General features: G+C 37.3%; 1 protein-coding gene across 5 annotated transcripts; it reads left to right on the top strand.

The window, feature by feature from the left end:
- Positions 1 to 51,113: 51,113 nt before the first annotated feature.
- SCN9A (sodium voltage-gated channel alpha subunit 9) lies at positions 51,114 to 125,012 on the top strand (the record flags this gene model as incomplete). 5 transcript variants are annotated; one of them, XM_080927889.1, is made up of 26 exons in its annotated part: positions 51,122 to 51,379; positions 53,729 to 53,847; positions 54,145 to 54,234; positions 54,747 to 54,875; positions 56,369 to 56,460; positions 57,239 to 57,451; positions 65,983 to 66,046; positions 67,180 to 67,321; positions 69,054 to 69,260; positions 72,513 to 72,800; positions 74,808 to 75,146; positions 77,950 to 78,079; positions 78,957 to 79,195; positions 80,831 to 81,004; positions 81,704 to 82,060; positions 85,241 to 85,717; positions 95,278 to 95,395; positions 103,795 to 103,949; positions 106,876 to 107,049; positions 110,497 to 110,619; positions 114,367 to 114,648; positions 115,318 to 115,371; positions 116,160 to 116,301; positions 120,827 to 120,924; positions 121,179 to 121,449; positions 123,826 to 125,012. In XM_080927889.1, 26 exons carry the CDS (start codon positions 51,122 to 51,124, stop codon positions 125,010 to 125,012), a joined length of 5,922 nt encoding a protein of 1,973 aa, XP_080784015.1. The 5 variants fall into 5 exon arrangements, with proteins under 5 accessions (XP_080784016.1, XP_080784015.1, XP_080784014.1 ...); XM_080927888.1 differs by lacking the exon at positions 56,369 to 56,460 and adding an exon at positions 56,164 to 56,255; XM_080927887.1 differs by lacking the exon at positions 56,369 to 56,460 and adding an exon at positions 56,164 to 56,255 and having other exon boundaries at positions 74,808 to 75,179.
- Between the last annotated feature and the right edge of the window lie 19,167 nt (positions 125,013 to 144,179).

Below are 144,179 nucleotides of genomic sequence, written 5' to 3'. Positions count from 1 at the left end.
ATCACAGCAAACAGCAGAATGCCAAACACACCAGAAAAAGAAGACTCAGACCTGAAATCATACCTCAAGATGATGATAGAGATCTTTAAACAAGAATGGCAGGAAAAGCATAAAGAAATAGAAGCTTTTAAAGAGGAAACAAGAAAAACACTCATAGAAACCAAAGAACTGAAAATAGAACCAAAGTGATGAAGGAATTGAAGAAGGAATTTAAGATGGAAATGGAAACAATAAAGAAAACACTAAAAGAGACACCCTGGAGGTAGAAAACCTAAAAAAGAAATCAGAAGTCACAGATGCAAGCATCTCCAACGGACTACTAGAGATGAAAGAGAGAATCTCAGGGGCTCAAAGACAACATGGAAAACATAGACAAAACAGTCAGAGAAGATGCAAAAGCCAAAAAGCTGCTAACACAAAATATCCAGGAGATCCAGGACACAATGAGAAGACCAAACCTAAAGATAATAGGAATAGAAGAGGGAAAAGAATATCAACTAAGAGGCACAGTAAATATCTTCAACAAAATTGTAGAAGAAAACTTCGCTACCCTTAACAATGAGATGACCATGAACATAAAAGAAGCCTACAGAACTCCAAATAGAGTGGACCAGAAAGAAATTCCTCCCGACACATAAATAGTTAAAACACCAAGTGCCCAAAGCAAAGAAAGAATACTAAAAGCTGTCAGGGAAAAGGGTCATGTAACATATAAAGGCAGGCCAATCAGAATCACACACGATTTCTCAACAGAGACTATGAAAGCTAGAATATCCTGCACAGATATCATGCAGACCCTAAGAAAGCACAAGTGTGAGCCCAAGCTGCTATATCCAGCAAAACTCTCAATCACCATAGATGGAGAGACCAAGGTATTCAAGACAAAACTAAATTTACACAATATCTGGCCACAAACCCATTACTACAATGAATTATAGGTGGGAAACCTAATACAATGAGGGAAACTACATCCAATAAAAATAAGAAAATACCTAAGCAAGAAAACCAAAAGAAGACACACAGGCACAATTCTACCTCTAAAAGCTAAAATAGCAGGAAACAGCAACCACTATTCCTTAATATCTGTTAACATAAATGGACTCAATTCCCCAATAAAAAGACATAGGCTATCAGAATGGATACATAAACAGAATCCAACATTTTGCTGCATATATGAAACTCATCTCAGAGACAAAGACAGACACTATCTAGAGTAAAATGTTGGAAAAAAATGTTCCAAGGAAATGGACCCAAGAAGCAAGCTGGAGTGGCCATTCTAATATCGAATAAAGTAGATTTTCAACAAAAAGTTATCTAAAAAGATAAGGAAAGAAAATTTTTACTCATTACAGGAAAAATTTGTCAGGAGGACCACTCAATCCTTAACATATATATGCTCCAAACAAAAAAGCAACCATATTTATAAAAAAAAAACCCTACTATAGCTCAAAAGATACTTTGCATCACAAACAATAATAGTGGGAGACCTCAACACCCCACTCTCATCAATGCCAGATCATAGAAATAGGAACTGTGAACAAGGATGCAGTGAAACTAGCAGAAGTTATGAACCAATTAGAATTAATTGACATCTACAGAACATTACATCCTAAAACAAAAGAATACACCTTCTCAGCACCTCACTGAACCTTCTCCAAAATTGACAGGAATCCAAGGCCCATAATTAAACATAGTAAAAGCAATATACAGCAAACCAATAGACAACATCAAACTTAAGAGTGAGAAACTTGAAGCAATCCCACTAAAGTCAGTGACTAGACAAGGCTGCCCACTCTCCCCCTACCTATTCAACATAGTACTGGAAGTCCTGGCAGGAACAATTAGACAGCAAAAGAAAATCAAAGGGATTCAAATTGTAAAGGATGAAGTAAAAACATCACTGTTTGCAGATGAAATGATAATATATGTAAGTCACCCCCAAAATTCCACCAGAGAACTTCTACAGCTGATAAACAAGTTCAGCAAAGTGGCTAGATATAAAATTAACTCAAATAAATCAGCCTTCCTCTACTCAAAGAACAAATGTGTGGAGAAAGAAATTAGAGAAAAGATACCCTTCACAATAGTCACAAACCATATAAAACACCTTGGCATGACTCTAACTAGGCAAGTGAAGGACCTTTATGACAAAAACTTCAAACTTCTAAAGAAGGAAATCGAGGAAGATCTTAGGAAATGGAAAGCTCTTTCATGCTCATGGAATGGAAGGATCAACATTGTAAAAATGGCCATCCTACCAAAAGCAATCTACAGATTTAATGCAATCCCCATCAAAATTCCAACCCAATTCTTCATAGAGTTGGAAAGAGCAATGTACAATTTCATCTGGAATAACAAAAGATCTAAAATAGGAAAATCCATCCTCAACAAAAAGAAAACATCTGCAGAATCACCATCCCTGACCTCAAGCTATATTACAAGGCAATTGTGCTAAACACTGCATGGTACTGGTACAGAGATAGACACATGGATCAATGGAAGAGAATAGAAGATCCAGAAATTAGCCCTCACATATATGGTCACTTGATTTTTGACAAAGCATCTGAAAACACTCAATGGAAAAAGGACAGCCTCTTCAACAAATGGTGTTTGCTCACCTGGCTCTCAGCATGTAAAAGAATGAAAATAGACCCTTTCTTATCTCCTTGTACAAAGCTCAAGTGTATGTGGATCAAAGATCTCCACATTAAACCAGGCACACTGTAACTATTAAAACAGAAAGTAAGGTAAACTTTAGAAAACACATAGGCATAGGAGAAAATTTACTGAACAGATCACCAATGACTCATTCTCTAAGGTCATAGATTGACAAATGAGACTTAAAGAGATTGCAAAGTTTCTACAAGGCTAAGGACACTGTCATGAAAACAAAATGGAAGCCAACATATTGGAAAAAGATCTTTACCAACCCCACATCTGATAGAGGCCTAATATCCCAGGTATACAAAGAAATCAAGTAACTAGACACCAGAGAATCAAACAACCCTATTAAAAAATGGGGTACAGAGCTAAACAAAAAGTTCTCAATGGATGAATATCGAATGGCAGAGAAGCATCTAAGGAAGTGCTCGACATTCTTAGCCATCAGGGAAATGCAAATCAAAACAACTCTAAGATTCATCCTCACACCAGTCAGCATGGTTAAGATCAAAAATTCAGATGACAGCAGATGCTGGCAAGGATACAGTGAAAGAGGAACACTTCTCCACTGTTTGTTGGGTTGTAAACTGGTACAACTACTCTGGAAATTAGTCTGGTGGTTCCTCAGAAAATTGGGCATAATACTTCCTGAAGACCCAGTTATTCCACTTCTGGGCATAAACCGCAGAGATGCTCCAACATACAACAAAAACGCATTTACCACAATGGTCATAGCAGCTATATTTATAATAGCCAAAAGCTGGAAAGATCTCAGATGTCCTTCAGTAGATGGATGGATACAAAAATTTGGTATATTTACACAATGGAACACTACTCAGTTATCAGAAATAATGACTTTATGAAATTCTTAAGAAAATGGATGCATCTAGAGAATATCATCCTTTGTGCGGTCACCCTGTCACAAAATAACAAACATAATATGTAGTCACTGATAATTGGATACTAACCCCAGAAAAATGTGAACACACCATAAACAACTCACAGACTATATGAAGTTCAAGAAAAACAAATGCCAAAAATTAAAAATATCATTATGCTTAATCTTTACATACCAAGATAACTTTGACTATTCCCATGTTACATCTTGTTTTACATGTACTTTATGCTCATTGTAACTAGTAAGATTTTAAGGCATACTATCAAACCTTTAAAAAAATCAAGTACTGACAAAAATATGTTCATATACTTTTATGCAAAAATGCTTTTAAAATCTGTACATTTATCTTTGTTTTATAAAATAAAATTCAATTAAAAACAAATAAATAAAATAGGCAGAAAGTTTATCGTTCTAATAGCCCAAATGGTTGATATGATATGTCCAGATAGAAGAAGCATTTTCTCTGGCTTGTCTGATAACATCTCTGTTTACATTATAATCTCAAATCGTTCCCTTAAAATTTATAACTATAAAGGTGATATAACCTGTTGGATGCTTTAGCTGGGGAGACAACCTGTCAGAGGCTGTAATTGAAATTATGATTTTATAAAGGATTTTATGTTCAGGTTATGGAATAGTGGATTGTATAGAAAGTCAAGAACTGAAAACTAAAAATATGATATCTCTTGCCTGAGAACCAAAACAGACTGGTCATGCAATTTAAAAGCTTCTATTATATTTGAGTGAATATATTCTCATATATGCAACACAAGTTGACCTCAAACCTTCCTTGCTTTTCAAGAACTGGAATTATTGATATTTTCTACCACACCAGCCTGAAATATTTCTATAAACATGACTACTGTAGGCTTATACATTACCCCAGTTGTCTCCACAGTTCTTTATAAAATTGTCTTTATTTGCCATATACAGTTGGTATGCTGTGCTACTCTACAGTATTGGTAACATTTAACTTTCTCTTCAATTAGAAGTTACTTTTTAAAAATGTTGTTACAAGATGGTAGAACATTTATCAGAACACTAATAAAATATCTGATTCAATGCAGAAACTAGAGCAAATTAAAATTACATAGAAAATAACTAATATAAGAAGACAGAAAAAAATTAAAAGAAGCCAAATAAACAAATTTATAAATTGTGAGACTTTTTGTTTTTGTATCATTAGGATCATTTGTTTTGAATTATTTTTTCATTTTAGATCCAGGTTTATGTACGGCTGGGAAAGTGCCAGATGACAATGGGGCTGAGATGATTTATAGAGTAAGAGATGCAGGACTGTTTGAAATTGATAATTGAGTCCTTGAGCCTCCAAAAATGGATGGTATTTATCATTTTCATCATTGTCCACTGATAATCAGGGTGGCAAAAATAGATATAAAATTATACTTGCTGAACTTCAAGGGCACATCTAAGCTAGGAAGCAGCTGCTTTTCACATGCACATATTGAATGCCTTTTCATTCTTGGTTTGTAGGAAACAATCTATAAGATAATCAATAAACAATTACACACAGACAAAGGTGAGATGTTGCCCACTTTCATTGCCTCATGATTGATTGCTTCCTGGGTTGCTTCTTGAGAGTCCCTGACTACCAGTTAGAAGTAAATGTGTCTTTTCTATGACTTTGTGGAGTTGAGGTGTCTGTTATCTTGCTGGAGTATAAGGCTCAGTCCATACAGAATACATTTGTGAAAAATCATGGACTCACTGTGTAGATTGAATTCTGAGGTTTGTGTCAGAAGGAGGACATGGATTCTGTGTTTAAAACCTTACCTTATGTTCATAAAGTCCATTCTTTTTCACGTGTTTGGGATTCCATTCTTTTGCTCTGGATCAGTTTGCATTTGACTTTATAATTCTGGAGCTTATGAAAGGTAGGCCTAGAGAAGGACCGCCCATCAGTCATTTCGGGTACTTCAGACACCAATGACTGTAGATATTCTCAGTGCTCTTGTGATATTGATTACCACACTTAAAGCCTTAATGTTTAATAGCTCTAGAAAAAAGATGGAGTACCAGCAATAGTGCCTCAGACCTGCTGCTAGCAATGATTAGTTAATTATGGAACTGTTAAGAAGAAGATTTTAAGACACACAGAACTTAAGAATTTTTATTTCAACTGGGGGAATCCTACACATTGGTTTAGTACACGAGGATTTTTTAAAAAGCCACTGTACATGAAGTACATTTTCTACCAGGAAAACTGACTTCCTAGACTCTAGGACCTCACATGATTGCCTACATGAAAAAACATCGTCTTTGTGTATCAGAGACTTTCTGAGACAATTATTTGTGAATTTCTGAACTTAGCACAATGTATTAACACCATTCTCATCTGTGTTTTGAAGGAGTTACTTGATTTGATAATGTATTTTACTTTGAACATTGAGCTGGAAGTTTATGTAGAAACCAGAGAAAACTTAAAAAGTTCAGGATCCTGAAGAAAACTAAGAGTGGGTTCTGGGTAAAGGTCAAGAGATAGGAGCCTTGGAAAAAACACTAGCTGAATATTTAGATTAGTTTAAAGCACTAATATATATCATCTCAACTGAGCATCATTATGCAAACTTTGCAAAGTATGCCAATGCAGATAACAACACACCAACATGAGAAAAAGTGACAGATATGGATGACTTAGACCCACTTAGAATTACTTTCATTTCTCATTTAAAACAATAAGCTTTTCAGGCAGAGTTCTACCTAACATAAATGTGAACAGTTTTGTCTCCAAACTATTATACAGGACTTGTGGGTGCAGCCCAGGTATAGAACGATTTCCTGGCATAGGCAAGTCACTTGGGTTTGAGCCTTAGACTGCTAAACAATATCACAACAAACTATGAAGCAAGAATATTTTTTACTTTCTGAGTTTCTCCTCTACTGGACCTTTTAAATTAATTAATTAATTTACATTCAAAGCATTGCCCCCTCCCACTCTTCCTCCCACTCCCCCTCCCAGTGTTCTTTCCCCCATCCTAACTCCCCTTCACCTCTGAGATGGTGGTCCCCAAGGTATTTCCTCTTTATGGAGCATCAGATCTCTACAGGATTAGGTACATCCTCGCCTACTGAGGCCAGACAAGGCAGCCCTATGTTATATATGTTCCGGGGTCAGCCAACCTACCCATGTATGATCTATGGTTGGTGTCTTAGTCTCTGGGAACTCCTAGGGTTCTGAGTTATTTGAAAGCATTGGTTTTTCCATTGGGATTTCCATCCACTTCAGTTCTTTCAGTTCTTCCCCTAACTATTCCATAGGGGTCCTATCCTCAGTACAATACTTGGCTGTATTGGAAGTATCTGCATCTGACTCAGTCAGGTGCTGGTGGAGACTCTCAGACAGCCATGCCAGGTTTCTGTGTGTAAGCACAACATGGCATCAGTAATAGTGTCAAGGCTTGGTGCCTGCCCATGGGGTAGATCTCAAGTTGGACTGGTTACTGGTTCAGCCATTTGTTCAGTATCTGCTCCCTTTTAGTCCCTGCAGTTCTTTTTACAGAGGAACAAATATGAGAAACAATCTGCATTCCCATGAGGTCTTATGTGCATCCTCATGGGGTCTAGGTCTTACATATCCCATGCCTGTTTAGAGAGCTGGATTCAGAACCTAAAACCATGCTATCGAAAGAACAGTGGTAGGTCTCTTTGCAGCTGCATCATGTTTAGTAACTTTCCAGTTCCTTTAGGTGTTAAACAATAATGGATGTCTCTGCAGTCCCTTAGCTCACTAATATGCTTGTTTCTGTTGTCAGGGTAGCAGTTGAACAATATCTTTCACAAACAGGTATTCTTTTTTTTTTCCAGGCTGAGCAAGCATCCATTAGGAGAAATGTCTCCAGAGGCTATTTTTAAGACGTGGTATAGTTCAAGCAATATACATTTCATAGTGTCTAATGTAGTTTATGTTGCATGTCACTGGGTCACTTTATAGTATTAAGAACCTTAGTATACCCTAGTACGTTGCTGAAATGAATAAAGGGTGTTTAGGGTGCGAGAGACAACATTGGATGGTCTGTGAGAAATGCCAAGTCATGGCAAATGCACTGTGGTGAGGGCATGAAAATAAAACCTTTACTATTACATTTTGAAAAAAAGATTAGACCTGAGTGATGAAAAGATTCTCAAAATCAGCTATTCGGCTTTGAAATGTCCTCTGATGAAACCCGTGGACATTTTGAGATATTGATTAGCAAAGGAGAAATAATATGAGGTAGATTATCAGTAACTTCGCATTTCCTGATCATCTGTTTTTACAAAGCAGTGAGACAAACTTCCTCCAGTGAGGCACGGTTTTCTCTAAAGGCCCTGCGGTGCAGGAATATGATACACCCATTACCTCTACTGCAGAGTAGTGTTCTCCTTCCTTTGGGTATTCTCAAGGTAGATGACAAAAGCTATTCATCCTGTAAATCTCAGGAGCAAGTTTAGCAACAGAAATCTTTCTGATATTGCCTGATAGCTTCTCAGCACACACCTTAACAGGACTCCGTGGTTATGTGGGGTACTACAATTTGTTAAGTAGTGCTAGACAGTATAATATTTCATGCTTATGTTTAAACATGCTTTTTACCTAACAAGATGTCATATTTAACATTAGAAGATATTCTCATGAGATAAGAACCAAAGACACAGGATAGACATCATTGTGCTGGTGGAACATTTAGTAATCTTTGAAAATAAAACTAATGAGTCTGGTACAGCGGCTCCCACCTTCTAATACTATGTCTTAGGGCCCAAGGGTGGAAAGAGATATCACAACAAAGCAACCCTTATTTATTTAAAAATCATTTCATTAGGGTTTGCTTACAGGTTTAGAGGTCTGGTCTACTATCATCATGGTGGGGAGCATGGTGGTAGGCTGCCAGCCATGGTGCAAAAACAAAACAAAACAAACAAAAACCCAAGAAGCAGAGAGCTTTACATCTTGATCCTTAGGCAGCACCCAACAAAACCATTCCAAAAAAAAAAAGACTATACCTACTCAAACAAGACCAGACCGTTAATCTCTTCCTCCCATCTGTTTATCAACTGTGAACCAATGAATCAAGCAAGGAAATGTCTGAGCCTGTGGTACCAATATCATTCAAACAAATACACTCAGCAGAGGTCTTTACGACTTGGTGAAGGTTCATTTGTCACTGGTTAACTTTATCAGTTATACACATCACAAGACAATTGCAACAGAGTCATAAATATATTAAATATATCTTCTTTCTTTGAGATAGAGTCTCTCTGTATATCACTGGATGGTCTGGAACTCTCTATGTAGTGCAGGCTCACTGCACCTAGAGTGCTGTAACTTAAGCCACCACATCCAGACCTAGATACGTTTTTAAACTATGCAGTCTGTAGAAGAACTTGGGGATGTGCAAAATTAAGGTATTTATTCTCTGTCAATGGACTGGCTGCTGTTCTGCTATATGCATGAAAGGCTTCAGCCTTTTCCTCCAGAAACACATCTGTCTTACAAGGAAGCTATGGTAGTTTAGCTTCTGGAATAATTGGGGCACATTCACAATAAAATCATCTGAAATCTAATTTATCAATTTTGTGAGGTTTGAAATGTGGTCAAAGCTTGGTTTTGGTGCCTAGAGAAAAAGATGAAATGCTTCCCAAGGAAGCAAAAGCCATGACTCAAATGCTGTCAGAGAGGCCCTCTGTTCCACATCGGATGCAGAGAAATTGGGTTTAGTGATCTTTTCCTCCCACATAGTTTGGATTTTCTTATCACAAAGCACAGCAATGACATCAGGGATGGAAATTTCCATCTTGTACCTTGTTTGTATTTGGATGGTTACAGTAAGAATTTTATATGGATTTTCAGAAAACACATGTGAGAAATATCACTAAAAGATTTAAAATAAGTCAGGTGTTTTTGTTGGAGACAAAGATCAAAATAGCAAGAAATCCCACGTTTGCCCTACTACACAAGACCTAGTTCTTAGTGATGATTTGCTGATGTGATGACTCTGAGTAGCTTGCGATAAACCTTAAAATGCATGCTGTAATTTCTTTTGAACAAGCGCAGGACTACTATGTTCAAAGATCTTTAATGCCAAATACCTAGAAGAAGAATTTTCTAAACAATGTAGGAAACTGCAATTCCTTGTCTTTCTGAGAGACCATCTCATCACCAGGCTTTATTTAGCAGTTTCTCATATTCACAACTGTTTCCTAGATGACAGTTTATATATGCTCTTGAAAGCTTGTGTGGGGGTTCTTGCAGGGTATACAGCTACTCTTTTACCTTTAACCTAAGACCAGGCCTCATCTATTCATCTATTTTGGGAATGTCATCTTCCTTATAGCTTCATTCCAGATATGTATAGAGCACCGAGTAAGGAGGGGACACCAGCGTAGCCATCTAGATCAGCTGAAGCAACTCTGGCAATCAACTGGGTGGCAGATGTCTTAGGCAGAGCATCCTCACATCCTTATATCTTTTCTTTAGCAGTTTGTTGTAACACAGACATTTCTTGCTATATAGAATGTGGGTGGGATGGCTCAGTGGTTTAGAGTATTTTTTTCTTACAAGGTCCCTGGTGCAGGTTCCCAGCATCCACGTAGATGCTCCAAACTGTCCATTACTTCAGTTCGACCAGATCCAGTGTCTTCTGCAGACCTTAGCGGGAGCCAGACATCTCCATTACACACATCCACACAGGCAAAGACATACTTATAAAATAAAATTAAAATTTTTTTAAACATTGGTACATATCAAGTGGCTTAGGACTGTGGCACTTCTGTAGACAAGGGTTGTTTTCTTCCTGCAACAAAACGCAATTTAGAAATCTAATTGAGTTGCTGTTAACCTATAATTTTGATCTGTAAAACTAGGGAAGTATGACCAAAAAATATGTGCTAGTTTTCACTTCAACAACAACAAAAAAAAAAAAATAGTTTACAAACATTTAGCTTAAATAAAATTTTTTCACCTGCTTACAATTAGTCAACTTTATAGATTCTATAATGCTTGTCTTTTCAAGAGAATAATCAAGTTAATATTATGTTAAAAATACAAGCTCTAAAGTCTAGTGCTATTGGTTTGGTAAAACATTTTCCTTTTTTGCAGTGTAGAGATAGAGGTCATCTGGGACATTTTCCCTAGAGTTTTGTGATGGTCGCACTAGTTGAACATATTAATGTCTAATTTAAATATTTGAATGCATAATATATGATATATACAAATAAATATTCATACCTCAGAGGAGCTATAGAAGGGTTTAATTCCTATGTTCTGTCTTCAGGTTTTTCCATTTTGTACATTTGAAATAAATACTTTTATTTGTACTATTGAGTCTTCATTTTGAGAATTATGTTCATCTATTAGGACATTTTCAATTTATTTGTAGTTCTGTTGTTATTTTTGTTGCCAAGGAGTGATTAAAATTTTGAAGATTGCAAATGTTAAGCACATTAAATATACAGTCTTTCCTGACCCTAATAGGCTTTTCAATGCATGACATTAAAATTAAAGTTGTAAAGTTTGAGAGACTTAATGGCAAGAATTGAAAACAAAACCATATGATTATTATCATCTTAAGAGAGGGTAGGAAAACTAGCTGAGCTATTTGTGTGTAGCTATTAAAGAATGGCTATGCCCATGCTCGTGCATGAAGTACATGAACTAGAACCTGTCCCTATGCGTCAACTCAACAGAATACTCCTACTATTAGCTGAAACGGCTTTCATTCCATCCAACATTGTGAAATGGCAGATGATAACACTGAGTGAATGGCTTTAAAAAGCATACAATGTACTATCAATACTGAAAGGATTTAAACATGTGTGCATACCTGTACATATTTCCTTCTATAGACAAATGACATCATTGTATTCCAGTGTCGTGTACAATATTAACACAAACAACTCTGGAACAACACTGGCCAAAACCACTCTACTGTTATCTGATAAAACTTTATGGCACACATCAGAGTCCATGTCTGGAACACTTCCTGTTCTTTGGTCATATTATGCTGAAGGTATGTTTTCAGGGCAATATAATAGGCTCTGGAAGTCATAATGTTAATGCCTAGACCTTCCTCGCAGTTCCTGAGTGAAATGACAAATTAATGTTATTGATGGAATGATTATGACATGGCTTCCTTGAGACACAACTATTAGTGGAAAAGCAATGAGACAATAATGAAGGAAATAGCAATTTCTGTCTGTGGTTATCCCCTCTCCTCTTTCTCCTTGCATTTTATCATAAACAAAAGCAGTGCAGCAGACACTAATTATAGGAAACCTTCTAGACTTTTCATAATTGGATCTATCATTTCTCCCATAGCAGCTGTGAGCTAAGACTTGGTTCACAAACCAAGGGTAGTCTATTCCCTGGAGTTTTTACCTTGTTCCTTTGTGGAATCTTAAAACAAAGAAACCCAAGGAGATGAATTAAGCATACTTGTGACTTGGTGTTTGCTCCTGTCCTTTCCTTTCCTACACTTTCCTACTGCCCTCTCTCTTGACTATATGCCTGATGTTTCTAATTCTTTCATTACAAGCATTATGAAGTAATAGAGCTGAACTGCTAGAGTTCAAAGCTCTAAAGTTGACTTCAAGTCTCTGCTTCATTTTTATTAGAACAGGATTTTCTGGCCAACTCTGAACTTTATAAATCTCAATAACTGATATCAACATTTGTTTTGTAAAGTATGTGAGAACTCTATTCACTTTCTCTTTCAGAGAAATATATGAAGAAGTTATGAAAACATAGGCTAAAATAATATATTTTATATAAGTAGGAATTTTAGTTACAGTAAAATTTTTATACCATTCTATCACATGCATAAATAATAAAAAATGTCTTATTTACCATGTTAAATGATCTAGGTTTTAATTGTTCTTATAAACAGGCAAGTTAATTATGAAGTAATTCCAAAGGAAACTACTCCACAGACAATATAGTGATATAGAAATATCTGTCAAATATTACAAAGACCATTAAAAGTAAATAACAAATATACAACTTGTACATTCTTGGTAAACATGAATATATCAAGAAACTTGGTATTATTAGATAAATAATATTATTAGAAAGCCATGTGTATAAAACCACAAGTTTAGTTTTGCAGCATAGAACCAAAGAGCTAGCCATGGTTGAAAGAGAGTCCGACCCACCTTGGGATCCATTTCAACTGTAGACACCAAACACTGATACTATTACTCATGCTATGAAACAGGATCCTACTATGGGTGTCCTCTGAGAGGCTTGGCCAGCCCCTGACTAAGACAGATACAGATATATACAACCATTGGACTGAACCCAGGGACCCGAATGAAAGAGTTAGTGGAAGGAATGAAGGAACCGAAGCAGATTACAACCCCATAGGAAGAACAATATCAACTAACCACACCCCTATAGCTCTCAGAGACTAAACCATCAACCAAAGAATATACATGGAGGGACCCATGGCTCCAGCTATATATGTAGCAGAGGATTGTCTTATACGGCACCTCAGTGGGAGGTAAGGTGCTTGGTCTTATAGAGGATTGATGCCCCAGTGTAGGGAGATGCTAGAGAGGTGAGATGGAAATGGGTGGGTAGGTGGGGAAGCACCTTCTTAGAGGCAAAGGTGAGAAGGCATGGGATGAATGGTTTGTGGAGTGGATACCAGTAAGGAAATGGGGACAACATTTGAAATGTAAATAAATAGAACAAGCAATAAAAAATAAAATGATGAAATAATAATTTTAAAAAAAGACTGACCCAAAAGGTCAACTGAAAACCCTATTCAGTAAATGCACCTGCACTTGCGCTAGCAGGCCACTGTTTAAATATAAGTATCAGTGGGAAAACCTTTATACAGTCAACTATAAATTATGTTTTCTTAAAACAGATCATTTGAAGGTAAAATGTCCCACAAGTCTGTTCTGTTCCCTTCATATTATTTAGAACAGTTTGTCTTCATTTCCATTTGTTTTCCATTCTTACAGCTGTGATATGGCAGGATGAAGAAAAACATGACCTATTACTTTTTTTCTAATGTTTAGAACAATAATGCTTATTTTAATTTAAAAATACAAGGTACATGGATACTGGGGAGACGGGAAAAGGCAGTATCTTGAAGGGGCAGCTGTTATTGTCAGAAACTGTTAATTGTAGGAGAGGCTTTTGGAGAGAATGCCTGTACTGTACAGAGGCTGGACCTCAGTAGGTAAAGTGTTGGCTTTGCAAGTACAGGTACCTGAGTTAGATCCTGTAGAAGTAATTGTTGAAAGTTAGGTAAGGCAGGTTTGTGCTTCTAGTCCCAAAGCAGGAAGGCAGAAACAGGAGGATCTCGAAGACTGGGCTGTCTGTTCTTATAAACTGTCTTCTTACCAAGAAACTATCTAGCTAGCCAATCCTCATGCACAATGTCATGGGCATAGAGTTTCTTACCATCCCAAGGAACCAGTCAGTCAGCCAACCCATAGACACAGTGATGGGCTTTAGAATTCTTTAGCATCCCAAGAAATCATTCAGTCGGTAACCCACACCCCCAGTGACATGGACTATGCTTTCTGAGCATCTGAGCTTACATGGCATTGAAAGCTTACTCACCTGATGAAGAGGCAATGCTTGAACATCTGAGAGCCCAACTGTACTATACAGCCCCCATAAACAGTTGACTTTAATTTAAGAGAACACTTAGGAACACCATATAGATTTACAGGTCAGGGTTCTCGCTTGACTTCTTTTCTATCATTTTATTTCACACAGGTTAACTAACTTACATTCTAACTTATTGTGTTAAGATGCCTTGTAGTTATAGTTTGTATTTTTTTTTTTTTTTTTTTTTTTGTGGTACTCAAGATAAAACTTGTGGTTTTTCATGTGTTAGGCAAATGTTCTGCTACTGAGTTGTCTCCAGCCTATTAAAAGTGATTTTTTTCACTAATAATTAACCCTCTTCTTTGCAACGGTAAGCTTTATGATAAAGAGATTTATGCATTGGGAACTAATTTAAATAAAATAAACTCAATATTTAATTGTTATTAAACGTGTTTGCTTCAATCTAAAAGTTTTTATTTGAAAGCTAATAGATTTAAAGACTTTCTCAATAATCTTCCTCAATTGATTGCACTTAGGTTCACAGAACAATTTAAGCACATAAAGATGGATTACACTTCTAAAAAATGTGATTTTGCATAATTAAACCTTAACGTGAGGAAGTTACAAGTTAAAGATCCTGCAAAGGTTACTGGAGGGCTGTTACATAGATAATAAGTCTTTTCTGTACTACATTTGATATCTGAGGGTTTGTGATTACTGGCTTGTGCCCTTAAGGAACTTTAAAACAACTTGCCTGTCATGTTAAATTTGATTTTTAAAGACCAGTGGGCCAGAAATTTGCCTTAAACACACCGACAAAGTGTGGCTTCTAGATTCTTGATGGGCAAACATTATTCAATTAAATTTCTCAGGATTGTTTTATTTAATTACAAGAACAGCTCACCAAACAAGCTAGTCACTGATTGAATTTCTAAACTCAGGTCTTCTGAGTGAAACCAAATGACTCACCAGGAAAAATCTTCAATGATTCACATGCCAAGAGCTTCATAACAAGTAAATATTCCAAGCCATAGACTCTTGTACTGTAAGCTTTTATATACACAGAAATCCCTCTCCCAGGATTATATTTATGTATTTGGTATGTACTGGATTAGGAAACAGCAGATCACAGCTTTAGTGCTGACTTTCTTATCTGTGTCACAGTTCAGACAAGCCATCTGACCCTCTAAATGATACTTCAATATCCAGGCTGGATAGAAAGGCTTCAATTTTCTTCAAGTACTCATTAAATCAGTTGTGGTTTTGGGCAGGATTGGTGTGTTGTGCAGATTTGGTCTCACTGACACAAACCAATGTAGTAGAGGAAAATAGAATGAATATTAGCAAACCCATAAGCAGAGTTTACAGTACTTTCTTTATGACCAAGAGTGTTTGGATGAACTTTTCTAGCATGTTACCCACCTTTTCCCTTCTTTTGGTTCCCAGATGAAAACTTCATACATTGTATTTGTGTCCCATTGAAAAATTTAATTGGAACAACCTTTAAAATACGATAATACCAAATGACAAACCTTAGCATGAATATGAAGCAAGATCATTCATGCTTAAGAGAGAATTAATATGGAGATAGTTCAATTTCTAATTTATATTTGGTCATGGGGAAATCACAGAAAACTCTTAAAACAAAATGTAGTGTTTTCTTTTTAAAATGAATGATGCAGGTTAAAAGATCTCCTCATCCAAAAATGACCAATGGTTATGTTTTAATGTTGGCTTATTTGAACATGGTTCCTTTCTAAACCAGGAGTTTGGACTTGCAGGCTGAGATGTGCAAATCAAATCAAGATGGTTAATATTTACTGAGCCATGGTGGGGTGTAATGAATGTAGAGCATTTGGGTTTTCATTTCTAAGCCATAAACTAGATTTGAGTGGTGCATTATTTATTTCATTTCTGTGACAGAAAACCTGGCAAGGGTAGCTTAGTCAATTCAGTTGGTTGACAATTCCAGAGGACACACAGCCCTCATGGCAGGGAGGGGGAAGGGGTAGAAGGCGGTGGATGGTCATTTTGTGCCCTCAGACAGGAAGCAAGCAGTGATTAATGCTTGTGCTAAGCTTGCCTTCTGTTTATTTAGGCTAGAACCCAGCTTGTGAAACAGAGCCATCTGTACTAATAGGAGAGTCCACACCGAACATCTTCCAGCTCATTCCAGACAGACAGGCCCAGAAATTAGGTCCATGGGGAATCAAGCTGATGACCAAGATTAACCATCAAATGTGAGACTGATAAGAAAGTGTCAATTAGGAAAATTCATTTGTTTTAATATAGGCACTTGTATATATGAGATCTTTAAGGCCGTCTATATGTGATAGGTGAAAGTGTAATTTAGACATTATCATTGGTAGGGAGTACATACTTACAATGCATACTTATATTATGAATACTTATGGTTATGGTACTACATACATTCTTAGAACTCCAGGACTCAGTACTCCAGAGTGAAGAGGGGGTAAGCGCTAAGAAGGAGACATAAGTTCGAAGCCTGTCTCAGCTACAAAAAGATAGCAAAGAAGAGTGAGGTCTGGGAGAAGGTAGATTGTCTCTGGGTTCTTTGAAGGAATCCATAGATTCTCTTCCAAGAAAAATTGCTGTTCTCTGTGCCTCTGAAAGTCCTTTGAATAGTGCCAAAGTTATGGTCTTTTCATGACTTATGATAGTATTAAAGTTGTCTGAATATTAGATTATCTCATAGCCCTTCACTTTACAAGCTTACAATCAGCTTATTTTTATGAGATACTATACTATGACCAAGGAGCAGAGGACAGTTGAGGTGCAGTTCCTGGTCCTAAATGGAGCAGCTTTATCCATGAGAATGCTGCAGAAGTCTGGGCAGAAAGAATTCGAAAGCCAGCGGATGGGGAGAAACGGCCAAAAGCAGTCCTGTGGACACGACACAGCCATTAGCCACACAAATTCATTGGGAAGGTAGTTATCTGCACACACCCTCATGTGATTGGCCCAATCAAGATTCATCCTAGATGAGGGAGGAGCCGTGAGATGATTCTCTCCCAGAGGGACTACTGGCAGTTAATGGTCGGTGTAGCCTCTGAAAGGATCCCTTTGCTCCAGTGCACAGCCTTCCTCCCAAGATTGGGCAAATGGTGACAATGAACTCATTGGACCACACATAAATAAGCCATGAAGATGGGAGGAGTTACTGGGAAGAAGTGGTTCAGTGGGGTGATAGATGGAGAAGAAGGAGCAATGGGTTACAATGTATGAAACTGTCAGATGAGTAAAATATCAACTCAGTAACAAGGCATCAAAGTGCTTCTTGCCCAGCGTGCACATTACCCTCTGCTCTTCAGCACCCCAGACACAGAAACTAAAACCAACCATTAAATCTAATGAAATAGCATAACCTGTGTTTAGATACTATCGTTTATTTATTAACCTTTCTCCCAACTAAATGGAGAGCAATTTATGCAGGCCCTCAGCAAATGCTTCCAGTGAGCATCTACGATTGGTTGAGTAGTTTGAATGTGAGTGACTGAACAAAGTCACCGAGGACCCACATCATCTATCTGATTCAAATGTTACTTGTTCTCTACCGTAACCCCAAGGTAACTGTCACCTTGTACCCTAAAAACATTATGAAACCACTAATATTTCATTTGAAGTAGAAAAGGACGAACAGAATCTTACCTTCTTGCCCTTCGGGCATTGTATGGTTGTGCAGTAAGCATCTCACATTTTTTCTTTCATGGTATCTTTTCCACCCATGAGGAATGCTGGACAATGTAGATTCCTGATTTTATTAGTCTGCTGCCACAACAATGTACTTGAGCCTAAGAGCTTACAAGGGGAGGGCATTTTTATGCGGCTTACAGTTTAGATGCTGAAACATTAACATAAGCTAGTCCTGCTGATACAATGTCTAGTGTAGGCCTCTCATGGGCTATGACAGGATGGCCCAGAGCAGCAGGAATAGCATTGGATGCATATGAAAGAGGTGCAGCTAAGGAGAGCCAGGAATCAGGGGTCAAGTTTTCTCTTGGTATGATAACTCTAGTCCTTTTCCCTCTCTATGTTCTTCTTATGAGAACAGGACTTGCTGTGTGGTGCAGGCTAGCCTTAAAACTGTGGTCATGCTGCAGTCTCCTGAGAGCTGAGATCACAGGTATGAGCTATATAAGACTGTGCAATAGCTTACACTTAGAGAAGGAGAAAGACCCTACCAAGTACATTAATCCTTTCCAAGGACACATTTCAAATGACTTAATTACTATCTTAATTACTATCTGTATCTCTTAAAGGTTTTGCCATTTTGTATACCACCATGTTGGTGAGTGAGCTTTGGTATATAAATTATAACTCATAGGAGACTGATTATCCAGAATTCCCTTGTAAAAACAGGTTGGGGAATGAATAGCAGAATATGCATTCCATGTTTCAAATAATGTACCAAATTTATAGATGCTTAATTTTCTATTTTTTAAAAAGCAGTCTTATTATGAAATAACTATCTATTAAATAATTTTTATAGGTACTACTACTTTTGGTGACAATAAATTCTGATATATTAAAAACATCAGAAAAATCATAATGATTTAAGTGGACACTTTAGACAGGAAAATAATGTTAGAGCTTATCATCAAAATTTTATATTTTCTAAATAAGGTTTTCTTTATGAGGTCACTTGCACTAGGGCGAACTGGGGGGCTTGCTCAGAGTCTCAGAGGTAATAAAAGTGTGAGGCAGACTATGAATATAAATGACAGAGGCTCACACCACAATTTCTCTACTGCATTAAGATGGGCATTATTGACTAAAAGATCCTGTGTTCTGCACTTTGCCTCTATGAAATGAACATTAGAGTATAAATATTTTAACATTAATACTAATTTGATGCCTCTCTGTTTTTAAGCTGTTTATGTGGAATGGAAAAGTCTTGCAAGGTTGCTGGTGGTTTGTGCTGCAGACGTATGTTTATAAGCCATTGTTCGGTTGCTGGTGGCTTGTACATTAGACATGTGTTTATACAGTGCTGTTAGGTTCCTCTTGGGTTACACCGTAGAAGCATATTTGTAAGTCATTAGTAGGTTGCTAGTGGTTTGCACTATAGAGTGTGTTTATACACCATTGTTAGGTTGCTGGTGGGTTACACTATAGAAGTGTGTTTTGACACCATTGTTAGGTTGCTGGTTGGTCAAACAGTAGAAGTGTGTTGAGAAGTCATTTGCTAGAAATTCAGAGGATGCTTCTCCCTGGGAGGATTTTAGTGCTTCCACATTTGATCCAGATGCCTATTTTACTCTTGATGAACATGATACAGCATGAAATTAATGCTGTCAGAAAATGATTTCTTTGTTATTTGATACGGTTTAAATGGCACTAACAGTCTGTGTAGACATTGTGCTGCATATACAATACAGTGTAGACTTGTCTACTTTGCAACCTTGTCTGGAAAGTGACAGATTTATAAAATATTTCCATAGAATATATTAAAGTTGGAACTGGAGAGACAGCTCATTGGGTTAAAAGTCACTCAATGCTCTTGTAGAGGACACGGGTTAAATTCCCAGCACCCACATGACAGCTCAAAATCATCTGTAACAGACATATATGCTGGCAAAACAACAATGCACAAAAAATATAATGAATTAAGTTTCTTTTTAAAGAAGACATCAAAGTCTAAAGAACACATAGGAAACAAAGAGGTGTGAGTGAGCAGTGTCCTGAGGATGGGGAGAAGGAAGAAGGTAAGATGTGAAGGTTCCCTTTTCTACAAACCTAGTTGATTCCAAACACTGGTGCTGATGCCAATAAAAACAGGAAGTATTGACATAAAAGGGCTACTTTTCCCAGAAAATAAGGACAACTGTGTCCCTTGGCATTCAGTGTAGACCTGGCACTTGTCATCATAGGTCTGTTTGTCCCACGTATGAATTTATGTGTCTCCAACCCACTTGGCACATCAAGGAGCTTCAAGTCTCTTGGAGAAAAAGATTTACTATACCTTCTCCCTTCTCCCTGGCAACTGAGTCTTCAGTTAGTTTTTCAGTTCTGCTTCCTTGGAAGAGGGTGATAATCCCATGTGCCGATGTATTATGTCACCCTGCTTACGTCCACGATGGCGTCTGACATGTGGAAGATTGCCAAGAAGCTCATTGCCTATCAAATCGTACTGTTCCTGAAATTCTAAATAAAAGTCTATTGAGAAACTCCATTTGCACAATCCCAGAGTATCTTCTCAAAGGGACTTTATAAAAAAGACAGTGAAGGAAGCCAGGAAGTTCCTAGTTAACCAAAATTACTAACGTAGACAACTTCTGTAACCAAGCTGACAGAACTCACGAGATACTTTACCTAGTGCATAAGAAAGTATGGATTATTACTATACTCCTGCAGAAAATTTCAAAACCTGATTCCTAAGATGAAATGTAACTGGACAAATCTAGACTGGGGAATAAAAACAAAGACTTGGTAAAGACAAAAAAAGCTATCAAGGTAAAATAATTTAATATAAAAAAATCTGGTGATCAAAATATTTTATCATATATTTGATAGTTTGTCATATATATTGTATTTGATCGTGTATGATAACAATAAAACATGTAATGAAATCAAAGCTTGTAGAGAAGAATGAAGAGATACTGAAAGTAGAGGAGAAGGAACACGTATGAAGCAGGCGGTGTGTAACGGTGAGACCTGACGTCTGCGTGTAAGGAATGTTGGAAGGTAAAATCAGCTGAGATGTATAACTCCATGTCCTGGAGAGGTATGAATGCCCAACCGGGTCGTCTCACTCCAGCTTCCTTGATGAAGTGACTCCTCCATGGCATGTTCTTCTCACAAAGAGTTGTCGTAACTGCTAGTGGCTCTCGTAAGATTTATGTAGCTTCCCAGTGGGACAAGTGCGGTGCTTGCTCTGTGAGGGGTGCATCTCATCACATTGACATGGATGCCCTCTGCTTCCTGCATCCCTGCACAATTGCTGGGACTTATTTGGTGCAGGAGAACTTCTGTAACACTCGACCAACAAGCTATGATGGCTGCTGGGCAGAAGACTTCTCAGTAATCCACAGAAGTTCTCATCCCTTGGTCTTGCTTTATAGGCTGTGATTCATTGATGCCTGTAGAAGCAATAGTTAAAATGATAGTAATAATATGTACTTTTTGAGGACTCCTTGGTCCAAGTAGAGTTTTCAGTGATTTGTGTACATAACATTTAACTCTCAGACTTATTTATATACCCATTTTGCTGATAAGTAAACAGAGGTATGTATACATTTAGTTAACTTTGTAGAGCAGCAACTTTTATTAAAAAGTAGATAAACCAGCTTGTGCTTTCCAGACATAAGATATATTAGCTTCCCATATTCTGTTGGAATCTGACTTTCTTTGCTATAGACCAGGAAGCTAAACCAAGCAAGCAACAAGAACTGGATATGAGATTTCCATTATGGTGGTATCAAGTGTAAACAACCCTAAGATGTAATCAGGATCTAAGCCTACCTATTCTACCTGTAGGATTGGAGCCTTCTAAATCTTTGCCAGGATGTAGACAGGATATTTATAGGATATTTAGAAGCTTTTCATGGCTGCTATCCAATCAGCATCTGTAGCAAGCACTTTATCCCTTCTCGATATTCTCATGCAAGTCCATCAAATGTCTCATTTTTATGAGACAAGGCAGATGAAGTCTGATTTATCCAGTGATTTTGTACTGCACCCTGCATTTTCAATGTACCCTAAATTTCTGGTAGTCACATATTAGTTCAATGAATTACCATAGCATAGCAGTTCAAGCTCCTTTTCTGCCACCATAATGTTGACTTAAGTGACATCATTAGTATGAACTTCCACACACTTCCACATATTTGCTGTCTCCTGCAGATTGATTTTGGGTATCATTGAAAGCATGTGCTAAGAGTCAAGGGGCCTAAGGCTGGCCAGACGGCCCAGCCTCCAAGCTGAAAGACTGAGTTTGATCGCCAGAGCCCCCAGGGTGGGAAAATAGAACTGACCACTGTAAGTCAGCCTTCAGTTGGAATTGTCTGCAAGTCAGTTAAGCTATCTCATCTTTACAAATGAAACAAGCTTTGAGCAAAGTTTTCTTTCCTATGTACTTAGAAAGTCTGAATTTGCAGAAGCCTAGGGAAAGACACTGTAGACACTCCGAGGCTTTACATTTCCTATCTTGTGATCAACAAATCTGAGATGACTTCCTTATGGTCTGGAAAATTGAGGTCACTGACGATAATTAAGGAGAAGCAAGCCTAGAAATGAGAAAACAGCTTGAGGCCCACACCTGGGGTGGAATATTATGAAGAAATTGAATCATCACAGAAGGAGTTAGGAGGCTGCAAGGGACAGGCCAACTGATGTCTCATCTCCCTGTGACTGAGTCCTTCCTGAGTCCAGGTCAGGTGTCCTTCCTGGGTGCTCTGACTGCTCCCAGCTGGCAGGCTCTGTGATTGTTTACCTCCCTGCATTCCCCAGTAGACTGTGAGCCCCAAGAGATGAGGACTAAAAAAAGTCTCCTTTGTATTTGTGTCTCCAGCATTTGGCTTGAGGTTTGGTACTTGGCAGACTTAAAAAAAAAAAAAAAAAAAAAGCCGCCACACAAAATTTCACAAGAAAAAAATAAAAGAACAACAAAAAATTATACATGGTAAACTAGATGTGAAACTAAACTTTATGGAAATGTATCTTTGCACTCTAAACCTCTATGTATTATACACAGCAAAATACATCTTTTAAATGTTCTTGGTGAGGCTTGAGGACACCTGACCTCACTGCAGGCAATTTGGAGACAGGGTCAGGAGGACGACAATTCAATAGCATTTTATTCCCAAGATGAATTTAAAAAATAAGAAATAAATGTTTGCTGAAATAAAATAAAACGGAACCAACTTTTAAAAAAGATCTCAGTGTTACACGGATTCAAACATTTTGCCATTTATTGTATGAATGGGGGGACTACAATCAGTTTCCAGCTCTGTCTTAGCAGCCTATGTGATAATGGGCAGGCAATCTATAGAATTTGTTCTTTACTTTCGCTTTAGGATTTGGCCTTAATTTTCAAAAGCCTTCAAGGTGAATTCCATTAATTTAACTATTCAGCTATAATGATGGAACTTTAAAATAAATTTTAATGTCAGTAATAACCCTGTACAATTTAACTGATAATCACTTAATGTCTATTTAATTTTCAGTTACTAAAACCCTTTTAAAAACATTAATTTTTAAAATTAGCATTTATATTTTAATTACATAAAAAGGTAATTTATGGACACAGAAAAATAATTTTTTTAGTTTTTTTTAACCTGACAGAAATTACATCAGCAATAAAACCATGTAGATGTAAAAGAAATAGAAGATAAAATGAAGAGGTGTATACTTTGTGTATGTAAGGAAATAAATTAACTCATTCATATATTTTACACAGTTTTCTAGTCCATGAAATAATCATTACTGCACAGTTCTACAGTTTTTCTTTTATAACATCAGTTTATCTTTGCACAAATATAGAGAAGTGAGTGTGTGCACCAATGAGTGTGTGCACCAATAAGTGTGTGCACCAATAAGTGTGTGCACCAGTGCCTCCATTTCTGACTGTAGTAACATTCTTCCTTCTGTAAGCAGAACTACTTTTAGTAATACAAAAGATTAACTGATGAAGGCAGTTCAGGAATCAGTGTGTGTGGTAGAGCATGTGTGGGGAGTTCCTCAAAACAGAGAGAGAGAGAGAAAGAGAGGGGGGGGGAGGTTTGATGGGTAGGAAGTAGGGAGGATCTTGGAAAAGCTGGAGGAGAAGAAAAACACGGTCAATATATATTATACTTTTAAAAATTGTACAAACAAACCAAAGAACAGATCTAAGTCTACCATCCTGAATATACACCCAAGGGAGGTCTCTTGAGGGAAAAGGGGAGACAACTTTAGATTATTGTATTAGGCAAAATAAACACCTCCCCCAAAACAAATCAGTTGCTTTCTCTCATGTGTGGAATTCAGTTTATGTATATTACATATTTAATCTCATATACACAGTATCATATAAAAGAGGACAGGAATATTCGGGAAGAGGAAGGAAATTGTCAGGCTTGGGAGGAAGCATGTGTGGCAGTAGTGGGGTGAGATTCATATGCGCAAATGTTAATGTTGAATTGAAAATCTATCACTTTTAGGGTGAATAAACTAATAAAAAGAGCATATTTTTATAAACACAATGCAAAAAAAAATGTGTATTATAAAAAATTTAGTACCATGAAATCGTTACAAATAAAACAAACCATGATTTCAGGTGTTCAGATCACAAAAGGAAGATATATTTTCTACTTACAACTCCTAAAACAGATAGAACCATCCTTAAGCCTGGCTTTGGTTTTACCCCCTGTAGTGGTTTGAATATACTGTGCCCAGGGGTTAGCACTTTTAGGTGGTGTGGCCTTGTTGGAGGAAGTGTATCACTGTAGAGTGTTTTGACACCCTCCTCCTAACTGCCTGAAATTAGTCTGCTCTTGGCTTCCTTTCAATGAAGATGTAGAATTCTCAATTTCTCCAGCACCATACTTGCCTGGACACAGTAATTTTTCCACCTTGATGATAATGGACTGAACATCTGAACCTCTGTAAGTCAGTCCCAATTAAATATTGTGCTTTATAAGAGTTGCCTTGGTCATGGTGCCTCTTCACAGCAATGGAGACCTAACTAAGATATTCCCCTACCCTGCACTCTCCAGACTTGAATGGACAGCATGTTTGAGTTTCTTATCTAAATCATACAGTTATTTAATGGCTAAACTGCACTTAGATATTTCTTTTAATACATTGATGTGATGACTATCAAAATGAAAGATTATTTATACTCCCACTTGAACATCTGTGCTTATAGTTGCGCTACTCAAAATATGCAAGAAATGAATCCAGGCTAGAATGTGGCCACACAGTAACAAATAAGAAAAATATCATACAGGTGCACAGTGGAATTTTAATAGAACCATTTAAAAAGATAAAGTAATGACATTTGCAGAAGAAAAAGGATGCAACTGGAAGTTCATTGTTAAGCAAAATACAAAAGACTCAGAAACAGAAATAGAGTATTTTTTTTACATTTGAAGAATATTTATTTATTTATATGTTGGTTTATTAAATGACTCCAAGGGGAAATGCTTTTATTTCTTTCCTTTCTGTGACACCAATATATTATCTGTAACATAATTAATCTAGTATAGATAAAGCAAACTCATATCTCAGAAGTTGCCATGAGTTTTCCTCTTTCTTCTCATCTGCTCAACACCTGTGTTTGTCACCAAGAAAGTTCAATTATCAGGTCAGTCTCAAAGGGGGGCTATTCAGTTCTTCATTTCAGCCTTCTCTATAAATTTGCAACAAAAGTGCCTGACAAGCCACATTTCCTTTTGCTCTTCAATAAGGCATACATTTAATCAATATGTGTATGTACGTGTGTGCACACGCACACATGCATGTATATGTGTGTGTATGTATGTCCGTGTGTATGGTTTGTGTTTACATATATATGCATTTTCAAACACTTATGAAAGAGGATAATGAAAATGAAGATATGATGGGGGAGATGGGAAACAGGGGCTACTGAAATATATGTAATAAGAAAACAGAACTTGGGACTAATTGGGAGAAGAAAGTAATCATCTGGGGTGTGGAGGGGTATGGGGGGGAGAAGGATGGGAGAATGATTAGGATCAAAATATAATGACATACAGAATATGTAAATATGTCAGAATGAAACACATCATTTGTATACTATCCTAACATTTTATTAAGAAAAAAAAAAAAAAAACAGAAAAGAGAAAGGAGGAAGAAAGGCTGAGACTCCCAGAAACTGACTTTCTGGGCTCACACAGGACAATGTCATCAGTGATCTGATTTAGCCATACTGTGCCTCTGCATCTTCCTGCTGGTTACACAATATTGCAAACTCTTTGGCATGAATGGATTTTCCATTGTTTGTATAGCTACTGCCTTCCTTTTCAGTAGGTAAAGGAGGAAACCAGACTAGATAAAGAGACAAAAGAATTTTATATTTTTATTACCTGCATGTGTGTGTGCGTGTGTAGGCTTGCTGAAGAAAGAAGCCAAGGATACCGTTTCCTTTGGTACCGTATGCACAAGAATGTCAAGCTCCACGGTTTTTGTTCTCATTTCCCAGTGTGATAAAAATGAAGCAGTGAGTGTCCACACTTCCACAATGATGCCTTTCTGGATTTTAGATACCACAAACAGAAAGAAGTAAAGGACTGGAGAAGTATTTTAAATGCAATGCTGTCCAAAGAGGCTTTTGTGTTTATGACCCATCTGTAAGTGTCTCCTTGACAGTCACATGGGAGCTGCCATTTTGCTTCAATGATGACATCAGACACTTGCATTTCTGTGAAATCTTTTCTGAGTTAAATAGGTCTCTTTCAACTACGTTACTCCAGCTCCCAAAACAACAAAAAACCCAAAAAATGACATTTGTACCTTGAGAGTATCATTAATATGGCTATGGAATGAGGATCTATTTTGGCAACATGAAATTGTTTGGTAATTTACCACAAATGAGTTAAGCTGTTCGTATTCTAAAAGAAACAAAACAAAAAGAGAATCCCTTACTATGCACTCTTTAGCCCACTGAGCCAGACAACTCTCAAGTGTAATTAGACTCAGACATAGTGACTCCAGTCAAGTTCTGTTTATAAGATGAAAGCTCATTCCTGACCCAGGAGGGTGCATTTATAGGAAAATTATCTTACCAAGTCTAAAGACTTAAAAAATTGATCAGCATTTCTAATGGATCTCTTATTGATCAAAGCAATGCAATTTGTATGACACAAAATGTATTTTATGTATTAATTGTAACTCTTCCTAACACTAGCAAAATATGGGATCCTATATTAATTGTCCCTTGCCTTAAGGTCTCACAGGTATACTTAAATAAGGGTAATGTGAACACAGAGAAATCCAATTGTATGATCATGGTGCAGTAAATGCCAATTTTTGTGTGTTTTGTTTGTTTGGTTGATTTGATTTGTTTGTTTGTTTTTAGACTGGGTCTTCTGTAGATCAGGCTAACCTCAAACTTGCTATTTATTACTTGCTGATCTTGAACTCATGAGGAACCTCAGAGGCATTTACCACCATGGGACATTTACATTTTTATATAAGTTCTATTCTGCAATTTATTTTTACACAAAGTTTTTTCTTTTAAAATCCGATCCTGGGAAACATTTTGTTTGTTGGTTGTTTCCTTAGATCTTTGGGTGTTTTGTACAGCATATATGAACATATTCACTGCTTTCTCCTCACAGATACCCTTTGAGTATCTTCTCAACCCTGTGTCATCTTTGGTTTTTATAACCTGCCAAGGACAGTAGCATCTCCCAGCATTATGAAATCTAGCCAGCAGCCACAAAAGTTCCCAGTTCAATACTAGTTTGATTTCTCCATGGTCTATTGCTTATGTTTGAATTGCTCAACACAGAGTCTTAATGTCAAGTTCTAGCAGGGAACCATTGGCAATTGCCTATAATGTCTGAGGATCTATAACCAACAACCCCACAAGTACTTAGCCCATTTCAAGCACTGAGTTTTTTTTTTCTTACAACTTTATTTTAAAAAGAGAGAGAGATACATGTACAGATTTTTAAAAGCATTTTGGCATAAAACTATATGAACATATTTTTGTCAGTACTTGATTTTTTAAAGGCTTGATAGTATGCATTGAAATATTACTTGTTACCATAAGCAGAAAGTATATGTAAAACAAAACATAACATGGAAGTAGTCAAAGTTTTCTTGGTGTGTATAGATTAGACATAATGATTTTTAAATATCAAAAATTACCAAAAGGCTATCTTCTTAGCTCTTGAGTTATTAATGGCTTAAGGTCTAGGTGTACCCCACTCTGAGTGGGTGCTATACACTTGTTGTTGTTGGTGTGAGTTTTTTATTTGTTCTACTGTGGTACCTAGTAGAGGCATTTTCTGCCCATTATAGGTATAAGTGTAACTATTTTTATACATTGTATAGAGCTTATAGAGTGTAGGCATGCATGTTTCTTTTTTCTAAAGATCTTTAGTGTTGGTTATTCCCTCTCCCCTCCTATGCTCACTTCTCTGCCTTGACCTCCTGTCTCACAGCCAATTTCACCCTCTCTGAGCTTGCTATAAGTCCACTATTTTTGTTTGCCTAGTACAGAATGCCAGGTTTCAAACTTGCTCATACAATCTCATCTCTCCTCTCCCTCCTCTCTCTCTCTCTCTCTCTCTCTCTCTCTCTCTCTCTCTCTCTCTCTCTCTCTCTCTCTCCCTTCCTTCCTTCTTTCCTTTCTCCCTGTCTTTCTCTGTTTCTCTCTGACTCCCCTCTTTACAATCTTTCTAGACATGAATTAAGAGAAATGAGAAGTAACCATGCCACAGCCTGAATGTTTCTGTCTTGAACTCCCGTCTGCCAAACAAACTTGTCATTTCCTTTAAATTCAGCCCCCTTTTATTTCTCAGAACAGGAGCAGAATAAAGCCAGATCATTAGCCAGAATTAATCACATAAATGCCTCTGAGCCTAACTCAAGGTAGAGCCATTTCTCTATCTGGAAACCTCAGGATCTAACCCTTCACTGCCTGTGTCTTTCTGTCTCCCAAGCCTTGTTCAGAATGGCCAATTTCTCTCTGCTGTATTCCATATTCTCCTTATGAACCACTTCCAAAAGTCTAAATAATGTGAACAATGAACTATCTTACATCTCAGGACCAGTTTTCTACACTAGTTGTGATCAAATGCAGGATGAAGGGAAATTTGGGAAAAATAACCTGAGCTTGTAATGAAGTTGTAAAGTGGTAACTCTTTTGTACCTCCCTGAAATATAAAGAATTTACCATGTCTTTGCCCTAAACTACAGAGGCAAGGAATAATAGAAAAATTATCTAACAAAATTTGCTATTTAAGTTTATGAGAAAGTTTTAAAAGAATACCTCCATCTTAAAACAGAAGATAGTATATGTAAGACATGTGCTGGTAATATTCATTACTAAACAAGTTGAAGTTACCAATTATGTGCACATAATATGAATCTAGCCTACCATAGCCACAAAAGAGTTGTCAAAAATCATTTGGTACCTACAATGTAAATTTTCACATTCAGGCACCTTGTGTGTTGTCAAAAGAATTCAGGGATCCAGAGAACTTTGCTAGTGAAGATAATGGACAAGCACAGCTCACACTTTCCCATTCAATCAGTATGGTAAGAATTAATATGGGAATTCACTTTCCCAATTTCTGGAAGCATCACAGTTTGGACTGTCAGTGTCTAGTGGAGTTTTTCCATGAGTGTTCTCTATACAAAAGAACTTTACAAAAGTCTGCTAAACAAATCCCTTAAAAAGTGGAATTTTTGCACTGATAGTTGCTGCTGGTGCTTAACTCGTGATAGTTTTTTGAAACAGTATCCATTCTACGCTGATGTGTATATAAAAAAGAAAAGATGATGTCCTGGGTTTCAGCACCAATCTAGGTAATACAGAATAGAGTTTATTCAGGGCATGGGGAGGGGAGTTAAGAGGGTAGTATAGGCAGAGAGAGAGGAGAATAGAGAAGTAGAGGCCAGCCATGAGCAAGTGGAGAGAGAGGGGAGGAGGGAAGGGGAAAGAGGGACAAGGAGGGTGAGAGCAAGAGCAGGAGACAAAAGAGCAGGAACCCAAAAGAGAGAGGAGGGGGCAAGCACCCCATTTTATACTGACTGCAACTGGGGTGGAGCATACCTGGCTGTTGCCAAGTAACACTTGGATGGGGTTTACAAAGTCCCAACACAAGCACCATAGTCCCTGAAGCTCTCCAGAGATTTCAGAGACTTGAGATATAACTCTGACTGAAAGAAAAAATCATTCTTGTACTCTGTTCAGAGACTCCATTAATGATATTTAAATGCCTCTCTGAAGAGGAGCCAAGTGTTGGAATTTGCTTCCTTTTGAGTTTAGAAATATCGATTCTGATTTTTAAAAGAGCTAAAAATCATAATGGCATTTCCTGAACCATGTAATTTGTGCTAATTAATGATGCTTATGAAATCTTCAAATAAAGTTAAAACAACAATAATTTACCTGAATTATCTTACCTCTGGGCAATAAGTACTAGGCTTCATTTTACAGTGTCTATAAGGGCAGTTTATAAAGCAGCTGCTAATGTTCCAAGTTTTTCCAGGTTTATTTTTGACAAGAAGTATTTTGAATGTCATGTGCTCATAACTAGTGCTTAATCCAAAATTCAAACCTCATATTTTTCAGGTTCCAAAGTTCTCCTAAAGTTATTTATTCACACTGGCTACTTTACAGAGACATGAACTATTTTCTGTTTAAAAGACTAAGAAACTACTGTACATTTAAGTTTCTTCAAATTAACATGATGAATAGATTTTATTAATAGAGCTGTAATTGACTCAGGTGATAAAAGATGTGTGGGATGATGTCACAGCACTAAAAGCTTCTTACACATGTGCCTGCGTGAGACTGCTGCTACTCTGCATAGATTTCTATCCTATAGAAAAAATTTGCTTGACATGTGATTATTCATCCTAATATTCTCATTAGGAAAGTAGAGTTTAAAGTGATGATGTACTCTGCAGAGAGCCACAGCTCTGAACTGCAAGGCTAGGACTGTGATCGTTCAGGTTGTGATTCTTTACCTATGAGCCCTGACACAGCACTGACTTTTCTTCATCCAATGTGTGTGCACTGCAGGGTAAACACAGATTATTGTGAATATTTTTTTACCAATTTTATATTGGACAAACAATAAACTAGGCCATATTTTATTTTTGGAAAACTCAGAATTTAGAAAAAACACTGAAACCAACATACATTTCTAAAGCTATGGGAAATTCATGACTACTGAACATTTCTGTTCTACAGATGCTTCTCCTGATAGATGATCCAAGTCTAAACAATCACATATATACATATGAGAAGCAATTAATGAACTTAGCAGGATGTGTTCACAAACATGTGTGTGTGTGTGTGTGTGTGTGTGTGTAGCAGTGGTAATTTAAGAATAGTAAAGAATAAAAGACTGTAAATTTGAGTTGTCAAAGAACATAAGAGTAGTTGAAAGAAGAAAAGATGGTGGAGGAAATGGGGCAAATACAATACTTAAATATGGATTCTCTAAAATTAAATGAAATATAGATTAAAATAAATAAATGAAGCACATAAAATAATCTACATTTTTACTTGTGAGTCTGATAAAAAAAGTTATTGTTTTTAATGTTATTGCTTTGGTAAGAAATTTTGTCATCTAGTGCTGAATGCTAGCAATTCGGCTTTCTAAAATAAATGCTTGAAAGGCTAAATGTACCTCCTGGTTAGTTTACCACAGCAGTGGTTCTCCCTTGTCCTTGCCTGTTGCTTAGCAACAGATTATCTGAGGTTCTATTAGAGCTGACAGGTCTGAGGGATGATTGACTAAGTGGGATAGTCTGGGTAGAGGCATTGCCTACCTCAAATGCAGCCGGAGAGAGTAAAGGACTCAAAGGTGGGCTTGCTGATAGTGATGGGATCATGTCAGTGCCATGAGTGTGTCCTAAAACAAAAAGAATTAAAAATAAAAATTCATATGCTGAAAAGCTTGCTTTGATTTTTGTTCTTACAGCTGGAGGTAGGCTAGGACACTTTGGATATATTGTTACACATTTGCTATTTTCCTTTATTATTTATTCTTTCATTTTGGTCATCTGTAGTCTTTCTTCTCTAATCATTATCTATCTACCTACCTATCTACCTACCTACACTCACACACACACACACACACACACACACACACACAGGCACACACATTATAATTATCATTTATCTATCTATTATTTCTCCCTTCTTTTTCCCTTCCCTCCTTCTTCAAGTCACCTTTCCTCATTCCAACTCTTCTTTGCCCAAGGAAAAGGCAGAATTCTAAACATTTGATTTGTGATAACTATTATTACCATTCATCTATATTTAATAACTTATGTTTACCCTGTCTCACTTTAAATTTAAGCTTCTATTTTTTTGTTTTTTAAATAAAACATAATTCAAACTTATCTTTAAGGTGAAATTTTTCTATTTTTGACTGACAAAACATCTCTGCTACTTCATACACGCTTACATAAATTAATATATATAGTATTTTAAATGTGCATCTTGGCCCAGCAAGAAGGCTTAATGGTCAAGTGTTAAATTCCCAGAACCACGTAGCAAAGGAAGGGAACAACTGATCTCCAAGCTCTCCCTCAACACACTATTTTAAATAGTTCTTTTTTATTTTTATTTTTGTATTGTATTTACTTACATTTCACATGCTGTTCCCTTCCCAATCTCCCCTCCACAAACCCTACATCTTATCCCCATGCCCTTTGCCTCTAAGATGGTGCTCCCCACACACTCACTCCTGTCTCACCCCTCTAGCATTCCCCTACACTGGGGCATTGATCCTCCACAGGACCAAGGCCCTCCCCTCCTATCAATTCTAGATAAGGCAATCCTCAGCTATACATGTGGATGGAGCCATGGACCCATTTATATGCCCTCTTAGGTTGATGGCTTACTCCCTGGGCACTCAGGGGGTTGTGGGTGGGATACATTAGTTGATATTATTTTTCCTATGGAGTTGCAAATTTCTTCAGTAGTTCTTAAAGGAAAGCTCCTATCACTAAATTAGAGTCCTTGAAAAAAGACAATTAGGCGCATCCCTGAGAATTTTACTTCGGAATTACTGTTCTATCATCTGCCAGAATTTAATTTGCAGAGGTAATTCTAGTATTTACTGTGCTAAAGAACCAAAAGTAAGAGCCAGGGGGCAGAGAGATCTCTGCTGAGTGTGGACGGAAAGTGCGCCCCTGCCCTGCCTTATCCAGGGACCAGGAACCCAACATTGGGACATCTGTTCCCACCCTGCAGCTTTGGGGTGCAGAACAGGGTTCGGCCCATCTGCCACCTGGACCAGAAGTTCCCAGAGATAAAGGCCTGTTGAGAAGGGGATCCTAGTAGCCAGGGGGCAGAGAGATTGCTGCCAAGTACAAAAGGAAACCACGCCCCTGCCCTGCCTAATCCAGGGACCAGGAATCCAGCATTGGGAACTCTGTTCCCACCAGGTGGCTTTGGGGGGCAGAACAGGGATCGGACCATCCGCCACCTGGACCAGTGGAGATCCAGGGATGCAGACCAGGTACAAGGGAAAGGCAAGAACATATCACTGACAACAAGATGGCAAGAGGAAAGCAAAAGAGCAAATCCCAGGGAAACCAAAACAACCTGGCAACACCAGTGCCCAGCTCTCCCATCACAGCAAACATTGGAATGCCAAACACGCCAGAAAAAAAAGACACAAACCTAAAATCACACCTCAAGATGATGATAGGGATCCTTAAACAAGAACGGACAGAAAAGCAAAAAGAATCAGAAGCTTTTAAAGAGGAAACAAAAACAAAAACAAAAACAAAAAACAAAACAAAAACAAAAAAAAAACACTCAAAGAACTAGAGGAAAACAGAACAAAAGAGATGAAGGAATGGAAGAAGAAATTTAAAATGGAAATTGACACAATAAAGAAAACACTAAAAGAGATAACCTTAGAGGTAGAACACCTAAAATAAAAATCAGAAGTCACAGATGCAAGCATTTCCAATAGACTACAAGAGATGGAAGAGAGAATATCGGGGGCAGAAGACAAAATTGTAAACATAGACAAAACAGTCAGAGAAGATGCAAAATCCAAAAAGCTCCTAACCCAAAATGTCCAGGAGATCCAGGATACAATGAGAAGACCAAACCTAAGGATAATAGGAGTAGAAGAGGGAGAAGAATATCAACTAAAAGGCACAGTAAATATCTTCAACAAAATTGTAGAAGAAAAATTCCCCACCCTTAAGAATGAGATGACCACAAGCAAAAAAGAAGCCTTCAGAACTTCAAATAAATGGGACGAGAAAAGAAATACCTCCCGACACATAATAGTCAAAACACCAAGTGCCCAAAGCAAAGAAAGAATACTAAAAGCAGTAAGGGAAAAAGGTCAGATAACATAGAAAGGCAGACCAATCAGAATTGCACCCGATTTCTCAACAGAGACTATGAAATCTAGAAGAGCCTGGACAGACATCATGCAGACCCTAAGAGAGCAAAAGTACCAGCCCAAGCTGCTATACCCAGCAAAACTATCAATCACCATAGATGGAGAGATGAAGATATTTCAAGACAAATCTAAATTTACACAATATCTGACCACAAACCCAGCACTACAACAAATTATAGGTGGAAAACCCAATATAATGAGGGGAATTACATCCTAGTAAAAACAAGAAAACTCCTAAGCAAGAAAAACAAAAGAAGATAGAGACACAGACACAACTCAACCTACAAACGCAATAATAGCAGGAAAGAGCAACCACTATTCCTTGAAATTTATTAACATAAATGGACTCAACTCTCCAATAAAAAGACATAAAATATCAGACAATACATTAAAAAATCCAGCATTTTGCTGCATACAGGAAACAACTCTCAGAGACAAAAACAAACACTATCTCAGAGTAAAAGGGTGGGAAAAAACCTTCCAAGCACACAGCCCCAAGAAACATGCTAGAGTGGCTATTCTGATTTTGAATAGAGTAAATTTCTAACCAAAAGTTATCAAAAAAGATAAGGAAGGACACTTTTTACTCATTACAGGCGAAATCTGTCAGGAGGAACTCTCAATCCTTAACATATACGCTCCAAATACAAAAGCACCCACATTCATAAAAGAAACCCTACTAAAGCTCAAAAAATACATTTCACCCCACACAATAATAGTGGGAGACTTTAATACCCCACTGTCAAAAATGGAGAGATCATGGAAAAAGAAACTGAAAAAAGACACTGTAAAACTAGCAGAAATTATGAACCAACTGGAATTAAGAGATATCGACAGAACATATCATCCTAAAGTAAAAGAATACACCTTCTTCTCAGCACATCATGGCACCTTTTCGAAAATTGACCACATAATTGGACACAGAACAAGCCTTAATCGATATAAGAAGATTGAAATACTCCCATGCATCCTCTCAGATCACCATGGTCTAAGGCTGGTCTTTAACAACAACAAAGACAACAAAAAGCCCACATACACATGGAAACTAAACAATGCTCTGTTAAATGATAGCAGGGTCAAAGAAGAAATAAAGAAACAAATTAAGGATTTTCTAGAATTCAATGAAAACTAAAACACAGCAAACCCAAACCTATGGGATGCAATGAAAGCAGTACTGAGAGGAAAACTCATAGCCCTAAGTGCTTCCAAAAAGAAACTGGAAAGAGCTTGCATCAGCAACGTGACAGCACAGCTAAAAGCCCTAGAACAAAAAAAAAGCAGATATACCCAAGAAGAGTAGATGGCAAGAAATAATCAAAATTAGAGCAGAAATAGACCAAATAGAAACAAAAAGAGCCATCTAAAGAATCAACAAAACCAAGAGCTGGTTCTTTGAGAAAATCAACAAGATTGATGAACCGTTAGCCAGACTAACTAGAGGGCAAAGAGAGAGTATACAAATTAACAAAATCAGAAAGGAAAGTGGAGACATAACAACTGAAAATGAGGAAATTCAAAAAATCATCAGATCCTACTACAAAAGCCTATACTCCACAAAGTTGGAAAATCTGGAGGAAATAGATGAATTCCTAGACAGATACAAGAATCTAAAGTTAAACCAGGACCAGGTAAACCACGTAAATAATCCCATAACACCTAAAGAACTAAAAGAAGTCATTAAAAGCCTCCCAACCAAAATAGCCCAGGTCCAGACAGATTCAGTGCAGAATTTTATCAGACATTTATTTCGGACATAACACCAATACTCTCCAAACTATTCCACAATATAGAATCAGATGGAATACTACCTAAATCATTTTTTGAGGCTACAATAACCCTGGATCCTAAACCACACAAAGACCCTACAAGGAAAGAGAACTTAAGACCAATCTCACCTATGAACATTTATGCAAAACTACTCAACAAAATCCTTGCAAACCGAATCCAAGAACACATGAAAAGGATTATTCATGATGACCAAGTAGGCTTCATCCCTGGGGTGCAGAGATGGTTTAATATAAGGAAATCCATCAATGTAATCCACCATATAAACAAACTCAAAGAACAAAATCACATGGTAATCTCACTAGATGCTGAGAAAGCATTTGACAAAATTTAAAACCCCTTCATGTTAAAAGTTTTGGAAAGAACAGGAATCCAAGGTCCATACAAAAACATAATAAAAGCAATATACAGCAAACCAACAGCCAACATCAAACTTAACAGTGGGAAACTTGAAGCAATCCCACTAAAATGAGAGAGGCAACAAGGCTGCCCACTCTCCCCCTACCTATTCAACATAGTACTGGAAGTCTTGGCTGGAGCAATTAGACATCAAAAGGAAATCAAAGAGATATAAATTGGAAAGGAAGAAGTAAAAACATCACTCTTTGCAGATGACATGATAGTGTATATAAGTGACATCACAAATTCCACCAGAGAACTCCTACAGCTGATAAACATATTCAGCAAAGTGGATGGATATAAAATTAACTCAAACAAATCAGTAGCCTTACTATATTCAAAGGACAAACATGTGGAGAAAGAAATCAGTGAAAAGATACCCTTCACAATAGTCACAAAAACTATGAAATACCTTGGTGTGACTCTAACTAAGCAAGTGAAGGACCTGTATGACAAGAACTTCAAATCTCTAAAGAAGGAAATAAAGGAAGATCTCAGAAAATGGAAAGGTCTCCCATGCTCATGGATTGGAATGATCAACATTTTAAAAATGGCCATCCTACCAAAAGCAATCTACAGATTCAATGCAATCCCCATCAAAATTCTAACCCATTTCTTCATTGCGTTGGAAAGATCAATGTGCACTTTCATCTGGAATAACAAAAGACCTAGAATAGCGAAATCCATCCTCAACAACAAGAAAACATCTGCAGGAATCATTTTCCCTGACCTCAAGCTATATTACAAGGCAATTGTGCTGAAAACTGCATGGTACTGGTACAGAAATAGGCATGTGGATCACTGGAATAAAATAGAAGATCCAGAAATGAGCCATCACGTATATGGTCACCTGATTTTTGACAAAGGAACTGTAAACATTCAATGGAAAAAGGACAGCCTATTCAACAAATGGTGTTGGTCCAACTGGCACTCAGCATGCAGAAGAATGAAAATAGACCCTTTCTTATCTCCTTGTACAAAGCTCAAGTGTAAGTGGATCAACGGTCTCTACATTAAACCAGATACACTGAAACTATTAGATGAGAAAGTAGGGAAAACCTTAGAACACATAGGCACAGGAGAAAATTTTCTGAACAAAACACCAATGGCTCAAGCTCTAAGGTCAAAGATTAACAAATGGGACTTAATGAAATTGCAAAGTTTCTGTAAGGCTAAGGACATTGTAAAGAAAAGAAAATGGCAGCCAACCGAATGGGAAAAGATCTTTACCAACTCCACATCAGATAGAGGCCTAATATCCAAGGTATACAAAGAACTCTAAAAGCTAGACACCAGAGATTCAAACAACCCTATTAAGAAATGGGGTACAGAGCTAATCAAAACGTTCTCAATTGAAGAATATGGCATGGCTGAGAAACATCTAAGGAAGTGCTCAACATCCTTAGCCATCAGGGAAATGCAAATCAAAACAACCCTGAGATTCCACCTCACACCAGTCAGATTGGCCAAGATCCAAAACTCAGATGCCAGCAGATGCTGGCAAGGTTGTGGAGAAAGAGAAACACTTCTCCACTGTTGGTGGGGTTGTAAACTGATACAACCACTCTGGAAATCTGTCTGGAGATTCCTCAGAAAATTGGACATAGTACTACCTGAAGACCTAGCTATTCCACTTCTGGGCATATACCCCAGAGACTCTCCAATATACAACAAAGATACATGCACCACAATGTTCATAGCAGCTCTATTTATAATAGCCAAAAGCTGGGAAGAACCCAGATGTCCTTCAGTAGATGAATGGATACAAAAATTGTGGTACATTTACACAATGGAGTACTACTCAGCTATTAGAAACAATGACTTGACCAAATTCTTAAGAAAATGGCTGCATCTAGAGAATATCATCCTGAGTGAGATAACCCAATCACAAAAGAACAGACATAATATACAGTCACTGATAGGAGGATGCTAACCCCAGAGACTCGGACTGCCCCAAAAACAACTTACAGACTGTGTGAAGTTCAAGAAAAAAAACAAAACAAAACAAAACAAAAAATACCCAAAAAACATTATGCTCAATCCTTACACACCAAGAAATCGTTGACTAAATCTGGGTTACATCCTGTTTTACATGTACTTTTTGCTCATTGTAACTAGTAAGTCCTTAATGCAGAGTATCAAACCTTAAAAAAAAAAAAAAACAAAAACAAAAACAAAAAAAAGTCAAGCACTGACAAAAATGTATTTGTATACATTTATGCAAAAATGTTTAAAAGTTTATTTCTTTTGTCTTTGTTTTTTAATAAAAGTTAAGAAAAAAAAGAATATAAAAACAACAAAAGAACCAAAAGTAAATTAGGTTACCTGTGACCTAAGCATATTGGGTAAGCTACTACAGCAAGAGGTCCTTGATAAGTTTCTTACTTGAATGAAAATTTAAAATAATATTACTTAACCGAATATTAAGAGTTAGAACTCATAAATTCATAAATTCCAGACTAAAGCTTCTTGTTTTTATATAATGCAGAATGCCTGTGCACAGGGGACAGTCATGGGAGAATTCATGACAGATATTAAGACATGATTTTCTAGAAAGACCTATATCCCATTTCCCAGTCACAGCTTACTCCTGGGAAAGTGCTCAGTGCTCCCTTAAGCTGTGACAGAAGACAGAGTCTTCCCATGTGTCCTGTTGTTTCCTTTGGACATATTAATAAAATAAGTTGCAAAGTCTTGACAGTTTATCCCCAAGTAGATTTAGTTAATCTGAATATTTGAAAGATTGAATCGACCAGTACTTTAAATGCCCAGTGCAGAAGACGGGTATTTTCTTTACCTGAAATTGCACATCGACTTCTTCGGCTCAAGATAGAGGTTTTTTGTCTTCCTTCAACTTACAGCCTATTTGGTTGCCTCTAATTAGCATTGTAATATTAAGAAATATGCTTGAAAAGGACCACAAGGTTTTGTCTCATACCTCTCTCTACTTGGTATGTTTTTAGTGTCTTGATATCTCTAAGAACTGTGTTGGTCTCACAGTTATAATATATGTAAGCATTACTTCTAATTTTCTGACTTGAGCAATAGACATATTGTTATCGCTTCCTCTTTTGCCCCATTTTGAAAATTGCAGCCATTTGAACTATAGTGAGCCCAGTTCCAAGTGTTTGGTTCATATTTTCAGTAGAACATCCCTGAACCTCTCTCTATTTCAACTATCACCTTGAACGTGTCTGTTACTGCTGTGTATTACTTATTTGTATATTGCTGTAATAAAATATGATAACCAAAGAAATTTAGAGATTAAAAGTTTCCTTGGATTTACATTTCCAGAGAACAGCAGTGGGTGTGTGAGGAAGAACTCTCATAGAGGCAAGGGGAGGGAAAGGCCATAGGTGGATTCCAGAAAGGTCGCTAGGGAAGAGAGTAACATTTAAAATTTAAGTAAAGAAAACACCATACATATATATATATATATATATATATATATATATATATATATATATATATATATAAGAGGATGTTAAAGCTCACATCTTGAACTGAAAGAAGAAAGGAGAACATGAACCAAGAAATTAGTCTTTAAACTCACTATGTCCATTCATATAGATAAGTGTGTGTCTATATCTGTTTGTTCTTATCTGTTTCTGCCTTTACATTTTTCATTATAATGAGAGATTAGCATAATGGTAATTAGCAAAAAGACAAAATGTATTCTAGATAAATGATAAAAATGCATTCCTTTGACATATTTAACAAGGTAGTTTGACAAAGAGAAAGAAATACAACACTCATTTAAACTGTGTAACTCTACGACCACATCAAGCTTAATTTGAGCTTCTCTTCTTTCATTCCATTGGTGGATCAATCTTCATGCCATATTTTCATTTGCTGTCTCTTTGGAAAACTATCTTCGTATGCAGTTGTTGGGGCTTTTTGAAGAAACATCTTCCCTTCCCTTTTATTCAGACTGTTTGCTAACCAGTCTAATATGAGGTGTTCCTAGTATTTTAGCTGCATCTTGAAATGCTATTCAAATCCAAATAACTCTTCACAGGAAATAAGAAAGGGAACTATTTTGAGTTGCATTATACTTCAAAATCTGGTATATTTGCTCTCAGACTTTATGTGAGGTGGTGTTGTTGGGGATTTTTTTATGGCAATCTGATGACCTATGTACAGTGATGCTCTGATTTCTGGAAACTTTTAAATGTTTTATAATATGTACTTTAGTTTAATTTTTTAACATTCACTTAATTTCTGACTTCTCTTATTAGAGTTCATTAGAATTTCATCTTGATCACCATTTGTCTATAAATATTAAGAACTATGTCCTTATTTTAGTTGATGCCCATTGTATTATGAAGTAGATTTTCTATTCCCTCAGACTTCTCATGGAGCACTAGCTTTATTCTTTTTCAAATATGTATAATATTTGTAAGTTTTTCTGGGTTTAAGCATTTGTTCCTTTCACTTGAGCCCGCAGTTTTCTGTTTGGTCGTGCTGGTGTATAAATGTATAATTTGTTGTTTAAACCATATTGGGGAAAGTGTAGAGTACTTTTGGAAAATATTGTTTCTAGCTACCTATGTATTAATGTAGGTTTTTACCAAATAAATAAGTCATTCTTCAAGAGGGAAGGATAGCTTCAAGCTCTCTTTACATGCCTGGCATCCTGATACCCAGACTACACTTTAGTATATATGTCCAAGGAGAAGCAAACAAGAATTTCCCTTTTTCTGGATTCCACCCTGTTTCTAGCTGCAATGGATATCAACACCCTAGTAACCCAGCATAGCTGATTCTAAAGTTGACTTTTCAGTTGGGTTTAGGGGTATTTCACATGGTTTATTAGCTAGATAAAGTGGGGGGTGATATTTGATAGTATGTCCTGAAACATTGTTGAATAAACAATCCTTGTATAATCTACTTTGTATAATCCAAATATAATCAACTTTTTTCTTTTGTTCTCACCACATATGCCAACTCCAATATATTAGATAACTGCTGTTTATAATATAATAGATTAGATAAACTGTGCCTCCTGTTTCCATCTCCTTATCTCCTCTGCAGCACTTTCTCCAGCTTTATGAACTCTGGGGATTTTCCTTCTGGCTTCCAGCGATTTCATAAAATTACCTGCATGAGATCATTCTGTGACTACACTCGAAAATACAGACATTAAGGGATGATATTCACTTTTAAAAGGCCATTGGTATTAATTAGAGCCAACATTGTATAACTAAAAGTACAAATGAAGAAAAAATTAGTAGATGGATGGTTAGAAATACATAGATGACACATAAACAGACATATAAGCATCTTCAATAAATGGTGCTGGCCTAACTGGTGGCCTGTATGTAGAAAAATGCAAATAGACCTGCATTTGTCACCTTGCACAAAGCTCAAGTCCAAGTGGAAATGGATCAAGGATGTCAACATTAAACCAGATACACTGAATCTAAGAGAAGAGAAAGTGAGGAAGAGCCTTGAACTCATTGACACATAGGAAAATTTCCTAAAGAGAACACCAATAGATCACACTCTAATGTCAAGAATTGATAAATGAGACCTCATGAAATTGGAAAGATTCAGTAAGTCAAAGGACATAGTCAATAGGACACATCAGCAACCGACAGATTTGGAAAAAGTCTTCACTAACCCCATATCCAACATAGGGCTAATATCCAAAATATATAAAGAACTCGAGAAGCCAACCATCAAAAAACCAAACAACCCAATTTTTTTAAAAAGTATAGGACTAAACAGAGAATTCACAACAGAGGTATCTAAAATGGCTAAAAAGCACATAAAAAATGTTCCAAGTCCTTAGTGATCAGAGAAATGCAAATCAAAACAACCCTGAAATTCCACCTTATACCAATCAGAATGTCTAAGATCAAAGCCTGAGATGACCAGCAATATCAATTTCCCTGGACCCTATAGATGATTCAGTCACTTCACCACCAACCACGCAGCATACACCAGATGATCTGAGGCCCCAAACACATATACAGCAGAGGATTGCTGGGTCAGGGTTCAGTCAGAGAAGATTTGCATAACTTTCTAGAGACTGTAGGCCCCAGGGAGTGGGGAGGTCTGGTAGGGTGGAGGATGGGGAGTGGGAAGATCCTCATGGAGTCTATAGTGTGTGGAATAGTCAGAGGGTGGACTGGAAACAGATAAAATCTGGAGTGTAAAAAAACATCAGATTAAATAAAGTTCAAAAAAAGATTAACAGTGAATAAATACCATAAAAAAGTAAGAAAGAAATCAGTATTCGGAATGCCTTCATATTTATTTCAACTTTTGATAGTCTCGTGTACCAGCATAACATAATTAGGTTTTCTTTTTGGCAATTGTCTAAACAACCCTTTACTGTAAGATTAATAATAACTGTGCAAAATATTAATGAAATAAAAAAGTGTTTGTGGGAAAGATTGCAATTTCACTCTAAAAAATATTTATTAATAGTAATGGTAGACAGTATGGTGGCCTCTTGGTTCACGATAGCAGTTAAACTTGGCAGTAACAAATACTAGTTTATTTGCTAAATAAAAACAAGATCAGAAAAATTTGATATAAAGCATAAATTATTATCATTTTTGATGTAAGTATGGCATTTTAGAGTAGAAAATATTTAAAGCATAAGTATGATTAAATTAATGGGAATAGTGTGTTAGTAAGGGGGCTCAGATGGTAAAGTTGCTCAACATCAAACCTGACAGCCTGAGTTTGACCCTCAGAACCTACACCAGTGAAGGTGAAAACTAACTAGCTGAAGGTTGACACTCACTCTAAAACATGTTAGGTACAACAGGATTTTAACATTTTTTGCATTTTTATGGATATCTTACATACTTACATTTCAAATATTCCTGTGCCCTCTTCTCCCACTCTCAGCCTCCCTTCTCCTCCTTCTATGAAAATGTCTCTTGTCCCATCCACCCACACCCAGCTCAACACCCTAGCATTCCCCTACACCAGGGAAACAAGCCTTCACAGGACCAAGGGCATCTCATCCTATTGATGCCAGACAATGCCATCCTCTGCTACAGATAAGGCTAGAACCATGGTTTAGTCCCTGGGAGATCTGGGGGTCTGGCTGGTTATATTTTTGTTCTTCCTATGAGGCTGCAAATCCCTTCAACTCCTCATCCCTTTCTTTAATTCCTTCACTGGAGTTCCCATGCTCAGTCTGATGGCTAGCTGCTAGGATCCTCAACTGTATCAGTAATGCTCTGGCAGAGCACGAGACAGGCTATATGAGTATCCTGTCAGCAAGACCTTCTTGGCCTCAACAATAGTGACTGGGTTTAGTGGCTGATTATGGGATGAATCCTCAGGTGAGGCAGTCTCTGGATAGCTTTTCCTTCAGTCTCTGTTCTACACATTTTCTCCATATTTCTGCCTGTGAATATTTTGTTACCCCTTCTAAGACAGACTGAAACACCCACATTTTGGTCTTCCTTCTTCTTGAGCTTCATATGGTGTATGAATTGCTTCTGAGTATTCTGAGCTTTTGGACTAATATCACTAATCAATGAGTGCATACCATGTATGTTCTTTGTGACTGGGTTACCTCACTCGGGATGATATTTTCCAGTTCCATCCATTTCTAAGAATTTCCTGAAGTCATTATTTTTAATAGCTGAGTAGTACTCCATTGTATAAATGTGCCAGATTTTCTGCATTCATTCCTCTGATGTGGACATCTGGGTTTTTCCAGTTTCTAGCTATTATAAATAAGGCTGATATGAGCATAGTGGAACATGTGTCCATGATATATGTTGGAGTCTCTTTTGGGTATATGACCAGGAGTGGTATAGCTGGTTCCTCAGGTTGCACTAAATTGAATTGTCTGAGGAACCTCCAGACTAATTTCCAGAGTGGTTGTACTAGCTTGTAATCCCACAAAGTGGGATATAAAATTAACTCAAACAAATCAGTAGCTTTCCTCTACTCAAAGGATAAATAGGCTGACAAAGAAATTAGGGAAAGGACAGCCTTCACAATAGTACCAAAAATATAGATAATGTCTTGGTGTGACTCTAACTAAGCAAGTAAAAGATCTGCATGACAAGAACTTCAAGTTTCCAAAGAAAGAAACTGATGATCTCAGAAGATGGAAAGATCTCCTATAATCAAGGATTGTCACGATTAATATAGTAAAAATGTACATCTTGCCGAAAGCAATCTATAGTTTCAATGCAATCCCCATCAAAATTCCAACTCAAATTTTCATAGAGTTAGAAAGAGCAATTTGTAAATTCATTTGGAATAACAAAAAAACCCAGGATAGCAAAAACTATTTTCAAAAATAAACGAACTTCTGGGGTAATCTCCATAACTTAGCTCAAGCTGTATCACACAGCAATAGTGATAAAAGCTGCATGATATTAGTACAGAAACAGGCATATAGATCAATGGAATAGAATGAAGATCCAAAAATGAACCCACACACCTATGGTCACTTGATCTTTGACAAAGGAACTAAACACATTCAATGGAAAAGGACAGCATCTTCAGCAAATGTTGCTGGTTCAACTGGTGGTCAGCATGTAGAAGAATGCAAATTGACACATTAATATCACCCTGTACAAAGCTCAAGTCCAAGTGGATCAAAGACCTCTACATAAAACCAGGAACACTGATACTAATAGAAAAGAAAGTGGGAAAGAGCCTTGAACACATAGGCACAAGGAAAATTTTCCTGAACAGAACACAAATAACATATGCTTTATGATCCAGAATTGATTAATGGGACCTCATAAAATTAAAAAGCTCTCAAAGGTCACCGCCAATAGTACAAAATGGTAACCAACAGATTGGGAAAAGATCTTTACAATCCTACATCAGATAGAGGACTAATATTCAATATATACACAGAATTCAAAAAGTTAGACTTCAGAGAACCAAATAACCTTATTAAAAATGGAGTACAGAGCTAAACAAAGAATTCTCAACTGAGGAATACTAAAGAACTGAGTAGCACCTAAAGAAATGTTCAACATCCTTAGTCATCAGGGAAATGCAAATCAATACAACCCTGAGATTCCACCTCACACCAGTCAGAATGTCTAAGATCCAAAACTCAGGTGACAGCAGATGCTGGCAAGGATGTGGAAAAGAACACTTCTCCACTGCTGGTGGGATTTTAACATTTTACCAAGGAAACACATACACGTATAAATAATTACAATCAATTTTGTTAAAGAATAAATTACTAACTGTAGATCAGAGATTACTTATATTAAATGCATTACATGCTGTGTGTTTTTCTACATGCTTACATTTTTAACTTAATTCATATGTGAATGAAATTTGCATTCCATGAAGCTTTGTTATGTGTTTATAATACATTAGTCTATCAACCATTCTTGAAATGCTGCTTAGGCTTATTTGTGTATGTTTATTTTGCTCCTTAATAAATTTTGACTTTTGTATTGATTATAATTTCATATAATGCAAAAACATTTCAATAAACATCTTCATAGTTGTTAGAAGACATTTGACATTATTGGCTTTGGATAAATTCCTAGAAGAGAAAGCATTTGGCAGTAAACCTCAGCCATCGTATTTAAGACTTTTGCTAGGTTTGCAAAGTATCTTTGCAGTTGTGTACCTTGTTTATGTTATTAGACATTTCATCTCAAACCTCCCTATCAAAAAATTATATTGTTGATAATTTCTTATCTTAACAAACTATATATGAATTCCTATACTTTATTTTGTATTTCTTTGCAATTTTTGACCTTGAAAACTTGAAGTGTTTATTGAATATTTGTATATTTATAGAAATTTTGTTCTTTCTTGAATATTTCATTGTGATATATGATTATGTTAATATTTTACTAAGGAAACATTTTCATCTGTTCTTTTTATTATATTTTCTTTGATTTTTCCAGATGTCTTCCATTCTTAAATATTATGTGGCTCTTACATTCTTTTTTTCTGCCTGGGATGTTTCTTATTTAATATTTTAAAGAGTTCCTGGGGGCTGGAGAGATGGCTCAGTAGCTTGAGCACTGGTTGCTCTTGCAGAGGACAAAGTTCCATTTCCAGAACCTACATGGTGACTTACAACCATCTGAAACTTTAGCTCTAGGATATCTGAGAATATGGTGTGCACAGGGTGCACATCATGCCTTCAAGCAAAATGCCCACACACATAAAGTGAAATAAACTTCAAAACAGAGATTCTGTACATTTAGATTTTTGTGTTCATTAGACATTTTTAGATTTGCTTATTTTTTTAATTCTTTAATCCTTTTGTAAAGGCCATTCATTATCCTCCTCCATGTCCATCCTCTGACTGTTTCTCACCCTGTACCTCTTCCTCTGTCTCCAAGAGAATGTCCCCACCTCATTCCACCCCACCAGATTTCCCCACGCCCTGGAAACTGGGAGAGACCTAAGTCTCTTCAGGGTTAGGTGCATCTTCTCTCACTGGGACCAGACTAGGCAGTCCTCTACTGTATATGTACTGGGGGTCTCATATCATCTGTTGTATGCTGTCTGGTTGGTGGCTCAGTGTCTGGGATCTCTCAGGGTCTAGGTTAGTTGAGATTGCTGATCTTCCTATGAGGTCACTCTCTTTCTCAGCTACTTCCATCTTTTCCCTAATTCACCACAGGGGTCCACAGCTTCTGTTCATTAGTTGGGTGTATCTGCAAATGAATCAGCTGCTTGTTGGGCCTCTCAGAGGCTTCTGTCTGAAAGTACATCAGTAGCAGTGTCAGGCCTTAGAACCTCCCCTTGAGCTGGATCCCGATAACTGTCACTTTCCTTTTCCTTGGTCTCTTTTCCATTTTTGTCTCTGCAGTTCTTTTAGACAGGAACAATATTGGGTTAGAGTTTTTGCCACCCCATTCCTCCACATAAATCTTAGCTCAGAAATATCATTTTTTAAAATGGATGCTTTAGTGATAAAAATGCACGTGGTTTAACTACTCATCTAACAGGCAAGAAATTTGGAAGCAGCCATGGAAACAGAAATGTGGTATCCCATCACTGACATTTTTGTGTTGTTAGTTACATTGTCCATTAGAATCCTGCCATTTAAAAGCCTATTCTATTATAGTTTCCAATGACACTCAAATGCCAACTAGGCTTGCTCTTCTTGAAAGGCGTCTTATTACTAAAGCAAAATGAAGTTTCATATCCCTAGTCTACGTGAAGATGGAACTATCTAATCACTATTTCCATAATGTCATTTCCCAGAAATGATACTTAATATCTCTATTGGTTTGTCACTCATCAGGAAAATATAGTATATATTCTTGCAAATGTTAATTCACCATACATATACATATCTCCTCTGTTTGTGTGACATTTGGTTATCCAGGAGCTTGTGTGTTGAGGATATGTATAGATAGTAAAATTGATTATAGATAAAAAGATAGTTGATAGATAGAAAGATAGATAGATAGATAGATGATTCATACATTAGAGAGATAAATAATAGATACATTGATATAGATTTGATTGATAAATAGGTGATACATTAGATAAAATAGATGATAGATAGATAGATAGATAGATACATGATAGATAGATAGATGTATAGATAGATAGACAGACAGATAGATGGACAGATAGATGATTCATACATTAGATGGATAGAGGATGGATAAATTAATAGATGATAGATTAGTTAGATTATAGATAGATGATAGATAGATATTCAGAATAAATGATAGATAAATAGATAGATGATATATATATACACATTAGTTAGATGATATATAAATTGGTAGATGATAGATTAAACAGATGATAGATAAAAGATATGTAGCTTATGTATTGCAGAAGAGATAAATAATATATAGCTAAATAGATAGTTGATAGATGATATATACATACATACATGAGTTTAATAGATATAGTTAGATAGATAGATAGATGATAGATAGACAGACAGACAGACAGACAGACAGACAGACAGACAGATAGATAGATAGATAGATAGATAGATAGATAGATAGATAGATAGATAGAAACAGGGAGATTATAAGAAGAGGGAAGTAAGATGAAGGGAAGGGAAAACTAAGAATGAACTTATGAGAACCATGGAACTGAGTGTAGACATCACAGGTCATGACATGTATCTATTTACATGGATTTTTATCAATTCTTAAGAGGGAAACAACAGACCTTACCATCTACTTCAGAATGTACATAATCATTAGTCCTTCAGTCATGTTCACCAAGAGCCCAGAGGAACTCAGTGAAAGCTGGGGACCTCTGCCTATATGAGTTCCACAAATGCTGTGGAATGTCTCACATGTTAGCGGCCATTATACTTAGGGAGTTACTTCTCAAATTAAATGAATATACATTCAATAAAGCTATCAACATCTGGATTCTGGTCATCAGGTTAGTGATGACAGTTCTAGTGCAATTAATTAATTATTGAGATTTTCTTCACAAATTAATAATATTAACCCCCCATGAACAAAGACTAGTCTTTTTTATTCATGATTATGAAGATTCATAATTCTGAGCATATAAGTACAGATGTGTTATTTCAAAATATAACACTCCATGGCATTCAGTGTTTGCCATCTCTGCCTCAGCCTATCTCTGCCTTTCTGTTCTCCACTGTAGTAATTAAGTAGAGAAAAGGAAAAGATTGCAAACATTTATGTCAGAAATGTCTATCTTTATCCCACAAACAGAACACACTGGCACCTTCTATTAACTTGTGATTATTTCGTCATATGTGCCTAATCTTCCATCTGTTTCTACATGATATTAGAAAATTATGTGAAGTGCTAATTCTAATCATATTTGCCTTTGCTAGAGTGACGCTAAGTCTACCTTTGGGTTGGATAGTGTGCCTTTTTCACACATGAGTGTGTTGAAGACAAAGCTACTTTCCTCCTAATTGTGACAACTACCAATATCGGTATAAAAAATGTGCAGATTTAGTTTTTGGTGAGACACTTTCTATAATTAAGGATGAGTTAGCAGTTTAGAGGGATATGTAAATACATGTTCCATGACATGTCGACTACCTTAGAAACCATAAAAAGCATTCCTCATAGAAATTGGATTTGTTCTACAAATTCTAAAACAAAGGACATGTAAAAATTCTGTATTGTCTTTAAACTTTTCTGATGAAACCTACAATTTCTACATGGACTTAATTACTCATCCAACTCAATAAGGCACACTGGAAGCAGCTCTAGTGACAGATGAGCCATGACCCATCTCTGAACTCTCTGTGCATGCTGAAGATTCCATTTTAGTTATGACACCTTAAGACCGTGCTTCTCAGCCAGCTCCCCTGCAATGTCTGGCTGCCTGAGGAGGAAAGTAATCTAGGTTGTCCTAATTGAAGCTTTTTGGGTTTGCCACAGGAAGGGTAGAGATCCTGGTAAAAAACGGTTTCAACAATTTCTTTATGCATGTGTATTTCTGCTTTCGGCACTACTACAATTCGCCTGCCTTTTACATCATGCTTTATGGTGTCAGGGGAGGGGGAAGAGCAGAATAAGGCAACTCTTCTTAATTTACCTTCTTCTTCATGTGAAGAAGTCCCTTAATATACAGTTGGCCAAGTTTGCCATTTGTAATATAGACCAGGCTCATCTTGAACTCAAGATTTTTGCCGTACACCCTGGAAGTCTGACATCAGTGGTGATGGGCCACCATGCTGAGCACATTGAAAAGTCTTCTGACTCCTAGCATGGATGACAAAATTCAATGTTTACATTGTCATGAATGTCTTGAGGAAAACATGACTCACCCAAACATTTCCAAACAGTTCCTGTGCATTTCACTCTTCACCTTAAAATACAGGTTATGTCATCTGGGAACAGTCACAAACATCAATAATAGCTCCAGAGTAAAAGCTTGTTTTTAATTTTAACTATAGATAACAAGAGAAACAGTGTTAGATCATCACACGCACACACACACACACACACACACACACACACACACACACACAGACGTGGGTGGAAAAAGAAAGGTGATTTAAAAATACTTCCTCAGAAAACTCGTCTTTATTTCACTTTAGAGCTGCATTTGTGCACTAGATTCCTATATTTGAACAAAGTAATACACGTTACTTGACCAGCAGTGGTCCCAGGATGCTTTGTCAGTTTATATACACATTACCTCTAATACTCCTATCTGTTGTTTGGTTGGTTGTTTACTCGATTGTTAGATTTGCAAGTCAGAGTGAAAGCCCTTGTCTATGAAAGTGCTCTCTGATTGCATTAGAGTGGCTTTCGTTTTGCTGTAGCAAATACCCAACAAGAAGCAAGCTTAAGGAAAGGAGGGTATATTTTGGCTCACTGTTCAAGGGTACAGTTCACCATGGCAGTAAAGTCATATCAGCATGACCTTGAGGCCATTGGGCACACTGTGTCCATGTTCAGGATGCACAAGATAGTTAATGCACAAGTCCAGAGGATTTCCTTTTGTGCTTCTCTGGATCCCAGGCATGAAATGCTGCTACCTACATTCAAGGAAGACATCCCCAATTCATTTCATTTAATCTAGATTCTCCTCCTCTATCATACCATAGGCTAACCCCATGTAGATAATCCCTCACAGTTGAGTCAAGGAGGGGGTGGGTGATGTTTACATTGGTTATCAATAATAATATCAGCCACCGAGTGCTGCCTAAGACTGGATATTTTTGTCATTAGTTTTAAAATTGTCTTCTTTAGAAGTGGTGCAGTTATGCGTTCCTTTCTTTATCTTCACCCAGGCCTCTTAGGTAAGAAGCCAAGGAGGAAATAAAACATACAGGATGAAAAGATGGCGATGCTGCCCCCTCCAGGACCTCAGAGCTTCGTCCACTTCACAAAACAGTCCCTTGCCCTCATTGAACAGCGCATTTCTGAAGAAAAAGCCAAGGGTCCCAAAGATGAAAAGAAAGATGATGAGGAAGAAGGCCCCAAACCCAGCAGTGACTTGGAAGCTGGCAAGCAGCTACCCTTCATCTATGGAGACATTCCCCCTGGAATGGTGTCAGAGCCCCTGGAGGACCTGGACCCATACTATGCAGACAAAAAAGTAAGTTATTGAGTCTTCAGTGGCAAAGTTTCTTGATATCATTCCATACATGAGCATTATGTTAAATACGTATTATGATGCTGAGAATATGTACTTCTAGTATTTCATTAAAACTGCTAGTGGCAACAGTATGCTTATTTGAATTCAACATATTTAACAGAAAGTCTACTGCTTTAGGTGTGTTATAGTGAACTCTTTCCAGTAGTTTTATAGTCACAGCCATTTTTACACATATTTAGTATGTGGGGTGCATAGGTGAAGTTAGATGACACCTTGGTGAAGTCATTTCTCTGCTTCACTGTGTGAGGCCTAGAGATCAAACTCAAGCTGTCAGGCTTGGTAGAAAATGTCTCTACCTGCTCAGCACTCCTGGTAGCTATTCATGGTAATACCTAATTCCTGTGAGCATGGATTTTAAATTGCCTTTAAAGTTTTAATGCAAATGAATAGGGCTGACCTAAATTAGTATCTTTTGGTAGCCTGTTTGTTTGCTAATGAGAGACAGAAAGGGAGGTGGGAAGGAATTGGAAGGTATCTAAAGCATGGCAACTGTAGCCATGATATAATATGTAAGAGGAAAAAATCTATTTTCAATAAAAGAAAAAATATTTTAGAATACAAAAGCCATCATTCTTATTTTTTTATTTCAAATGTAATGCAACTTGATCTTGCTAAGACTACGTAATAATGCAGTAGGTTTCATGTTACTTTTTACCCCTTTTCTTTGCCTTTCATGACACAATTCCTCACTATTTGTTTGTGGAAAGTCCATTTTGTTGTAGATAACGTGTACCTGAAAAAAATAGATTTTCCTTATAAGTAAAAACACAGACTCATGTACTTATTCCCCACTTCCAACTTGGTGATAAAGTTTATTGTAGTAAGCTTGTTTATACTTACACAAACTGTAAATAAGACAATAAGAGAAAAAAGGTCTCATAGAAGATAAAAGAAGCATCCTGCCATCTGTGTGAAGAAGACACTGATGTGATTAAGACTTAGTGTATGAGTTCCGAGACTTGGATTGTTTTAATATTTTATTCATTTAATTGTTCAACTAATCTGGGGGAATGACATTCACCTCGTACTGGCTGGAAAAAGTCACTTTAAAGACCTTTTAAACTTATTTTTAATTAAATTTTAAAAATGTATTTTTCCAATGAACTCTTAAGGGTTTTTATTTGTCAATAAATGAAGCACTGAGCTGTGTTTTTTTTTAATTTTCAATGATTGTTGGCAAATACTATTTTTTTTTTTAATTTTTAACCATTAAAGTTATACAACTGAAAATCGAGAATTGATGTGAGTAATTGGAAGGAGGCTCTCAGACTAGGGAGGCAGCCGTCATCAAAGTGTCTGCACTGCAGAGAGGGGACATGAGCCTCAACCCAGAGCCCACAGTAGAGAGAGAAATGTACATGATGACATTTGCTTATAATTGTAGCCGCGGGAAGTCAGAGGTAGATGGGTTTCTTGACGCCTACTGGCCAGCCTAGCAGAACCTGAGAGTTTCTGTCTCATAAAAACTAGGTCAGTTCCACCTGAGAGATGACAGTTAAAGTTCTCCTTTGGCTGTCAATGTGCACATGCACTCCCTTGCATGCACATCAAAACCCATTAGGCAACTGCATACAAGCACATGTGCACATGAGCACACACACACACACACACACACACACACACACACACACACACACACACACTAAGGAAAGAAAAGATACTTTGACATGACTTAAATTTATGGGCAAAAATTTTAATAACAGTTCCCAGTATGTTTTAAAACTCTTAAAATTTTGTAATAAAAATGAGAGATAGATTGTTTTACTCATTGTAAAAATCTATACCATAAAAGAAAGAAAAGTTATATTTAGATACTACATGGCAAGTGACTATAATCATTGAAGAAAACCCATCATGCTTTGGAAGCTCCCTTGACCTGTCTATCTCATTCTTTCTGGCTGAATGTGGCTGAGGAGAGTGAACAGTCTTGTCCAACACATCATTACAAACCTGTTTACGTCGTGAAACTTTTGGGGGGGTGACTTTATTTTGAGGTTGTTCAGCATGAACTTGGTACATCACAATGTGCTGTCTCAGTGTTTAAAGAGTGGACATGTCTACAAATTGTATTTACTTGTATGCAGGTCAGTTCTTCACTTATTGAAAATAAACAGTCTCAGAGTTCATTGAACCAGACAGCCGCTTCCACACATGGGAAGTTCTTGTAAAGCCCAGGGTAGCATTTCTTCAGCCCTGTGCTACCACATGGAGGTATAAAGTGCTCATAGCGCAGGGCCAGATTAAAGTGTTGGGAGCTCAGCTTCATCCTGTCTCTTTTTCCTCCTGCAGACTTTTATAGTATTGAACAAAGGGAAAGCAATCTTCCGTTTCAACGCCACCCCTGCTCTGTATATGCTGTCTCCCTTCAGTCCTCTAAGAAGAATATCTATTAAGATCTTAGTGCACTCATATCCTTTCCAAAGCTTACCTTACGAAGTACATCAAAATGTTGGGTTTGCTCCTATACACAGACCTAGATATGGGCTTTTCTGCACCTTGAAAGATCTTTATATATGCCTATATAAGTTTGTCTCATAAGAGAATGAGAGGCTGGTCTTACTAGAATTGTAAAGTATGACAATTTTATTTAGCAGTAACTACTCATCCATTTTGATTATTCTCTAAAGAAAAGTTGTTAGCATTTCAACCAATGTCATCATCAGCTCTTCTTTTCTGATGTCCCATATTCCTTGACTGGAAGCCACCTTATTCAGCATGCTAATCATGTGCACAATTCTGACGAACTGCATATTCATGACCATGAGCAGCCCTCCAGAATGGACCAAAAATGTAGAGTAAGTGCTCGTTAGTATACATGAAACTGGGTTTAAATGATAACTTTCAAGCATTCTTGTTCCTTCCAGAAGTTTAGAAGATGAGTCTATAAAACAATGTATTTTACCCTCTCCTGTGTACAATTCTCTTTTCAGTTCTCTCTCTCCTTCCTGTTAACTCGTGGAAAATAGGTTTGACTCACAGTGTGCTACAGTGTCTCTGAAAGAGTGAGCTTCTCATAGCCCTTTCCTGTTCATAAATATGATGTGCATCTCATATTAGTGGTTATATTAAAAAAATCTCTATTAGGATTCTCTAGATGGATCTAATACCTATGTGTAGCTGATAAGGACATTTCAAGGAAGTCCCTTGCACAATGAACTTTATGAGGTGGAATGATACATACAGTAAAAGCAGCCTCCAAAAGATGCCTTCCTGTGATCATAAATAAATCAGTGATAATAAACTACAGAGATTTTACTGAGACATTGCTCATTTCACAAGTAGTATCTCAATGGATTCTTTCCTTTAGGTACACTTTTACTGGGATATATACTTTTGAATCACTCATAAAAATCCTAGCAAGAGGCTTTTGCGTGGGAGAGTTCACCTTCCTCCGGGACCCGTGGAACTGGTTGGACTTTGTTGTCATTGTTTTTGCGTAAGTATTTTCAGTTTCTTTTCTACCTGAAATTTTTTGTGTGTCTCAGCATAATATTCAGGTGAAATCAGCTTTAGGAGGTTGACCTTTCTTACATCCAGTGGCTATAGGTCAATAAATAGAGTTATAAAAAGATTACCTAATCACAGTCCTATGTCTTCATAACGTGTTTTCCACTCAAAGCAAGTTTAGCATATGGATTCTTGCTTCTTGATTAGCCCATGTATGGACATGTGCTATACATGTATATATGCAGTGTTAATTGGATACACATTTTTCTTAATAATTTATTTTAAAACTAAAAGTATGTCAGAAGCTCTCCCGATGTTCCTTAAAGACTAATGGCTCAAGTTCTAAACACACTATCTGTGTTTATAGCCTAGTAAGCACATTAAAATGAAAAGTTAAATATTCCTAACTGAGCTGTCACCACACATTGAACACCACAGCTGGCTTTCTGTATAATTTAAGTTCTTCCTATCTTTTGCAAATGTACTAGTCATAGACTTTTTAAGTCTCAACCCTAAATAATTTTCTCTATTATCTTGAATTATAAGAGTATGCATGACATTCAGATAATTCAGAAAGGTCTGAGGTTTCTAGTCTCATTTCCCCTCATTCCTCTCCAATTCCATACTCATTGGATTCCCTCCAGTAGAGATACCTTAGTTCCATTTTATCGTGTGGATAAGAAAATGGCACTATGGATACCTTTCTCATGGCTCACGTATCATGAAACTCATCTATCTGAAGTATGCAACTCAGTGTTTTCTAGGATAGTCACAAATTTAAAGGGCATTAATAAGAAACTTCCACTTATTAGCTACCTCCAGTTCCCCCATGCACTTTAAGGGCATCAATCTAGATGGAGAATATTTCACTTACTCCAAGAAGAAACCCTCCACTGATTAGTAGCTACCTTATGTACAGACTCTTAAAACACAATATCGCTTTTGCTCTACGGAAACCTACTATGCTAGACATTTTATCTGAGTGGAATTTGCTTTGTTTGGCTTCATTTCCTTAGTGTACTGCTCTCAATATTTTATAAAGGATTAAAACTCTATATTATTATACCAATCATTTAACTAGTTGATTACTGAAGTTAGTGAATCACATTAAAATACAATATCTGTCTTTTTATCAAATGATTCAAATCATATGCATTAGGTTAAATTAGGAAACAAAAAGAATTGACAAACTACATATAGAAAATACTTTGACTAGCAGCACGGTGAGTATTATACACTCTGCCTAGATTCTGAATAACTCTGATTTAATCCTACAGGTATTTAACAGAATTTGTAAGCCTAGGCAATGTTTCAGCTCTTCGAACTTTCAGAGTCCTGAGAGCTCTGAAAACTATTTCTGTAATCCCAGGTAAGAAGTGGTTGGTGCGAAGCTTTAGGCCTGCTCAACTCCAGCTGTTTGGGAGTTTCCTTTGTCTGTGTGTGTGTCGTCACTGTGTCTGTGTATAAACTCCCCTATTCCAGATATGTGACAGAGTTTGTGGACCTGGGCAATGTCTCAGCGTTGAGAACGTTCAGAGTTCTCCGAGCATTGAAAACAATTTCAGTCATTCCAGGTGAGAGCGGAATTAAACACAAGGGCTGCCTTTGACTTTTTGGAGAAAGGAATTTTCTTCCATAATTCAAACCAAATTGCATTCCTTCTGTTTTTTTTATTGCAATTTTTATTTGAAAAGTCAGCCATTGGGTTTAATCAGTTGCATGGGTCTTGGAGAAGGAAGATGGCCACTTGGCTCACATCTCCACTTGAAATTTTTCCTCCTGCCAAAGGGATTGGTTTTCTACTTTTTCGGGAAGAAAAATTTCAACCAATCAGAACCTCGTATAATTAATGAAATAGGAAATATCTGCATGTAGGCATTGCATGACATTGTTTCATTCCTTCCTGTTTCTTACTTGAACAGTTTTTCAAGCTGTTTCTTACTTGAAAATTGGTTCAATATATGTTGTCACTATGTGCTTCAATTAGTCTTTTACTTTTTTAGTTCCATTATGGAAAAGGTGGTTTGTTTGACTAACTGAATTAGCAGTTACAAAACCATCCTATTTGTAAGTGAGTGTGGGTACAATTTCAGCATTCACCTTAAATAACATTTGAACCTGATGGTTCCTTGTAACTATTTTACTAGTTTTAATCACTTGTTGTAGTTCACAGAAGCAAGTATTCTCTACAGATACACCTTTTGGGACCTGGAGACTTCTCTGGGTTCAGTTATTTAAGGTCGTTGACTTGACATAATGCATGCATTCCTAGTTAGGCTTGTGTTTTGACTTGTTTCCCATTAAGAGCCTTTATGTCATTACGAATGCCTCTTTTCCCCCCTACATTTTAAGGACTAAAGACCATCGTGGGGGCCCTGATCCAGTCGGTGAAGAAGCTGTCTGACGTCATGATCCTCACTGTGTTCTGTCTCAGTGTGTTTGCTCTAATTGGACTACAGCTGTTTATGGGCAATTTGAAGCATAAATGCTTCAGGAACGGACTAGAAGAGAATGAAACACTAGAAAGCATCATGAATACCGTCGAGAGTGAAGAAGAATTGAAAAGTAAGAATGTCTCTGTGTTTATTATCTGCTGGAAAGCAATAGTGGGACTCTCACCTAACAATTCACATATGATTGAATTTTAATTATTTTGAGACTATTTAAATATACAACTAAAACTTATCAGTGTGTGAGTTTTTTTGTATCATGGTACAAGTGATTTTATAAATCTCTCTTTTAACTAGCTCTCTAGTGATTCAGTGTGTATGAACGTGAGTTAGTTTTATAACAACAAATTTCTACAAGATAAAAACTCAAGTTGCTAGGGATCAAAAATGATTCACACTAATTATTGCATTTAAGTGAATGATATAAATTTTATTCTATAATTTTATTTATATAAAAACTATAATTGATTATATAATGTGATATATAATATAATTCTATTTTGTATTTGCAACTTAAAATTATAATATCTTATAGCTAAATTAATAGTAACAATTATAAAATGATCACTACTAAGATATTTGCCTATTGATAAAATTTATGTAAGTTTCTATAAGACAAAACAACTTAGTTTAACGAAAACCACACATGATGGTAAATTTGATAGGCTTCATTACTATTTCTGGCAGTATTCCCATTTCTAATTGATGGAGTCAAAAAGACTGATTCAGTGGAATATCCTCATTAGTACAAGAATATGATCTGCACATAACCTTAGAAGCCTGCTGGATTCACAAGTATTTGCTAGAAATATCACATAGCACATGTAGTGCATGCTCTCTAAATGGTTTTTCTTAGACTGTCTTTCACGACACCTATTGATAAACAAATAAAAATGAAGTGAGGGTTGTGTGTATCTTAACTCCTAAACAGTGTCTGTGTGATGTTATCTAATGAACTTAGGACAGAGGATTCCAGTCTGATCTAAGGGTGAGGTAGAAAACAAGAAACATTAACAGCTTCTAGCCTTTTACCAAAGAGCAATGGAATTTCCTTAGACAGCAGGTGATTTTTAGTTTTTTTTAATTTTTAGCTGAGATAGCAAACCATTGTAAGAAATGGAGTACCAATTGGGCTGATAAGAAGAAAATTATAGGTTTTACTGTAAAATACTTAATGTGTATTTCATTACTAATTTGGTTACAAATCAGCATGTTTTCTTCCTGTTATCATTCTGAATTTTTCCATTTTCTGGTTTTTATATTCAGAATCCTTGATTTTTAATTTGTAGACTGAAATAGTAATTGTCATCCCAAAGGCTTACTACTGAAGAGTAATCTCACAGTCTTTCTGAACTCTTGCTGGTTATTCTAACTCAGCTGGTCTGGCTTAAATTTCTCTTCAAGCTGACTGATTTAGTCTGGGTTCTCTCTGTTTCTTACTGAATTTCTTTGCTTGGCCTTGAACTAAGTGGCAATCTGTTCTAATCTTCTTGTCCCTTATTCTCTGGCTCATTCTGGCTTCACCTGCAGTGTGTCTCTGTATAACTCTCCCGATAAAACTCTCTCTCCCTATGCTATTCTCATGAGAGTTGGGCATTTCGACAGTTTGTCTATCTCTCAATTAGATGCCACTTTCAAACATGATTGATTCTTTCCATAAGTTAATTTTACTTTCATTGTTTAGGATTAAAGGGTCTATCTGTATTCCAGCAAAATCATATTTAACCCAGGCAATGTCTGCATTTAAGTTTGACTGCATAGACCTGGAAGGTCTTTGGATATGACCCCTTTCTAGAGACATCTGTAGTTTGATACAAATAAAAAATTGCCCTATAGGGACAAAAATTCCTCTACACTTAGAAAATACTATTTCTTAATTTCTGTACAATAAAAATGATAAATGCAATAAATCATTGTCTACATTTACATTAATTTTTTAAAATTCAATTTGCAATTCTTAACCTAAACTTAACTTCTTTAAAACATGTGATATTGCTATTTTTTTTGTTTTAAGTCTTATCCTATTATGAATTCATATCTTGAATGTCTTTCAGACTCTACTTAAATGAAAATCTTTAAGAAATCTTGTATTAGAATTTGGGCAAAAAAAAGTGATTCATGTATCCAGCTGACTTAGGAACAATAAGAGTCCATCAATTATGCAAGCCCTACTTACAGACAGAAAAGGGACATAGCTTAGACAAACAGTATGGGTTACATACAGGCCAGCATTTGCCTTATATGGCTGTGATCTGTTCAGTTGGCCGTGGTGATGAGCAGAAGGTCAGATGCTGTGATTGGTTAATGTGCAACTGCTTGTCCTAAGTGTGAACTTAGTGATAGCTTGTTTCTATATCACATTTGGTTTCAGTTCTTTTGTTTGTGGAGATAGCTTTTGGTCAAATTTAATTTAACGTTCCTCCTTTAGTCAACCCCTTATCTTGTCTTCTGTTTATTATTTTATGTAGTTATTTTAACCTTCTGGATTTTGAGCTCAAGCTCTCACATATGTTAGATAAAAGCCCTATAATGAGCTACATCTCTAGACCCACTGCATTCTTATCATAAAACTATCACTGAATTAAATTAAATTCAAACTATCAAAGTTCTATCATTCCAAATATATTTGTTTGAAATGCAGTAGATGTTAGTTGGTTACTTACTTACTTATTTACTTACCAACATGTGGTTCAAAGCAATCTTGTTACTCCAAGAAGTTTGCAGAACAGCTATGGCCTAGATAGTAAACTATTATAGCCAGTGTTTTAAACACATTACTACTCATTATGCTCAGATAGGGAATGAATGGGTCACTAAAATATCACCCATTTAGAGGGTTATATGCCTACTGGTAAAATTTAAATTGGTCCACTAACATTCAGTTGCCTATTGGCTATAAATTAACATCTAGATTGCTAGAATTCATTATCTATATTGAGCATTCATTGAAATAGGAAGTGTTCCTTGCATGCAATAAAATGATAATTGTATCACTAAATTTTCTACAGACACAAGATAAATAGAAAAGGTGTAACACATTGTTCCCTGGAGGATGACACTGGAAGTTACCAACAAGAAAGCAGGACATTTATCAAAGGTCTCACTACAGTCACTGCATGGTTCCATGCTACCAACAATTAAAGAATTAAGGATGTGCATTTACTTCAGACGTTTCATTGTAGTATTGAGTATTTGATTTCTGAAACAATTTATCTACAAAACCATTTACAGGTTTTGACTACTATTATATTTAAAGGAAGAATCCAAATGCATAATGCTGAAAACCTAACCCTGAAGGGAAGAAGAGATTTGCAATTTGAACAATTTTCTTCATATTTCCTGCTTTCAGAGTTTTAAAATCATTTTTCCCTAGTATAGAATACACAAGCCACATACAACAAGGTTTTTAAAAATGTAAACAGATCTTAGTATGAATTAGGAAGAAACTCAGGCTATCTACATATAACAGCACAGTTACATTATTTTAAATATTTTTGTATTTTCTCCAAGCTAAGTACATAGCAATATCTGTCTGACCAGATATGGGTCAAATGGCACATCTTAACAACTTGAGTCCTGTGCAAGTTAACATGAAAACAGGACAGGCTCTTATTGGTATTTAGTTAACTGTTTTGCTTGATTTTTTTATTTTAGTTTTGTAAAGTATATTGATTTATCATCATTGAAGGTGAATAATTTCACCTGTCTAATCAATGGAACGACAAAGGTTCTGATATATTGGAAATGTCTGTGATTTCTAAAACCCATTTTAATAATAACATTAAACCATAAAGTAATAACTAAAAGTTGACATGGAATTACCTATTATCTGAGAAGTACTTGGCTACTTTACAAATCAAACCAATTCTTTGCTTTTCTTTATATAAAGACAGACATCATTTTGAAATGACTATGAGTTCTTCTAAATGAATAGACAGACAGATAGATAAGAATACTCCACAATTTCAAGAAAAAGAATTTTTAACTTAATAAACCAGTATGGACTCTAAAAGTTGGTTAATTATAAAAACACATTATAAGTAATTATCTTCTGATCTTAACCAGCTTTGTTGTACGTAAATTTTCTCTCACAAGATCTGTTTTATATGGGATGACTATAAAATTGCTAGTCCTTTAGCTATTTGTCCTATACCATTATCATTTCTCAGTTTAAAATAACTGGCCAGGTTACTACAAGGCAAGGTTGATGTTCTTATTTCTATAACAGAATAAAACTTCCCCACAGAGCAAAGCTTTTTGAAGAGGGGGAGCAAAATCTAATGTAACCATATGGTCAAGTACTGTTTAAAAGACATTAGATAGAACGTAAAGTTTAAATTATGTAAGAAGTGCATTTTTTACAAAGCATAACCACTAATGTACTACAACCAAATTAAGAACAAAAGAAATAAAAAGAAAACCTTGGTTCATTATGAAGAAAAATGAAATCAATAGATCTGTAACATTTACAGCATTTCACTTGTTCAGTTCTGAAAGCCTTACCTAGATAGCTCTGGAAGCTCGCACACACCTCAGGAGGGTGATAAGGAAGAAGTGCTTTTCCAAGGAAGGTAAAACACAAAGCTTAAAGCAGACTACTCATCATGTAAGAGCAGAATTATGTACACATATTTTTCCAATATTATCCATTTCAAATAACTAGTTATATTAATTATTATTAATGTATATTTGTGTAAATATTTTTTAAAACAGTTAGATACCAAAATTTAGAAACATAAAATTCTAAGCAACAACCTCCTTTACTGTTCTCTTTCTCCCAAGAAACTACATAGGTGGCGCTCACAAATGGGTATCAGGAGAGCGGGGTGTCGTGCCAAGCCTATAGTCACAGATTTAGGGAACAGTAGGAGAATGATTGTCACAAGCTTAAAGCCATCCTGACCCACTCACCCCACAGACAAAAAACCCCAAACAGCCATGTGTGCTGTCACATCCATCACCCCAGCATGTGGGAGATAAAGGCATTCACAGTGGGTTTTGAGGAAAGTGCACCATAGGATCAACTTAGGGCCTGGATGACCAATTTTATTTTATAAGTTAATTTGATCAAGAAGCTTATTTATTTAAAATGTAGTCATCCACTAGCTATGAGAATTTCTCTTCCAAAAATCCAATCCTGTGGCAGCAAATTTGGAAAATGGGTGCCATGGTAAGTATAGGTTAGGAATCTGCTATGTTACATTGATAAAAAAGAAAGATGGATGGAAGTTAGACTGTGGCTAAAGGGAGACAAAAACAAGCATCCGTAGATTTAAGATGAAGTAGAAAGGAGTGAACACGAAGGTAGCTGCAGGACCCTGAGAACAGAAGCCGTAAGTGGGTTGGCACAGGGATCCTGAACAGCCTTCCAAATGTTTCCTTGATCCTGTAGCAAAGCCATATCGGGAGAATTTTCAAGATATATCAAATATGCGAACTCACCGAACAAAACTAGAATTCCTAGATCACCCTCATGTTCACTCGCTGTGAATGGTGATGTTCATCAGGCATCCTTACTACTGCGCATGAGCTGAGCACAGTTCTGCCATCTTTCAACAGTTAGTTCAATGGTCAGAACCTCATTGTCTAAGTGTTTTCAGAAACACTTTGAAACATCCAAATAAATGTACTTTAATCCTTGATCACACTGTACTGTCCTAAATCCGAAGTGTCTATGTGTACATGTGGTTTCTCTTCTTTCTTAGACAAAAATCTCATATATCCCAGACTGGCACTAAATTCACTATAAAGGTGACTTTTTTTGAACTTCTGATCTTTCGGCCTCTAGCCTCCCATATACTGATTATAGACATGTTTCATCATATCCAGGTGATACAGTGTTGTGTATCACACTACTTGCTTTATATGTGCTGGGTAAGCAATCTACATGCTGCGCTATATCCCACCATTTAGGTCCTGGATATATATTTCAAATTCTCAGTATGTAACCATGGTTACATGGTTAAAAGTGGTTAAATTAATGAGTCGTGGTTCTATAAGTTAAGGAGTCACTTTCAAAATCATTTATTTTGTGCAATGATCACTTTCTCTTTCCAGCCCATTTCTCCTTTCCTTTAGATGTTAAAATTCTATTCTCTTGGGGCCAATTAACCTACAAATTCAATGGCTATTTGTTATGGAAAGGTGGTGAGGTGCACTGCAGAGTGAGATAGCTGCTTGCTGAAACTTTCATCATACCTGCTGGATTAAATGGAAGCCTGCGACTTTGTGAGTTCAGGGAGTCCTGGAGCCCTTCCTACAGTTCGGCTCATTGCTGACTGCCAAACATTCAGGATTAGTGGCGAGTGTTCAGGTGGTGGAGGATCCTGTAGGTTTATGTGTGAAAAATGGCATTACAAGAGCTCGATGTAGCAGTCTATGTCTCCATTTTCCATGTTTAGGAAGTTAGGAAGTAGGATGAGTGTTTGAGACAAGACTGGGTTAAATAAAGGGATTTTTATAACCCTAGGATACATGCCAAAAATCTTATATCAAAACTCTAAAGTTCATAAAAAGGAAAGCAAAGTGTATGCCACCAGTATCTTAATATTGTGGGATCCATCCTTACTGAAGCATGGGTTTTTCTTAAAAACTATGTGTTAAGCTTTTAATACAAAGGTTTTTCCACTTCAAACTAAGTAAGATGTTTTCCCATTTTGCTTGCGTCCTGTGAGTGAAAGAGGAGCTGGTGTGTTAAGCCAGTTGTTTAATATCCTTTGAAATTCAACAATAACTTAATAAGAGCAGGGCTTGTCTTTGGATGACTAGTATGGGATGTGTGGAACATTGTTATTGCCCTATCTGCAAAAGCCAGACATGAATTGTTCAAGAACTCAGTGGGTGTTTCTAACCACAGTTCCTAGATGCAGCAGCTAAAGGAGTTAGATAGTTTATCTACACAGCAAGGAGTAAAGTCAGTACTCAAATTTAGGACATGCAACTTCAAAGTCTTAATTCCATTATAAACTATAAAGGTCTCGTAATAATCACATTTATGTTGAATTGGGCCAAATGTGGCCTTATTTAAAAGAATGGAATTATAATCGTAATATAAATGTTATAATAAACTCTATTATTTTATGAAATCAATGCACACTAATAAGAATGCTGGTACTTAGGAGTGATGATATAAGCTGTTTTGGGCATTTACATAATTTAGAATATTATGTCATCTTCCAATCATAGCAGATCTTAACACTGACTAATGAGTAGAACAGGAAACTCTTTATCATAGAAGGGGGTATAAAGAGAACCAGAGAAAATGTTACGTGAAAAGTACGAATTAGTGTTATTTAAAATTCTCGACATTTCAAACTTCCCAAGTTTTATAGATACTGATTGGTCCGTGAACAACAGGAGAATTTTGTAAAACTAACTTGCTTTCGTTTGTTGTGTTCCACAATTGATTTTTATTTTATTTTTCTTCAGATGTCATACTTTGGAACACAGTTTTGAGTTTCTTCTGTCTCTGTCTTCTCTTTCTTCTCTCCTCTCTCTTCCTTCTCAGCTCTATCTTCTCTTTAGCAAACTTCCTCAAATCCTGCAGCCTTGAATATAAATTTTGTATAACTATCAAAAACCGAATGTACCTCTTCATAGCCCCATCTTAGTCATCAGTACTGTCTCACCACATCCTGTCTTAACACACACTTCACATGTCCCAATCAACAATTGCTACCAACTGTATTCCACATCCTTCTTCATGTCTTAGCATTCTTAGGCCTGTTACTATAGCCGGATTCACACATTTCAGAACAGCAGTGAATAGCTTCCCTATCAACACGCATTCCCTTAGAAAACCCTTTCCACGACACAGATCTTTGTAATGTTCTAATATATTTTCCACTGGCATTTATAACCTTCTATTTCTTTCAAATAGGGATGAGGAAATCAATTTAAATGAGAAACAAATCAGTTGCACTCTAGGTGTCAGAAGTTTTGGTCCAGGGCTACCTAGCTCTGTTGTTTCTGAGTTTGTGGTAAGGCAGAGAGCATGACAGTGAGTAAAGCCAAACAATCTGCTCTTCTCATGGTGACCAAAAGGCAGAAGGAAAGGTCTGGGGAGGGCTGGGAGTGGGCTATGAATGAAGGGACAAAAGACAAAATGAGCCCTTCAAGAGAATATCACCGATGAGTTACTCCAAGCATGCCTAACCCTAATAGTTCTCTGTTATCTCTTAATATCTCATTATGATTGGCACCACAATGCATTAATCCATTCAAGAACTTACAGCAATTTTGATTCAATCAATAATATTCCCAAAGGCATTAACTAATTCTGACTCTGTGCAAAGCCTTCAACACTAGAACTCAATGAAAGACACTGAAGACTGAAACAGTCTGAAATCACTACACATAGTTATTTACTTATGAATTCTTTTCCTATATACACCAACATCCATATATACCAAGCGAAGGAAGCTCCCAAAATCTAGTGATTTTGTTTATCATTTTTATCTTCATGACTATTCACTGGCCCATAAAATCTTTTAAGTAGGTATTTTATGAGAATTCAAAAAGGAACGAAGCATTTAGGCATCAGGCCTAAATATTTGTATGTATGTCTGTATTCATTAACGCACTTGCTATAGGATTCTTACAAATTACATCTTGTAATGCTACATTGTCCAAATTCTTCCTAAACAGAATATTTTTATTACTTGGAGGGAACCAAAGATGCTCTGCTTTGCGGCTTCAGCTCAGACTCAGGGTATGTAACATTTGCTTTGCTTTCAGTCTCAGTGTTGAAAAAGAAAAATCTCTTGCTGAAGAACATATCTATATTAATTTTCACATTTTATGGCACTGACTTTGCTCATTTCCTCTAAACAACGAGGACCCAGACTTTAACATGTGTATAGTTGATGCGTACTATGGACAGCAAGACTGACCATGAACTAAGGCTTGAATCAAAACAGAATACCAGTCACCAGAATTTTGAGACACACACACATTTCTTCCTGAAAACTCATGCAGAACTAATGAGCTAGTTTAAGGGTTTTCTTCTTGGAAAGGAGAGTAACAAAAAGTCAGTCTCCTTCCATCTCCAAGCTCTCCGTTGCTTAACACAATGTGATAGCCAAGTGTACTGATCTGACCATTCTGGGCAGGATCCAGTAGACAAGGGTAATGGTATTTTTGAGACCCTTCGGTTTATGCAAATGCCGTTTTGCTATTTCTCCCAAGTGGCAACTTCAGTTTCCAGGGGAGCTTTGCTCCTACTCTCCCTGCCACCAAGACATCTCTTCATCATGCTGAGAACTCTACCAACCTCAAAAAATCAACAGCGTTGCCCCTCCCCCAAGCCCACAGTACACAATGGTTATCTAAAGAAACTAAAAACCCATCTGGCAGTTTTAAGATATAAAAAGGTTTACAGCCAAAAATCTTTATGAACCGTCACAGGTGTTCTATAATTGTTGTTTGTGGGTTTAATCCATTCCAAGCATAGCTTTCAGGGAAGCCATTTCACCATGGGCCATCGTAACAAACCCTATTGATCAGGGACGATGAATATAATGTAGCTAAGCCATCTACCATTTACTAAATGGGGCTATGGACAGAGAGAGGGTATATCAAAATCAGTCTTAATTCCCTGAGGTAAGACATTTTGTTGTTTCAACTGGAAGAAAGTGTGCCTTTTAGAATGTCAGTAATTTGGCAAAATGGCCAATTGGTAAATATTAGAACAGAATTTTAGGCTCTTTCTTTCTGATCTCAGATCACATGCTCTTAGCTCTTACACAATACTGAGTCTTGGGAAATAATACTCACAATTAAACATCCGCTCTTTAGATATACGCCCAAGATATTCTGACCTCCAAGTTTCTTGTCCATCTGTAGGCAGTGTCCAGAAGGATACAGTTGTGTGAAGGCTGGCAGAAACCCGGATTATGGCTACACGAGCTTTGACACCTTCAGCTGGGCCTTCTTGGCCTTGTTTAGGCTCATGACTCAGGACTACTGGGAGAACCTTTACCAACAGGTGAGCAGCAACAGAAATGCATATCTGAAGACCACCATGTCTGGTGTATGTTGTCTGCCTCAGGAGCTATTGTAATTGCTGCTGATTTCACTTTATTTCTGCAGACAGTCTAGGAGTCCCTGCCGTGCATTATTAAAATTACAGACAATTTACTTGGCTGATTTGAGAACAGATAGTTTGTAAGTCATCAATAATTATCTGCTGGGTTCTGGGCAGCATTAATTTTTAGGTCTTCCATCTTCTTCGGTATACCCATTGGGTCCGACATAAAGAGCAGAGAATGCTGCAGTTCTCTTAAGCTGCCTTTGCAGACTCAGCACTTTTGTCAGGAGCCCAGGCTGATGCCTGTGAGACTCTCCTGTAATGGACCCACAGCACAGCACTTTAGTGTTGAAGACGTATTTAGAATGAACTCTCAGTTCTACTCCAAACTTTCCTTTCTCTTGTCAGCTACTTCCTGCTCTGGACTTCATGGCCCTGTAAAATATTTCTTAGCTTACACTATCAGCCTACCATTTTGTAACGGTCCTTTCACATGGCCATCAGATTTAGCATGGATGTTTGTCATCATGGGCTCTGCGTATTTATTATAGAGTCTCGACACCCACTCCCCCAAGGAAAGTGGTTGAAATAGCTATTCTATTATTCCATGTAACAGTGAATATCTTTTCTCAGAATTGCCACAGGCTTATTTTATATTTACTTCTGTGACTATTATAAATGGTTATAAAATTATAGTAAAAGACCCTTTGTAGGAAAACAAAAGTAACTGAAATAGTTTGGGGTAGAAATGGAATCTTAGAATGCTGTAGTGTTTCATCTTGCTTCATCCTCTAACAGACATATCCAGCGCCACACTCATGGCCTATCATAGCAGTCCCCAGCTTGATAACATGGAAAAGAAGCTCATTTTAACTCAAAATTAAAGACGTGTAAATAAAACCACTGACATAATTTTACAAAGGGAAGTGTAAAGTTAGATGTATGTAAGTTGAGATATGGAAACTAGGCTTTATTACACATTGGTAGTTACCTTTGCAGAAAGTTAATGGGGAATCAAAGCGAATGTTTTCATTGATCTAATAATTCCACTCTTAGCAATCTATTCAAGAGAGAAAGACAATACTGATAATGGAGTGATACAACAAAGAACTGAGTAGCTAAACATTAGGTATTTCAACAGCATATAAGTTTTATTAATATCTCTGCAGCATTTTGAATTAATCTAAAAATGCATTGCATGGTAGAAAATACACTACATTTAAAAATTATTAATGGTTATGCCCGATTAAAAAATAAATATCTATGAGGTTAATAGATAAATTCTTTCCACAGGGTATCTGCCTATGTCAAAGTGTGATACTATAATTTATGCATTAAAAAGGAACGAATAGAATATAACAATAAAAGTGGCCTGTTTCAAGGCGTTAAAAGACAGTATGAGAGGTAAAGTTAGTATTAATTTCAATAATGTAGAAAAGTAAGAATTGTCATATTATTATATTTTATTTTAATGAAAAATCAAAGCTTAGTGTAGATATAACATTACTGTCTTTTCTATGAAAAAGTTTAATATTAATTTTCTTCAAATATATTATCTCAATTTATTCTTCTATAACAAAATTATACAAAAATATACATTGTATGTTCATTATATACTAGTCACAATAAAAAAAACTTAGTGAAATTTTTGTATTAATAAAATATCCATTTCTCTTTTTTGCCCCTGTAGACTCTGCGCGCTGCTGGCAAAACCTACATGATTTTCTTTGTCGTGGTGATTTTTCTGGGCTCCTTTTACCTGATAAACTTGATCCTGGCTGTAGTAGCCATGGCGTACGAGGAACAGAACCAGGCCAACATCGAAGAAGCTAAACATAAAGAGTTAGAATTTCAGCAGATGTTAGACCGACTCAAGAAAGAGCAGGAAGAAGCCGAGGTAGTATTTGTTATTACAAATATAAAGGCAAAGGGGGTGGGGCAAAGATCTTTCCCTATAGATTCTCCTTCTTCTGTGGTCTCTGAAAGCCAAGAAGCACTTCCTGTTTTCTACATAATGACATGGTTTTTCTTTCTCATATGCTTGGAGAAATGAGCTTACACAGAGCCTCACACAACAATCTCCGTTTGTTAGAGTTTTGTAACAGGTGTTCTGAGATGTCAGTTTTATGTCTGTCACCCAGAATGCTTCAGTACGACATCTGAGGAAAATATAAGAGCACTGTTCATTTTCAGCTATAGTAGCTTTCTCTGGCAAGTTCATACACAGTTCATTCTGATTGTTGCCACACTAACCCTCTCTTGCTTTCCTCCCCACTTCTATTACCTGATAATCCCTCCCCCTTCTAGTTCCTTTCCCATGGCCATCTTTTACTTTTCCTTCTGTCCTAACCCACTGTATTAAACCTGGGCCGTCTGTGTCCATGGATTAGCTATGACTCACTTTATCTTGGTGAACTCATAAGTGAGTACATGGTGGAAGAGGATGTTTGTCCCTTCCACAACCTGTCAGTAGCTCATAATTCAGCAGGGAAGATATGCCTACGTGGGCCCTCCCTAGAGAAGCACTGAAGCTGCTCAAGACTGCAATTGCAAAGGCTGGCTACACTGACCAGGTCGTCATTGGCATGGAAGTGGCTGCCTCTGAGTTCTACAGGGCTGGTAAGTATGACCTGGACTTCAGGTATCCGGATGACGCCGAATGGTATATCACACCTGACCAGCTGACTGACCTGTACAAGTCCTTCATCCAGAACTACCCAGTGGAACTTCCATGGAAGACTCCTTTGACCAGGACGACTGGAATATTTGACAGAAGTTCACAGCCAGTGCGGGCATCCAGGTGGTGGGGGATGACCTCACGGTGACCAACCCTAAGTGGGTTGCCAAAGATTGAGAAGTCCTGCAGCTGCTTCCTGCTCAAAGTGATCAAGATCAACTCTGTGACTGAGTCTCTGCAGTAGTGTGAGCTGGCCCAATCCAATGGCTGGGGTGTCATGGTGTCCCATCGATCTGGGGAGACTGAGGAGGCTTTCATTGTTGATCTGGTAGTAGCACTCAGTACTAGGCAGATCAAGACTGGTGCCCATTGCCTTTCTGAGTGCCTGGCCAAGTACAATCAGAACTGGGCAGCAAAGCCAAGTATGCTGGCAGGTCCTTCAGGAACCCACTGGCCAAGTAAAGCAAGGACTGGGGATCCCTCCAGCCACCACTGTTGTCCCTGAAGTCATCCAGGAGGCTCAAGGCCAGCCCAGTGCTTGCCCCTCCCAAGTCACTGCTCCTTTAAACATCCACACCTGACCACGTGGAGCCCTGCTGAAACCCAGTTTTGTAATCATGTGATCAGTCTGAATCATTGCTTCTGTCACCTGACCCCCCAGCTGGAAGTCCTCAGAACTCCAAGTATAATCTCAGGTGTCCACCATGGTGGTTTACATGCAAACATAAAAGCCACAGAACCCCCCACACACACCAAAAAAAAATGTATGCTGTCAGGCCCAGTCTCCATGATCCCACTGCTGGCCGCTGCTACAGTAATGTCATGATTTTATTGGTACAGTACAGAACTCCATAGCTCTCACCCCTGTCTTCTGGGCTTACACTCTTCCTGTAACCACTGCAGCTTTTTTATTTGGAGAAGGGTGTTAATGTCCTCTGAGCTGAGCATATGGCTTTTGTCCTCAAGGTCTTTAGCAGCCAAGCATTTCATTCACTACCGTTCACTGGCAAGAGCAGTTTCTCAGTGAAGACTGGGAGTATCACCTGTCGATGGGAACAAACTTAACTATTCAGAAGGCAGCTTGTCACCATGTCAGTTAAGTCACATAGCATTCGTAAGTCCCCAAGAAGGGTTTAAGACCTTCTTCATCATGGGTTTGTAAGTTAGTTCATAGTACCAGACACGGACTCTGTCTTGGAATGTGACCATCATCATCATGAGAAATTTTAAGTGCAGTGTTAAAGTTAGTCTGCAAAATAGAAAGAGTGTTCATTAGCTCCTGCTAATATTATAAAACAGCCACCTAGCAATTGAGACCACTTACTTACAAATAAGACAGGTGCCTGATAAACCTCAGCAAAGGCATTGCTCCATAGAAAAGACTGGGAAGACCAGTTCAGGCACAGATCACTCCAAACAGCAAAAGCCGTAACACTTGCCAGGACATTCGAATAGTTAATCCTCTGAATGACTCTCTTTTGAAAGTGTTTGGTTTGCTCTTCTTGCACAGGTCTTAGCCCCAGTTACCTTGAGTTCTTGAGCATGATGGCCTCATCCTTCCCAAGAGCAAACATCTAGTAGTTCTAATACCCATTCTCTGGCTCTTATGTTATTTTTACCTCCTTTTCTGTGATGTTCCCTGAGCCCGGTTGTGTGGGGAGGGATTGAGACATGTCCCATTTAGGGCTCAGTACTTATTTCTGATTCTCATTGCTGAGGCTACTTATGTATATTGCATTAACTCTTTTCCCACTGTAAAAGCCATAAGCTTCTATTAAAATAAGCCCAAGTCTGAGGGTAGACACATAAATATTTGGAAGGCAACTTAACACAATGTCATTCGGCAAAATAACCAGGAACATCACAAACCCTAGGTAAAATGCCCTGCTATCACTTTATTTTTAAAAGATCATTTTAGAGAAACGACACAGATATCTTCTATGCCTAGTATACCTCAGGTTTGTGATTTCACCAAAACCCTAAGATAACCATTGACCCTTACTATTTTTCTTGATACAGTATTTCCTTAGTAACTTACTTTTATTTTCTGATACACTAGTCTCATTATGATACTGGGTGCCTGATCCTACCTGTTGCATTGAGTTGCTTGCCTAATATGCAAACATATTATACAAGCGCTTTATATTTTGCATTATATATTTTTATTATACAAAGGTTTGTGCAAATGTATTATACAAACATATTAACGCATGATCTATGGGAATTTTATATCGAAAAGTACTGGTAAAACTTTAATACGTAATGATTCGATTTGTTAAAGTCTAAGGAACTTCATGACCGATAGACATTGAGTTGCACAGACATTGACACTCTATTGAAATGTGTGAGAGGAACACTTGGTATGCTTGTTGGTCATAGTGCAAAAAAACATGTCACTTCACGTACAAGTTTTTCGTTTGTTTTTCACAATTTGGAAATTACTTCAATGCTGGGATTGTGTTGGTCCAACAGGCGATCGCTGCGGCCGCTGCTGAATACACAAGCGTAGGACGGAGCAGAATTATGGGACTCTCTGAGAGCTCCTCAGAAACCTCCAGGCTGAGCTCAAAGAGTGCCAAGGAGAGGAGAAACCGGAGAAAGAAAAGGAACCAGAAGAAGATGTCCAGTGGTGAGGAAAAGGGTGACGATGAGAAGCTGTCCAAGTCAGGATCAGAGGAAAGCATCCGAAAGAAAAGCTTCCATCTCGGCGTGGAAGGGCACCACCGGACGCGGGAAAAGAGGCTGTCCACCCCCAACCAGGTACTGGGAGCCCACCAGGCCGGCTCCACAGCCAAAGGTAGCAGCACAAGGTTTAGCTCCCGGGTCAAGACCCAGGAGAGAAAGGCGGCTGTGCCACCAAATTTTACCAAAAGCTCTACCTTTTGCTGGGCGTTCATGGAGAAAAGAAAGAAGTATGTGTTTTTCCTTCCTTCATTCATTCCTTCCTTCATTCCTCTTTCTTTGTTTCTTTTTTCTTTTTTTCTTCCTTTCTTTCTTCCTTCCTTCCTTCCTTCCTTCCTTTCTTTCTTTTACTTAATTTGCCAATTTCATAAAAAGCTATTTATTTCGAAATTGCCATATCATCTCTTGGAAACATTTTTAATTTAAAAAAATGTTTCTGAAAACTACTGTAGAGATGAAAAGATTGTTCACAGATTATTTTTAAAAGTTGTATTTAGTCAATCATTTTAATATCTCATTCACAATAAGATCAGGATGAGGAAAGGAGAGGAGAGGAAAGGAAAGGAGAGAATGAAAGGAAAGAAGGAAGGAAGGAAAAAGAAAGGGAGAAAGGGAGGGAGTTTAATCTTAGCCTGGTGCATCTACCCTCATTTCTCTAGACCAGCATGTACCAAAGCACCAGGCAATCAATTTGGAAATTTGCCCATGGCTTTGACATCCTCCATCCCAAGCACAGAAACTTCTGATTGGCTGGTAAATGAATTTCTCCCTTCTGGAATGTCCCTCTCCTTGTCTTGTATTTCCCATTGAATCTGCATCCCAGTTCCCAGAAAACCCATGAGATGACCCTGGCTCCATAGCTTCTAAACATCCACAGGTCATACACTGAATCAACACTGAAGACCACCGGTCACAACACTGGCTGTGGCTAACTTTCTCAGCTTCCTCTACCATTGTGGATTTCGAGTCCCTAACTGGGATGCTCATTTTATCTGAAGACTTTTATTCTTTCCTTGCCTCTTTTAAACTTTTTCTCATTTCCCCCCACAAGACTGGCCGCCTCAACACCTCTATTATAGCCGAGGATGACCTTGAACGTCTGATCCTCCTTCTGCCTCTCCAGTGCGGGGTTTATAGGTTCTGGCCACCATGCCCACTTCATGAAGTTTTGGGATTTGAACTTTACAGCATATGAATACTAGGCAAGGACGCTACCAACTTAGCGATGTTCCCAAGCCAGCAATCACTTCTCACCATAATTTCCTTCATTCATTGCTCCTGCCACAGCAGAAATCCTTCCATATCTGTAAACAGGACAGTGCAGAAGGGAACAGATCTTGAATCCGTAAGATACCAGCACAAACACAGGAAGGACTTCAGGCTAGTTCCAGAGCAGAGCCCACGTCCTTTTTATTTGCTTTGGTTCTCAGTGCCTGCCACCCACCACTTGTCCCTTATGTAGAAAACACTTCCGTGTATTGCATTTAGTACTTCTAAATAACCTGCTCCGGATGTTTCCCTTATGGAAAGTTTATCCTGGATAGGCGTCCTGTGAAGGTGACAGTTTTCCCCTGTTCTCTTGGGAGCGACTTCCCACCCCGTCCCCGCATACGCACGCAGAGTTGTAATAATCCCGGTCTCTTAATTCCACCGGTGATTTGAGCCCTTAAGGCATATCCAACTGCCCACAAGTCTGTAAACCGGTGAGTTTCCCAGACCCACCATGCAAGGAAACAACTGAACTCCAGACCCATGCCCTGACACTAGGCCTTTCGCCCAACGATAAATACAAGTTTCAACTTCTAATGGCACTTAGGAACTGATGGATGAAAAAGCCAAGTGATGAGTTTTACTATTAAGGTAGTGCAGATCCGTTGCCTTGTTCTACAGATGAATTCTTCTAGTTGTTGCAGCCATCACTGGTTAGAATTGTTTTTTCTCTCACTGCTTTTCTTTTAAATGTGTTTTTTCTAAGCAAACACGGGGTCGCCGGTCTCAGGCTAAAGATTTAGTGGTAATTTCATGAAGCCTGTTCTTACGTGTAGGCGTTCCAGCAGACGCTTTCTGTCTTTTTCCCCCCTACAGTCGCCACTCAGCATTCGAGGGTCCTTGTTTTCCGCCAGGCGCAGCAGCAGAACGAGTCTCTTCAGTTTTAAGGGGCGAGGAAGAGATCTGGGATCTGAGACAGAATTCGCCGATGATGAGCATAGCATCTTTGGAGACAACGAGAGCAGACGGGGTTCGCTCTTCGTACCCCATAGACCCCGGGAGCGGCGCAGCAGTAACATTAGCCAGGCCAGTAGGTCCCCGCCCGTGCTGCCGGTGAACGGGAAGATGAACAGTGCCGTGGACTGCAATGGCGTGGTGTCGCTTGTTGATGGACCCTCGGCCCTCATGCTCCCCAATGGACAGCTTCTTCCAGAGGTGATAATAGATAAGGCAACTTCAGACGACAGCGTAAGGATGTTTTCCTTAGCTCGGGCATGGCTGAGCTCTTCCTTGTTGTGCATCAGTCAATATCTCTGCCGGGGGGCCTGCTCTCTGGCGTGTGAATGGCTCTGCATTTGGTGATGCCTTCTCAGTGGAAACACAGCTTTAATTCATAGATCAATTCTCAAATTAAGTGTTATAGTCACCTAATTTAAATTTATTTTATGCGACTAGAGAGATGGTTGAGAGAATAAGGGCCCTTTGGCACAGCGCCCAATTCAGGTAGCTCACTAAAACAGTCACTGTGCCGCGGGCTCCATGAGATCTGGCTTCCTCTTCTGGTTTCAGTGGGTACAGCATGTACATGTGCATAACAACACACACACACACACACACACAAGCACACACACACACAAGCACACACACAAAAGCACACATGCACAATGAAAAATTTGAAAATAAATCTTATATAAACAAGATATTTTCTATCTCATGCCGGGAAAATATTTACACTTCCGATTACAGGTTTTCTAAAAGCATCACTTTAGAGAACATTTGTAAAAGATGCCTATAGCTCATTGAATAGGCTGACCTTATTAAAGACAGGCTCCACTCCGTAAAGAATCCTGGATCCCTTGCCAATATACTTCTGTTTATTTCAGGTTGTTTACTTAATATATGCTTATTGCAAGGGACTTGTACTTGGGTTGTTGATAACAACAGTAAAAACAGCAAACACGTCCTAAAAGCTTTGTACCATCTGGATGAGATGATTCATTACTCTGAATGCAAATAGGAGAAAGAAGCCAGGATGCTCACAGGTCACATTGTTCACGAGCAGCTCTGACATGCCCACAAGACCTTGTTCCCTGAGCCTCCATCCCCACTGTGTCTGCAAAAGGCATTAGGCTTCTAAAGTTGTACATAATTTAGAATCTCTGTACTGATTCCTCTAAACAAATGAAATGCCGTTCATTTAAAACATATTTTGCCTGAGATCTATCTGGACAAAAGGTCCAGAATATATTCACTGAAACAAGTACATGTAAATTAAAAAAAATAACGATTCTGACATAACAAATGCCTGTGCCACTGAACCACTGAAAGCTCTGACAATGTCGCATTAGGCCTGAAGACAAGTCTGGGGTTTTCAGGACACATGTCCACTCGCTTACCTTGTTCTGCATTGCCAAATACCATCAAGCGCTGCCATGAGCCCAGCAAGTTCCCATCACACCTTATGTGTCTACATGTTTGCAGGAGCAAACTGTGTAGTGAAAGTAAAGTTCCATGGATGTCCTGACCACACACATGTTTCAGTTTGAAAAAAAAAAAGTGCATGCGCTCTGGGATGCTGTACAATCTCTCTGCTGACCACACACATGTTTCAGTTTTAAAAAGAAAAAAAAAAAAGTGCATGCGCTCTGGGATGCCGTACAATCTCTCTGCTTGCATGATACAACGTAGGCCATTCTGTCAAGCTGCTTGTCTTTGGAAGTCGCATGTTTTACCTTCCTCTGACATGGCGTACAGGCTTTGTCCTTCCTTGGTGTTTGTTATCTGTAAAATGTGATTATACAACTCATGTCGTATTTGAGTTCGCTCTTTTAAATTAGTGTTTTGTTTAAGAGTCTGCTTTCTTAACAGAGAGGGGAAAAGAACCACAAAAGTTCAAATTATAAAAGCCCAAGAACTAGAAATGTGATCGTTCTAGAGTCTAGACCCAGTGCCCAGTTTACAGGTGCAGTGTGTTCTTGCCTGACAATGCAATCTGTACCTTGTGCACATGCACATAGAAAAGGGTTTGTATAGTCAAATGCTTCTGGATGTGGGAGAGGAAAGTTAATGAGCATAAAGCAGAGAAAAAGCATCATGTGCCCATACACATATATACAAACGCAAATGTGTGTATACAGTCTATATTTTGATATGTATACAGACATGACAATATACAACTTTGCAACCTGATCATTATTTATTCATAGTAAAGTATCCATAGCACATACATGCTAGTGTATGACAGCTGTACAGTTGTATAATTGTTTATGTATATTATGTGTTGGGGGTGTGTACTTTAAAAGACCAGTATAGTCTTACTTTTTTTTAAGTTTGCTTGGAAAACAAGCATTTTCACTTAAAGATAAATGTACCCGGCACACTTCTGTTCACACTCCCGCATGTCTGATTTTTAGAGCTGCACCGTGGCCACTTCTTTGATATGGAGACATCCTCCCCATGCAAGTGTTACCATTGGTCGTAAACGCCTTTTTCAAACTGAGTCACCTACAGCTAGCTACTCATTATGGCATAAAGTATTCTTTCAGCTGTAAGAAAGAAAAATCTTAAAGTGGCTTTCATTAATGTTGCTATCACAATAAATAATCTTGGGGGTAACAATTACAAAAATCAGAGTATTAACTCTACCCTTTCTGCACAGACCTCTATAACTCTTGTCTGGGTAGACTGTGTGTGTGGCTTTTCCTTGGCAAATGTTGAATTATGCTATATATGCAGAGAGATCACAATATTGCCATAATGAGAAAAACGGCCGCTTTGTTTCTTAAGAGAAACAAGAGTATGAGGTGAGATTTTTTTCTTATATGCATTTGACTCATGGTAAACATGTGTCCCTCTTGAACATAACTAGAAATTTGCAGCATCACCATTTAAATCTAGGAACCAAATCTCTATGTTTATTTCTTTATTATAGCTAACAAGCACAACGTCATTCTTACCTAGGTTATATAAGAGTTTTGCTCTTAAGATTGGAATTAGTTGCTTTATTTTTTTCCTATAGGGCACAACTAATCAGATGCGCAAAAAAAGACTCTCCAGTTCTTACTTTTTGTCTGAGGACATGCTGAATGACCCACATCTCAGACAAAGAGCAATGAGCAGAGCCAGCATACTAACTAACACTGTAGAAGGTATGTGATAGTCATTTTAGCTTGTGTATTGTTACATCAGTACAAAATATGGTAACCTTTAAAGAGATATGTGAACTTATTAATAGTAACTCAAAGAATATTAAAGGTAAAAATTAACCACTATAAAGAAATGTTGATTTCTATGGATGAGGAGTTAAAATCTCATGAGTAAGTCAGTTTATATGCCATTGTATTCCATTAAATGCTTGAAAATCAGACGCTTGTTCAAATAAGAAAGTTATTTTAATTAATAAGCAGCATCAAAATTTACATATATGTAAGTGTAGTGTGTGTGTGTTATATAAGTAAAATTTTAATAGGTGAACATTACTTTCACAAGAAAAGTTTTATCAATGGTAATGATAACCTCATGTTGTAGGGTGTATATGCATATACATATGTGTGCATTTGTGGGTTGAAGGTTTTCTTTTATTGGTCACCATGTAACTAGGGGAATAGGATCTTTCACTGAGCCTAGAGATCACTGATTCAACCAGACTATCTGACTACCAACCCTAATGATTCTCCTGTCTCCACCTCCCATCATGAGCCATAATGCTTGGCTTTTTACCTGCATACTAGGGATCAGAAATCAGGTCTTCATAACAAGGACCATCTGAGCCTTCTCTTCAGCCTGCACATGTGTCTGCATTTAGTCATTAATGTCACTGCCTTTCTCTGCTTCCATCAACCAATAAATACATGCGTGGTACAAGAATTTTACATAATCTGCTTTCAAAGAAACACTACCTTTACATAAAACTTAAACCACGATGTTCTTTCTGAATATTAGATTTTTATTGCCGATTTGTGCTTGCTAGTAGATAAACTATAGCAGTAAATGATTCCATGTTTGCTTTTTTTTTTTTTCCTCCAGAACTTGAAGAATCTAGACAAAAATGTCCACCGTGGTGGTACAGATTTGCTCACACATTTTTGATCTGGAATTGCTCTCCGTACTGGATAAAATTCAAAGAGTTCATCTATTTTATTGTAATGGATCCTTTTGTAGACCTTGCAATTACCATCTGCATAGTTGTAAACACATTGTTCATGGCTATGGAGCATTACCCAATGACTGACGAATTCAAAAATGTCCTTGCAGTGGGGAACCTGGTGAGTTCTCTAGAGTGACCTGTGTCCTCATAACTTTGTCCCATTGGGGTGTCGCCCTGCCATCTCCTTCTGTTTTTTAAACCTGTAAGTCTACGGATAATTATGTGGGCATACCAGTTAAGTTATATACTGTTCTAAGATACTTTGTCAGTAGTGTTGATTCCCAAAAAAAAAGGCAATATTTCATGTATGTTATTATTGCAGGAATTACAGTAGCTTTTAGCTGTCAAAATGTATGTCAGTATTTTAAAGTTTTTGAATATTTTTAAAATTACGTTTTATAATTACATGGCACTTCCTGAATGAATACATTCTCTACATTATTTTAGAAATACTATAGGTGTATTGTTCTTAAATACTGGTGATGCATTATCCAGACATTTATAATTGCAAAGGTTTGGTTTGAGCCCAGATTTAGTCTCCCACAATTTATGATCTTAAAAAAAATATCCTGATATTTCTGCATTAGAATTTTCTTCTTCTTTTCTATTCCTCTTTGGCAAAATGCAGAACTATGTGCTTTCTCTATACAGACAGAAGCCTAGATCATACACATCAGTTTCTTTATTCATTGTACTAGAGCACATGAACTCAGGAGCCCCATCTTGTCTCCTATATACCACCGCAACCCCAGAGTGGAGAGCTCCCTGCTTACGTTTTGCACTCTTATTTATTTATTTATTTATTTGTTTGTTTGTTTGTTTGTTTATTTTAATACTCTCACCCCTTCTCTCTGAACCATGCTTGTTCAACTAAATTCTTTGAGGCAAAGTCTGCTACACAATGTGGCAATTTTTTTATGTTACATCTTTGAGCCCTTTGATACCTGTGTCGTGAGTTATGTTTTGCAACACACTTTAAAAGAGAATGCTTTAGATATCTAACTTCATCTGCTCCGAGACAGTTAATCTCTTTTTTTTCCTCTTCCTTTAAATCTTTAAAAGTTTAGTTGGCATGCTCTTTATTACTCTAAGTGTAGAAAGAATACAAAGGGAGACTGGGTCAAAATTTTAGTATCTGAGAATAATAGACAGACAGACAGACAGACAGATGATTGAATAAATATTAGAAAGATACATAGACAATTAGATAGATGACAGATGGATAGATTATCTATCCATAAAAGATATCTTGATATAAATGGATCAATGATATGTAGATAAATACAGAAAACTGATAAAATAGATGTGAATGATTGATAGATGATAGATACATGATACTAGATAAATGATAGGTGGATGATTAGATAGATGATCAGATAGATAGATGATGTCATATAAATAGGGAGAAAAAAAGAAGAAAGGGAGAGGGGAGGGGAGAGGAAAGGAGAAAGAGATGAATTAACAAAGGTAATTTCTCAACTGTTAAGGAGTTACATTTTTGGAATTCTAATAAGAGCCTTTTAAACATTGTTTGTGATGATGAAATCAAACATGACAGAGCTTTATGTTATTGATACTTATATGAAAACTATAAGAAATCTATGCCTCACTGATAAGAAGAAATGAGACACTGGCCATCTTTGAAGTATAGAGAGGACATTTTTGAAACAGCCACTATCAAGTTGGTGGTCATTGTCACCATCAGGTCTGCTCTCAACTTTCCATTAACAGAAAAATGTTGTGTTTGGTTTAGATCTTTACAGGAATCTTCGCAGCCGAAATGGTACTGAAGTTAATAGCCATGGATCCCTATGAATATTTCCAAGTAGGGTGGAATATTTTTGACAGCCTGATTGTGACCTTGAGTTTGGTAGAGCTTTTCCTAGCAGATGTGGAAGGATTATCAGTCCTGCGGTCATTCAGATTGGTAAATAGAAGCTAAAGGCACTGTTCTATTCTTATAATAAAGGGGTACCAGGTTTGTTTGGGGTTCCTTCTTCTTACTCTGTAGAATTACTTAAAGCATTTAGATGTTGAACAGAAGGCAATAGCAGGTCTCATAGTTAGTAAACAAAATCCTTTCATTTACAAATGCACTTAAAGTATTTAAAATCACATGTTTAATTAGGAACTTGAAATTATGTTCAATTCTATTTTAAGGTGTACCTTAAAACAATAGAAACACCTTTAATCCAGTATATAATGATGTATTTCACAGCAAGATCTAATTTTTAGAATTTTATGCATGATATGCCCATGGTTTAATGAGTTTAATAACTAAAGTTTAAATCATTATCACCCAAATAACCATGCAGTCTAAAAATATTAAATGTATTAAAAAGTAAAATTAAGGTTTCACTTATTTCAAAATTTGTTTAAGCATGCCTAACATGCAAATAAGTTGTGATCAGAATCCTCAACTTAAACTACACAGTTTATTCATAATAGGTATTGCTATGTTTTAATTTTAAAAACCACAGCAATATTGAAAAACCAACAAAACCAAGATATTGTCTTTTGCTACACAATAGTAACGGAATATGAGGTGTACCACAAACTTAAAACAAATATCAAGACTGGAAACAATGAAAATTGTTTCCCGACTAATTGTAGATTTTGGTTTTAGCTGCGAGTCTTCAAGTTGGCAAAATCCTGGCCCACACTGAACATGCTCATTAAGATCATCGGCAACTCGGTGGGCGCACTGGGCAACCTGACCCTGGTGTTGGCCATCATCGTCTTCATTTTTGCCGTGGTCGGCATGCAGCTGTTCGGAAAGAGCTACAAGGAGTGTGTCTGCAAGATCAACGATGACTGCAAGCTGCCGCGCTGGCACATGAACGACTTCTTCCACTCCTTCCTGATCGTGTTCCGTGTGCTGTGTGGGGAGTGGATAGAGACCATGTGGGACTGCATGGAGGTCGCGGGCCAGACCATGTGCCTTATTGTTTACATGATGGTCATGGTGATTGGGAACCTTGTGGTATGTAAGAGCTCTCTATATATTTAAATTTTCTATTACGATAATTTCCTTATGTTATTTTTGCAAATTTAAAATTAAACTTTATTTTAGAAACAAAATAATATTTTTAATCTCCTTGGCCAGAAAAATATGTAGTTGTATATTTTTTAATTGCCTCCTAGAGTTAGTCAGATGAATTAAATCTGTGGTTTTCAAACCTCTTAACCATAAGACCTGTCAGATGAAACTGTGGTAATGCATGCTTGAATTAATGATCAACACCAATGGAGCAAGGCATATGAGAACACTGGTTATGTGTTTAATATTCATGAAACTAGCAAGGGAGCTAAACTCGGTTTAGTTCTTGCATATTCTGTGATATATGTATATCATGTGAGGAAGTTCAAGTTTTAGATACCATACAAAATTTTATAGAAAATGAATAAATTCACTTATTTACATTTTCTCTATGGCTGCATTTGTGCCCAGCATTCAACGAGAGGAACTGCTTAAATGCTCCATGTCCTACAAAGAACCAATCATGGGCCTTCAAAGAAAGAAAGAAAGAAAGAAAGAAAGAAAGAGAGAGAGAGAGAGAGAGGGAGGGAGGGAGGGAGGGAGGGAGGGAGGGAGGGAGGGAGGAAGGAAGGAAGGAAGGAAGGAAGGAAGGAAGGAAGGAAAGAAGGAAGGAAGGAAGGAAGGAAAAAAGAAAGGAAGGAAGGAAGGCAGAAAGGAAGGAAAGAAGGAAAGAAGGAAGGAATGAAGGAAAGGAAGGAAGGAAGGAAATGAAAGAAGGAAGGAAATGAAAGAATGAAGAAAGAAAGAAAGAAAGAAAGAAGGAAGGAAGGAAGGAAGAAAGAAAGAAAGAAAGAAAGAAAGATATCCCAAGACTGACAGACACAATGAATAGATCAAAAAGAGTTAGCAGAATTGAAAAACATTTTAATACTCCCCCCCTGCGCTCTCTCTCTAAAAAAAAAAAAAAAAAAGGAAAGAAAGAAAGAAAGAAAGAAAGAAAGAAAGAAAGAAAGAAAGAAAATCCACCAATATATTGTCAGAAAGCCCCTGAACAAGGAGGGTGAGAGTCACATAACCAGATCCACCCAAGGAGTCAGGGCCTTGTTATTTCATGTGACCTGGAGCACAAGCACCAATATATTGTTCTTTGGGGAAAAATACACCAAAAAAAAAAAAAAAAAAAGGAAGAAGCTATGGACTATGCTAAACTTTTGGCCAAAATAGTAAAGGAAGCAAAAGGAAAATCACAGAAACAAATTGCCTAGAGACATAGGCTGTCCTGTCTTGTTTAAAAGCTTCTACTTCTAAGTCTGAGTCCAGTCAAAAACAAGTCTGTAAGATTGACAAATAAGTAATCAGACTTTGAATAAAACTGAAGTTTAATTCACAAAGTTGACCATCAACTTTTAAGTAGCAAAGAATACTGTCAATATAAGTTTAATGTAGGAGAAGTATAAATGTGTTTCTGACACGGACCTTCACATTAGAGGTTTATACCTAACTGATCTAATGTTTTACAATTTTCTCAAGAGACTTGACTTATGGATAAGTGGATAAGAGTGCAGTCGGTGTAAGAAAGGGACCTTATTTCAGGTCCCAGAAGCCACTTAAAAATGGGGTCATATGTGTGTAAGACTGACATTGTGGGGGTAGAATCAGAAAGATCACTTTGGCTTGCTGGCTGTCATTCTGTCGCCACACACACACACACACACACACAAACACACACAATCGAGGAAGACACAGACACAAACACACAAACACACACAAGAAAAAAGCTCATACTTATTCCTTATGTCAGTTTATTTTCAGTTATTGAAATCATTGAAAGCCACAAGCTTTAGAGGTAGATTTTAGTCCATTCTAGTCTGTGGTAGGACAATGATGGAAACTTGTCTTCAAATTGGACTTTGAAAAATTAATTGCTTTTGTAAGCACTTATTTTCCTTCTGAGTGTTAGTAGAATTTATATGAAACATAAATTGTTTGTTTTCACTTTTGATATCCATTAAACATATATATGTATATACATATATATATGTATGTACATATATATGTGTATATATATATATATATATGATCTCATCATTTTTAAAGCAAAATACATCCTCACCGTATCACAGTATCTATTCTTATAGAAGAGGCGATGTACCATAAGCATAGTACTAGAAAGAATTTTATCACTTGGATCTAATGAATAAACTATTAAGACAGACTCTTGGGGTGCTTCACCAGTATTCCTATTAAACACGAACATATATTCTTAATAAAATGTGTAAAGAAACAATTTAAAAGTTCCTAAAACTCCTTAGCAACTACCAACATTGTTCTCTGATTTCATGTTAGTCAGACTTTTCATCCGTGGAACAAATACTTGATCTAGCATTTAAAGGATGGAAGGTTTACTTGGTTTCCATCTTAGCAGGTTCAGTAGGTCATGGCAAAGAGGGCAGAATAGAGCCTAGCACCTCACAGGATTTCAGCCAGGAAGCAGAGAGCACATCTAAGCTACAACCTTCTCCTTTTCCTCCTTTAATTTCATCTAAGCCCCCAGCCTACATAAAAAATATGAACGAAGATAAGTTGGGTACTGAAAACACCTATATTTAATTGTGGTTCAGTTATATTTGTGGCCCTTATGTAAAATATTTAAATATGCATACAATTTCTGCATCTTCTGCTCTCTGTGAAAATCTTAGCACCTGAAATTAGCCTGGGTACTTAATTTACAAAGAAAATATATAATGGAGACCTTGCTTCAAGGGTACAAATTTCCCTTACCTCCTTGGCCACTTCTTCCAGGGCTTAAGTGATACACAATAAAGGCAACTGATCAGTTTCATTGTCTTGCATGTGCTTCGATCATGAAGTGGAGCGCTCAGCACAATGGGTATGCTCTCAATTTCTTGTACCCTTTGTTTTCTGCGAAAGCAGAGCAGTGGTTATAGGTGAATTCAGAGAAGCTTTAACAGTCCTTACAGGGAATTTGACTGACTCACGTTAGAGAACAAAAATAGAATGATCGATGGTATGATGACAATTGGATTCTCTACTCCTAGGGGCAACTCAGGAGTATTGCTCACCTCCGCCGCCCGCGTTCCCATGTCTATATATGGAGAGAGTATTGAACCCCTCAGATCTGTTTTTACCAGTTCTTGATAAAGTGCATTGTCTTTCTGTCAGGTCCTGAACCTGTTTCTGGCTTTGTTACTGAGCTCCTTTAGTTCTGACAATCTTACGGCAATCGAAGAAGACACGGACGCAAACAACCTCCAGATTGCGGTGGCCAGAATTAAAAGGGGCATCAATTATGTGAAGCAGACCCTCCGTGAATTCATTCTGAAATCCTTTTCCAAAAAGCCGAAAGGCTCCAAGGACACCAAACGAACAGCGGACCCCAACAACAAGAAAGAAAACTATATCTCAGACCGTACCCTTGCGGAGATGAGCAAAGACCACAACTTCCTCAAGGATAAGGATAGGATCAGTGGGTTTGGCAGCAGCCTAGACAAAAGCTTCATGGATGAAAACGATTACCAGTCCTTTATTCATAACCCCAGTCTCACGGTGACAGTGCCGATTGCACCTGGGGAGTCTGACCTGGAGAATATGAACACAGAAGAGCTTAGCAGTGATTCAGACAGTGACTACAGCCAACAGGTAAGGTCGCTTTGCGTATACTGCTCCTCCAACAGTCTGTGGGTGAACCAGAATTTGAGAGGGCAGGTATCTCTGGTCTTACATCAGACATGCTAAGGGAGAGGTGGTGAGTGTCATTTTAGAAACCTTGCTGACTGTTCGGATGAGGTTGTCCTGCTGGTCCACCATAACTGTTGTGACCCTGAGTAGTCAATGGGGTCTTCCCACCCTCCGTCCCTTGTCACCAGTGCTGCAGTTACACAGACTTCCTCTCTAGCCTGTGGACTCCACTTGTCATCTCACTCTCCTTCCCTTTGCACTCACTCCCTGCCAATTCCAAGTGGTCCCTCCGCCCCCATTTTCATCTACGCCGTGCGTTAAAGCTAATTTTGCTTCATTTCATTCCTAATCAAGTGCCTTCCTAGACAGAGACACACATGGCTCCCAGTGTCTCTGGAGATGGCACTACATGTAAAGCATCATGCTAGAGACACAAACAGCTTTGACTCCTTCCTCCTGCGTTCCTGCATATCCATCCCAAAAACCAGGAACTTTCCTTCTATGCCACAAACACTTCCTGCCTGTGTGAACGTTGCCTGAGATTTTTTTCCTGTGGACAAAATCCTGAATACATCTTTTAGAATTTGACCTTCAAACCCTTCTTTAATGTCATGAGTACCTAAATCACAGCTTACGCCATTGTATGCAAAGTTCTCCAGACACCTAACTTGTTAAGTCCCTTGCAATTTCTGCTCTAGTTGACAGAAAATCATCTAATTTTTAGGGCCAGATGATTTTATTTATTATTTAAATTTAATTTAATGAGCAACATTGGGATACATTGAATGGTACTATGAGCTCAGGATAGAAACTTTAGAAACACATTTGTGTCTTCTCTTCCCACCTCTGCCTATGTATATAGGATACAGCACCCATAGAAAAGAAAGTCCTGTGATCTCTTATAAAGTCTCAGAGGTAGATGGGAAGAAGAGGGTCAGAGTCAGAGCAGAGACAGAGGCAGAGACAGAGACAGAGAGAGGAAGAAAATGCATACACTAATCGAGCCCTGGTTTATCTGGTGCACATTCCTCTTCACCATAGATGGTAGATATGATGCCCATACATGCAGATGACTGAGACTCTAAAAGTCTAACGAAGTATGTTTGTTAGAGATGTTTCTGGACGTTTTTCAGTTTGGATGCCAAATCTGCACCACAGTTCCATATGCATAGAAAGGCAAGACAGCAAACAGAAATGAAAATGACTTCATGATCCCCCCCCTGCAACAGTGAAATTTAGGATCAATATTCAGTTCCAATGGGATTTGGCATTCAGTGATTCACTGGGAGTCTAACACTGCACTCTAGTTTCAGGTGAATCCTTAATCCTGGTTTACCAGTTTAGACCGCACCTCCATAATCATTCTTAAGCATTATATATTACAGGCTAAACTTCGTTAGCTTATAACAACCTTATTTCTGGATTTATTGAACTGATGTTTAATCCTTAAACATATTTCTCTCAAGAAAGTATAACTCTCCCTTTTCCATTCGTTTAGAATTGTCAGTGTACACTGTTAACGGCATAATGTACATTAATGATTATATATTCGTATAAAGGACTGCTTCAATTTTCATGTAAATTATTAATAAATATGACAAACTTCACTCAGCCCCAGGTCACTACCTGGTATGTGTTCTCCAGTGAGCACTGCTGGCGGAACCTTAGGCTTCTTATCCTGATATCTCAGACTTATCGATGAGATTAGCATGTGACACAGAAGCGTCCGTGAAGTCCAGAACATCAGCTCTGCAGCCTCTTCCTTGTCTTCATGAAGATGTGCATTATTACACAAAAGCATGAAACTAATTGGGCAAAGTAGTATTCTACTCTAACAGACATAGGGAATGGATACAACTGGAGAGCAAGAATTTCCTTTCTCATGCTTTATTACAAAAAAATATGAAGTTGCTAAGAAAATAGAAGTTGGAATGTCTTCTTGAATTAGAGTGGTACACAAAATAAGAGTATAGGAAGTTGAAGGATAGGGATTGCAGATATTCAACAGTTTTTCTATCACAATGTTCAAAGTTTCATCTATTCCATTTATATCTAAAGTATAACAGAAAAGAAAAAAGAAAGTGTGTTGGGGGAACCTTTATTCCACAAGGACTATATTCATCTTAATTTCCTATGCATTATGCAACTAATTATAATTATTTCATTCATTTCTTCCATTCATTCATAACAGAGGGCATGGATTCCTATTTTTATATGTACTCAGTATTAAGACAGGTATATTGTCTCTTTTCATAAATTATAGTCCTTAAATATTTGATTCTTTCCAATGCTTGATTTCCAAGTTGACTCTAAATGTTCATGTACTTTAAAGGTACGTATGAAGTAACAATTGATGAAAATAGTGAAATATTTTAACCTGACAGTTTACAAGGTGAGATACATATGCAAACCATCGCAACATGGACAGGTTAAGCACATTCTGGAACGGGACCCTAGCCCTAGTGTGTCCCACTGGGGCCATATGGCTTAAGGCTGGAAGACGTGGCCCTTGAGCCGAACTCTGACACAGAGGTAAATTTACTGGTCATCCATACCACAGAAGGAAATCACGGGCAAACTACCACCTGCCATGTCTCTTACCTAATCTCACTCATGTATCACTCCATTTGTTTCCCTACTTATTATTTAAGTCTGAAAGCCATTGTCTCTGTAGAAAGGCTGGTACGAAATGCATTCAGTTCATTGATTTGATAAAATGTTACTTAACTGTGTATGATCATCAGAGTTAAGTATTTTCTATACACTTAACTTGATTTTTTTCATTGTTATTATGTCTGTATTAAAGGCTTTGGGTTTTTTCCTCTCATCCTTTCATTATAGGGCAGTTGATATTTTCACTTAGTATTGAACTTCCTAAAGTATCATCTTTACCAGAAATGTTCTTGACTGGTCAAAGTTCATGCTTTGTTAGTTTGTATTGGGGGCAGCTGCTCTTTGATCCTGCCTGTCAGGTGTTAGTTCCCTAAAACCAATCGCTCTACTGAAGAATTCTCCTTGGATCATTTCTGTTGCTCAGATTGGATCCAAAATCTTAGAAAGCTCTATTTATTATATTGGACAATGAAGCATTGGTCTGGAATGTCTAAATAATAATTTAGTTTTCTTTATGCTTTGATAGATTTGAAAATGCTGCTTTCCTGCTGTGATGTCTAAACTCTTGAACTCAATTAAACATGACATCTAAATGCAAATGAGAAAGGTTTATTTTTAATATTTTTTCTCAAATTATATACTATTACACTCACTTGACCCACACTGCTTATATTTTCAAAATATTGATTGTATTATCGGATAAATATGAAAATTGTTTAGTATGCAGTAGTGTATATGTTTACTTGCTGAAAATGAGATTATAAAACTAGAATCTTTTTCTTAGTCTACTTGAATGACATTTTATTTTTAATGTGTTCCAAATGCATTACCTAATATTAAATACATAGCATGTATTTCAGACAGATACTTAGTACCTGCTTGCAGGTAGAAGACCTTGCAAACTTTGAGTCACAATTGACTGCTTTCTCATGCTTCCTTTCTTGGCTTCAGAACCTAACCTTCTCACCTCTGCAGGGGTAAAAACCACAGTGGAAAACGCCCCAGGATACAGCTCTGTGCTTTAACTACGCAGAGACATGTGACCACTTTCACACAGGTTACCTAAAACATCATACATATATGATTTTTCTTCAGTGTCTTGCATGCTGTTCAGCTACAAAATCTCTCTGCCTGACCCATTGCAAGAAAATAGAAAAAAAAAAAAAAAAAGACATGATTGTTCCATTGATGAATCGACTTCACAGCATGTCACTGGGGTTATTCCATTGTTTTGTGACTTTCTTATTACTCTCTTGGTACAACATTCATGTTCTGAAATGATTTCAAATGCATGACCTATAGAATGTTATTGGATGGATTATAAAACTAAGATACTGTGGTAAAACATTTTGAAATCATATTTCAAATAAAAACCGCTCTCTGCTTTAACAATTTAATCTAACCCAAATTTAGTAAGAGTAATACCTTAGATATGAACATTAAAATCATAGTAGGAGAGTATCATTTATTTCTAGCTTTTACTTCACAGAGTAAAAATTAAGATTGAGCATTGGCTGCTTTCACACATATCTAGGAAAAGTAAGAGCAGCCAATGCACCCAACTTCCTGTCTAGATTTTGATTAATTTCAAATTTAGCAACAGTAGCACTTTATTTTATAAACAATTCAAAAACTCAAACATGTTTATTCATATTAAGTATCACCAAGTAAATGTTAATAAGCTATGTCTACCAATGAGAAATGTATTTGAAATGTTTATTTACTCCCAGAAGTGGTATCTCTCATTGATGAGAGTATATTTCTGATGCTAGGCAGGATTTCCTCTCCTTCTCCTGTTTAGTGGAATTACAACTTTAAGTCACTAGGCTACAGACATTTGTGCAAAGATTATGAGCCATAATGTAGGCTGCTTTACTTAGTTCTGCTAGAACATAGGCAAAAACTCTATGAATACAAGTAATGTCTATTAGTTTTAATGAAGTCTCTGAAGCACAGAGTAAAGAAGCCACCCTAGGACTCTTGCCTTATTTTATAATCCAGCTCATAGTCTCACTTCCTCTGTCCTTGTTGAAATGTTTGTATTCTTTGTTGTCCACTGTGCAATGAGGAAAGCAAAGTGCCATGCTGAAATAGTCACAGCTCAGGGACAGAAAAACAATCAACAATAACAACAACAGAAACCCCTGATGTTTTAGTGTTCTGTGCACATGATGTTTTGTTAACAGTTTTTTTTTTAATTCCATTTTCAGTTGTTAGTGGTTTGAACTCAATGATCTAAAATAAAACCATTTCACAATGCAATAAATATTCTTCAAACAAATCATGAATAAAATAAACCCATATCAAATATCACTTACATAAATATAGTAGAGCATACAATACTATAGAAAAATTTAGATATAGACTTATGTGTGTGTGTACATAGTATCTACACATTACTGTATGTAGTATATACATATATGGTTATATTGTGAATTCATTAATTTTTTGCCAAACAAGTGTTAGAAAAGATGTATTAAATATCAAGAAATTATATTCCTAGGCCTAGAGAAGAGCTCAGTGTTTAAGAATGAGTTCTAGGCACCATGTCAGGTCTCCCACAACTGCCTGTAATTCATATTTGAATGATTCACTGCCCTCTTCTGGCTTCTGTAAGCACAGCACCAACATCTTCAAGCACATAAGATTTAGAATTCTGACAGAGTACAGGCTGAGTCTTTCAGTTGTAAAGAGTGATTTACAATGTGGTGCTTTGGTAGAAGCTGCCTGTAAAAATATTAGAAGATATTTTTCCAAGTGTGAAACCTTTGTATTGTACAGTGTGTGTTCAATATTAGATATTCACATGTTGAGAAAACTAGAAATTTTTTCAGTCTTTGGATATTTTTCCCCTCCTGATCTTGACTTAGGGGACAATGACATTACAAAATCATGCAGATTATTTTTTTCTTCCTTGTTCATTTTGAATTTATGAACAATATTAAGAAACTTGGGGCTTTGAATCCACACTTGGAAACACTTTCTTCCTGTTTGCATTCCTTAATTCCTTGTTAACTGACTTGGAATTTTTCAACAGGTGTTGGTTGTAATAATGTGTGCTAAAAGCTTTTGCAGTATTTCCTATTAATCACTATTCTGGTCATTTTATGATAGCACACAGAAACCTTGGAAGAACTTATTAGGAAATGCTTCTTTCCCTTTTAGTTAGAATAAAGCTCTCAGATTGCACTACAGGATTTAAACAAACAACAACAAAAATGCTGCCTTCACACTTCTTGTTTCCAAATGTTGCCTTTATTTGTTAGTGTTTTTAGCCAAGGTCTTAGCACATGACTACATCAGTTGTATAGAGTGTCTTTGATAGAGGATGCTTGGGAACTTAAGGATTCAGTAAAGTCATTACTGTATTTTACTCTTTCTTGTCAATGCTAAGGTTGCCCTCACTGTTTTTTAGCATCTGACACTACCTGCCATGTTGACTGTGAGTTATTGCTGCTACGCTTTAACACTCAGTACAAGGCTGTTCCAGGCAGCTAACCAGGCTTTCTATTAGCAAAAGTGAAAAAATAAAAAAAGAAAATGATAAAAGAAAAATATACCCTTACCCCATATTAGTAAAGGAGCAGTAGTTTTAGTTCTTCATAAATATAAAGCAAAGCAGCATTTTACTCTAATTTGTCAACATATTGACGATGTTCTGAGCTAGCGCAAAGAATGCAGACATCTAGACAGGAAGATGGCTCTGCTGACTTTCTACTGTTTGGGTATCTACAATATTTCAGACTTGTGGCAGCAGCTTTTGGGAAATGAATAATCTTGAGAATTTCTTTGGTGATCAGACAATTAGCAGTTATAAACTCTGAATGAGGTAGAGAAATGATTTCATTCAAGGTGAGAGCCTATCACAGCTCATCCATAGTTTCAAAGGCTACAGGAAGCTGAGGAACGACAGCTTTAAAAGCTGGAGGATAAAGTATGCTTTCCTCGCCCTTTGATCTTTCTGAATGTTACTGTTTTACTCCGCGTTACTGACACAGAAGTAAAAGGACTATTATTAAAATACACTTACAGGGAAAACTTCCCATCTTAGAGCTGTCTTAGTGACAGTGAGGAGAAACTTATTTGGTTCTCCTCATTTATCTTATTTATTAAAAAGTAACTTTGGATGCAGACAAATAAATGAATGAGAAAGTACATCATTCACATGATATTAAAATAAAATATCTTAATATTAAATTACTAACATTGTTTGATTCATTTTTCATATCTAAACTTCAAAGAAAACTTCATACGTGATAAATCACATAAAATAAAATAATTGAATGATTATGGAAAATAAAGCAAATTTGGGATGATATAAATAAAACAAATGTAAGCATTAAAGATTAGAGATGCTATTCATTAATGACTATTACTTCAAAATAAAACTTTTATCTTACCTTTTGTACCTAAAGGTATTTTACATGACTCTATGAAGTATTAAAGTTTACAAAAGCTGAACAGATTTTTAAAAAAAAACTTTGTATAGACCACATGGATTAAATATGTGTATTGTTATATAAAGTATCTAATTAGTTATGAATGAACAAATAATACATTCATTGGAAAGGTAAATAGTGACCACAATAATTCTACTGGTTACATGAATTACTTATAATTCACGTGACAGACCATGATGATTTTTACTCAGGTGGGCAATAATACTGTATAGCTATTGTTTCTGAGCCAAACTCTAAATTCACTTGATAGAAAATCAGTATCTGTGAACAGAGGTTTCAATCAAAAGAGACACTGTATAAACTCTGATTATGTTTTACTTGATGATGATATAACTTGGAATAAATCTTTATTAATACTATTTTATTGAAATTATTTTTTCATGCAGTATAGCCTGATCATGGTTTTCCCTCTGCCTGCAGCTCAGTAAGCTCAGTGCTGTGATATTTAATATGTTGACACTACTTAGCCCGTCAAAATTCTGCCAAAATCCAAATGAGAGTAGGTTTATCTAAAAGTCCCCGCCAGCTGACCACACTACGGCTAATATTTTCACTCAGCACAGAGAAGTGTTTTGTATTCTTATCGTCAGTGATTCTTTCCTCTGCGTTGTGTCCAGATGGAGGCCATGGGTTTCTATCACAGAAGTGTAAGGTTGGTACCCTCTCCGTAGAACTATGGTCTTGTCTTTGGTTCCTTAGTGAGAGTTCATTGCAGCTTTGAAGTAAAAAAACTAAGCGCATCCGATACTTGTAATATTTTACATAGTACAAAATTTTTGTAGAATTACCATAATATAAACTATTAATCAGTTTGTCTTCTAAGAAGTAATTATTTACTATATTAGTGTTTTTATTGACGCCTTAACTCCTATAGGCTGTTCAATGGAATGTCTTTATTAATGTTCCTTTTCCCTCTCCCAAAACCTAAGTAAGCCCAATATAGTAATACTAAATATGCTTCCACTAATTAATTAATATTTCTTTTTCTTTAAGGTATTTTAGATTAATTTAACCACTGTCTATAACCTACCTTAAATGTAATTGTGTACTGATGCCTTAATAACTGATATTAATCACTAAAGCTTTCACCTGGCTAGATTAACATATCTACTGAGGAATTCATTAAACAAGGTGTCTGTATGACATTCCCATATTGCCCTGACTGAAGAGCAATGATTGGTCAGTACAGCCCTGAGCACTTGAACACTCAGTCTAGTACTGGTAAAAAGAACTGCAAAATCCATCTTAAAAGTTAGTACTTTAGGTTAAACCCATGATACATTCAATGACAAATTTAATGACAAAAGAATCATTGAAAAAAAAGTGGGATTATTTTTTTTTTGTTTTAGCAACTGCCTTTGCTTAAAATATTCTCCCAAACTGAAATTATAACCTAAGCAAGGGAAGCATTGTTATGACAAGCAACATCTTTCCATATTCAGGTGTCATTGAGTAAATTAAGATGAGAAATAAACTATTCAATTGGTGTGATGCTCTACACTCTACAAACCAAAGTTATGTGTCTGGCTGAGTTTTTCTACAGTTACTGTATGTACTGTATCTGAAATCTTCTGTGTATGTGTGTACACATTCGAACATACTACCTGATCATAAAGTTTGGGAGGGGAACTCATCATCTACATTATGATCAGCAAATGATCATAATAACTAGTTCATTGCTCTCTCGTGAGAGCCTGCCATGTTTAATTCCATTGAAATTTTTTGTTTCAGCACTTGCATGCCAGACTCCTTAAGTCGTCTCCCTTTCCTTCCATGAAAAAAATAAGACTTTATGATCTTCTCTTTCGTAAAACAAAATTTGAGTTTAAAATGAATGGCGTTGGTATGGTCCTTAATGTTTGGACTACAATATAAGTTTGTGTTTAATATGTGTCTTGTTTAAATACTTTCTATCTAAAGCATCCTGCTACCTATTCTGCTGTTAAAGTAAACAGAACCTATTTGGATACTGTTGTATATATTTTTTTAAAATTCCAGCTACTTACCATCCTTTTCTGGTAACTATCAGTCCTGTACTTTTAGTCATGCACCATTGGCAACTTGAGACTTGCGTATTAATCTTCCCCAGAGGTCAGTTCTCCCCAAACAATAACTGCTCATAAGTCTGTATTAAACTTAAGTGTGGCCAATAATTTTCCAAATTATAGTTAACATAAAATGCTTCCTCTTGAAAGCTTTGTCTGAATGTTTAATTGATAGCATTGTGAAGTAAAATTATTTTTTTTTGCAGGATGTGTAGATAGAAAGATAAGTTATAGACGTGCCATAGGGGAACTTGACCTCAACATGTTTCTATGTTTTTATGGCCATCGTATTGTTAAACGTTTTTCATGGCACTTTGCATGACTGGTCTCTAAATGAAGTTTGAATGTCATACAAGCATCCAGCAAATAACCTGTATGGTGGTGGTGGTGAATTTTTTTTTAGAGACGGAACCGGTCAAGTTCTTCTGAGTGCAGCACCATTGATAACCCTCTTCCTGGAGAAGAGGAGGCAGAAGCAGAACCTGTGAATGCAGATGAGCCTGAAGCCTGTTTTACAGAGGGTAAGGAGGAAAACTGAAGCTCTCTCTTTCCCTAGGGTTTTGTTTTTTTGTTTTTTTTTTTTTTTTTTTTTTTGAGTTTTGTCTTAATACATGTTATCTGGAAACTGTTTGCCAAAAGAACATTTTCTGTTCTTCCAAACATGGCTCCCTATCTAAGAGTCCCCACGTGTGTGACATCTGTTGACAGTAATTTCCAATGCCAGCATATCTTTCTGCAGAACTCTTTACTTGTATAGGATCCTGATGGAGCCTTAATCGCTGTCACTAAGTGTGTTAGGTTTATATTGCTGTGATGAAACACAATGACCAAGCATAAAGCAAGGGAGGAAATTTTGCAGCTTAGAATTCTGTATCATACTCCATCACACAGAGATCAGTGACCGGGAGCTGAGGCAGAGACCATGGAGGAGTGCTGCTTAGTGGCTTGCTCCAGTGACTTGGTCAGCTTAATTTCTTGTAGTATCACCATCCAGGTATGGCACTGCCCATAATGGGCTGAGCCCCCTCACATCAATCACTAATTAAGAAAATGTTTCACACAAGCTTACCTATAGCTCGACCTTATAGAGGCATTTTCTCAGTTGATGTTCTCTCCTTTTAGATGAATCTACCTTCTGTCAGTTTGGCATAAAAATTAGCAAAGACCCTAAGATACAATATAATGGGACAGGTGTTGATACATATTTTTTTAAATATTAGAATGGACTTGGGAGATTATTTGATATGGTTGACTGCTGTGCCTCAAAATTTATCCCTACCCTACATTTATAGGACACATGGCGTTCCACCACTGTTTCTCTTCTATTTATCTAAGAATTATAAAATCTGTTCGTGTTTCTTTTAATGACAATTTATGTGCATCCCACAACTGATGCCATACCAAAACAACATGCTTAAAGCCAGAGATGTTTGAACCATGACTATGGCTTGAATAAGCATTTTGTATATTATCCTTGCTAATATCAGGGATATGGATACAATACCCTTTCTTTCCTTATATATCAATATATGTATCCTTGGCCTCAATTTAGAAAAATAAATCTGCTTTATTTTTCAAAAAAAGAGACTTTTGGTCATATCAAATATTGCTTGAAATATCTCAAGTGTAATACACACACACACACACACACACACACACACACACACACACACACATACACATATGAATACTACTCAACCTTAAAGAAAAAATTTCAAACAAAGTGAAGTTATCCAATTGAAGAATGAAAAAAATACAACTGCTTATTCTGTAGCATATTCAGAGTCTAAAAAGTAATATATGGGTAAATGTAAAGAAATGAGTCTGTGGAGAGAGTATAACATTCATATAGAGGACAAGAAGAGCTAAGTATAAGGTCATGAGGAATGGCCGGGTGCCGGTTATGGATACAGGAAAGAGGATACAAAACCAAAGTCTTTTAGATTGAGTTCTACCATGATTTTTGTTTTGGTTTTGGTGTGCAATAAGGCATAAATTATATTCGATATTGAAAGTATAAAATTAAATGAGAAGCTCCACAGCCTCCTCTCTGAACATCTTGCTCTACAATAGATGAGTTGCGCGGACTTTGAGTCTATTTAATTCTGATGGTTTATGCTGTTATTGGTTTGCAAGTGTTTTAGTAATAAATCTTTAAGGCTTAATACATGCATTGTGTAAGTTGATGCACTTCCTTACATAAGTGTATCTTCTTCCAGTTTTGAACTCATACTGTAACATCAGGTATCTACTAGAAAATAACTTTGAAGCCTTCATCTGGTTCCATCTCTAGTTCACAGAAACACAGAGGTAGACCCAAATCTGAGAACATTCTAAGGCATTCTAAAATTAAGGAATTTCTTTAGCAATCAAATCATAACCAGAATTTTTTTACTTCATATGGAAATCCTGCAACATTTAGGCTGTCTGTTTACTTTTCTTTCTGCTTTTCTGTTACCAAAAATAGTTTATTTTTTGTACAATAGAATTTGATGACCGTCAACCATTTACTGCTAACGAGAAATCTCCTCACATCTTCTCACTTTCTCCCATGCTAAGCTTCATAGTATTCCAGAGCATCCCTGGAATTTTCCAAGGATTTCCCTCAAATTAAAAAATTTGATAGTGTTTTAGGAAAGTATGCAATGTTATCTAAACAAGTCTTTTACCACCAAAACAAAACCACAAACTGGGGGCCAGGCAACAGTGCGTTCATATAACATAAGGCATAGACTTTGATCCTAGTAGACATGAGTTTTAATCAACTCGTCCTTAATTGCTGCCTCCGTGAGGGAGCATATTATTTTAATTTAAATGATTTTACTTATTCATATTCCAGTCATTGCCCATCCCCTTGTTTGCCCCCCCCCACATAACCTCATCTTATTTCTCCTCCCCCTTGCCTCCAAGAGGATATTCCCTTCCCCCACCAGGCCTTCTCCCTTCCTTGGGCCTCAAGTGTCTTGAGGATTTAGCATGTCATCTCCCACTGAGTCCAGACCAGGCAAACCTCTGCTATATATGTGTCAGAAGCCTCAGACCAGCCCATGTATGCTCCTAGCTTTTAATTCAGTCTCTGGGAGCTCCTTGGGGGTCTGGATTATGTGGGAATGCTGTTCTTCCTATGGGATTACCTCCCCTTCAGCTTCTTCAGTCCTTCCCCTGATTCATCCATAGAGGTCCCTGCTGCAGTCCAATGGCTGGGTATAACTCTCTGCATCTCCCTCAGTCAGCTGCTGGTAGGGCCTCTCAGAGGACAACAATGCCAGGGGACGGAGCATATGTTTAAAACCTGGATTATGTTTTTATTTGACGCAGAGTAGCATTAACATGTCTTTCATGTAAATTGTGAAGTTCTAAAATGACATCATGTTTATGAATTAGTTAGCATGATTTGTGCCTTGTTTTTTTTCACTTTTAAATGATTTTTATGCATTTTAATAATCCTACAAGGAAACTCTGCCAACACCAATGCCCCTGACTCACAGTCTACTCATTGGATTACCTACACCAATGTTCCTTTTAGAAATCACTGGCTTGCTTTTAGTCTCTACAGTTTTTTTTAAGAAGGGTCCTAAGACACTCTCACATTAGCAAAATGACTGGAAAATAAAGATATCTAAACTACAATGATATTTTGATTTTCTATTAATACATATCAAATTTATTTTATATGAGAAGCAAAAGAACATTAAAACCTATCTATATATTTTGTGTTTATAGGAATTAGTGCTGTGAACAAAGCCATGGAGTTCTCTTAAGAAAGGTCAGGTAAATAATACTTAACGACTTCATTCTATCAGACAGGTGGAAGATGCCTGCAATCCCAGTAATCGGGAGACAAACATCAGGCAGAATACTTTTGTGCTTACTCTGAAACTATTAATAATTTCCAAATTCAGACTTACTGTAGAAAAGAAATTATAAAGCCATATTTTCAAGTTAACGGGGTTTGGAGCAGCAAAAGTTGACTGAGAGAAGATTGATATCTAAGTCATGGCATGGGAGGTGTTCTGCTAGAGGCGCTACACTGCTGCCAGGACCTTTTCAGTCTGAAGCTCAATGTAACAAACAGGGAGACCAATTTGTTCAGCCTCTGAACCACTTGCTCAATCAATAAGCAATTAGTAAACGCCTGCTGCGCATCACTGCCACTTCTTGGCATTGCAGTATGATAGAGCTGGATAAATAATGCCCTAAACATCAACATGTAGATAAATCCAAAGGGAAAGGGAATGCTACGAAAGGGCTAGGAACCTGTCCTGTAAATCACATGACCTCTGAAGGCCTTTGATCAAGACTGGAATGAGATTAAGTGGGCTATGCAAATGAATGAAGAATCCATATTTTTTTGATGGATCAACAGAAGCCCTTCTCTGTGGGGAAATACATCTAACATTTCAGGAAAATCTAGGTATTGGTATATATTGAAAATATTGACAGAAAATGAATGTAAGGGCTCTCGAGGATAGCAAGAATCTAATTATAAAGTCTTGCAGCTTCTTAAGGGAGAATCTTGGTGAAATCTTGATGATTTCTTAGGGATTCTTGAGGAAATCCAGATGAAGGAGTTAATAGGTCCTTAGACTAATGTAATAGAGTTGGAGATGGTGAGACCTCAAAATTCTGATTCCTTTTATGGGAAACTGAGAGGCCTTGCTAATGACTGAAAATGAGGTGAGAAAAGAGGGGTTAAAAAATATGAAGTCAGAAACCGGAAACATACTGATTATACCTGAAAATTTGAGAAGCTTATGTTCCCAGAAAGGGAAATAGAGAACATGCCAACTTCCGCTGGAAATTAAGTCTTTACAATTCTTGACAAAATCTACAAGAGCTGAGGTAGAGCCAATGGTAGTTCAGAGTAGCATTTGATCCACAGGGAATATTCCATTGAGAAGGTCAACAGAAAAATCAAAGAAATGTAAAGCTAACCAAGAGTGGTGCTTCATATAAGTGAATTTTCTGTCCTTTGCCATAAGCTAATGATTCTTCTGTTTCTTACTGTTGCCTTGGTGACAAGTTTTATCAACTGCCATCTTTCTTCCTTTTGCTTAACTTTCTCTTCTATTAGCCACATTTATCTTTAATTCTCATGGTGGCTTTATAATTCAAGATTTTCCATTCCTTCCATAAGTCTCATGATGGTCTGCATTGTAGGCAGAGCCAGTTTATCTTCTCTTTAAAATATTCTGGTTCATCAACTCTTTGTATAAATAACTAATAGCTAATTTTTAGTTTAATAATAGAGTAAACAATTCCATTCAGTCTTTATTTTGAAAGGAAATTATGAACAAAACAGTTGTTTTAAATCGTGTAAACACTTATAGTATTAATAAGCTTATTTTCCTAATCAGTTTCCTATTGATTATATTGATTATGCTGTAGTGCTCTGGGCTGATCTGTCTTTGGATAGTTTCCTTGCTATTGGGTATCATTGCTTTAACATGATGAAACCCAACCTAGCCTTTATGTAATGCATCACAAAAGCAAACTAATGAACCCACCCAGAAGACAAAGACCTGACCCACAGGGACTCATTAGCCTGTTTAGAGATATTGTTGTGTTTACATTTAATTAATAGTCATTCTACAGAGAAGGTTTGATAACTTGCTAAGCAGGTACGTTGGGAATCCCTGAGGCTTCGCTTTTTGCATGAACAGCAGGCAGGTGACTGAGCACTCCTGCATTAAGCAAGAAAGAAATTCTCCATGGTACTATCCACCCCAGGGGCAGTGGCTAAGAGGCTTTGGCTCAGACAAAACTTTCCTTATTTCTCTAATTACAGTGTAGTTTGTTTTTCTTTACGTAGTCATAAAAAATGTTTCAATTTGAGCAAAATTACATCTCACACGGTAAAATCTGACTAGAGTTAATTTTCCTCTGAAAATTCTCTTTTAAAAAGTAACTCTGTTTATTTTATTTATCAACTTGAACATTTAAATAATTTCTTAAAATTTGCAGTGATGATCATTCTGGCCTCTCGTGTTTACATTTCTGTTGGTTTACCTATCACTCCTCCTGTCTGCAGCCTCTCAGCTTTCTATAAACACCGCTTACCACTCCCACTCAGTCTCCTTCCACTGGTCCCAGTGCTACCCACGTCAACATGAAGCAACTAGTTGTTCAAGAAAAAAAGGATGTTTGCATACAGATTTTAGTATAGTAATTTCTGATATTAATATGTATGAAATTTAAAACTACATGTAATTAATACATACATTATTATATGTAACTTCCTTGCCACAGACTCTACACATGCAACTGACTATGTCTTACAGGATGCTATTGTTGAACTCTGCTAACTGCCTGTAATTGCGGTTGTTGAGTAAATACAATTAATGAGGACCAGTCAGTGTCTTCATTTACATTAGTTTCTGGAACAAACACGATTTCACTCCTACATTAATGATTTGAGCAACTTTTAATAAACACATAATAGAGGTTGAGTAAGAAGAATGCATTTCTCAATGGCTTCTGCTGTCCATAAATACAACATAGACATACTGCTTATCTACTTCATTAACATTTCCTCCATTATTTTATCTTACACAAACACAAACACACACACACACACACACACACGCACATACACACAAAGTCCCTACAAATTACCTATAATGGTTTTCAGTGTGCAAATGTTTGTGCCAGCCATGTTTACACCACAGCTGTGACCTTGCTGAGCATACAATACACACAAGCCAAACAGCATGATATGTGCCACCATTCAAAATGTAGCCTTGAGAGTATAAGATAGAGATTGATAATTAGGAAGCAATAGATTCTTAACTCTGACTACTTAGAATTGAGTTCTACATTTAGTTACCTTAATCTCTAATAATGGTGACTTTAAGCAACACACATTTTAAATGTTTCTGACAGATTCCTAGGGAGTTTTTATGAATCAGTATGGTTCCAACACACCACTTAATCCTTTCCTCTAGGGCTATTATCACAAAAAGTTACAAAAGGGATCCATTCTTCTATAATCTGTTTGTGAGACATCACAATATGGTTCTGACCTCTGGTGTAATTATCCTAATAATTCCTGCCTCACATTTTCTATCTGGCTTTCAGATTCAGACCTCAAATGTTTACCATATATCAACAGTTAGAAGTTTTACCCTAATCTCTAACTCATCACCCCTTATATTTTCATGACTTTCATACAGTCGCTAAACTCTGATGATGATCAAATGTCTTGAATCTGCTGTTGCTGTCGTTTCTCTTTCCCCTTGCTGAGGATATTGTATTAGAACATTATAAATTCTACGGATTTGAGTTTCACTTCCATTTCCTAGCACTTCTGAGGATATCTAGTGAAATTGCCTATAAAATTCTTCCTTATAACCATTACTTACTCTTCAACCTTGATCTATGTGATCTAATTCTTCGAGGCAAAATGAAACTGCTTCCTAATCTGTCCAGGTTGCCTCAGCCTGTCTCTCTCACACACCTCTAAGAACATTGCTTCCATAATTCTGAACTGTTGTGTTTTCCACAAATGACCTTCTTTGTTGCATTTCTGCAATGGAACTCTGCAGATTGTCCTGAAGCTATTTGTATTTTAATATTAATTCCACTTTCCCAAGAAGGGCTGCCTAGTTGACTTCATCTGAACCTTCCCATTTTAATTAGTAAATTAAAGGAGAACCAGTGACTGGGAGGGGTAAGGGTGGTGGAGAGAGAAGTCAGAGGTCAGAGGAGAGGAGAGAGAAGTCCAAGATGGAGATCCAGAAGGATGAACTAGATCCAGGTGGGCCTAATTGGTGTTAAATAGCTATGAACATTTAAGGATTTTATAGGTCTAATATTTCATACAAAGGACAGTTTGTATCTTTGTCTATTTGATGTAATCTTATTACATAGAGGGTTTGTGGATTGAGAGTTTGATATATAAACTTGTATGAAAAGTTGTGATTGTGCTGGAATTTGGGGTAAAGAAACACTCCAGGATGGAGGCAGTAAACAGGTGGAAGAAAACCACCAAGGGAAGGGAGTTGTACAGACAAAGTAAGATGATGGGGTGGCTTGGACCAAGCAAAAGAGTTGCACATGGCTCCTTGCTAGAAGCGGTGCACTCGGAGAGAGACCTCGGGGTGATAAAGAGATAAGCTAATATTTTTTAAAATTTACTACAACAGAACTCCTTTCAAATCCAAGATTTTTCTGAAACCAAACATTTTCTGCTACAGATACATTGATTCATTTCATGCTGTCTCTTCCAGGAAACATCTTCCCAACTCTTTTTTAATGTACAAGTCAGGTTATGTGTATTTCTTCTATTCTTCCAAAATGACCTCTACATATCCATTATTTTAATTGTCTTATACATTTATTTCATTACTGTCTGTGCCTATTTAGCCTAAATAAAATCAACAGCTAACTCTCTGTGGAGATGAAGCAAAATACAAAAATACTTGGTGTAAAAATGAATGAATAAGCATAAACATTTTAAATAAAATTTCCCTCCGCTTTTCATAGCAAAATAGTTAAAATATAAGAGTCCAATTCAAATATTTCAAACTTAAAGAAGATTGCAATATATTTATTTGTACTTTCTAATAACACTCTCCTTTTTGTCTTAATTTTAACACTTACCATTACTTTTGCCAATATTTTTGGGAATAATATTTTTCAAAATAGTTTGTCTTGTGTTTGTGTTTCTTTCATCCAATTCCATAAACTACCAAGGGTATCATTGAAGTCTGACTTGGATATCAGATAAGCAAGTTTACCACCCCCACATGGTTGTATGCAGTTCTGGAGACGAAACATAGCTTCTTACTTGCTCTGCAAGCACTAGACAACTGAACCACACTTCCAATTCCTCAAAAAATATTTTAAATTCAGGAGTAGAATTGTGTCTATTTATGTTATCTGTCAGCAAATAAAGTCTTGAAATTAATCTTCTTGCCAGGTTGTGTGAGAAGATTTCCATGCTGCCAAGTTAATGTAGACTCCGGGAAAGGGAGAGTTTGGTGGACCATCAGGAAGACTTGCTACAGGATAGTTGAACACAACTGGTTTGAAAGCTTCATTGTTCTCATGATTCTGCTCAGCAGCGGAGCTCTGGTAAGTGAGCTGATAACAGGGCTCATAAATTAATACCTACACACACACACACACACACACACACACACACACACACACACACACACAAAGGAAGGTAAGTATGGCAAACTTTGCTGAAAATTAATCCTTAGGCTATCATAAATATGGTTTGTTCTGATTTCTTTCATAGCATCATTGTCATTGGTATATAAAAAAGCCACTGACTTAGGATTTATTTTACTTTTTAATTATTGTGTTGCATGTACATGTGCATGCATGTGATACAAAAGCCACCCACAGGTGCCAGAAAGGGGCATCTGATTCATCGGAACCGGAGTTACAGATGATTGTGAGTCACCCTGTGAGTGTACTGTGAGCCAAATTCAGGTCTTCTGCAAGAGCATCATGTTCTTAACCTCTGAGTCATCTCTCCAGCTATTGATCTTTACGTGTTAAGTTTGTATTCTGACATGTTGTTGGAACTGCTTATCAACTCTGAGCATTTTGTAGTGGAGTCTCTTCAGTTATCTGCAGAATCAAACTCATCTGTAAGTCTGGACTCTTAGACCTCTTATTTTCCTATTTTTATCTCTTTTATGTCTTTCTTTTGCTTATGGTAGTATTTTAGATTCTACATTGTACAGGAACTAAGAAGAATGGGCTTATGGTCTTCCTGATTCTAGTAGGAGAAACCTGAGTCCTCCTACCTCTAGCATGATGCAGCCAGTTTGCAAAATGCATAGGTTCTTATCATGTGGAGGGATGCTACCTCCATCTCTAGACGCTATGATTTTTACCTTGAAGGAATTTGGAACATTTTCCAAGATTTCTTTGCTTATTGATGCATTCATGTGGTTTATGTCTGAGTTGATTTATATAATGAATTACATTTATGTATTTACATACCTTGAGCTAATCTGCATCTGAGGAATTAAGCCAAGTTGGTCATGATGAATGATTTCTTGATAAAATTTTGAATGCTATTTGAAAATAATTTACTGATAAATTTTTTAATTTATATTTATCAAGGAGAATGACCTGTAATTTCCCTTTCTGTGGTGTTTTTGGGAACCCTGTATTCTTGATATGAGAACCGTCAGGGGCCAAGTGTAATAGCTTTCTTAACAAGTTCATTCTCTTAAAAAGTAAAAATGGAGCATGTCTTCAGAATGGAAATCAGAACCCTAATACTATCTGTTATAGCTCATACCCTTAATAACTAATAAATTCTCTCAAACTTATCTTATTCTAAGTCATATAAAGCCAATTATTTTTAAAAGCATATTTAAAAGGTTAAAGCTTTAAATAAAGTTTTGCTCAAAAATGCCCAAAAAGGAGACTGATATTTTAGAAGAAACCATTTCAAATGAATTAAAAGAATCCCACGGAGAAAGGAAATGGGCTTGCAATTAATTGGTGATTTTGCTCAAGGAGTTTTCCAAGTAAGATAATGAAGATTTTTGAAATTGCTGTTACTCTGTAAAACAAATACAAATAACAGCCACAATATAGAAAAACTTTATAATTTCAATACACATTTCTCTCTTAAGTTCTAAAAAAAATATGAGAAAATATATTTGTTCAACACTAAATATGGAGATTAAAATGTTTCCTTGTTGTATCAAATATAGTAAATTTTAGTGTTAGAACTTCAAAACCCCTTCTTTAACCCAGACATAGCAAAAAGCAGAAGGAAAGCAGGTAGTACCTGAAATGAGGAGTGATACGTCCCAACTCCCCCGTTGCCATTATGCCTCTATATCCACAAAGTTGACCCTGCAAACTGAGCCCCTGCATCTGCCTCTGCAGCCTGGTCCAGTCACAGTGAGGTCTGCCATGCAGAGCCTCTTGCCTTATCACCAAGACTGATACTCCTCTCTTTGAACCTGTACCCAAATTCTCAGAGCAGACTTCTTTGACACCAAACCCCTTTCTTGCCATGTTTTAGAGTTACTGATTCAGCTTGGATGGTTTTCATGAATCCTCTAGAAGTTGGATAAAGAAAGGTCTTGAGAGTCAGACTCCCCACACCCCCCGCCATTCCCATCTCAACCCTACACTTTCAGAATGTCTGCAAGTGTGCATCTTAGCAGACCTGCACATTCTTTCTAACCCAGATTCTTGTTTTGCTTCAGTATTACTGTCAACAATTGGGGGAAAATATTCCAGGACTAATTTTTAAGGTATTGACACAGATTTGGCAGTGAAGGGGAAAGGAACTGATCAGGTTCATAACCGTGCACAGGAGATATGATGTTAACCACGAAAGCTATGTAAGTTAGCTCTCATTTCTTTCACCAAGGTGATTAGTGCTTCCGAATGAGAAAAGAAAACTCTAGAAATTCAAATCTGTTTTGATTAGCGGCTATTTAAAATGCCCCCAATCTGTTTAACTCTCTAAACTTATTGTTCCTGAAGAGCTTCTGACTGTGCTGAACACCCTGACTACCAAACCCTTGTCACAGTCTTAAATGACTTTGAAGAGTGTAAATGTTACTTACCTGGAGTAAGAGGCAAAGGGGGTTTCTAACCTTGTGGGTGGGTGTGAATTAGAGTGTAGGTTTACAAGGTTCACAAGAGGGGCTGACCCAGAAATAAAGTCTGAAAAGAATCAGGACTCTTTCCATTTGAAAGTAGAGAAAAGACTAGGCAGATGATGTTTAAAAACAAACAAACAAACAAAACCCTTAGGTTTTAGAAGCCATAATTCTTTCAGAAGGTTGTATGATATTTCATTCCTTTGCATTTTCTCTGCCTCTGGTAACAATGAAAAGAATGTAAATTTTATTTAATTAGAAGTAAACTTTATGCAGGAGCTGGAATGCTAGCCAAGTTGTTTTCACACCATTATTTTATGTGATGTCTTCACCAGAATTGTAATTTCTTTTTCTCCAGTGAAATATAAATTTAACATCGTACATTAATTGAAATGTGAATGTTTCCACAGGCTTTTGAAGATATATATATTGAGAAGAAAAAGACCATTAAGATTATCCTGGAGTATGCTGACAAAATCTTCACCTACATCTTCATCCTGGAGATGCTCCTCAAATGGGTGGCCTACGGGTATAAAACATATTTCACTAATGCCTGGTGCTGGCTGGACTTCTTAATTGTGGATGTAAGTGTTTTAGAGTAAAGTTTGAAGGGTGGTTTATTCTATGAGTTCTGTTTGTGCCAGTGCTTTTCTAGATTGCCATTTTGTCATCTTCCTTTAAGGCCAGAAGTTTGTGTTTATAAAAATATTAATATAGTCATAGAAATCTGTGATGAATAGAGCAGTAATCTTTCAATTATTGTAATTTCTCTTCCATGTGACTAATACTTGCAATCTTGGCATATGTTTCTCAAAAGTCAAGCAAAAGTGTGGTTTTAAACCTATACCTGACTTGAGGCTGAAGAGACGGCTTGACAGTTACGGCACTGAATCATCTCCCATTGAACCAAGTTATAATACCCAGCACCCTCTCCGGACTCAGTACTCTATAACTCCTGACCTATGTGGGCAGCACATGCTCATGGTGAACAGATACACATGTTGGTGAAATACCCACACATAATTCAAAAATTATTTTCTTAAAATTGCACATGATTTGGTTATCATTCCAGTTAACACTGAGGAAAAGGAGGAAGAGAGAGAGAGAGAGAGAGAGAGAGAGAGAGGGAGAGAGAGAGAGAGAGAGAGAGAGAGAGAGAGGAGAAGGAGGGATGGAAGGAAGGAAGGAAGAAAGCAAGAAAGAAAGAAAGAAAGAAAGAAAGAAAGAAAGAAAGAAAGAAAGAAAGAAAGAAAGAAAGAAAGAAAGAAAGAAAGAAAGATCGAAGGGTCCTTGAGTGATAGAAACAGACAGGGCAGATGAATGTTTTTAGAAGACAGGATGCTCATTTTCACAATATTAATTTCAGAGATGGAGAGATATTCACGTTGTCTCACATAGTAGTTAAAAACTTAGGTAAAAATTCAGAGTTAAGACTGGTTCTATGCTAGAGAGAAGGAAAGCTAGAGAGTACTTATCTCAGTCATAATGATGGAGAAAAACCAAATCAGTTTCCTTTTCTCAAACAACCAACTACCGCCCGCTCCAGAAAGCCAGCAAAACACAGGAGTCACCACTAATTACTTCAGTAAATGCGGAGAACATTTTAGGACTTGGATGATGGAAAATGCATAAGAATAATTGAATTTATTTGTTATTTAACATAGAAAAAATAATTTGGGTGCTAGTGACAGAACTCAATTGCAGAGGGTCTGCTTCTATGTGTGATGCACTAGGTTCAATATTCAGCACAGAAAAGTAAGAGGAAGGAAAGGAAAATTTGTGCCATTGCTTCCTTGTCATATCAATTTGTTGACAATTTTGTATGCATTACAAATTACTTCCCAGCCTTCCTTGCACTCTTAGATGTCTATAGTTCTTTGTGTACGGTTGAGAGCCGCTGAGCTTCCAGCTCTTCTCCACCATGTCTATGTTAGAACAGGAATTGTTGCTGTTCAACTCAAAAGTTTAGCAAGTCATGTTGATAGAACTTCTTGGTATAATCTATGACATTCCTAGAAAAATATATGCATTCAGGAATACGCAAGGGTGAACATGTGCACACCGCACATGCATGTACATACGTAACAACGGTTAATGAAAAAGAGAGTGGGGGGAGGATATTGTTAATCTCAGAGATTCGAGAAAAAAAGATCACTGATCTAAGTCATCAAGAACAAAGTAACTATAGCAAGCAATTAATTAAAACAAGCTTTTAAAAAAATGTGTGCATAGCTCGTCTCTCCATAAAAGTGGGGGTTCAAGAGATCATCATTGCACATGGTGAGATAAGGACTTTTACAGACCAGGAGTGGGGGTTTCCAAATAGGGGATTTGGCAGCCAAATAGGTGGGGTTTCAGAGACATAATATAACAATTTCCTCAAACAAAGAGATGGTTATAGGTGTTCATGACAAGGTAATGGGAACAACAGATGTCATGATAACCTTTGGAAACAGAAGGCATTGTTGCCATTTCCAGGAACAGGCAGCATAGAACTATTTGTAGTTCAAGTTCCAGGTGGGGTATAGCCCAATATTGAGATAGAGTTATAATAATAAACAGGAATGAATCTACCTTTTCTTCAGTACGAAGTGACTAGTCTAAGATGGAAGCAGGGTGGTTTATCGATTTGAGAGGGTTTGGAGGAAGGAAACTGAAGGGGAAATGATTTAATTGTTACAACCTCAAAAATAAAGGAAATAGCTTTAAAAATAAAAAGAAACAATACACATGTGGAAAAGATGCATACATGTTCCCAGTTATAGACTGGAGTGAAGTGTTTCTCAAAATTGTCACATATTCATTATTAGAACATTCAGCATCAGGTTCTACTAGTTCATTAATTACATAATGCAAAATTTATGTAATGTTTTTAGAATCTAGCTTATGAAAAAGAGAGCATGCCTTTTTTCTTATGAAATGAGGAGGAATGCATGATGGAATGAGTTTAGGAATGAGAAGAAGAGTAATGAGTCCTACTAGCTATAGGTTATTAAAATGTATGCTCCATTTAGTGGGATATTCTGAAATGACTGCAGGAGGACATCTGTTCCACAGAGCAGGGTTCCTGTCTCCCCGGCAGCGGTGAACTTCTAAGGAATGAAGTTTTATTCCCTAAACCATTCCATAGAAACTGACCTACATCCACTCTTCCCTAGACATACTGAGTCTCTCTGTCATTGCATTAGCTTGTGTTGAAGATAATGTTCTTAGGCACAGTGCCCTCTGCAGTAAATAATAAACAGAAATTACTCAGAACTGGTATGCACTTAGAGATACAGATTTTTGTTCTCTGGGAACTCATTGTTCTGTTCCAAAATGGATATTGACTTCCTTTCTGCAAGTGTTCTTTCTTTTGAGATGATTCAGGAAAAGAGAACACAGCCTGTAGCATCGTCAGTATGGTTACCAGGCCCAACATGATGAAATTATTATGTCTTTAGGTTGATGGCTAAGCAGTGAGTCATCTAGTCACACTCTATTTTCAATAGAATTCAAAATTCCTTCCATAAATTATTATAGACAGATCCTTTGTGACAATCTTGACAAATCCAAGGCTGCAAACATTCTTACTTTGAAATTGTTCCAATTTCAGTCATGAATCATCAGATGGCTTCCAAATACAGGACATAATAATGTTTATATCTATTTAAGTGTTTGACATTCGTTTATTTACAGCTTTTGGAGGCACACTGAGGTGTGCCACGGTTTTCATTTTAATAAAAAATGTTTTAGTGGCTGTTATCAAGGTTCAGATTTAATAAACAATTAGATAGCCAGTAATTATGATATACAAAAATTGTAGATGTTGTTTCTATTTAAGTATGGCAATATGTAATCTTTCTTGCTTTTTTGTTTAACCTTCCAAGAAATTTATTTTTTCCAATAACTTCCTCATTACATATTATTATGGGGAGGGTTGACAAGAAGGAAATTACATTATTGTTTCTTTCTTTTAGAATTTAGAATTGAGTTTTCATTGTGTCTTATCCCTTCATTAAAATCCTTACTGAGAATGTCATCTTTTGCAGGTGTCTCTAGTTACTTTAGTAGCCAACACTCTTGGCTACTCAGACCTTGGTCCCATTAAATCTCTACGAACACTGAGAGCCCTAAGACCCCTCAGAGCCTTGTCTAGATTTGAAGGAATGAGGGTAAGAAAATACCAAACTCTCTAATGTAAAATTCTTATTTTTTATATTATAGTTTGAAATAATTCTAAAACAAGGGTACAGTTATTATAGACTATCGCTCTATATGTACATGTGCACACACATATACGATCGATACGGTTATAAAGAATAAGTACACAGAGAATTGTAGAGTATGAAGTAACAAAGTAACAAATGATCCTCCAATCCTTTCTTAATGTAATATAAATAGAAAGTCATAGGATCTTAATGGAGGGCCTTTGTTTTCAAAATGGAGCTTTCCTTATGCTAGAATTAAAGGATGAGATCACTGTTCATCCTGATACAACTTCTCACATATACATCAATAGTTTACCTGATGATCTTAATTACAGAACACACTTGGGGAGGGAACATAGAAATGATAAGAGGTAACATTAGCCATCATATCTAATTTCATGCTCAAAATAATGATTCAAAATCAGTGAAATTATACCAAAATTACACTTAAACCTTAGCCTCAGGAGTTATGTTCCTTTGCCATACGCACATAATAGCCCAAAACAGACTCATTCCACAGAAACAAAGTGAAGCAAACCGTGTGTACAGTCAGCCTGGCTTAAATCAGCATCTCCCTCCTAACACCCCAGAAGACAATGCCTATATTTCCTGCATTTAACACAAGTCATTTGTTGCTATTTATCTTGAATTTCGTCTTTCTCACATTTGTGCCTGATCCTCAGCCTGTATTGTTCTCTCTCCTTGGAGGGCTTCTATTTCCTGTTTTTATCCCCAACTCACCAATCAGTATGGCAGTCACCAATACAAATGCCTCTTACCATTAAAGTTCATTTGAATTTGCCTCGTCTGTCCCAGACAAGACACGCCCAAACATCCTTTCATCTATGGCCACATACCAAACCCTCATCGCAGTATACACAGTTGCTTCCTTTTGCCATCTCTGGGCAGTTTAAGATAGAGGCAAATTTGTCTCGTTTGTTTTAAATATACGAATACTGACAAACCATCAGCATTGCCTGGGATTTTTAGAAATGCAAACTTCTAACTCAGCCTTCCCAGGTACTTTCAAAAGCTAAAAGAAGGTCCTGATTTAGAGGCTACCCTAGTCCATGGAATGAGACTGATTCTCAGAAAAACAGAAGCCTAGGATAGCTCAGTGATAGAGTTCATACTTTGCCTTCATAAGAACCTGGATCAATGATACCCAGGGCAAGCATGTGCTTTCACATGCACAGAACAAACACACACACACACACACACACACACACACACACACACACACACAGCCCTGTAGGATCTACTCTAGATCTTTCCAAAGGATAGAATGAAGACTTAATCATCCCTTGTAATCATCAGAGAATGGTCTGATCTTTCAGCTTTTGTATTATTAATTCTCCTTAAGTATTGCTGTGTCTTTTTACCAGTTTATGCATACAGTAGATGACTGCCAAGTATCTCAGAGATCACTATTTCAAAAGAACTCCTAAGCAATACAAAACAACACAAGAATGCAAAGTTTCCACTACACTTTGTGCAGATAGATTGTACTAGAATTTTTAAGGTTAATTTTTGAGCATTAGTTGAATATTGTATTCCTACTTGATTGGCCCATAGATTTGAGCAATGTCTATTGTATTTCCATAAACAGAACATTTCTGTTCCTAGATAATTATTTTGCTGATAAAAACCAGTCTACAATTTACAAATTTTTGTTTGGTTTGGTTTTGGTTTTTGTTTTGATTTTGGTTTTATGGGGGAGCAGAGTAAGGTTTTGGTTTGATTTGTTTATTTTTGTTTGGGTGGTTTTCTTTGGGGGGGTGGTAATTTTTACTCATTTTTATGCAAGTTTGTCTGATTCAAAATATTGTAATATGTTTAAAAGATCCAAATATTTTTTCTGTTTACCCTGAAAAGTATTTCTTCAAGAGGCAGAGACAATTTGAGAGAATAAACAGTAGACGTGAGACATTTGAATGTAGTTTCCTAGGAGTCCTAAGGCTCCACTCCTTCCCCGTTATTCTACAAATACACATTTTAACATGCTGGTTGTGCTGGGAAAAAAACAAAGAGTATAACAATACATAGACAATCCCACCCAACCAGAGACTGAATCATCCAAGTCAAAGAAACAGCATTCTGTGAAACCTTCTAGAGTTGTTAGCACATAATACTACAGGAATGCCAAAGGGGCTTGTGTGCTGGTAAAAATTTAAGATCTCACAGTGTGGTAGCATTAGAGCCATGATTATAAAAGAAAGTCAAAAGCCACAGGACATTAGGCACTCCAGACATGGATGCTTTGGATATGTAAGGCTTTGGGGTTAATGACTGCAAGGTACAGTGTATGTCATTGATAAGCACAAAGAGGGGAACTGAAGACGTGAGAATGGAGATGTAAGGCTGATGAAGAGCTGATAACTCCAAGCATCATTCCATCCCTGTTCTTCCTTGCCTTTTGGGGTATCACCTCTACAGTACTAGCTGATTATATATGCCATGAAGTGTAACCATGGAACTTTTCCTTTCTTCACCTCATGAGCCTCTGAAATCTCTCTACAGTCATTCTTATTGTTCCATTGGGGGGATCAAGAACTCACCATCCTTGCACTGACTTTGCAGTGGAGGAAGCTCTATAGAAGCAGAATCAGATAGTTACAATGGCCGTAGAGACTGTGTAACCCATATTGACCAAACGTACTGAAGCCTGTCTAGGTTCCAGACCACCTCTCAGGTGGCCAGAGAGCCCACATGTATCCCAACAAGGAAGTGCCTTGAGATCCTGTTTAGTATATTTAAAATAAAAAAAAAAAATCTGAATGCTAAGCCATTATCTAACAATCTAGTTCTAGCTCATCTGTACCCAAATGTGGAGAATATCTTAAGAGTAAGAGAAAAGACAGGTTTTTAAGGAATAAGATAATTATGAAAGTCAGGGGAGGGAGACCTACTCTAGAAGGTGTGGTGCAGGGAATTTGAAGCAGTGAAATCAGTAGCACTGATATTATAGTGGGATCAATAACAATGCCAAGACTGAAGGGCAGTAAGGAAGAAGAAGAACGGAAGCTTCACCTAGGGCCTGCACTGCTGAGGCCGGCACTGCCTATGTTTGGCCAAGCACTTAAGTAAGAGCAAATTTTAGAGTTAAAAAGATAATTTCAAGGAAGTTGCCTTCACTTTGTAGAATCACCACAATCTAGAGTACAAACCACTAAGAGGCTCCCAACCGTATCTTAACCCAATACAAACTAGCAGGCTCACCATGTAGGAGGGTGCATTTCCAAAAGCTCCTGATTTCAACATCATAGGACTGAAAATATATACTTCCTTAATTTACATTTTTGTTTTATGTTTGTTTGATTTACCACTTATGTTTCTCTCTTTTTAAATGTTTGTGGATTTATAACTTTGTCTTAGCAGAATCGGGCTCTTTGGAGAGGTCTTTTTGTTTTGGTTTTGGTTTTTCGGTTTGTTTTGTTTTTGTTTTCAGTTATTTGAAGTACAATATATTCCTGACCATTTACTCCTCTGTGTATGCTAGAAGTTTTTCTGTTTTAATCAGTAAACTGGTAAATCAAAAATCACAGGGCATATGTCCCACCTTGTTTTAATAGGTGCCCTACTGACCATTTTATATCTCTTGCTTAACGTAGACTTGGTTGTTAGTTCTGCTTACACCTTTAATTGTGCACTGGTGTCTGTTTGACATTTTCCACTGCTCCTAACTAGTCTTGTCTTTCTTTTGGGTATCAGGTAGTGGTCAACGCTCTCATAGGAGCAATCCCCTCCATCATGAATGTGCTTCTTGTGTGTCTTATATTCTGGCTGATCTTTAGCATCATGGGAGTCAATCTGTTTGCTGGCAAGTTCTATGAGTGTGTCAACACCACGGATGGGTCACGATTTTCTACATCTCAAGTTGCAAACCGTTCTGAGTGTTTTGCCCTGATGAATGTTAGTGGAAATGTGCGATGGAAAAACCTGAAAGTAAACTTCGATAACGTTGGGCTCGGTTACCTGTCGCTGCTTCAAGTTGTAAGTGATTTTCGTCATGAATACTTGGTACAGAGTGTGGGGTGTGAAACATAATATAAATGTGCTACTAACTAGAAATGAAGATGCCATATGTTTTTCAAATAGATTTAATATTTTCTTAGAGCATGTTCCCTGTAAGCTTAGCTAAAGAGCACAGGATTCCCGATGTTTAGATTTATTAATCCAGAATTGACAGTTTATTTTCACTTGAATCTCTATCACTGATGACTTCCAAGTAGTCATTGTAGGACTTCTATGTTTATCTTAAAGGTAATGGAAAGACTTTCTTAAAGGCATTGGGAAGCCCTGAGAAATTGAGACAAATTACTTTCTGCTCTAATGATAAAATTTTCTTCCACTTTAAAGGAGACATTCATATATAAAAATACACTTGTATTTGTAACGATTTGAGAATTCAGTGAAAAAAGCCTAGAATATGTCCTTTTGAAAAGGTACAGCAATTTTCACATGGTTTTTACCATCTGAAATAAATGTATGTGGTGCTCTCATTTTAAAACAATCGTAGCATTTTTATGTTAACTCAATATTTTTAAATAGAACAAAAGTAATTTGATGCAGCTATCAACATTGAAAGACTGACTAGATAAACTGTTCATGATAATTTTAGAGTCTGAGCTTCACATTCAATTTCTCTAAATGTATTTATAGGCAACATTTAAGGGATGGATGGATATTATGTATGCAGCAGTTGACTCTGTTAATGTAAGTATTGATCAACCTAAGAGTAAATCTTAAATTTTATTTATTTATTTTTAGTATGGCTTTAGAATATGAAATTCTTTCTCTAGTGCCCTAAATGACACATACAAGCTTCCTCCCTACTAATTTCAATTACTTGGGAGTATAGCATTTGGAGATGAACCCAGTGTAAATTCTGAGTCTGCTACATTGTGCAAATTCTGCAACCTAGTCTGGACAGTCTACTGAAAAAAAATTAAATAACCCAGTGTCTCCTTCACAGGTTCCTTGTGAGGATCCACCATCCAGAACCTAGCATAGGCTACTAGTAACCAATAAACAGCAAATACTAGCTGATCAAAATAAAAGTAAAGCGATTTTGATTTGTAGTTTTTACTGGTTTTTGTGTCTTGGAACACTTTGCAACAAAATTTGTGCCAATAAATTTTAATGATTACTGGCTGGTTTATTATGTTCCTGTCAAATCCAGCAAAGACACATTTATAAATAATGGAAATATAATAAAATTAATATGACTCTGGAAGGATCCCTTTTACAACTTCATTTGGAAATTAAGGGAATTCCTTCCGCCATTGATCTGGTGACTTGTCCTATCAGTCAGAGATCAATCACTGCCTATGATAAGGTCTTTTTATATATTGCTTGAAGATTGTGTGAGAATACAGTGTAAGCATCTATTAAATACGTGCTTACTGCTGAATTTGTATGCTTCTGAAACACTGACTTTTTCCAGCCCACGTATGACTGGAAATTATCAATTTGACAATCAACGTACTATTGACTCCCTGCAGGTAAATGAGCAGCCGAAATATGAATACAGCCTCTACATGTACATTTACTTTGTCATCTTCATCATCTTTGGCTCATTCTTCACTTTGAACTTGTTCATTGGAGTCATCATAGACAATTTCAACCAACAGAAAAAGAAGATAAGTATTTAAGTGTTTTCTTCATTGCACTGGGAAAGGATGAACTTCTTGAAATTAAACTTATATAGTCAACCATTATAGTCCTAATAGCTGCTACAAAGTCTTAGGAAAGAGGATATGGAGTTGGGGATTTGACACATGTAAAGCATTTTCCTAGGAAGCACAAGGCCCTGTGTTTGTCCCAGCATGGAAATAAGTAAGCAAATACAAGTAGGAAAGGCGAAAAGAAGAAAGGCACACGGAGCAAGGGATTATTCCAAATCGGATATCAGACTAGGTAGAATCAGTAATATATCTCCTCTCTGTTGGATATTTCATCAAATATTTTATTCCATCTGCCACACTGCACGTGTAAAATAGTTGAAAGCACAATGAGAAAATTTTACAGCAGTGCCCACGAGTTGTCAGAAAGCTGACATAGGTGTAGGTGGTATTTGATTTGCTTTTGGAGGTAAGAAAGAGCAACTGGGAGGTCTGTGAGTAGGCTGACCTCATAAAGAAGAACAGATACGGGGGCATAACGTCTAGCCCTAATAAAGGAGGCAGCTATTCGGGATGAACAGCACCTCACTCCATTAATATGGAGTTCAGATTTGAAGACAGAAAAATTTTAAGAATACATGATGATTGTAGTTTCAGGAAAGCAGATTTGAAAATCCTTATTAAATATTCAGTAGGAGCTGATGATATGTCATTGTATATTTCAAGCAAGGAACAACATGCATCACTGACATTGTTGGAATTTCATTGTTTCTGGTGCTGCATAAGGTGCCTCACATGTGCAGTTTAGAGGAATGAGATGTAGTTAACATCTAAGGAAGATTATGTGACATTTACAATCTGACCCTAGAGAATAGCTTCATCAAAAGCCAAGCCCCAGAATTCTTTCAACCACAGATTATGAAACTGAGCTTTAATAAATGTGTATATGACTGGACAAACACAGGTTAGTCCAGATCCTGTTTAATCTGCCCCCTGAGCTGCTCTTAGAACATTTAAATTAAGGGAACATATTCAAATGAGGCATTCTCTCAAGGAGTGTCTATATGGTTGTTGTGAATGTCAAGCAGCAGAATCTATGTCTTAGGTTTCTCGATGGTTAGCTTCAGCTTGAGTACCATCAAAGAAACAGAGATGTTCACAGAACTAGGTGTGGGATTACTACAGAAGATTATTCCACATTCCAGGTTTGTGCCTATAAGTACACGTATGTATGCGTTGGCATGTATATAGTGCACAGAATTTAATGCCACGAGCACAGCAAAATGTCTATTAGTTTCAAAGTCCATATGTAATCTGGGATTCAAGGTAGACTCTTAAATATCCTAAATGTAAGTAGTTTAAAGACAGTTAATGTCTCTACCAATTGCTTTGAAAGATATACTCATATTTTACTAGTTTTCTCAGCAATACATTATTTCTGCTAATACTGTCTTCATTGTGAATGCGTTCATGTGACAGTTAAATTCCTATAATTAATCATCAGCATGCAACTGAAGATGAGTAAGTAAGTTATGACTAGGTTCAAGTTATACAATGGAAAATTAGGAAGATAACATATACTGACTATGGATGTTAGAACCTATGCATAAATTCTAAGTAACAACAACCCTCCTAATGTCTTTATAAGGATGATGGGTGCAACTACACTAAAACACCTGGCATTCAAAATTTAGGAGCCCCAAATGTTTCAGATGTCACATTTCCTTTTATTTCTAAATATTAAATATTAGCATGTGTGTGTGTGTGTGTGTGTGTGTGTGTGTGTGTGTGTGTGTGTGTGTAAATTAAGATAATAAGGTAGGAGGCCCAAACCTAAACAAAAAGACAATTGTAGACATAGGATAGAGGTAACTAGCATAAAATCTGAAGTGTACCTGCATTTTCACTAAGCCACTGGGTTAAGAATGGCATTCTCTCCTTTGGGTATCCTGCCACTTCTCAAGACATTCAGAATTTGAAACATTTCAAGTTAACATAGGGCATTTATAAAGCGTTTCTCTGCTAGGTGTTTGTCAAGTATGATTTCGGTTGATCCTCCCAGGGAGTAAATGGCATATTTTTATATAACAATATGATAACAATGCACTGAGGGAACCAGGAAGCTTACGTATGGACAAGAGAGATGAGATTTGAACAAAGATACAAACCAAGTCTTAACTGATCCGCAATACAGTTTTGACATCAGTGAGCATTCAGATAGCACAACCTGACCTGTGAAATGTCCATCTGTCTGTTCTAGAAGCCTTCTTTGCACAAGCCTATATGGTGTGTAGTAAAACAACAGTTCAAGGCTCTGGGTTGCACAGCTTCCTCTAAGGTTCACCATACCCATCATGATATTTTAGAAACAGAATATCTTCCTTGGAAAACAAAGTCTGCAAGATTGTTTTGGGCTTCAAATTTCTTTTCCATGTGTTGTTTCCAACTTTTGTTTAGTTTCTGATGTGTGAAGAGAGTCAGTCACTACTACTAACACTCAGGACCCACACTGCTCTTAACATTAGCATGAACTCTCTGTCACCAGACGAGTACCAAAATAAGTAACATAAAGATGGTGGGCCAACTAGGAAGAGTGAATACAATCTAAGAAAAAGAAAGTGTAGCTCCTGTTAGGCATATGAGAAGCAAAAAATAAACCCAAAATGGAGATGAATATAATTTAAACCAGGAAAAAAATGAAAGCCACAGCCAGGTTGTCCTCAACTTCAAGACACTATAAATTGGAGCTTCACGGTCTCAGAAATGAATCTATAACACACAAATTATTTTACATTATGCTTTGAGTTTAAAAGTGCAATAGCAAAGACCAGGGAAAACTCTATTCAAGGCTGTGAAAATTGGATATAGCCTTCAGAAGTCAGCAAAGCATCAAGAAGTAACCAAAGTTTCTAGTCTTCCTTTCTGGGATTTTATCTTTTCTACTGAAAAAAAAAAGGCTTAAAATGTGATTTTGACATCAGTTATTGCTGTTTAATCTTAGTGACTGCATTTCTTTTTTTTTAACTTTATTTTAAAAAACAAAGATAAAAGAAAAAATTTTAAACATTTTTGCATAAATGTATACAAATACATTTTTGTCAGTGCTTTGGGTTTTTTTTTTTTCTTTTTTTCTTTTTTTTTTTTTAAGGTTTGATACTCTGTATTAAGGTCTTACTAGTTACAATGAGCAAAAAGTACATGTAAACCAGTATGTAACCTGGAACTAGTCAAAGTTTTCTTGGTGTGTAAGGAATGAGCATAATGGGTTTTTTTGTTTGTTTGTTTCTTTTCTTTTCTTTTTTTCTTGAGCTTCACACAGTCTGTGAGTTGTTTCTGGGGCAGTCCGAGCCTCTGGGGTTAGCATCCCACTATCAGTGACTGCATATTATGTCTGTTCTTTTGTGACTGGGTTATCTCACTCAGGATGATATTCTCTAGATGCATCCATTTTCTTAAGAATTTCATTAAGTCATTGTTTCTGATAGCTGAGTAGTACTCCATTGTGTAAATGTACCAAAATTTTTGTATCCATTCATCTACTGAAGGACATCTGGGTTCTTTCCAGCTTCTGGCTATTATAAATAAAGCTGCTATGAACATTGTAGTGCATATATCTTTGTTGTATATTGGAGTGTCTCTGGGGTATATGCCCAGAAGTGGAATAGCTGGATCTTCGGGTAGTACTATGTCCAATTTTCTGAGGAATCGCCAGACTGATTTCCAGAGTGGTTGTATCAGTTTACAACCCCACCAACAGTGGAGAAGTGTTCCTTTTTCTCCACAACCTTGCCAGCATCTGCTGAGTGACTGCATTTCTTTCTGTTTAATTATTTGATAGTCTTTCAGATATCTCAAGGCTGATCACTAGTAGCTTTTGTTGTACCTGAACTTTACAAGTATAATGTTGATATACAATGAAATATTTATATTGAAACCAGAGGATTATTAAAAACCCAGTTTCTTTACATAAAGACAGACACAGACATAGATATTGACATAGATAAAGAACTGTATAAGCATTTCTAGAATTATCTGTATTTTTTTCTCCATTAATGAAATGGCATAATTGGGAAATGAATATAAATTAATAGAAAATTAGTGCTTAGATATTATTTTAGAACCCTACTTATGGTTAGAGTCCTATATACATATATATAGAGTCCTATATACATCATCCAATGCATGAAAGACATTTTTAAATCTTCCTAATATATCTGTTACTTAGCACAAATATTTTCTAGTAAGAGAGATAGCAGAGGAAATAAAACCTCAACAATTAGGCTTAAGAAGAACATATTAATATATCAAAAGGTAATGGAGCCGGTCATGATTATGTGCTGTGTATACTCTACATAATTGAATTAGAGTATGACCATGTTTATACATAGGTAATCCTTTTTTAGGCATCTTATGGATAGCTCCTAGGTATTAGCAAAGTGAAGATCATCATTATATTAACATATCTAACCTTTTCATGAAGTAGAAGAATAAATTACACTTTGGTTCTGGTATTAATTGTATTTCTTTTTTATTCCTTTACCTTGGAGGTCAAGACATCTTTATGACAGAAGAACAGAAGAAATACTATAATGCAATGAAGAAGCTGGGGTCCAAGAAACCACAAAAACCAATTCCGAGGCCAGGGGTAAATACACACACACACACACACACACACACACACACACACGGATCTTCAATATTCATTCTCCTAACCATGTCCGAGTCCTAAATTTGTAGCATATTTTTATTCTTTTACAAAATGTATTTATTTTTATACAATATATTTTATTATGATTGTCCCCTCTCTCAACTCCTCCCCAAACCTTTATATGTTTATAATTGTACATAATGAATTTTAATCAGCATTCTGTCTCACTTCTGTTTTTTTCTTTTTTTCAGAACAAATTCCAAGGATGCATATTTGACCTAGTAACAAACCAAGCTTTTGATATCACCATCATGGTTCTTATATGCCTCAACATGGTGACCATGATGGTAGAAAAAGAGGGGCAAACTGAGTACATGGATTTTGTTCTATATTGGATCAACATGGTCTTCATTATCCTCTTCACTGGGGAGTGTGTGCTGAAGCTTATCTCCCTCCGGCATTACTACTTCACCATCGGATGGAACATTTTCGATTTTGTGGTGGTCATCCTCTCCATTGTAGGTAAGGCCATTAACTAGTCAAATCTTAATTTTGGATATAGTCGGCATGTGTTCTAAGAAGTGCCTGAACGTATGAGGTCTGTTTTACTGTCCAGTGAACTATTAGCATGAGAGAAGGAAGGAGATTTAGAAGGAAAACAAAGTTCTGCCCCAGAACTTCCAAGTTCAAACCACAGCCCTGAAAGCCAAATGTCTGTCAGAAAGAATTCCCATTGAGATCAATTTCCAAATCTGCCCCCAAGAAACCTGATTATAGACATCTATTCATGGAGGTGTCTTGGAAACCAGTAAAGAATATGCAATTATTTTTATTTTAGCATGGTCAAGGCTAATTGATATGGATACCAGCTTATTTTTGAAATTCATCCCGGACTTAAAATGTCAAAAAAATTGACATTTCATCTCTTAAAACTAATACTAATACTAATACTAATCAGTCTATTACATTCAGTTATTTCTCATCTAGCAGCTGTGTCTGTGCAGCACAGATATGACTTGTGCGTCTTTTCTTTCACCGTCATCTCTTTCTGGGTCTCTCTATGTCCAACATGCCAGAAACACAATAAAAAGATGCCAAATGACTTAAAACCAGTTTTCAATGAAACAATATTGTTACCCGATGTGATATACCCAAGCTAATTAAAATTCAGGTAGTAACATCATCGTGACAAGATAAAGTGTAAGTATGGAAACTTTCCCGGTCAGTCAGGACAAGGAAAGAACATAGTCTTAGCGATGCTATCCAGGGGGTCAAATAAGAGAACAAGGAGCTGTGTGCATTAAAACTCAGGAGTAACTTGTCTTTATCCTCATGAAATCATGGCACTCTCTGAATGGGAGAAAGTTGCCGGTGGCCCTGCACAACTCTCTGTAATCCCAGCATGAAGGGGCTTTACCAGGAGGATATGGAGTCCCAGACCATCCTAGGCTACCTAGTGAGACAATCTCAAACTTAAGAAAATAATGATAACAATAAATCAATTGGAGTTCAGGAAAGTCAAATTATAAATTGCATATCAACATTGATAATTTTCTGAAATGTTGACCAAAGGAAAAAAGATAGAAAGCACGTTTGAATAAAAGTTTAATTCAAACTTATAATAAAAATAAGATTACAAATATAGTAATAAATTTACCATATAATTTATCAGATATCTATGAATAAAAGTAAAGGACAAAAAAAGCTGAAATAATTAAAGGCTTATCTTATACTTGCTTCCAAAGGCTTTCAGATTATTTTTTGAAATTACAACTTTCTGAATATTTGTTAACTTTTATTCATATGTGTGTGTATGTGTGTGAATGTATATGATGTGTCTGGGCTCCCACAGATGCCAAAAAGAAGATACTACACCCCTGGAGCTGAAGTTATAGACTGTTGTGAGTCACCAGATATAGGGACTGAGAACAGAACTTGGTTCCCCTGCAAAAGCAGCAAGAAACTGTAACCTCTGAGGGCCCTCTCCAGCCTTAGTGACCACCTTCTATGGAAATGAATTTATAATTTTAATAAAACTATCAGGGAAAGTTTTTATAAAGATGGAAAATACAGCGGTGAGAAAATCTGCAGCAGTGTGTGGGAATAAAGAATCCTGAGAAACTAAACACTAGACTTAATGCACAATTAGGATGTATGCAGTTTGATAGCCATAAAAATCAAAGGATGATATTTAAGACACGGGCAGCTGGAGTGACCCACTGCTCATAGGACAAAAAAAGGTAGATCTCTGTGAGTTCCAAGCCAACCCAGATTACATAGCAACTCCCATTCTCTTTCCAAGGGTAAAGGTTACATAGTTACACTCTATCTCAAAAAGAAAAAGAAAGGAAGGGAAGAAGTAAGAAAGGAAGGAAGGAAGGAAGGAAGGAAGGAAGGAAGGAAGGAAGGAAGGGGGAGGGAGGGAAAAAGAAAATACTGTTTTAAGTTAATTTTTATAAGTGATTTTATTTACACATATATAATTTCTCTCACATGCATGCACACGCACACACATACACACACACACACACACACGTGTACACACATATTCTCTTGTGTTTTATTAGTAGGATTTAGTTTACGCATAGCTCTAGCACTGAGCTCCATTCTGAGCCCTGTATATAAAATTTTTAACATGAGCATGCATAATCTTTTTTATTCACGATGCAAACTTTAGTCTCAAGAGAATGAAAAAGAAAAATCTTACCAGCCAAAATAGAAGTGTGCCCATGAATTTAGTTAAGATGAAAAACTGTCACAAGCAGTTAATAAAGTATCAAATCAAGATAGAACAGCAATTTTGAATTTATCAGATGTCGAATGAATCTATTTAGATTCATGATATTGTGATACATGAATCTTTAAACATTTCTGTTAATTTTTTCCTCTCCAATACAGGAATGTTTCTCGCTGAGATGATAGAGAAGTATTTTGTGTCCCCTACGCTGTTCCGAGTCATCCGCTTGGCCAGGATTGGACGAATCCTACGCCTGATCAAGGGCGCCAAGGGGATCCGCACACTGCTCTTTGCTCTGATGATGTCCCTTCCTGCTCTGTTCAACATCGGCCTCCTGCTTTTCCTGGTCATGTTCATCTACGCCATCTTTGGGATGTCCAACTTTGCCTACGTTAAAAAGGAAGCTGGAATTAATGACATGTTCAACTTTGAGACCTTCGGCAACAGTATGATCTGCCTGTTCCAAATCACCACGTCTGCGGGCTGGGATGGGCTGCTGGCCCCCATCCTCAACAGCGCACCTCCCGACTGTGACCCGAAAAAAGTTCACCCAGGAAGTTCAGTGGAAGGAGACTGCGGGAACCCCTCTGTGGGGATTTTCTACTTTGTCAGCTACATCATCATCTCCTTTCTGGTTGTGGTGAACATGTACATCGCTGTCATCCTGGAGAATTTCAGCGTCGCCACAGAAGAAAGTACTGAGCCCCTGAGTGAGGACGACTTTGAGATGTTCTACGAGGTCTGGGAGAAGTTCGACCCCGACGCCACTCAGTTCATAGAGTTCTGCAAACTCTCTGACTTTGCAGCTGCCCTGGACCCTCCCCTCCTCATCGCAAAGCCAAACAAAGTCCAGCTGATCGCCATGGACCTGCCCATGGTGAGTGGAGACCGCATCCACTGCCTGGACATCTTATTTGCTTTTACAAAGCGGGTCTTGGGCGAGAGTGGAGAGATGGATTCTCTTCGTTCCCAGATGGAAGAGCGGTTTATGTCAGCCAATCCTTCTAAAGTGTCCTATGAACCCATCACAACCACACTGAAGAGAAAACAAGAAGATGTGTCTGCAACCATCATTCAGCGTGCTTACAGACGGTACCGCCTGAGGCAAAACGTCAAGAATATCTCAAGTATATACATAAAAGATGGAGACAGGGATGATGATTTGCCCAACAAAGAAGATATAGTTTTTGATAATGTCAATGAGAACTCAAGTCCAGAAAAGACAGATGCAACTGCTTCTGCCATCTCTCCACCTTCCTACGACAGTGTCACCAAGCCAGATCAGGAGAAATATGAAACAGATAAGACAGAGAAAGAAGACAAAGAGAAAGACGAAAGCAGGAAATAGAGTCTGGGTTTTGATACACTGTTTACAGCCTGTGAAGGGGACTCACTCGTGTTAATAAGACTCTTTACTGAGGTCTATGCCAAACTCTTTTTATCAGAATACTCTCAAAGGCAGCACAACCAGTAGCTCTGATCCAATGAGACAGTGGGGAGCATTTACACATGGCTATTTTTTGAGATGGTAAATGATTCTTTAAGATTTGTGAGTGTAACTTTGCAGGGAATAATCATTACTGTATTCAAGGGTGATTTCATCGTTTTAAAAATCAGAAAATCAGGTAGAACATTTTAGAACATTTTCTCCTTTGCCTTCATTTCTTTTGTCTAGATTCTAAGAAAATGTGTATCCATGTGAATATAAAAATTCAGGTATATACGCATACATGCACACAGTCACAAATACAATCAGAATTAGCTATGAATTGGAATTCAATGTAAATATTTTGCCTTTTGTTTGCTATGAAATTCCTTGTAAAAGAGATGGGATTAGTGACGAAGGTTTTGTCAAAGCATCTTATTATTAAGAAGTAAGATTCTTTATCCAGAGAGAGTTCAGTTTATATATTGAGGTGCTGAAACTTAGCCTACATTGCATCAAAAGCAACTTATAGGTATCTATAAATTATCATGGGATAGAAACACATATGTGGGCTACTTATTTAAGAAATCGCTTTCGTTTGTATAGATTAGCATCATTCACATTCACACATTGACGTATGGCCATCTTTGGCATTTTGTGCTCACACGATTTTCCCCCAAAATGCAGGCACACATCACAGAGAACGGCTTCCCAGCCTTCTGCTCCACTCTGGTCAGTCCAATAACCACAGACCTTGAAACATTGTTTAAAATATAAATATTAGGTTTCTCAATATAAACATATGAATATCGTTAGCCGAAAAGTTAATTCATGGCGCTTTATTTACTAATGCAATCCAGTTTGCCCAATGGCTCATAACTCACCTCTTCAGGGTAGTTGTTACATTTGTCTTCTTGTGCAGTTTTGGTTTGTCAGACTTTATATCGAAGCACATCTCATGTTTCCTTTCTAATGAGATGTATCCTGAAATGCAATTAGCTACCTGATACTTTAGCACTTGTTTGAGCAGATGACTAGAGCACATTATGTACTGCATCTCTTACATACAATCCTTAATGAGCTTGGCAGCTTCGCACATTACACAGAACACCAGGCTTTTGATGTCTCTCTGCTCACCAGGTGTTGTTTTGTGTGAATGAATGTCATTCAAAGAGTGAGTCTCACTGGCTTTCTTTATTGCCAGTGACTTCCCTAAATGAAGAATTAATCCACTAAAGCACTACTATTTCCCCCTGTAAATAATGTAGCTGTCACTTCCTTCTTCATATTCTAATTCATGGTGTGAAATATATTTTGCATTGATCAGTAAAATAGTCCGGGCTCACCATTTTCAGAACATGAACATTTTGAGAGAGTTGCACTTACCATACCAATGATTAGAAATTGACTCCATGTTTTTAAAGTACTTGTTTTTTTTTTTATAAAAAAGAATGACCCTGACAAATTCTTTCATTATTTTTATTCCAGCAATGTAAAATCTTTCCTCCAACACTTTATCCTTGCAGAGAAAAAAAAATATGAGCCAATGGGCCATGTAAATAAAGGAGCTTTATCTAGAAGATTCTGAAGGAGACTTTGAAGTAAATATGTAAGACATACTTAATCAATTTGCCTTTGAAATTGAAAAGTAACACAAAATATTGATATAATAAGTCATTAAAACACATTCCTTATTTCTTGCCTGGTTTAAAAGGAAGGATTAAACATCCCAAGGGAAGAGAAGAGTCAGAGATAAAGAGAGGGAGAGAAGAAAAAATAAAGGACAAAGATAATTAGAGAGAACGTGCCCAAGTTCCCACATTATGGACTTTATCCTATAGCTGAGTCTCTTTCCAAATGTTCATCCTAAGTTCTCTAAGAGACTAAGTGCAAGGCTGAAGGTTGTTTACAACCATCTCTAATCATTAGCAGTTGGGGGAGCTACTTTTACATTTCTATGGAAAATGCCAAGGAGTGCTAAGCTGGACAGTATAGAGCATTATGTATCTGTCAAGCAGCTAAAATATGTTTAGGCAACTTAATTAGGGAGCCACACAAAACCTTACCGTTTTTGACAATTTTAATACATTTAATTAAGAAATCAGGATGTTTATTATTTTGCATACATAAGAATATAAAATATTGTACATTTTATGGATGCAGTCTGTGTGGATGTTTGTTATGGATTATCTGTAATTTACTATTATTGATTTTGCAGTGACTGATTTTTGTGTAAATTTAAAATATGTTGTCAGCTGGTTTCTCAACACATTTTTTTTAACATTACTAAATGTGAACAGCTATAAAGTTTCTCTTTTTCTACATCATGTTGAACATATTTCATTCAGAATTACATAATTTTAAATGTGATGTTGTTTTATATGCATATATGTTTATCTTCAAAATCACTACTTATGACATTGTATCAATTTAAAAGATGGTATTTGACACTAGGATAGCATTTAGTAAACGGTAAAAGCTTACACACCTTTTCATGTTGATTAGTGTTTGCGCTAATTATAAAATGTCACCTATGGAAGCTACCAGTAACTAAAATTATTTTACCTGTTGGCATAGAACGGTGACATTGAATAGAAAAAATATATATGTGACCACAAATCCATGCACATAGTTTGCATGAAAATGGGAGAATCTCATTTTTCTGTTATATCTCTTCTCCCTGTGTAAAAAGTACAAGAAGTCTGTGGGCTATTTCTAAATTCAAATTGTCACAATTTGCAATTATAAATGTTTAGCACGACTTTGTAGAATTTTGATAGTTTTATAAGAGTGAAAAACAAATGCATATGTAAATAAAGCAGCCCATACTAGGAGATTCATCAAATGTTAATATGTAAATAAAGCAGCCCATACTAGCAGATTCGTCACATGTTAATATGTAAATAAAGCAGCCCATACTAGCAGATTCGTCATATGATAAAGGAAGTCATGAAAAGGAGGTGACAAAGTAAGGATGGTCAGTACTTGATCTGGGTTTAGAACCTATGTTTGGAGCCACCAATTTTTAAGTATATGTTCTCACAATGTTATTAGTTTTCTAAGGAAAGCAATCAAGAATTGCTTCCAGAAAATGAGTAAGTAGCCATGAATATATGAATGCTGTTTACAAATCCCATAGACCCATGAATGCTCAAATGTTTGAGTTTGTCAAAAAAAATTACATTGTAGTTATACTTGATAATCAAAACTGTTAATAGAATCTAAAATAAAAGTCGCTAAAAATTAACTTACATTGTATTTATTGTGTGCCCCAGTGAGAATAACACTTTTAGAGGTAAATTCATTATATCTAATATCACTCTCTAATAACAGTGTTATTTTTTTTCCTCTCTCCAATCTTAGTTTTTTTTTTTTTTTTAAGTATCTTGTGTAAATGACTCCTGGATGCCGAAGTTAAGAAAGCCCAGTCTGGAGTTTCAAAGTAATCTATTCAAATCTATAACCTGGGTGTGTAGTGTGAGACGAAATTGAGACAGGCAGCCACCAAAGGCAAACATTTAGCCACACACGGATGTCTGCTTGTTCTTCCGTTTGTGCTAACGCAGAGAAGCAGCATAGCACACATAACAGGTGGTCGTGTATGTGTCCGAGTCACAGCCGAATATGGATACCAAACAAACCATAGCCTTCTGAATGAACTTCCTGGATGCATCATTTCCCTTACATGGATCTCTGTTTCTCATTGAAAACGTGAGAGTGTCCTACTTCACACACAGGAAGGTCAGAATGGCACAGTTTACATGAAGGGATTAGAGCCGTACTTGACAACACACAATCACAAATGAGCTTAGGCAGTGGTGCGAGGGTAATACTACCTGGGCTTCCAAGGTTTCTAGGAGCCCAGGCTACATGTATGTTGAGCAGAAGCACAGTGGAGCCCACATACATGGTCAATAATGAAAATATGTCCTGTTTCCCATAAGTATGTCTAAGTCTATTCCTAGAGAAGTTCCGGGTGAGGAGCTACACGGTTTGCCCATGGCGGCTGCCCGGTCTGTGGGCTTTAAGGTTTCTTCCTGTCCCCCTAAAGCACCCGAGGCTGCATCATGGACTTTCAGAACCAACCTGGAGGCAAAACCCACCCCCACCCTGACCACCCAGCCTGCATGCACTAGAGAAAGTCAAAGTGGAGGTGAAGATGGGCCTCCCTAGCTACAAAGTAACCAGCAGAGGGACACAGAGATGGGCCAGCAGAGCCTGCTGTTCCAGACTGACTACCCTGAGGTTGCAGAGGGTATCGCACCACACCACCGTTTCGTGTCTGCCGATGAGCAGAGGATCGAGCCCCGGGATCGCTGGCAGGACCTGCTCATGGTTGCTGAGCCCTGTGAGACCATTGCCTTCAAGGGGCCGAGTCCGGAGGTTGACAGGCCGAGGGCAAGTTTTGGACCCACTGGAACCGAGAGACCAAGCAGTTTTTTTCTTCAGTGCCACTTTAAGATGGAGAAGTCCCCGGCCCATCCCCAGGCGTCAAGAAGCTCCCACCGCCACTCTTGAATGAACTGCCTCCTTGCTCACCACTCTTTGATGACTTGCCTCCACATCCACCAGGTGGCCAGCATCTTCCTTCTATGCTCCAAATGGGGGCCTGCTCCTTCTGGGTCCCCTGAACCTTCCCAGTAGCCTCCACCAGCTACTGGGGTGCATCCCCTAGTCCCAATACTGCCCCCACAGACATCTGGAGTTCACTTCCCAGCTCCTGGGGTACACCCCCAGCACTTGAGAACACAAAATATTTTATCTGACTCCCATCAGAGGTTTAAGACAGTATTAACCCAGGAATTTCACCTTAAAGAAGCAAAAACAGTATCCTTACTTTGATGACCTTACCCACTGCCTTGTAACCTCCCCATTCCCTGCTGCTATTCCCGATTAATCCTTTAAATCTTAGTATTCTTCCCTCTTCTTTCTTTTCACAGGTGTTCCATTAATTCTCTCCTTTCTTTAAAAAAAAAAAATGGGTGTTTGTGAGGAAGTGGGCTTCCTTATGTCTGTTCACATTTTTTAAATTTCCCTCCATGATTACACGGGGTTGTTCCCAGAGAACAAAGGTCATTTTTTGAAAATAATGCTAAGTACACAGTATGGTATATCAACCCTATGAGTTACTAAGCAAGTAAGCCAAAATTACACAGGTTATTACCATTGCCTTTCATTACCCACTATAATTACATGATAAAACCCTACAGATGGAGATGCCAAATTGTTTGGATTCTGGATATAGAATCTAAATCGACCCAGAAACTCCCTCTGCTGGCTAGTGCTAGCTTTGCTTTCATGGTGCTGAAAAGAGCTATGAAGAATCCTGGGAGAGAAAAGATATTGATGATTTCTAACCAGTGCTGGACCATGTATGCTGTGGCACCAACTGTGTGGCTAGTTTTCTGTCAACAAGCTAGAGTCACTTGAGAGGAGAAGTTCTCAAATGAGAAAATGCTCCCATATATCCGACTTATGGGCAAGTCTGTAGAGCAGTTCCTTAATTAGTGGTTAATGTGAGAAGGCCCAGTTGTCCTTGGCAGGTGGTCCTGAATTTTATGAGAAAGCAAGCTAAGAAGCCGTGAGGATGAAGACAGTAAGGAGCAATCCTCCATACTCACTGCATCATCTCCTGTCTCTAAGTTCCTGACCTGTAAGAGTTTCTGCTTTGACATCTCTCAGTAAAGGACTATGATGAGAAACTGTAAGCTGAAAAAAAACCCTGTTTTCTGTAGCAGAGAATGGGACTGTCTGGCATCAATAGGAGGAGCAGCCCTTGCTCCTGTATAGACTGTGTTTCCCTAGTGTAGGGGAATGTCAGGACGATAAGGTGAGAGTAGGTAGGTGGAAGTGGGAGCATCTTCATGGAAGCAAGGGAGGAGGAGGAGTAATTGGAGAGGGGGAATGAGGGATAACAGTTAAAATGTAAATAATTAAAATATCCAATAAAAAGATTTAAAAAAAAAAGAAACCCTGTCTTCTCAAGCTGCATTTGGTTATAGGGTTTCATCAAAGCAATAGAAACCCCAACTAAAACACCAACCTTATAGTTAAAACGTTTCTGGTGGTCAATAGTGCCTCCACTGTTACGTTAACTATCTGTTTTCTATTGGATTTGAGCCCTGTTCCACCTGAGGTAATCAAAGTCCTGGTCAAATGCTATGGCTGAAGAGGTCATAGACCCAAGGATGTAACATACTCCTGTTGTGTTGCTAAATGACATGCTCGAAAAGTGCCTTCTAAGTAATTATGTTTATGTACATAGACCTGGGTTGCTCTCAACCTTGGTCAGAGAATCTGTCTTTTTGCAACAAACAATGGAAAGATATGTAACTGATCAAAACCCTGAGATAGAGACTCAAGTGCTCAGTCCTAAATGCAACCAACATCTCCGTCAACCACAGCACCAGCATCAAGGCTCATTACAGAAGACAAAAGAAATGCAAGGGCTGGAGGGTGAGGAAGAATGCTGAGACATGTCCTTTGGGACATGACATGTCCTTTGGGACTGCGGTCATGGTCTCACAATGTCTCATATAAAATCATTCTAGAGAAAATCTCTGCATAGATGGGGTAGATGGTGGATGACAGTGGTAAATGGTAGATACCCCATTCTGGATAAGGATAGACACGTACTGTAGAAAGTTGCTGTAGAAGGAAGAATCATTTTCTATGGAAGATATGATCAATGGTTTATTTCTCATCTCCAGTAGGTGGCCCCACACCCATGCACATATGATCATCTTGAGTTAGTTAATCTGGGGTTAGTTCATATGAGAAATTGGAAATAAGCAAGACAAGTGTTGGGGGATATGAAAGAAATTGTTGGGGGGATTGAGGTAACTATAATCATATTTCATTTTATACATGAATAAAATTCTTAGTGCATGAATCTCCATGCAGAAAAAATCTCCCTGCCTGAGAAGGATGAGCAAACAAAATAAATAAATTTTAAGCTGCCAATTTTGCAATAATCTGTTAAGAGGCATTGAAGACGGATACATTCTCTTAAATTTCAATGTGCTGGGCTAATGCACTGAGACAAGTGACCAAATAGCTACTAGGAAGTGTTTTGTTTGTTTTGATTAAGCAAAATGACCAACGTACTGTGGAAATAGAAAGAGGAGAAAGCCAAAGAAAGGGAGAGTGATACACAGATCACACACACACACACACACACACACACACACACACACACACACACACACATACACACACACACACACATACAAACAAAGCAAGCATTAGTCAGTCTTAGACATTTAAAAGGAATTTTCACCCCTGGATACCAAATGCTTTTCACATCTACCATTTAGTGCATGCTGTCTTGGCTTCAAGACATCTCATCAATTTATAATCAGATGCTAAAGAAAGTGGTTGACTTTAAGTGATATTTTTTTCTCCAGGTCAGTGAGAACACAACATAAAGCCAACAGCCCATATTTTACACTGTAAGCTAAAGAGAACTGCAGCAATGTATTTCCAAATGTCACTTGTGAGTCAAAAACATGTCAAGAGGGATGTAAAGTATATTTAAAGCGTACGTTTTGTATATTATATGCTATAAGAGGCAGCCAGGGTGTTACTGTGTTTGTGTCAGCTCCTGTTTGAGGAGTTAAGAGTGTCACATTTGAACACCAGATGCCAGGGAGCTAAAACAAAGAATTTTATTTCTAATAGCTATGGGAAAGAGAGAAGAGTCTAAGAGCAAACCTCTGACAAGGTTGGCCACAGTTAGATTTCTTCTCTGAACTGGTAAAGACCTCTATTCTCATAGAAATCCACATGGTTTTCATCTACTAAAGCTATTATTTCCCATTGTTATGATCAGAGCACTTGTGTGTGTGTGTGTGTGTGTGTGTGTGTGTGCGCGCGTGTGTGTGTGTGTATTAGTTTACGTTGTTTTCCTAGTGATTGATTGTAGATTGTCTTGAAGCTGTTTGTATTTTAATGTTAATTCCACTTCCCCAAGAAGGGCTGGCTAGTCACTAGTACCATGACTCCAACTGAACCTTCCCATTTTAACTAATAAAATAAAGGAAAGCCAGTGACTGGGTGGGGTGAGGGAAGGGGAGAGGGCTGAGAGGTAAGAAGAAATCAGAGGATGGAGGGTAGAGTTCGTGCCAACATGGAGCTTCCCAAGGACCAGCTGGACCCACATGGGATTTATTGGTGTTAAAAATCTATGAACATTAAGAATTTTACATGTCTAATATCTCATATATAAAGGCAGTTTGTATCTTTATCTATTTGATGCAATCTTGTTGGGTAGAGGATTTGTGAATTGAGAGTTGAATATATAAACCTGTATGAAAAAGCTATCAGGCTGTAGAGTTGTGTTTGTGTGGGATTTGGGGTACAGAAATACCCGGGACAGAGGCAGAGAACAGTTGGTAGAAAACTGCCCATGGAAGGGAGTTTCAGAGATGAGTTGGCCCTTGCTGGTGGCTTGGACCCAGCTCCAGGATGCATGGGCCTCCATACTAAAACCGGGCCTGAGGAATGAGACCTCAGGGCTAGTAAAGAGATAAAGCAATATTATTTTTTAATATTTTCTACAACAATTGATATCACCCCTGTATGTTTTCCTAATAACCCTCTTCCTTGCCTATCTATGATTCTTCACTAATATTTCCACTAATATTTATTGATTTTTCCTAATACTTGCAATGTAAGTCCATTGCTTGACTCATTCTCTGTGCCAATCCTTCATCCATTGCCCCCAAGGTTCACCCTTCATCACTTGTCCCTCTTTAAAACACAATACACCAGCTTCTTGGTTCCGGCTCTACAACTCAACACACCTTTAAATCTTTCCTCGGGACACATAGCCAGAATGGCTTTTGTTCAATAATGGTTTTTGTTTGCTTCAAATTTTGTATAATTACCCTCTTTGGAACTCAGTAATACTTTCATCATTATGATCATTATTACTCTTAGCAATGCTTTTATAGAGTCTGTAATAATTTGCCAATAAGCCATATTCTGACTGCTAGGCTTAAGCCTGCTTTTCTTGCCTTTGTCTATTTGACTATCATATTCCATGTGCCTCTGTCTGAGCAGCTTTCCTCTAGTTTATCTTGTCTTTAAACAGTAATGTAGTGCATGCCTCTATCAACCTGTGTAAGGGTCAGAGAGGGATCTTCCTTTTAATATTGATATTTATTTGAAAGTAGCAGAACATAAATAGTGGGCATATATAAACCACAGTGTCCTGAATATTCAAATAAACTTTGAGATCCACAAAAGCAACAGTTTTTAAAGATGAATTCGGGAAGATTAAGTAATCTATGTTAAAAGAAGAGTCCTTCCAACAAGAGATGTTACATGTGGCACCACTGTGAGAATAAACAGAAAGTTACTGAGCAAATGTGTTTGCAGAAGATGTTTTTTGTATGCGGTCATGGTACAACCTCTATAATGTTGTGGTCTGGGAGACTTTGGAGTCTGTTATCATCAAATAATGATGTAAAAAGTACTTTCCCTTCATTGCCTCCTGACTGAAATTATTTATTTTTAATTAAAACTACCACAAGTGAACCCAGTCAGGTCCTGATAACTTTCTGACATAGATTGCGCATAGAGCACATTCGTGGAGGAAGCTCCAAAATAAATCTTTATGCGGATCTAAACGGCACTACTCCTAAAATAAAGAAACATAACTGATCATTGTAAAGATTAAGTTTATGACTTTTCTCAATCGTTTTATGTATAAGTAAGAAATAAAAACAAATAATATCCAGTACAAAATAATCATTGGACATCAAAGCGCATCTTTCCCTAAGGGTTTCTCAATGATCACTGTTAATTTTTGAGTTACTTAATTCTTTGTTGTAGGAAGCCACCTAGTGGATTTCAAAGGCAAGGGAATGAAACTTGATAACATTCTGAGTGAGGTAACCCAGTCCCAAATGGACCTGCATGGCAAGTACTTGATTATAAGCGGGTATTAGCCACAAAGCACAGGACACCCACGCTGCAGTCTACAGACCCAAAGAAGCTAAGCAAGAAGGGAAGCCCAAGTGAGGATGTTTGAATCTCAGTTAGAAGGAAGAGGGAACAGGGTGGGAAAGGGGATGGGGAGGGAAAAGGGGGATGTTCAGGTTAGGGGGAGAAATGGAGAGATGGAAGAATGACCATGAGAATGAATAGAAATCTGCAGTTGGGTAGAGAGGGAGGGCATCTCCAGGGCATGTCAGAGACTTGGGATAGGGGAGGCATCCAAGAATCAATGAGGTTCACCTTAGTTGTGACACACTACATTAGGAGTATGGAACCTAAAGATGCATGTAGCCAGGCAGGAACCCCAGTAAGAGATAAAGACACCAACCTAGCCAAAATACTTTCAACCCCAAATCTAGCCTGTCTACAAGAAATCTAGAGTTGAAGAGAGAGAACAGAGGAAATAGCTAAGCCATAACTTGCCCAACTAGAGAACAATCCCCTTGAGCAAGCACCTGCCCCTTACACTATTTATAATATTCTGCTAGGCTTGGAGACAGGAGTCTAGCAAGGCTGTTCTCTTAGAGTCTCCACCCAGCAGCTGACCCAGACGGATGCAGAGACCCACCATCAAATAGTAAGTGGAGTTTGGAGACTGTTGCAGAAGAGCTGGAAAAAGGATTGAGAGCCCCAAAGAGGATAAAACTCCATAGGAAGATCAACAGAGTCAACTAACCTGGACCCTTGAAGTTCTCGGAGACTGAATCGCCAGCCAAAGGGCATACATAGAATGGGCCTAACCCCACACTAAGAGTGAAGCCAGCAAAGGGGATAACATTTGAAATGTAAGTTTAAAAATATTCAATAAAAAATATTTTTAAAAGTATGTGAATAATAAAAAAGTAGATAAATTATTTTAAAAAAACAACAAAATATCCCCCCCCCCTCTCTCTCTCTCTCTCTCTCTCTCTCTCTCTCTCTCTCTGTCACTCTCTCTCTTGCCTGCCTTAAACCTCTAAAACAGTGAGAAAGTTCCTAAGTAAATGATTCTTTTCCATGATCATGGTGTCTTTTCACAGCAATAGAATAGTGATTAAGACTTATAAATGTTTGATATATACATTTGTCATTTATAATAGTAGTGGATATTTATACCTTCATGAGATACTAATAGCAAGAGCAACAAGCACGTCTCTAGACTACTGAGAACAGCAAAATCCCCATGGGACAGCTACAAGGTCACCTTATCACTCTCTGGGTTACTTCACTTTTGCTTCTGATTCATAGAAATCTTTAAAAGCTTAAAAAATTAGCCTTGCATGCAAAAGATTATAGTTTTTAAATTCTATTTAATTATTTTTAACACTTCAGATTTTATCCCCATCCTGTTCCACCCTCTGACTATTCTACATTCCACCCCGCCTTGCCCACCCCCTGCCTCCATCTCCACAAAGATGTCCCCACCCGACCCCCAACCCCAACCCACCAGATCTTCCCGTTCCCTGGGGCTTTCAATCTCTTGAGGGTTAGGTGCATCTTCTCTGACTGAACCCAGACCCTGGCAGTCCTCTGCTGTATATGTGTTGGGGGCCTCATATCTGCTAGTGTATGCTGCCTGGTTGGTGGTCCAGTGTCTGAGAAGTCCAGGTTTATTGAGACTCCTGGTCCTCCTACAGGTTGCCCCCCCCCTTCTCAGCATATTCCAGCTTTTCTCTAATTCAACCACACTGCTCAGCAGCTTTTGTCCATTAATGGGGTGCAAATATCTGCTTCTGACTCTTTCAGCTGCTTGTTGAGTCTTTCAGAGGGTAGTCATCATAGGCCATTTTGTGAGCATTCCATAGCCTCAGTAACAGTGTCAGGCCTTGGTGCCTGGATCCCACTTTGGGCCTGTCTCTGGACCTTCTTTTCCTCAGGCTCTTCTCCATTTTTGTCTCTGAAGTTTTTTCAGGCAGGAACAATTATGGGTCATAGATTTTGACTGTTGAATGGCAACCTTCCTTCACTTGATACCCAGTCTTTCTGCTGAAGGTGAGTTCTACAAGTTCCCTCTCCCCACTGTGTCATTTCGTCTAATGTCCTTCCCTTTGAGTTTTGAGAGTCTCTCACCTCCCAGGTCTTTGGTACATTCCGGAGGGTACCCCACCTTCTACCTCCAGAGGTTGCCTGTTTCTATTCTTTCTACTGGTCCTCGGGGCTTCAGTCCTTTTCCCCCACCCAATACCTGATCATGTTCCCCTCTTCCCTTCCCTGTCCCCTTTCCCACCCAGGACCTTCCCTCCCCCATTGTGACTGCTTTCTTCTCCCTTCCAATTGGGATTGAGGCATCCTTTGGGCCCTTCAGCTTGTTACCCTTTTTTAATTCTGTGAACTGTATCCCGGGTATTTTGGTTTTATTTGTTTGTTTGGTTGGTTGTTTTTGTTTTAGCTATATCCACGTATTATTAAATACATGCCATACATGTCCTTTTGGGTTGGAGTTATCTCACTCAAAGATTATCAAAAATTTACCACACCTTTTTAGCTTTTTAACCCTACCCCAAGATATGTGAACACTAGGCAGTCACGAAATAATTTCTTGCCCAAAAATCTCCTAAAAGTCACTATACTTTAGCTACTACAGCAAAATTATTTTTTATTTTTTGAATTTTATTTCTAAGGACTCTCAAGGGACACTGAAGAATGCTAAAAATCACAAAAAAATAGGAATTTAAAGACTTGGGGAGACTTGTTAATACTGAGAATTATAGTTGTTGGTTTAAATATTATTTTAATTATTTTATATTAGGCTAATTGATGTATAATTTAATAGAATAATTATAATTCTATTGCATTTAAATTGTATGTTACTAAAGATACAGCGAAATCTAAGAGCTTGGAAATATCAGAAGTGCATTATCACTTATCCTAGTGAAAGGAGTTGAAAAGAATGAAGCAACATGAAGAATTCTTTCTCCCACTTGCAAAAGTATACACTCCTCAGCCTACACTTGACTACAAATGAAGAGATGTACATTTGTAAATCATGTTTTTACTTCTGCTAGTATTAAAGACTTCACACATTTTGAATTTCTTTCTTATGTAACATGTGAATCGGCAGCAAGGATTATCTTTGCTTCCTGCCCTTGTTGCCTATTTCCATTTATTCCTGTCAAAATGGCCCCAGTCTCAGTCTCTACAGTGTGTTATAGTCACCATTTACTTATCTTTTTGCTTCCGCTTTGATTTGCTATTATAGATTCTCTATCAAATGAAACTGATCTTTCAAAGCTCCAATTTAGATAGGGCCACTCTCCCAGTTACCGCCAGTTCTTAAGGATTTTCAGAAGTTACAAAGGCCATATTCTTTGTTCTGTAAAAGGTTTTCCTCAAGACAGGGAGCCTTCCCAGCACAAGTTCTCTCTCTTTAGAAAGACAGTTCTGGATGAGAAGTGTTGGCCATTGGGGTCAAGCTGATAGGAGACAGGAGATAGGAGACAGGGCCTGGTGACAACCACTGGTGATTTATGGAGTCAAAGTTACTGACAGAACAAAGCTAATTATCTGGGGATAACACAAATGACAAGTGAGCAGCTCTGAACTCTTCTAACTCTTAAGTGCATACATAGACAGACAGACAGACAGATATACTTTTGGTAACTAATTCCTGATGGCATATATTATCAGTCACTTGCTCCACAAGTTCATTAAAAGCTCAAAACAATAGTTCTCATGTCATAAGTTACATAGTTTTGTCAAGAGCCAAATCACTGCCTTGTGTCTCATTAGTTTTGAAATTTTGTATAGATAAATCCAATCTCCTGTTTTCGCATCTACAGTAAATTGTCAGTTCCCAGTTTATGGCCTTAGTTTGCAAATAATGGTTTCACAACTAGTCTAGCCTAGAAGGAATGATTTCCTTGGCCATAAATTTGTTCCAAGCCTGCTTTCTATCCTTAGTGCAAATAGTCTGTGACACATGAGATTTGAAGAGCCCTTATTGTAGCTTTTTCTTTAAGCAAAAAGTTAATACACAGAGAAATCTTGTTTCTGGTATGAACTGCAAGCTTCAAATGCTTTGTCCAATGTCTCCATCTACTGGCCTATGAAGTAGGTTTCAGCATCAAAAATGGAATTGCAGAGGAAAAGCACTCACTATGTGAGCTTTCTGGGATGTTTCAGACTCCACTGGTAATGTGTATTGTTCAAACGCCATTCTTTTCTGTTTAGCTTAACTTGTTTTGTTTTCTTTTCCCATTATCAGGTTAATCTTATTCCTAAGACTGTATAATAAAAGATATTTTATGCTGGGTAAATATGAAGTCAATTTTAACATTCTGTTCTAGGGGGTGGTTCTAATGCTAAGGTCCTGCCCCCCCCATTGGTTCTTGATCTGTCGGTCAAGAAAGCTGAGGGCTAATTGCTGGGCAGAAGGTACAGGCGGGATATCCAGGTCCCAGGAGGAAAAGACAGAATCAAGGAGAGGACAGATTTTTCAGCCATGCTTTGGAACCAGAAGAATGCACCAGCCATGTGAAATCTCTGGAGGATCTGGGCCCTGTGACCAGTACTATAAGCGGGTAGTCAGGGATGTTTAGCAGTGGCTACAGTAGTTTAGGAACTGAAGTTTAGGGCAGGTGGGAAAGACAGAAATAAGAAATTGATAAGGGCATGCCTTCCAGGTGGGAGATAGTAGTAACCAGCAAAAGTACCCTAAGTCAAGTTGAGAAGGAACAAATTGTGTGTATGTTTCATCCACAGATTCAAGGGAAGTTGGGAGGGGACTGGCAGTGCGGTCACTTCCCGGACCTAAAGACAGGTAGAATATAAAACTACACACTACATTCTATAAAGAAAACAGTGTAATACATCAGAAAAGGAGTGTGATTAGTTTCACATTAGTCATCTCATGCTGCTAATCCTGCTATGGGTTGTATAGCTGCTTTGTCCTTTTATTTTCTTTGTCCTCTTTCCCATTCCTACATTTTCCTAGGATGCTCAAAAATCCTGCTGTTGTTGCCCCTGAGACTTTAAGTACATTTGCTTTCTCTACATTTTATAAACTTTCTTCCAGACCTTCATGTCAACTTATGTTTTTCAAAACCTACTTTGATAAGGGTTCTTAAATCCTTTAACCTTCCTTATAACATAACAACCAAAGGCAGGAAAAAAAAAGATTAATGGGGCAAGAGGGATATGAACCTGTTTAGAAGTTCCTCGGAGGTATTCTAATCTTCACTGTCTACAGTACAGTTCACTAGCAAGACACCAAACACAAATCAGCAGCATTGGCTCAATCCAGAAGAAATTTCTAGGCTCTGCCAATCCACATAAATGTGCCAAAAATAGTCAAGAAACAGCCAGAATATCAATACAGGTTCATTGGTACCTTTCTGTCTACAAAGTTTTGACAAGCAGAGATCAAAGACAAAAGCAAGGCCAGAGTGTCATCAACAAAGACCAATGCTAGCAAAGGTCAGAAAGACTAGCAAGGTAAACCCATGCCAGAAACATCATCCACAGTCTGTTGGGTTAGACTTCTATCTTTTCCAAACACCACATGTCTTCTTAACCATTTACTCCAACAAAACATCTCATGACCTTTCAGAAAAAAACACCACAGTTCTGTTTTCAGGAAAACATCCTCTCATAAGACAGGCCCCGGGAAAAAAAAATCACATGACACAATTGAGTCCCCAATGAAACCAGAAATCCCCACTTTCATATCTTTGGAAACTCATTTTATAAAAATCTTTGCTCAAATAGAAATAAAAGATTATGGAAAGCTGCAATAGCCTGTTAATTAGCCTTACTGTCTAGAGATAATCGACAAGAAAGGAAGTTCCTCAGTAGACCTAGACCCAGTAACTACCTTAAGAGTATTTTTATACACATGTCTATGATAAACCTCAACAAATAACAGATAGGAGGTATGTTTCTCAGAAAAATACAGGCAGTGTAGAGTAAGTCCATGGCTAGCAACACCCCAACTGAGGAATCTGAGAGCTTTTTACCTAAATGTTATGAGGTAATCACATCAGTAACTAGAATTAGATAAACTCAGTATCACCATCCATTTCTCCTGAGCATGAAGCTAGTAATCCAAATCAGAGCAAGGAATCAAAAGCCACCCGCCTTAGAAAGGGCTAAAAACTGTGTTATATATATATATATATATATATATATATATATATATATATGTATATGTATATGTATATGTATATGTATATGTATATGTATATGTATATGTATATGTATATGTATATGTATATGTATATGTATATGTATATGTATATGTATATGTATATGTATATGTATATGTATATGTATATGTATATGTATATGTATATGTATATGTATATGTATATGTATATGTATATGTATATGTATATGTATATGTATATGTATATATATATATATATATATATATATATATATATAATATTTTACAACTAGTTTAAATGAAAGTGCAAGAGGTATGTATGTTGGCCATTACTGCAATTTAATCTGAAATCCACAGAGAAATCTTTGGTGACCTATTCTGTGGAAGCATCACACAACAAAAACCACTTGAGGGTCTAAGATGACATCATTATGCCTTTCCCAGTCAGTCTCTTACTCTTCTATCTACTGTCAACAACCCACCCAAGGCTTTCATTTCCTCACACCCGGGTTATGGCAAGGTCTTCCTATTCCAATGTATTATGCAGAATGTTCACAAATTAATCTCTGTTATGCCTAATGTGTGTATAAGTGGTGCCTACTGAAAGTATTTAATCTACTCCTATTTCAAACAAGGTTAATGCAAACTTATTCTTCAGATGGCCTTATCACTTCAGCCCCTTTCAATGCACCCGTTCAGCCAGTGTCTCAGTCAGTCCTGCTACCTGGTCTACCTTTCTGCATCTGCATTTTGCTACGTTTCATTGCCGGTCCTTTGTCATTCTTGACACCTTTCCCACTGCCAGTGCAAGCCTTCCCAGTAATTTGAGTACAACTTTTGCGGTCTATAATGGAGAAAGGCATGGTGTACAAGCAGTACATGCTGCTTGAAAAGGCAGCTTTCCATCATGAGTGGAGCTCATTGGAATACTTGGCCAAGTGGGTCCTTAAAGATCAATATCACAGGAAATATAATTCTCAAATCACATGCAAGTGGGAGAAGCGAAGTTGCTGAGATTTGATCACTGAGTCATCAAGTCGGGTGATCTGAGCAGACTAACAGTTGAGAAACAAAACTGGTATCCACGTCCCACCATCCAGTTCAGTACTGTGATGCTGTGTCAGCTCCAGGTCCCCTCTTATGGTGTAGCATGCTTTGCCGGATCAGGAAACATCAAGTCAATGTCTTTCTTGAATTGGTTCAATATAATCTTCCCCATCATCTCCTCAGAGCACCTCAGCACATGAGGTTTGTAGGTAGCTGCCTCTGACATCACCACATCTGTATCTTGATTTAACAAGGAGCCTTGTTATATATTTGTCTTGTGGTTTTATTTTAACTCAATCTTTACTCTTTTATTTATTTAATTTTTTAAACTTACTTTTATCTAATATGCCACTTTAGAGCCTCACCTTAAAATGTTCTTCACTATGAAGATTTTATTACATCAGCCTCTAAATCTGGCACAAAAACATACATGTGTACCTAATAGGCATTTAAGTACTTGAAGCATAAACAGAAATTAATATATTATTTCATTTTTATTTTAATTGGGCCTAAATATGAGATGGTATCTGATGCCTTTGGGAGATAATCCCTAGAAGTGTCATTACCCAAAAGAATAGTTTTAGAAATAATGCTTATAAAATTCAATTGAAATACTGACTTATACTTGAGGAAATGCTGTATCTCAGTTAGAATTATTGAGAGATAGGCTGAAGAAATAGTTTGGTGGATAAAAGCTCTGGTTGTTCTTCCAGAGGACCCAGGTTCAATTCCCAGGAAGCATTTGGTGGCTCACAAATGTCTGTAACTTTAATTCCAAAGGAGCAGATGTTCTCTTCTGGCTTCCATAAGCACCTGGAATGCACATGGTACACAAATGTATATGTACAGAAAACACTAATTCCCATAAAATAAAAGTAAATTTAAATTAAAAATATATTCAGGGTTAGAAATCAACTCTGGCCCACTTCAGGAAATGTATTGAATTACAGAGTTATTTTTTGATTCAAAATTTATGAGAAGTTTACATAATAAGATTCAGAAAATTTGGAGTCCAAGTAAAGACCAAGCAGAGCTTCGTCATCAAGAATAACAGGTTCTGGCCACTTTTTCTATCCTCACACTCAGCTTGCTCATGTTCTTAGTACTGGGAGACAAAACCTGTAACAAACAGAATCATTTGCTCTTTTCGTTGGCAGGCAGAGAACAAACATCTTGATTGTCCAAAAATCAGGAGAGATGCTTTGTCCATTGAATCTTATCACCCACCAGAGTATGATAGTTGGCCTCCACATAAAGAACTTAAGAAGAAGAACCTGTGAGGTTTGAATGCCAGCATTCATGCTGAGAGCAAAGTCTATAAATCAGTTTATAAACATATGCAGATGTTCCATGCTCCAAATGGACTGTTTCAATTGGAACTTTATAATAAACATTGTTCCTGAAGCAAGACCATTCCAACAGCATGAGTGTGAGTTTGGGGGCAAGAAACATGTCTAGGCCAATTAGAGATACACTCAGTGATCATGTGACTAAGTTAGGCACTCCACTGCTGACCCTGACTCCACTCAGACAAGTCCTTCTAGGTCACACTGATATAAATTCTGAGTGAAGAGGCATTTCACAATGGAGGAAATAAAAAAAACAATAACCAGAACACGGCCGTGTGTACCTGACTGTGACATCTGAAGTCCCACCGTTCCAAACCAAAAGACATCAGTGTTGCCTAGACATGACTGGAAGCATAAGCTCACTGTGAAGATAAGCTGTCTTGGCTCTCATCATGTAGCACCAAAGAATTACAGAGATCTTAGAAGTGCGTCTCCATTATCATCATCATCATCATCATCATCATCATGATCATCATCATCATCATCATCATCATCATTATCCTTATTATTATTATCCGGATATGTTTGCAGTCAATAAAGTATTCCCTTGCTGATTTTCACTCTAACAGAAGTAGGAAATACCTGAAGATTAAGAATGATAAAGCAGGG

This window comes from Micromys minutus (assembly GCF_963924665.1).
Source record: "Micromys minutus genome assembly, chromosome: 13".
Classification (NCBI taxonomy): Eukaryota; Metazoa; Chordata; class Mammalia; order Rodentia; family Muridae; genus Micromys; species Micromys minutus.
Note: the sequence above shows the minus strand (reverse complement) of the source record. Positions and strands in the feature narration are given on the sequence as shown.